The following is a 127,192-nucleotide window of genomic DNA, read 5'->3' as shown; positions in this document are numbered from 1 at the left end:
CTATAGCCTGGGAATCAGAGGTCGACTCCAGCGCTTCTGTGAATCCAGACGAGGAAATAATCTGCACTGATGTCCAGAATCTTTATGAGTCGGATCCAGGACCAGACGCAGAAGGTTCTGACCATAATGTAGACCCTCATTCCCAAACTGTAACTCCTGTTGGTGGAGACAATGAGGAAGACGATGATAAGACTCAAATACCTGATTGGAGCGACAACTTTAGTTTTTTGTCAGGGCAGGAACAGGTTGGCTCTGAGGACGACGGATGTGATAACGCACAGGGTGATGATGATGAGGTCGGAGATCCCACTTACTGTCAACCCACAGTCAGCCAAGAGATGAGGTCAGCAGAGGAGGTGGAGGAAGATGCTAGTGACGACGAGGTCAGGTTGCGCCTTCCTGGACAGAGACGTAGTACTGGAAGCACGTGAACAACTGCATCCTCAAACACAACTCTGCCTCTCACCACAAGTCGTGGTGGCTCTTCAGGTCGCATGGGTGCTAAGCCTTGCATAGCCTGGGCATTTTTTCAGATCGATAAAGATGACCCAACTCGTGTTATCTGTAACATTTGTCAGCAAAAGCTAAGTAGAGGCCAAAAAATACATAGTTTGAGTACTTCATGCATGAACCGGCACATGGACATGAAGCATAAGTTGCAGTGTGAAGCTCAGTGTGCTACAATGCGGCCTAGCCGGCCGGGCCAACCACCGTCTGCCATATCTTGTGCATCCGCGGCCTCTTCATCCTCTGTGACTGGGGGGACAGCAGTCACACCTGTTTTGGGGCGCAGACCTGCCACCTCTTTACCCGCAACAGCCAGCGTGATTGGCAGGTCATCATTTTCTTTGGAGGTGGTAACACCAGCTGGTGTTGAGCGCTGTCCGACATCGATAGCACCACCTTTGGATCAAGGCAACCTAACATGTCCGCCTGCATCTTCCTCACAGACCGGCAGTTTGCCGGGGACACCCTTATCAACCCCGTCTAAGCACAATAGCCAGCCCTCGGTCCCTCAGATGTGGACAAGTAAAAGACCATTTCCTCCTAGCCATGAGAAAGCTAAGAGGTTGAATTTCACCATCTGCAAGCTCTTGGCTACAGAAATGCTGCCTTTCCGCCTGGTGGACACAGAGGATTTTCGAGACCTTATGTCCGTCGCAGTGCCCCAGTACCAGATGCCCAGTCGGCACTACTTCTCAAAGAAAGGTGTGCCTGCGCTCCACCAGCATGTCGCACATAACATCACCGCTTCTTTGAGAAACTCTGTGTGTGACAGGGTGCATTTCACCACAGACACTTGGACGAGTAGGCATGGACAGGGGCGTTACATGTCGCTGACTGGGCACTGGGTAACTATGGTGACAGCAGGACAAGGGGCTGCTGTCCAAGTCTTGCCGTCCCCACGAGTTGTGCGTCAATCCTCTTTATGTCAAAGTTCCTCCACTGCTTCTGCCTCCTCAACCTCCTCTCGGTCTTCCACCTGCACCCAAAGCCTGTCTGGTCATGCCACAAGCTTTCTAACTGCGCAGAAGGGATCCTGCACACCTCCTTACTATGCTGGCAGTAGGGCTCAACGTCATCAGGCGGTTTTTACATTGAAATGTCTGGGAAATGTGAGTCACACAGCTGAGGAGTTGTGGTCAGCTCTGGAGAACCAATTTCATGAATGGTTGTCTCCACTGGACCTGAAACCAGGGAAGGCCGTGTGCGACAATGCTGCAAACCTGGGTGCGGCCCTTCGCCGGGGCAATGTCACACACGTGCCTTGTATGGCTTACGTGTTGAACCTGGTTGTCCAGCAATTTTTAGCCCACTATCGCAGACTAGATGGCCTTCTGCAGAGGGCACGGTCGCTGTGTGCTCACTTCCGCCGTTCGCATCCCGCAGCTCAGCGACTTACATCTCTACAGAAGTCGTTGGGCCTGCCACTTCACCGGCTAAAATGCGATGTGCCTACCCGGTGGAATTCAACTCTGCACATGTTGCAGCGACTGTGGCAGCACCGACAAGCCCTGGTGCAATACGTTCTGACGTATAGCCTGGGCCAACGAGATTCAGAGGTGGGGCAAATCACGCTGGAGGAGTGGTCTCAGATCAGGGACCTATGCACCCTTCTGCACAGTTTTGAAATGGCGACGAAGATGTTTAGTGCTGACGATGCCATTATCAGCATGACTATTCCGGTGATTTACATGCTGGAGCACATGTTAAACAGAATTCGGAGTCAGGTGGTGGCACAAGAGGAGGTGGAGGAAGTAGAGGAGGAGGAGTTGTATGCGGAAGGGCTAACATCTGCAAGGTCCAGACGGTCGGCAGCACCAAGGCGGCAGGCATGTGAGGCATGGTAGCAGCCAAACTAGTGAGGAAGGTGCAGGAGCCCAGGAAGAAGTGGAGGACGAACTGATGGAAGACTCATCAGATGAGGGAGACCTTGATCACATTTCTGTTGTGCGAGGTTGGGGGGAGAGGACAGAGGAAGGAAGCATGATTGTTACCTCGTCACCAACACAACAGGGACTTGGTGCTCCTGGATGCGCAACACACATGAGTGCCTTCTTGCTGCACTACCTGCAACATGACCCTCGAATTGTGAGAATTAGAAATAATCCTGACTACTGGGTTGCCACACTGTTAGATCCCCGGTACAAAAGTAAATTTGCAGAAATTATTCCTGCCATAGAAAGGGATGCACGCATGCAGGAGTATCAGCAGAGGCTGTTGCAGAATCTTACATGTGCTTTTCCACAAAATACCAGTGGTGCACATAGTGAATCTCACAGTTCCAACTTGCCAACCGTGGGACCGTCAAGTGTTCAGCACTCAAACCGTAACAGAACCACAGTATCTGCTGGTAACATCAATTTTGCGGAATCATTTCACCACTTTTTTAGCCCATCCTTTGCAAGGCCACAGGAGACAAGAAGTCTGACACATAGTCAACGCCTAGAGACGATGGTACAGGAGTATCTCCAAGTAAACATTGAAGCCACGACTGTGTCACTGGACCCTTGCTCTTTTTGGGCTTCCAATCTGGATAAATGGCCGGAGCTAGCCACTTACGCCTTGGAGATCTTGTCATGCCCCGCAGCCAGCGTTCTGTCTGAACGTGTGTTCAGCGCTGCTGGTGGTGTGCTGACAGATAAGCGCACGCGGCTCTCCACTGATAATGTAGACAGACTCACGTTCATAAAGATGAACAAATCATGGATCCGAAACGACTTTTCTACCCCTGTGTCATCCTGGGGAGAGTAAAAGCTTGATGATTGGTTAAAATCACCCTACCAACCGTTTTAAGCTTTCAAATTACTAATCATGTTTATCTGTATCTTGACTGGAAAATAATTTGGGCTTTGTAGCAGTGTGCAGCACTGATCCTATTAGGCCATCTATACTAAAGCTTCACCAGATTTAAAATTAAAAATAATTTTTAGCTGCATCTAGCCCGGAAAATAATTTTGGGGCTCCGAGATGCGCAAGGCACATAAGTGCCTTCTTGCTGCACTACCTGCAGCATGACCCTCATATTGTCAGAATTCGAAGTAATCATGACTACTGGGTTGCCACACTCTTAGATCCCCCAAACTTTTCGATCAACCTTTTCATTTTAATAAAGACCAAAAAAATGGTCATTTTTGAAATTATAAGCATTAGCAGGTTGTTAGAAACTGAAATCAAACAGTTTTCAGCTCAAAACTTTATTCTAGGTGATGTTACATTTTCACATAGGACCCCTTGTTCGAAAGGAGCTTCTGAACTCTCTCGTCCATTGAATTTGTCAGGTTTTGGATGGTTTCTGCTTCAATTGTTTTGCATGAGGACAGAATACCCTCCCAGAGCTGTTGCTTAGATGTGAACTGCCTCCCGCCATCATAGACACTCCTTTTAATGATGCTCCAAAGGTTCTGAATGGGGTAGAGGTCAGGGGAGCATGGGGGTCACACCATAAGTTTGTCCCCTTTTATGCCCATATCAGCCAGAGATGCAGATGTTTTATGTGCAGCATGAGATGGTGCATTATCATGCAGAAAAATGATCTTGCTGTGAAATACACGGTTCTTCTTCTTGAACCATGGCAGGAAGTGCTGTTTGAGAAAATCCACATACATTATGGAGTTCATCTTTAGCGCCTTCAGGGATCCTAAAGGGGCCAACAATCTCTCTCCCCATGATTCCATCCCAAAACATTACTCCACCTCCTCCTTGTTGGCGCTGTAGCCGTGTTTGCGTGGGGTGTCCATCAACCAGCCATCCTCCACTCCATCCATCTGGACCATCGAGCGCTGCACGGCACTCATCCGTGAACAAAACAGTTTTGAAATCAGTCTTCATGTAATGTTTGGCCCACTGGAGCCGTTTCTGCTTGTGTGAAGTGGATAGAGGAGGTCGACAGGATGGCGCATGCACAGCTGCAAACCTCTGAAGGACCCTGCATCTTGCTGTTCGGGGGACGTTGGAGGCACAAGCAGCTTCAAAAACTTGTCTGCTGCTATGACAAGGCTTTTTTGCCGCTGCTCTTTCAACCTGACGTAATTGCCTGTAGGAAAGAGTCCTCAATTTGCCCTTATCAGCACGCACACGTGTGTACTGTGAATCAGCTACATACTTCTTGATTGCCAAGACACTTCATCATGATCATCGCACAATGTTGATTGTAGTCATGCCTTGACCTAAACACTCCACAATTTGTTGCTTCTCAGCAGCCGACACATCCTTTTTCTTTCCCATTTTGGCAGAAAATGTAGGCTGCTTAATAATGTGAGAGAGCCTTCTTAAGTAGTCTTGCCTTTCATTGGACACACCTGCCAAACTAATTAGCACAGGTGTCTGCAATTGCTTACAGTGATATAAAGAGCCCTGACACACATCACCATCAATGAGTTTAACTGACAAACAAACAAATTCTTCCCTTATCACTCCTAAACACTTTTTGCATAATAATTTGGAACGCAGTGTACATGTGCTTTTCCACAAAACACCAGTGGTTCACGTAGTGAATCTTACAGTTCTAACTTGCCAACCGTGGTCTGTATGGAGTTGTTCAATAAAGGGCCCAAAATTAAGATAACATAGATGGGAGAGGTCTCTATGAATAGGAATTCCTAAGTATTTGATACCCTGTGAGGGCCAGGCAAAGGGAAAGTTGGACTGGATGGAATCCTATATGGATTTGGGGAGGGAGACATCGAGGGCCTCAGACTTCGCTGCATTGATTTTAAAATTTTACCATGTAACAAAGTGATCTATTTCAGCCATAACAGCATGGATGGATATATGTGATTGAGTGATGTATACTAGGACATCATCAGCAAATAGAGAGCACTTGTACTCGGTGCCTCCCACCTCAATCCACCTAATATTGGGGTTATGGCGAATTGATGAGAGCAGGTGCTCCGTCACTAGGATGTATAAGAGAGGGGACAGAGGACATCACTGCGTTGTCCCATTGGTGATTGTGAAAGGTGATGAAAATGTTCTGACGCACCCCCTGGGCCTTGGGACACCCGGAGCCGGACCCTTTTTGGTGGATGCTGGTGGTTATAGTCTTCGTGGCGGCGACCCGGTTCCGTGGCTCAGGGCGGTCAAACCAGTGGCGGAACTATTTATGTGGTTTTGATGTTTAAATGTCCGACTACGCCACCCGTGGATTACGGTCAGAGTGAACCGCCGCTACAGGGCAGACCGCTGAGGCTGGTGTTGTGGGTGCAGCAGAGCGTAGCATAACTCCCCACGGGAGGAGTATAGCCTCAGGGCAGTGTATGCGGAGGATGGGGGTGATGGTGCAGGGCAGCAGCAGTAACGACACGGAGTCAGTGATGCAGTTCAGGGCCTTTACTCACAGTTCTTATTATCCAGACCACGTCTGCAGGTAACGGCTGCCCACGTCGTACTGTGCTCACCAGGTGAGGGGCTCAGACAACTCCCAGATAACTTTGGAGCACTTCACAGGACCCCCTTTGTGTGTCCTTTGTCTGGCCTTTCTTACCAACACTTCTGTCCGGCTGCCTCGGGCCTCCTCTTGGTAAACTTGGCGCCAGTTTCCCTGACCCTATGTGGTGCCTTCCTAGCGGGTGTAGCGAGGGGCTGCGCCACATAAAATGTCAGAGCCTCCGGTTTCTAGCTGAGGGTCGTTTCCTGCCTCCACTAGTTCGGGGACCGGTCTCCCCCTTTGGCCTGACCCCTCCACGCAGGTGGATTCGGGCGTGCGGTGGCGACTCGCCCGTCCGCACCCCTGGGATCCCTTCATTCCTCGTTCCTGGAGCCTTCTCCGCTCCTCTTCCTTCCTTCTCCCTCTTCCAGGCCTGGGCCTCTGTTACTAGGCCCGCCTCCGGAGCAGAGCTCATGCAGAGCCCCTGCTCCCTGCCACTTCTGCTCAGACTTCTCTGCACTGAACTAAGATGGTACCCACCTTTTATACTCCCTTCTCAATGCACCCAGGAACTGCTTCCTCCCTGCTCCTGCACTACAAGGTTCCCCTTCCTCAGTGTTCCCTCCCCCCACTCCAGCCAGGGACAGGGACTGTCGTGCCCATCTCAGGGGCATATTGGTCGCCCTGCCCCACGGCAATGTGGTGTAATGCATGCAGGTGTCGGGTCCTGATCCACACTCCATCCTTACCTGAGAGTGAGATATCACACCTCTGGGTGAGGTGCAATACGTCTGTAGCAACCGAGCCCTCAGGGTGCTACAGTTCCATTTATCTTCAGCCTAGGTGACGTATTGCGATACAGGGCCGTGATTTTGGCTATAAAAGGGTCCCCTAGACCCCTACCCCAAGCTTTTTAAGAGAATCATATATGGCGTGCCAGGAGACTCTATGGAATGCTTTCTCAGCATCCAACGAGAGTATCTAATTACAAATTTTTAACTGCATCTAGCCCAGGAAATACTTTGTGCCTAGTAGCAGTGTCTGCTAGTCAGCGGATTATCCTGGCTGTTAAGCAAGCTGCACCACCTGTAGTTTAGACACTTAATTTTTTCAAAGGAAATGCTTCGGGACCATGGGATACTTAGTGAAGAGCATCAGGAGGCACCCCAAGGCATAGGGGCTGGGACTGGCAGTAGGATGCCTTGCGGTGGACAGCCGAGCTCGATCCTTATAAAAGCTTTTTAACTGCAGCAGCTTTAGTGGACGCTACTGGAGCTGGAATTACCGCGGCTGCTGGCATGAGACTTGCCCTCCAATAGATCCTTGTAAATGGATTTAAAGTGTATTCATTCAAATTAGAGAGACAATTTAAATTAAAAAGCTTAGAGCTGCCTCCACCACAGGGGGGCTCGCTCGACCCACCAGCGGACAGGCACCAGTATTGGGAGAGGGGGGCTGGCCGTCAGGGTTCACCGCGGCTCTGGCACAAACCCGGCGACACGGAGGTGGCACGGGCAGGAGCGGACTGGCCGTGTCGGCTTCTCACTTTTTGGATTTTAGAAGGGCATGACATGCCTATATCTGTGTCTCCCCCTCCTTTTACTCCTCCACCTCTTTTATTTTCGCATGACTATATGTACTTGTCACTTTTCCATGTGTTAGTTATGTCTTCTGAGCAGTTTGTCAGCTTTTGGACACCTTTGAAGGTGTTTTCTATGTGTTTCTATGTGTTTTTGTTTGCCTGCCATTGGTTTTAACGGTGTTCGAAGGTGTTCGACGAACAGTTCGACGAACAGTTCGGCGAACACACGGGTGTTCGACGAACCGAACCGAACTCGAACACTACGGGGGTGGCTCAACACTAATCACCACATCAGTTACAAGCTGGAAGCATTGCAGTACTGCCTCCGCCAAGCGGCAACAGGCTGTGCTGAAACTCATAAGCTTAGGTGATAAACCTCACACTGCTTGTGAGTTGTGGACAGCTGTGAAAGAGCAGGCAGATCTGTGGCTGAGACCGCCGAACCTACATCCCGGCATGGTCATGTGTGACAATGGCCGTAACCTGGTGGCGGCTCTGAGGCGAGGTGAGATCACATACGTACCATGCCTGGCTCATGTGCTTAACCTCGTGGTTCAGCGGTTTCTTAAATCATACCCCGAGTTGCCAGATCTGCTCGTGAAAGTACGCCACCTGTCAGCTCATTTTCGCAAGTCGGCTACAGCTTCCGCCGCCCTTGCTGTGTTGCAGCAGCGTTTGCAGCTTCCGGCACACCGACTGGTGTGTGATGTCCCCACACGTTGGAACTCTACCCTCCACATGTTGCAAAGGATTCGTGAGCAGAAGAGAGCAGTTGTGGAGTACCAGCTGCAACAAGGCGGTCGATATTCAGGTCAGACTCCACACATAAGACCTCAGGAGTGGACCTGGGTGTCTGACATATGTACCATCCTGACAAACTTTGAGGAGGCCACCAAGATGGTGAGTGGCGATGACGCCATCATTAGTGTCAGCATCCCACTTGTCTGTCTTTTGCAACGCTCTCTGCAGAGAATTAAAGAGGAGGCATTGCAGCCAGAGTATGATGAGATGGATCAAGAAGCCGTAGCGGGCGATTACACACAGCCCAGCCTCATCTCATCCCAACGTGCATTGGGGGACAATGAGGGAGAGGAGGAGGAGGAGGAGGAGGAAGAACAGGAGCTGCTATCATGCATTGTAGACGGTAGTACCTGTACAAGTGTCATACCGTCGGTTCAGCGTGGGTGGCCTGAGGACAGGGGGGAGGAGGAAGAGGAGGAGAAGGAGGAGAGCATGGTCAGTCGTCATCTTGGTGAGGACACGGAAATCTTGCCCGTTACCAGTCTGGCACGCATGGCTGACTTTATGTTACGCTGCCTTAACCGTGACCCTCGCGTTGTCAAAATGTTGGGTGACAGTCATTACTGGTTGGTGACACTTGCAGACCCCCGCTACAAGGAGAACTTTCACTCTCTTATTCCTGAGGTGGAGAGGTCTACAAAAATGGGGCAATACCAGAAGGCCCTTGCTGCAGAACTCTTAAAAAAATTCCCATCTGAACACGCTAGCGGCAGAGGTCACAGTTCGTTGCCCAACCAAGGCGTACAGGCGAGAGAGATGCAACTCCAATCCAGCAGAGGCAGGGGAACACTGTCAACGTTCTGGGACAGTTTTCTGACACCCGCCCAGCTTACAGGCCCTGAGGCGCGGGGCACTCTCACAAGGAGTGGAAAGTTTCAAAAGATGGTGAGGGAGTACCTTGCCGATTGTACCAGCGTCCTCCGTGATTCCTCTGTGACTTTTAATTATTGGGTATCCAAGCTGGACACTTGGAATGAACTCGCTCTGTACGCCTTGGAGGTCCTGGCCTGCCCTGCCGCTAGCGTGTTATCGGAGCGTGTTTTTAGTGCCGCTGGGGGAATTATAACTGATAAGCGCACTCGCCTGTCAACTGACAATGCTGACAAGCTGACCCTTATTAAAATGAACAAGGGCTGGATTGGGCCAGACTTCTCATCACCACCAAATGACAGCAGAGTAACATAAAGTCAAATCCACTGTGTTATTTCGGGAGGTGTATTCACATGCACCGCTTCACACCCACACATGGGTATACGCTTCCTCATTTCGGCTGTTTAATCCTCTTCTCCTTATCCTCAGCCTCCACCACCACTATACCACCAGGGTGCCAGCATTGCAAGTTCCTCCATCCTAATTTTTGGCAGCTTTTGCTGGGAAAGCATAAGCAAATACCATGGGACACCCACTTCCCAATAATGGGACTTATGTTTGTAATATGCTGTACTGCATGGCTCTTGTAAGGGGCATTGCAAGTTGCTCCGTCCTAATTTTTGGCAGCTTTTGCTGGGAAAGCATAAGCAAATACTATGGGAGACCCACTCCCCAATAATGGGACTTATGTTTGTAATATGCTGTACTGTATGGCTCTTGTAAGGGGCATTGCAAGTTGCTCCGTCCTAATTTTTGGCAGCTTTTGCTGGGAAAGCATAAGCAAATACTATGGGAGACCCACTCCCCAATAATGGGACTTATGTTTGTAATATGCTGTACTGCATGGCTCTTGTAAGGGGCATTGCAAGTTGCTCCATCCTAATTTTTGGCAGCTTTTGCTGGGAAAGCATAAGCAAATACTATGGGAGACCCACTCCCCAATAATGGGACTTATGTTTGTAATATGCTGTACTGCATGGCTCTTGTAAGGGGCATTGCAAGTTGCTCCGTCCTAATTTTTGGCAGCTTTTGCTTGCAAGGCATAAGCAAATACTATGGGACACCCACTCCCCAATAATGGGACTTATGTTTGTAATATGCTGTACTGCATGTGACGCGCCCCCTGGGCCGTGTGTACACGTGTGTGGGATACCCGGTGCCGGGTCTCTGGGGTCTGTAGTCTCCGTGGCGGTGACCCGGTCCCGTGGCTCAGGCTGGTCAAACCAGTGGCAATCTTTCTTAGGTTTTGAGGTTAATTGTCCGACTGCGCCACCCGTGGATTGCGGTCAGGGAGTACCACCGCTGCGAGGCAGACCGCTGAGGCTGGTGTTGTGTGCGCAGCATAAAATGGGATAACTCCCCTCGGGAGGAGTATAGCCTCAGGGCAGTGAGTGTGGATGATGGGGGTGATGGTGCACGAGCGCAGCAGGAATGACTCAGAGTCTTTGCAGTGCAGTTCAGGGTCTTTACTGATGATTATAAAGTAGACCCTCCCGGGAGTACTGGCTAGCATAAGAGGCCTGGTCAGTCTGTGAGCAAGCAGGAGTTCCCCTGGCCAGGTGGAGTTGTAGGCCTCCCCGTCTGTCTGCACTCTTCCTGGCTACCTTGCTGTAAGCAGGTAGAAGTAGCCCACGTCCCTGAGTGTACCGTGTAGTGCTCACCCGTATGGCTGGTGACTTGGGGCCTTCTGTTAGCCTCCGCTCCACAACGGCGGTGCTGGTCCCTTGCTTGTGACTGAGCCTTCGGGCTTCTATGGCCAGAGGACCTGAAATCCCCTGCGGCTGGTTTCTGCTGCTGGATATATAAGTCCTCACAGCTTCGGACTCCTGTGTCCGGTTCCTATTGTCTTCTGCCAGGGCGAGCTCTGCTCAGCTTCCAGCCCCTGGTCTTTAGCTCCTAGCTCCTACAGAGCTCCTTGCTGTTACTTTCCCTTGCTCTCACTCTGACTCTGACTGTTCTCTGACTCACTCAACCCCGCCCCAGATCCAGTTTATAAGGGCTGAATTCTCCCCTCCCAGGACTGGGGCAGGAGGATGTTGCATGTTTAAGGGATCCTGACCAGGAAACCTCCCACTTGCTCTCCGACGTAATATCTCTATTACTGTGGTGACCAGACCCCTGGGGTGCCATACATGGCTCTTGTAAGGGGCTTTGCAGTTCCTCATAATTTTTGGAAAGCCTTCCATTCACTGCTTAGGCCAACAGTGCACGGGAGACCCAGTTGCTATAAATCGAAAAAAAGGTTTAGTTAACGCCCTCTGACCTCCATGTCATTTCCAAGGGGCATTGGAGTGGCTCGAAATTTTTGGTAGGCATTGCACTCACTGTATGCCCTATAACTGTGTAGCCGAACCGCTCCTTTTGTTACAGAAACATATCCTACAAGACATATCTGGTTGACTGGCCTGATATTGATGTGAATGGTCCCTGTTCCTCCTGCTCTTTCTCCTTTGCCACCACCTCATCCATCATTTATCACCTGAAGCTTTGTTTTAACGGGAGTCATAGAACTGGGATAGTAGCAGGAAAACATCCAGCAATCCTCGGAGGAGGTAGGATATGCGCCAAAACGCGGACCACCTCAGGCCTAGCCGCTACTACATACATGCGCTTGCATTCCAAGAAAACAAAGCAGATGCTAACTTCTATCATCATCATCATGCTCCTCACCTAGGCACTCTCAACTCCCCTGATGGAGAAGCCAGGGCCCACCGGAAGAGTCTGGTTCTCTGGTGGGCTCGTCCAATGCTGGCCTAAAGCAGGCCAGGCTAAGAAAAGTGTGGGGGAAGGTGACAGGAGAAATCAGGGCGGCTGGGGACCGAGTATGGACACCTGGCCGCCACCTGGCGGCTGGGGACCGAGCGTGGACACCCGGCCGCCGGGCGGCTGGGGACAGAGTATGGATACCTCGCTGCCGAAGCGGCCATGAGGTAGTGGCCAGCTTCGGCCTCCTCCAAACTAAAAGGCCCCATTTCAAGTGAAAGCTAGCGGTATGGTATTGCAGCCTGCGGGTGGGTGGGTGGTTGGCTGCATATTTTCGCTTGCATTGCAAGGAATGGGTGAGGTACAATTGAACACTGCCCTGGGACAAGGACTTGCACGGGGATAGTTGCAAGTCTGCATCTTCTGATGCGGCAAGGATCACTTCGGATGGGCACACTTTTAGGCAGTGACCTGGGTGTCAGAGATGCTTCCAGGGGTCTTCCCCATGCTGTTCCCATGTCTTTTTAGCACTGTATGCATGTGTCACACAGCACATGGCCAGATAAGGTTGTAAAATGTTAAAATGACATTTCCCGGTGAATGCATTTGTCACGGTTGAAAGCAATACAAATGTGCAAAAACGCATAAAAAATGCTACTTGTGAACATAGCCCAAGGTGTGGAGGAGTATTTTTGTTTTTGGTTATTTATTTTACCTTATACATAAGTCTTTACCCTGGAAAGGATGTTCCTTAACCCCTTTCCGACCTGGTCAGTAATAGTACGCACCAGGTACGGAAGGCCGGTTCAGCGGGGGCTCCGGCGGTGAGCCCGCACTGAAGCGAGCACATGTCAGCTGATTATTGGAATCGCAATCCACCCGCGGCTGTTAACATGTTAAATCTCTGACAGTGGCATTTAACTCGCGCTTCCGGGAGTCCTAAGCCCCGCCCATCAGTGACCCCTTCACGTGATCGCGGGTCACCAATGGGTGGGCATGACAACTCAGGGTCTGCAGCAGACGCCTGTGGTTGTCATGTCTCAATTGCTATGAGCGCCACCTAGTGGTCAGCGCTCATAGCAAGTGAGCATTTCTCCTGCATACAAGCGATCTGCTCATCGCTTGTATGCAGTAGAAGCAATCAGACAACTGCTGCTTCTAGTCTCCTCTGGAGACTATAGAAGCCAGCAGAAAGTGTAAAAAAAAAGTTTTTAAAAAAATAAAAAATATATAAAAGTTTAAGTCACCCCCCTTTTGCCCCATTCCAAATAAAATATATATATATAAAAAAAAAACACATACACATATTTGGTATCGCCGCGCTAAGAATCGCCCGATCTATCAATATAAAAGAAGAATTAATACAATCAGTAAACGGCGTAACGAGAAAAAAATTTTAAACGCCAGAATTAAGTTTTTTTGGTCGCTACAACTTTGCAATAAAATGCAATAACGGGCGATCAAAACATCGGATCTACCCCAAAATGGTATCAATAAAAACGTTAGCCCGGCACGCAAAAAATAAGCCCTCACCTGGCCCCAGATCCCGAAAAATGGAGAAGCTAAGGGTCTCGGAAAATGGCGTCATTTTTTTTGGTTTTTTTAGCAAGCTTTGGATTTTTTTTTCACCACTTAAATAAAAAAGAACCTATACATGTTTGGTGTCTATGAACTCGTAACGACCTGGAAAATAATGATGGCAGGTCAGTTTTAGCAATCTGTGAACGTGGTAAAAAAAGGACCCAAAAAACAACTGTGGAATTGCATTTTTTTTGCAGTTTCACTGCACTTGGAATTTTTTTCCCATTTTCCAGCACACGATATGGTAAAACCAGTGATGGTGTTTAAAAGTACAACTCGTCCCGCAAAAAATAAGCCCTCACATGGCCATATTGAACGAAAATTAAAAAAGTTCTGGCTCTGGGAAGAAGGGGAGCAAAAAAGGAAAACACAAAAACAGAAAGACCCATGGTCGTTAAGGGGTTAACATATTTCACAGGAAATCACTTTCGTTTTTGAACGTTTTATTGTGAGCCTGTAAAAGTGGCTTAATACCTCTGACCACGTTGTTGACAGCAGTGACCTGGGGGTCAGAAATGCTTTCAGGGGCGATCCCCATGCTGTCCCCATGTCATTTGAGCACTGTCACTATCGTTTTGGGCACTTTTTAGGCTTTCTACAGACTGCCGGGGGAGCCGCCGCAAAAATGTTCGGGTCTCCCATAGACTAACATTGGGCTCGTTGCTCGGGTCGAGCACCTGAGTATCACAGTGAGCTCGGCCCGAGCTTCGAGCACCCGAGCATTTTAGTGCTCGCTCAACACTAATAATGATCCTAAACACGCGTCAAAATCCACAATAGACTACCTCAAAGGCGTAAGCTGAAGGTTTTACAATGGCCCTCACAGTCCCCTGATCTGAACATCATGGAAAATCTGTGGCTAGACCTCAGAATAGCAGTGCATGCAAGATAACCTAGGAATCTCACAGAGCTGGAAGAATTTTCCAAAGAAGAATGGATGAAAATCCCTCAAACAAAAATTGAAAGAGACATAGGAGGTAGGGGAATAGTTGGGAGCTGGTCACGTTAAATGTGTATCGGTACATTGCAGTGAACAATTTGGAGCAGGTGCCATACCTGCTGTAGATTGCAGCTTGGAAGACTTGAAAGGAAGGTAGTTCCCAACACAACTGTCCTAATATAATTCTATTTTTAGCCAAAGATTGTTGGATAGAGTTTACAGAAGAGAAAATATTAAACATGCTCATAAACAGGTTGCCAAAGTTTCATATTCTAGCTTACTACAGGATAAAATAACATCTAGCAATTTTTCAAAATCAGTAATGCCAATTAACATTTTCAACATTGTATAGCTCCCAATTTAAGGACATTAAAAAGATCGTTCTCAAATACTTTCCAATCATAAATCAAGATAATACCCTGAAAACCATTTTAGATGTAGGCTGCAGATGTGTAGCCAAGAGGGGCTGCACTCTGGGCAACATGTTGTCCCCCAGTATGATACCACAGCCCCGATCTTCATCTTCATGGATGTCAGTCAAAGTTTTTTTTTTTAAATGTTCAGGGGCTAGATGAACAACATGTAATTATGCTGTAAACAGAAAATTAATTTTTTTTTCTATACAGGATGTTAAATACCATATAAAATCATTTATTAATTGAGAAATAGATCATGTAATTTACTGCATTGAATGTCTATCTTGTAAAATCAGTTATATAGACTATACCGGCAGAAAACTCAACAGGAGAATATTGGAACATATATTACTAATATTATTAAAAACAATCAGGGTACTCAGGAGCAGCAAAACATTTTTCTGTTAGGCTATGTGCCCACGATGCAGAAATGCTGCATATTTTTTCCGCTTCTCCCTGCCAGGAAAAACTCATGCGGATTTTACATGCGTTTTTCCCGCCAGGTAGAAGCATTTGTCAAGCGTCTTTGCATGCATTTCCGCATGCGGGTTATCAAGCGCTTTTCCAAGCGATTTTAGCATCACTTGGAAAAGTGCTTGACAACTTGTTCACACTATATAAATCCATGCAACCGGCATGGATTTATAGTAGTGTGACCAAGTTAGTTTAAAAAAAAGAATAAGAATGGTAAAAAATAAAAAAATAAAGATTATACTTACCTTCCGATGTCCTCCCGGTGTTATCTCCGCCGCGTCCGGTCTCTTGCACTGCTCCCGGTGGTGTAAAGGACCTGCGGTGATGTCATTGAGTCATGTGTCAGGTCACATGACTCAATTACGTCATGGCAGGTCCTTCACAACACCGCGACCCATAGAGCAGACCAGACGGAGCGGAGAAAACACCGGGAGGACATCGGAAGGTAAGTATAATCTTTATTTTTTATTTTAAATTCTTTTTTTAACAGGTTCTATGGTACCTGAGTCTGGATGAGAGTCTCCTCTTCTCCAAACCCAGGTACCATCTGCACATAGAAACGCATAATATCCGTGTGTGCAAATGTACTGACACGGATGTTATGCAATTCAATGCAAGTCAATGGCGGCAATTACGCTGCGTGTCCACAAAATTAATGGACATACTGCGTATTTTTCCGCAATGATAATCCGCAGCGGAAATTTCTGCAGCATGTGCACAGCACATGCGGATTATCATTGGGGAACATGGGGCACGTATTACCAAGCGTTTTTTAAGCGTTTTCGCTGCGGAAATTCCGCGGCAACGACACTGGAAAAACGCATAGTGGGCACGCAGCCTTACTCATAAATGAGATTTATCCACATTCTCTTTTTATGGTATTGAGAAAGTAGTATGCCCTGCCAGGGGTGGCAACGGGCAGAAACAATTAGCGCTACGAGCGGCATACTGGATCCTGACACTTAACACTAAATATCCCAATGGGATGAATTATAAAAATTATATTAAAAGATTTATTCTATGTATATTAAGACTATCTTCCCTTATCCCAGGCTCCTGTTTTCTGACATCGCCATATTTTCCAGACTAAGCTACTACAAAATTGTCAATTAAATACGCGAGCTCGTAATGTGGAGCTACATTTATTATGAATGATTAGTTATACTGTGAACCATCTTACAAGCATGTTCACACTACACATTGAGACCTTAAAAGCCAATAGATATAACTTTTTAATTAAAAGGAGTGTATCTTTATTGAAAATATTAATCAACACAGAAGAAAGCAAATTAAAAACAATAAGCAAGATTGCACTGCAGTAAACACAGGTAAATATGCATACATATATTATGTCAGTCTGAAAGATTTTTCTGAATGTCGCCCATTTCCTACTAATGACCCATATGGAGAACATACATTACATTTTATACATCAGATAGAAATGGGTATTAGGTCTCCATCTAGTGGCCAAAAAGAGTACATACTACAACAAGTAGGTAGATTCATATAATCCCCATATCATAACGTGCATGTGCTAAATAAAAAAAAAAGGCCAATACAGGGAGTGTTAAATAAAAGTTAATCCTAATGATCAGGTGCTCCAGTACCTCAAATAAGCATGGATATTAACAATAAGGTGCAAGTGCATGAAGACAGGTAGATAGAGGAACAGGGAGAATCAGACGAGAAGGTAAAGGTTATTCAGCCGAAGATACACATTGCAGAGGACAAGAAAAAACACTTTTTACCACCTATAAGCCCTTTAACGCACGTTTTGCAGAATGCTTCATCAGAAATGGTGTGTCAAGCAAAGCAGTGCACAATATTTAAATGATCAGACAGCCAATCCCGTTGGGCATCACTTAAGTCCGATTATAATATCTGTATAAGGTTGTCAGATGCGACCTAGCTAAGAAGCTCATAAGGGTATGCAGCTGATGCTCAGGCATGCTGCCATTCAGGAATATAAAGGAAGTTGTGGGAAATCCTAAATCCTCAGACGTACATTCAGTTGAAACTAGTGAGTTCCCTCTACTTCCTGCTCGGGGGCCCGCCGGAGAATTGTCCGGTGTCCCGGTGCTCCAGTCCAAACTTGAATCTGCGTGTGAAGAAAATCGCAGCATGCACTAATTTCTTCCATAAATCGCATGAGACTCCCTCATTCAAGTTGATGAAGGTGTAAAAAAAAAAAAAATCAGATGCCACACGAAGCCACAGTTTAATATCTGTTTTTTATGGATACATTACAATTCTGTAACTTTAGAAACGGTAAATGGTCTTGTAAATGATTAGTAGCTGCTGCTGTAAAAGAAAATGGATTGTATATCGACTGTACAAGGATGACAAGTGAGAAATTAACCGTCCCATTTTTCTGGATGACATTCTGAACGTTTGTATATTTGTGTGAACCTGCCCTAATGCTGAGTAAATCCTTACTTTTCTTGTATAAATGTGTTCTAGAGAAATCCATAGATTAAATTGTATGATAGTGAGTTACAAGTGCAGTGGGCGGACACCATGCTCTTCTAGCTCTCCTGCCTCTAGATCAGGGATGTCAAACTCCAACACACAGAGGGACAAAATGAAAAACTTGGACAAAATCGCAGGCCAACCAGTATACAGTATAATGGGCCCCGCATAGTCCTCCATAAAGTATAATGGGCCCGACATAGTCCTCCATACAGTATAATGGGCCACACATAGTCCTCCATACAGTATAATGGGCCACACATAGTCCTCCATACAGTATAATGGGCCCCACATAGTCCTCCATACAGTATAATGGGCGCCACATAGTCCTCCATACAGTATAATGGGCCCCACATAGTCCTCCATACAGAATAATGTGCCTCACATAGTCCTCCACACAGTATAATGGCCACACATAGTCCTCCATACAGTATAATGGCCCCACATAGTCCTCCATACAGAATAATGGGCCCCACATAGTCCTCCATACTGTATAATGAGCCCCACATAGTCCTCCATACTGTATAATGAGCCCACATAGTCCTCCACACAGAATAATGGCCCCACACAGTCCTCCATAGAGAATAATGGCCCCACACGGTCCTCCATACAGAATAATGGGTCCCACATAGTCCTCCATACAGTGTAATGGGTCCCACATAGTCCTCCATACAGAATAATGGGCCCCCATAGTCCTCCATACAGTATAATGGCCCCACATAGTCCTCCATACAGAATAATGGGCCCCACATAGTCCTCCATACTGTATAATGAGCCCACATAGTCCTCCATACAGAATAATGGCCCCACACAGACCTCCATACAGAATAATGGCCCCACATAGTCCTCCATACAGAATAATGTGCCTCACATAGTCCTCCACACAGTATAATGGCCACACATAGTCCTCCACACAGTATAATGGCCCCACATAGTCCTCCATACAGAATAATGGGCCCCCCATAGTCCTCCATACAGTATAATGGGCCCACATAGTCCTCCATACAGTATAATGAGCCCACATAGACCTCCATACAAAATAATGAGCCCACATAGTCCTCTATACAGAATAATGAGCCCACATAGTCCTCCATACAAAATAATGGTTCCCGCATAGTCCTCCATACAGAATAATGGACCCACATAGTCCTCTATACAGTGTAATGGGTCCCACATAGTCCTCCATACAGAATAATGGGCCTGACATAGTCCTCCATACAGAATAATGAGCCCACATAGTCCTCCATACAAAATAATGGGTCCCGAATAGTCCTCCATACATAATAATGGCCCCACATAGCCCTCCATACAGTGTAATGGGCCCCACATAGTCCTCCATACAGTATAATGGGCCCCACATAGTCCTCCATACAGTATAATGGGCCCCACATAGTCCTCCATACAGTATAATGGGCCCCACATAGTCCTCCATACAGTATAATGGGCCCCACATAGTCCTCCATACAGTATAATGGGCCCCACATAGTCCTCCATACAGTATAATGGGTCCCACATAGTCCTCCATACAAAATAATGGTCCCACATAGTCCTCCATACAGTATAATGGCCTTACATAGTCCTCCATACAAAATGATGGGTCCCGCATAGTCCTCCATACAGTATAACGGCCCCACATAGTCCTCCATACAAAATAATGGTCCCACATAGTCCTCCATACAGTATAATGGCCTTACATAGTCCTCCATACAAAAGAATGGGTCCCGCATAGTCCTCCATACAGAATAATGGCCCCACATAGTCCTCCATACAGTGTAATGGGCCCCACATAGTCCTCCATACAGTATAATGGCCCCACATAGTCCTCCATACAGTATAATGGCCCCACATAGTCCTCCATACAGTATAATGGGCCTGACATAGTCCTCCATACAGTATAATGGCCTTACATAGTCCTCCATACAAAATAATGGGTCCCGCATAGTCCTCCATACAGAATAATGGCCCCACATAGTCCTCCATACAGAATAATGGGCCCCACATAGTCCTCCATACAGTATAATGGCCCCACATAGTCCTCCATACAGTATAATGGGCCTGACATAGTCCTCCATACAGTATAATGGCCCCACATAGTCCTCCATACAGTATAATGGCCCCACATAGTCCTCCATACAGTATAATGGGCCCCACATAGTCCTCCATACAGTATAATGGCCCCACATAGTCCTCCATACAGTATAATGGGCCTGACATAGTCCTCCATACAGTATAATGGCCTTACATAGTCCTCCATACAAAATAATGGGTCCCGCATAGTCCTCCATACAGAATAATGGCCCCACATAGTCCTCCATACAGTATAATGGTCCCACATAGTTCTCCATACAGTATAATGGGCCCACATAGTTCTCCATACAGTATAATGGGCCTGACATAGAGGTGGTGGTTCTGGTGTCGCGGATTTGACATGTAGAGCTAGATAGTCCCCACCTGCTGACAGGTCACAGGCAGTGTGAGGGGACTATGCAGAGGCAGGAGAGCTGGATGTACAGCGCCCACCACTGCACTTGTAACTCACCATTAGATTTGTACAATGGTAGGAATTACTCAGCATTAGGGCAGGTTCCCATACATGTCCTATCATATAAGATGAGTGACGTCAGGAGCCTCCATTGCAAATCCTGGATAAAGTATTTTAAAATAAAGTCAGTAGCCATGGCCATTACTGCGGAGGACCCGCCGCCCCGGCAGTGTTGTTCTCCTGATGGGCATAAAGCATAAATAGACACCATCTGGGGACATTCGCACATTATTCTTTTAGAACCTTCCATCCGACAAATGAGGACACCGTTTACATTTTGCACAGCTCTGTGAAGATGAGAGCCGGAATCTGATTGGTCGCAATGAACAACGCCTTTTTCTAATCTCCGCCAGTAGAATGCTTAGTCATGCTGCCTTCTCTGTATGACGCAGCCGCGCAGTGCGGTCTCTAGGACCCGGCGGCTGCAGCTGGCTCGGTACATGTGACTTGGGTGTTGTTGATGCCCGTGTTGGGTGCACGCGGATGCCCGTAGCCTGGTGCATGGGTGTGTGCTGGGCAAGGGCGGGTGTGTCAGTTCCCCGGATCACGGGTGCAGTAAGCACGATGAAGCGGGCAGTGCTCACCTCCGCCGCCGCCTCTCCGGCCTCCAGCCTGCGGGCTCTGCGCTTTGACAACCGAGCGCTGCGCTGTCTGCCCGTGGAGCCCGGGGACGGGCAGGACGAGGACGCGGTGCGGTCGCGGCAAGTCCCCGGAGTCTGCTTCTCCCCCGTGCGCCCCAGCCCGGTGCAGGAGCCCAGAGTGGTGGCTCTGTCCCCGCCGGCGCTGGCTCTGCTCGGTCTGCAGCTCGGGGAGGAGGACGAGGAAGAAGCGGCCGTGTACTTCAGCGGGAACCGCCTGCTGCCCGGCTCCCAGCCCGCCGCACACTGCTACTGCGGCCACCAGTTCGGGAACTTCGCCGGCCAGCTGGGAGACGGGGCGGCCATGTACCTGGGGGAGGTGGTCAGCCCGGCCGGGCTGCGCTGGGAGCTGCAGCTGAAGGGAGCCGGCCTCACCCCGTACTCCAGGTAATGGCAGCGCCGCACTCGGGGGCAGGGGAGGAAGTATGGGGGGGGGGGGGGGGGGGGCAGCATCATGTGCAGGGGAGGGAGTGCAAGGGGAGGGAGTACCAGGGGGGCAGCGCCGTGTGTGAGGGAGGCAACACTGGGGGAAGGGGGAGCAGCGCCTTGGGGAGGTGAGTACGGGGGGCAGCGCTCTGTGCAGGGGAGGGAGCACTGTTGAGCGGGGGGCAGCGCCGTGCGCAAGGGAGGGAACACTGGGGAGCGGGGGGCAGCGCCACGCGGAGGGGTGGGCAGGGGAGGGAGTACAGAGGGGGCAGCGCCACACGGAGGGGTGTACAGGAGGCAGGGGAGGGACTACAGAGGGGGCAGCGCCACGCGGAGAGGTGTACAGAATGCGCAGGAAAGGGGGGGCAGCGATGTGTGCAGGGGAGGGAGTACAGGGGGACAGCAGGGTACGGAGGGGAGGGGGGCAGACGGGAGTACAGGGGGCAGCTGTGGTGCTGCCGGTCGTGGGGGGGGGGTGTTATGTGGAATGTCTCTGCTCCTGTCTGACGACCTGCGCTTTCTGAATAATCCCATTCTGTGGCCGGGTGACAGATGTATGTAGTATCAGTACTGGCACAGTTTTATGCCGGCAGAATAATCATGGTTCTCGGCAGCACATGGTCTGGTGTAAGCAGGGTATATGCTGCCTGTACAATGATGCCGTGTGGGAACAGAAGGATCGGATTAGACATTGTTTTGTGCTCATGGCCGATCAGCCCATCTCAGTGTGCCATATAGAGCATAGACAGTGATCCTATGGCCCATTTAGAGAACGCTCACTAATATGTTCGCTCTGTCCACATACAGTATTGGGTTCTCGGCAGCACACCACCTGTTTACATGGGGTCATGTGCTGCCGAAAATCATTATTTTTATGCCTGCATTTAAGTCGTTGCTCCTGACAAACGAGCGTTTTGCTTGTATGTCTTACATCTTGCCATCCTGGTTAGTCTGGCCCATATGGCAGGCATTGCTTTGTACACTTATTTGCTGATGGGGAGACCCCGGATTCCTCTCTGGGTCACTGCCATGGACCAGTGCGTCCCATATGATCGACATTACAGGACTTGCAATATCCTCCATGTTTACAGCCCTGCTGTGCTAGAGGTGCTGTGGGCACAGGATTGAGGGGATGAAATGCTCTTCTCGATATCCCCCATATTGTGTACTGCTGACCCCCAGAGAGATGGAGGGAGTGAGTGAGGGTGATTGTTGTCACACCCTGGCTGGCTGCTATATAACTGCAGCATGTGAATACCCCCTGAGGCTGTGCATGGCCTGAACCTCTCTATACACGGTGTCTGTCTGTGTGTTACGGGTTTTCCCAATTCTTCTGTTGTAGACAGGCGGACGGCAGAAAAGTGCTACGTTCCAGCATCCGAGAGTTTCTGTGCAGTGAAGCCATGTTCCACCTGGGGATCCCGAGTACCAGAGCTGCGTCCTGCGTCACCTCCGACTCCACCGTGGTCAGAGACATCTTCTATGACGGCCACCCCAAGAATGAAAAGTGCACCATAGTTTTACGTGTCGCTGCCACATTTCTGAGGTGATAACTTTGTTGCCGTTTTATCCTCCACATAAATGTATACGATAAGTAGAGGTAAAAGCACCTTCATTCCCTCAGGTTTGGATCATTTGAGATTTTCAAGCCCACTGATGAGCTTACTGGACGCCAGGGTCCCAGTGTTAACAGGAATGATATCCGGATCCAGATGCTGGATTATGTGATCGGCACGTTTTATCCAGACATACAGGAGCAGCATGCCGAAAAAAACGTGCGAAACGCAGAGTTCTTCCGAGAGGTACCAGCTCCACTATATCAGTGTTTCCTGCTGTATGTGGCCCGTTGGTACACAGTGAGCACTACTGAACTACCACTGTCTGATGACTTGTGCCCCCATGGCTTCACACCAATCTCATACTTCTTACACTATTTTTATATTAAAGATTTTTAGATTAAAGTTTGAAACACTTTCCCTAAATCAATAGTGCACGTGGAATAAAGTTAGTTTCTTCCCAGCAGCTGCACCACAGCTTTAGAGCGCTATTACCTTGCAGGCTAGCGACAGGTGTTTTTACATGGCAGGTTCCTCTTAAGCTTTATTTCTATACAACATAATAGTAGATGTTTACTTGAATCATGCGCTGGATTTTGTGTTTGGGGGAAAATACGGGCTGCATTAATCCACCTCAATTCTTTATACAGCAGTTGTTTTCCTTCTGATTCACAAGGTGCTGCGTTATGTGAAAGGGTTGGTCCGAATGCAAAGTTAATTTAATTCTAAATCCCTATATATTTAGTGCCGTAATCTAAACTATTTTCTAATATACTTTTATTAAAATTCCCTACCAGTCCCTAACTACACTATCTGATTTTTTTTCATTACCTCTTTTCTGATAACTCTTCATTTAAGAATCACACTGCATGCTGGGATACTAAAGCGAAGCGTCATCAGGCTGCGGTCACTGTCGCAGCCCCTGCTCCCTACCTGAAATTAAGCGTCATCCGTGACACTCGTTTCATAGGCTGGGCTAGTCCCTGCTCTGTCTCTCTGCTGTGCACAATCTGTTGTCCGCTCAGATCAGTAGTAAAGAGCCGGCAACAGAGCGAAGTCAGAATACCTGAAATAGAGACAAGTGACATCACTTGCGGGGGTGTCATGTAGCAATGATGGACTATGCACATTTGGACTAGCTTGTTATTAATTGCCAGTGAAACATATTGCTGGGAGGTCAAGGCCTCACCTCAAACCTTCTCTGATAGGGAGAGTATTATTGTCCTCAACTAACAATGGTGAAGAGGAGCATCTCCTGCTTAGTAACTGGGCGCATAAAAAGTCCCTGGCTCCTTAGAATCCCAATCTCCAGTGTCTGGGAACTGGGTATTTAGGGCATGCCTTAGTTGCAGATACCTAAAGAAAGCGTGGCTGGAGACTTGATAGAGCTTTTGACATTACTCAAAGGAAACAAGAACATCCTGGATATCTACGTGTGTCTGGACCCCTAAGTTCAACCAAAACTGAGCATCTTGGGAATGTAGCAATTCAGGACGAGCATTGTTATGCTATAAGGGGACTCTGCTACTGTGTCCTTGAATTGAAAAATCTTTTTGCTTATTCTCCACACTTGAACCGCAAGTCTGTGAATTGGCAAGAAGGAGCATGAGTATTGCTCTGGTGCCTCAAAGACCCCCCCCCCATAGACTTTGAAAAGTGGTTAGTTTCAGTTTGAGCCCCATATGAAAGATGGTAAAAGTGAGATGATCATGGCAAAAACCTTGTGTGGTACTATGGAGACTGAATGTTCCAGAACATATAGGAATTTAGGGAGGACTATCCTTGTTACTGACAGAGGGAGGGCACCCCATACACTAGTTTTCTCCCACAGGTATGACAAGAGGGGAAATATTTAAGTCATTGAGTTGCGTGTGATTTCTTGCTATGCGTGTACTAGATATTTAAAGTGTGATACTATTTGTGGCCTGCAGAATTCATCCCCTACTTTCCATCCCACAGTGCTTAGAGGTAACAACATGAATTTCTGCCAGTTTATTTTTAGACCGGAAAACCGGCCAAATTCATCAATCGGATCCATTCCCAAAGGCCGTGTGACTCTTGGACTGGCCATAAACAGGTTTAAATCATATAACTCCAAGCGGTCCTCACGGGAACCCACTTTATCCATTGATAACCTTCAGGCTGACAGATCCTGGCAGCTAGTGGTTCTATGGTGATGGCAAACAAAAGGGAGAGGGCACCCCTCTCTGGTTCCTCTGTCCAAGGGAAACAACGAGGACCTAAAACCATTAATCAGGACCTTGGCTTTTGGAGATCGATACTAGACTGCAGTCCATCTTCTGAAGCTTAAATATCTGATTTTTACAGATACATTGCCATTATTAAAGTAGGAAACTGTATATGATCATGTTAATTTTAAAATGCCATGTATAAATACATATAATAAGGATGGAAGTCCGAGTTTTCTGGATGAAAATCAGGATTTTCCATACCCTCGTCTTGCAGTGCTAATTCCATTATTTTTCTTCCAGATTACAAAGCGGACAGCCAGGCTGGTTGCTGAATGGCAGTGTGTTGGATTTTGCCATGGTGTATTAAATACTGATAACATGAGTATTGTAGGAGTCACTATTGACTATGGACCTTATGGCTTCTTGGACAGGTTAGTAATAAAGCAGTGGTAAGATAAAGGGCTTTCCACGTAATAGAACAGTCCTTGTAATAGAACAGTCCTTGTGTCTGCTAATGACAATGGTCCTAACTCCGGCACTGTCTATCCTCCAGGTATGACCCTGAGCACATCTGTAACGGCTCAGATAATATGGGACACTATGCTTACAACAAGCAGCCAGAGATCTGTAAGTGGAATTTAGGGAAACTTGCTGAAGCCTTAGTTCCGGAGTTGCCTTTAGACATTAGTCAGAAAATACTTGAAGAGGAATATGATGTGGAATTCCAAAGACATTACCTGCAAAAAATGAGGAAGAAGCTGGGTCTTATTCATGCAGAGCTTGAAGAGGACAGCAAACTAATCTCTGATTTCTTGGACACCATGAACCTTACAGGTGAAATTTATCACTTACTACACCCATTAAGCTTCAGACTATAAACTACAAACCTGTGTAATAGAACAATTAGTATTGATTTCTTGTGACGCTGGGCGGTGTTCTGGACTTTTTTCTCTTAGATATATTGTCTATTATGTAAAGCATGCATTTTAAAATATTTAATTCAAAGACTTTAGGTTTGCCTCTAAAGGGTATGTGCACAGGGTATCTTTTAGATACTGGCACACCTCCCCAAGTTTTCCCAAGGCGAAAACCCTTTAGGTCACCGTCTGTGTAAGGGTATGTGTGCAGATGTTCATTCTTTCTAACTTGTTTTTTTTTTTTCATTCTTTTGGGGTTTTTTAAGCATTATTTTAGACAGGTTCAAGGCAGAATTTACCTGCTAGACATTTTGGGCTCTTGCCCTGAGGGCGGCTGCAGATGAACGTATGAAAAATTGTCAGACTATTTTTTTTTTTTCTGACTTTCATCCTGTGCCATCCATGTGTCCGTTTTTTATGTCCATGTGACATCCGTGTGTGATCCATCTTCCTACAACTACATAAAAAAATGTAATTAATCAAATAGTTTTTTTATTTTTATGCTCCCATAGACTTGAATGTGTGAGTCTCATCTGAGACGTGGAAGAAAGTAGTGGATGCAGCGATTCCCCCCCCCCTTCATCTCATGGACAGTGAGACCAAAACAAAAAATTCATTCGTCTGGACAGTCCTATTGACTAACATAGGTCAGTGTGCTTTCAGATTAAAACTCTGACAGTACACGTCCAATTTATATGTTCGTCTGCATGAGCCCAAGTGAGAGGTTTCTCTATGGCTTCTTTTCTTGGCCCCATCCTCAGCTACTGTTCATCCACTATCAGAAAAAAAGACACTGTAAAGTAGGAGGATGTTATGGCGTTCCATAGTCTTTAGGCTGTCTTTTAACTTCTCTGTTAATAAATAACAGCATTCCAATCTAAGGACGGACCTGATGAACGGATGGATTTGACAAAATGTATTTCCTTTGGACCATCTTTGGAGTTAGCAACAGTCAGTTGGTATAACTGTGTATATAAAGTAAAATTTCTTTACTTACACATCAACTAAATGCACGTTGAATAAATACATTTTTAATACCTGTGCATAGATGACTGTGTAAAACTTGATTGTCATGGAGGAAAGCGACTGAAATAGGTCTGCAAGATTGGATATTAGTGAAATATTGCTACAATATGCCACTAACATGGAATAAAAGATCTTAAAGCTGTGATCACTAGAATAAAGCGATCAGCAGCTCTCGGAAAGGACAACTCCATGAGTGAGCAAAGCTGACAAGTCGAAGTGCTAGGGGGATTTTCCTAGTGCCACTTTGTTCTGGTGATCAGTGAGGGTTAAATTGGTGGCATTACCCATATTACTGAATTTTCTTAAATAAAAAAATATATATTTTTTTTATGCACCAGCTATTATCATTCTTCTTTTACAGACATTTTATTACACGTATTTTTTTTTTTTTTTTTTTTTTTTTTAAAGGCTCTGATTTCACAAATACTTTCCGTGTCCTCTGCAAGTTTTCTGGAAGTGCTGGTGATGTAGATGGATTCGTGAATATCATAACTGAACAGTGTGCTAGTATGGAAGAACTGAAAGTTGCTTTTAAACCAAAAATGGATCCAAGGTATAGTATATATCATAATTACAAGATGAGTTTATTATATAGGGACAACATGTTATGCAATACTTTTGTTAGCTTGACCTCTTTCCAACGTGTAATTATACATCAGATAGTGATGTAAAGAGCAGGCTCAAGAGCTGAGCCCGCACTTCCTATAACAGCAGTGATCACAACTTGTTCTGATCCTTGTGTGTTTGACAGCTGCATTTAAATAAGGCGATCACCGGTGTGCATGCGTCGGCTCCAGCTGGTCCCCCACAACACTATCACGGGGTGCTGATGAGGTACATTAGCAGCAGGTGCCCTGCTGAAGACTACCATGTCTGCAATCTTAGTTCTCCTATGAAACCCAGCTTGTAGTGGAGCATCATAGGAAAATGTCATTTTGACTGTATATTAAAATAAAGTAGTGTTCAAGTGTACAGAAAAAGCGATCAAATGATCGCAGGTTGAAAGCCCCCAAGGAGATTAAAAATAGAATAATTTATTTTTTTTAACAAAAAATAGAAAAAAATAAACTATAGAGAATTTAAATAATCCCTCTCCTTTTTATAATAAAATAAAAAAAATAGCATATTTGTTACGCAAAATTAAAAGGTCGATCTATCAAAATATAAAGTTAACACATATGGTAAATGCAATAAAGAAAAAAACTAATTGCCAGAATTGTGGTTTTTCAGTCACTGCGCACCTCCCTAAAACATCATTTGTACCCAAAATTGGTATTACTAAAAACGTCAAGTTTGCCACAAAAATAGTTGCGAAGAACAATCCTTAACCAGTTCCATTCATGAAAAATATGAAGCTCCATGCTTCAGAAAACGGTGACAATTTTTTTCACCCCTTTAAAAAAGCAAAAAATAACACCTAGTGTGGGGGTGTGTATATATCAGATTTTATGTATATACGCACATATGTACATATATTTTACCATAATTGTTCCTACCTGGAGAATTATATTGACAGGTCATTTTTACTACACGATGAACATTGTAAAAACAACTGAAAAAACAATGGCAAATTGCACTTTTTTGTGCCATTTCATGACACTTGGAATTGGTTGCTGCTTTCCAGTCTAGAATGACTGAAACAAGCCCTGATAAATGGCTATTTTTGGCGTAAAAATAAAAGAAATTTATGACTTTTGAAAGAAATGGAGGAAAAATAAGAAGTAAAATGAAAAATCGCCCTGTCACGATATTAAAATACTAAATGAACAATAATTATCTAGCAAATGAAATGTTCAGGTGTAAGGCAAGCTTATTTATATGTGGACATTGTTAGAATGGCATTATTGTTATATAGACTAGTTATAAATTAGCGCACATCTTGATGGCCACCTCTTTAGATGGAGACCTACACTAACACTCTCCTCTCCTGGGCACAGCCCTACAAATTTAAAGGGTAGCTAAGATTCAGCTCTAATAAAAATCAGCCTTGGAGAAATGGGAGGAGTGCTCAGCCATGTGGCAGTCCCTTCCCCGATGCAGCAGTCATCAGATCCTGGCACACTTAGAGAAGAGTTGGAAAACCTCATCTGATGTGCTCTGAACCTCAACCTACTTTTCCACAAAATGTCTTCTGCCATAAATATTGCCAAAAATACCTTATTTTCTCGGTGCATGGCACACGCAGATATGTTTTATGTCCAAAGTGTTCAGTCTGGATTATCCTTTGTGATAACAAACACTGCACTTCCGGGTATACTTCGGTGCACAAGTAGAACCCCAATCTTTTAAACCTGTATTATCCTTTGAACTTGGTTGGTATCGCCATACTCCAACCTGTACACAAGCTTGAAGGTCAGGTAAAAGGCTTATGTTATGAGCCATGGACAGCTCACTGGCAAATGTTAGTCAAAATGCAGGTGCATGAGAGCTTTTCTACATGGATCTATGTTCAAATTGGAAAAACTCCGCTTGCGCTATTCTCGTCCATTTTACAGTGCATGTACGTAAGGACAAGCTGGCAAAATAACTGTGCATTGCCGGAGCCATCTTCTGAACCTGGCATAATAGAGTAAGATGGATAGTCTTGAGTAGTTGGCATCTGTTTTAAATGATGGTGCGTTCTTGCAGGCAAGGATACACATTCCCAGATGTATATATACATGGTGTGCTGACCAGAGGTCGGTGGTGAAACACAAAATTATCTTCAATCTGGTCTACATAAACCAACTTTGTGTGCTCTTTGCATATATGCATTTTTCCAGGCAACTTACAATGATGCTGATGTTGGCGCAGAGCAATCCTCAATTGTTTGCGTTGATTGGATCTAAAGCCAACATAAGTCAGGAACTGGAACGCATAGAAAAATATCAAAAGCTTGAGCAGACTAGTACCGAGGACCTAATGAATGAGAACAAGCAGCACTGGGAAGAATGGCTTCAAAAATACTGGTACGTAACCCTACCTGTATTCTTTACCCCTTTTTTTTTTATATACTAATACTGAATACTAATTGAATGCTTATGTATTACCCATCTCATTATATGTGATAGATATAGAGACATGTGAAATGGTAAGGAAATGTATCTTGATGTATGTAAACTGACTTTACTTCAGAAAGAATCTCTTTACAGAATAGGTGGATGTCACTTCACATGGTCTTGGTATGAATAAAAAAAATACTAGTATGATTGACCCTGTGCAGTATATGGAATCACTACACGTAGAAAAGAAAGGGGTTCTGATTCCATGCAGATAATTACACAACATTTATGTCCATTTCTAGTCAAGAAGAAATTAGAAAATGTGTTCCCATGTCATGAGTCTACATTGACTTCAGTCTATAGGTCATCATGAATTATTTATTTTACTTATACAGCGCCATTAATTCGGTAGCGCTTTACAGACATTATCGGCACTGTCCCCATTGGGGCTCACAATCTATATCCCCTATCAGTATGTCTTTGGAGTGTGGGAGGAAACTGGAGAACCCGGAGGAAACCGACGCAAATACGGGGAGAACATGCAAACTCCTTGCAGATGTTGTCCTTGGTGGGATTTGAACCCAGGATCCCAGTTATCTTCGCTTAATAATTGTTGAATCTATGGGCAATTTTAGAAAACTGTAGCTTCACATGTTTAGAAATCTACTCCAGCTCATAGCTGGCATAGGTTTCAGATAGTGGTGCCCAGGCAGCCTGAAGATGTGCCAAATACATTAATAGGTGGGTGCTGCTATATAAATTCAGTGCATCTTACTCAAGCTGATGACTTTTTTTTTTCCCCCACCGTGGCTGGCATAAGAAACATGAGTGCTCATAATCTGCTAGTGTGTAATTATAGAGGTTGCAGTCTCACTTGGGAACTGGACTCTTTTGGGGGCTCAAAGGACCCTTTGGCCTATATAAGAGCACCAATATTATTTAAAGGGAACCTGTCATGTCCTATCTATTATGTAAACTGCCCCCATAGCGTTGTTAGTGATGCAATTTTTTTTCATTAAAATTGGTGGTAATATGAGTCTATAACATTTTATATACTTATATCCTACCTGCTCGTCTAGTCATAGGGGTGTGATCCTCGTATTCAGTCACTGCTGGCGCCGTCCACGCATTTGAACTTTGCTCCTGGTTAGCGCTGATATAAGTGGGGCGCTTGGCCATTTTACCACCAATTTTAATGAAAAAGCATGTTAGTGATGCACGTTGCATCACTTACAACGCTATGGGGGCAGTGTAGATAGTAGATAAGACATGACAGGTTCCCTATAAAGACCTGTGATAATTGGGTGCCCTGTTGTATATTTTGCACTGGGGCCCATGAGCCACAAGTTACACCACTGATGATCCAGCTCTTTACTTTGTAAGGTGAAACATGTCTGCATATATTCAATTAATATTCAGGCTTTGGTAGTTCTTTAAATCAGATGGCATGTGCTGTCTGGAGTTATGCTGGTAAACCATGGAGACGTGACCCCTATTGGCAGGGGTGCGGAGTCGGACCTCACCAATCTAATATTTTTGACCTATTCTAAGGACAGGCTATTGATATTAAGTAAATTAAACACTTTGACATTCTGAGTGTCACTGTGGTTAAGAATATATAAGAAAAGCCTTTTTTCTTTCTTTCTTAGTGTTCGCTTGGAGAAGGATCAAGAAAATGCTGGTGTTGGTGACACTTATTTTGCAGAGAGGGAGAAAATCATGAATACAAATAACCCAGCGCACATTCTGAGAAATTACATTGCGCAAAATGCCATAGATGCAGCTGAGAAGGGAGATTTCACAGAGGTAACATCTGCTCTCACGTGTAAATCATTGTTCTTGTGCATCTGGGATAATTTTTTACACTTATCATATATTAGGTCAGACTTTTATTTTCTATTATAGTTCGCATAGGATAGGACTTTTCTATACTCTTATCCTATCTTAATACGTCACATGTTGGGTGCTGCTGTATGGAGATGCCGGCTGTGATACACAGCTGGCATCATGTAGTAACGTCCGCAACCGGAGTTCTCTGATCGCTGCTGTTTAACCATTTAAATGCTGCTGTCAATCACTTAGCATTTAAACAGCAGCATCACCTGTCCACAAGTCTCTGCTTACCATTTGCTCCCCATAACATATTCATGGAGCCCCATGAGTTGTTATAAGCCTCTTGAAGGCCCCCCACCGCTGTCCTCTGACTTCCTTTGAAGCCCATGTGATTTTACCTATATAGTTCAGGTCCCCTAAGGTGACAGTCATTTACATATTTTAACAAATATATTAAATATAAAAAATGGAATCACACCTTTTTAATATAAAAAGAAGCAATCCAAACTCTCAAATTATAAAAATGAATTAACCCGACGAGAAAACACTAAAGAGGAAAAAAAAATTAACACTCAAATTGTCGGTTTGTGGTCACTGCAGTTCCATGAAAAATTGCAATAAAAAGTGTCAAAATGTTGTATCTACCCAAAAGGGTATTAATGAAAACAATAGCTTGCTACATGAAAAAAAAAAACTTGCACCACTCTGTAAAAGTAACATATGAGTCTCAGAATATCATGACACATTTTTTTTCTTTTACACCACTTACGAAACTGATTTTTTTTTTAAAGACTGTAATTGTACTGGCAGAGAATTATGTCATGTTTTCTGCACTACAGACACCGTAAAAACAAAGACCAAAAAAGAGTGGCAGAATCGCAGGTTGTTGTTTTTTTGCAATTTCACAGCATTTAAGTTTTTTTTTTAAACTTTTTCCACTACTTTATTTGGTAAAATGAATGGTGTCAATCAAAACTACAACTCACCCTGCAAAAAAGACAAGCCCTCGTATGGTTGTTGGAAGAAAAATTACCTTTTTTTATGGCTGTTGGAAGTAGGGGAGGGAAAAAACAGAAGCGCAATAAACCTGAATATAGCCTGGGATATTAGACATGTTCTAACGATATAGAACAGTGGGTACAATGCAATGTATTTATCTTTATGTCCTTTTAGGGTATATGGATAAGGCCACGGTCCCACTGTCAGTATTTGGTCAGTATTTTTTCTCAGGAGTGGGAGCCAAAACCAGGAGTGGGTGATAGATGCAGAATTGGTGACTTGTTTCTATTATACCTTTTCTCTGGTTGTTCCTCGCCTGGTTTTGGCTCCTACTCCTGAGAAAAAATACTGACCGAATACTGACTAAATACTGATAGTGAGGCCATGGCCTAAGAGTGACTCTCATTCCTACAGACTTTTCCCATAAATATATTAATTGGGCATTTGCACAGCTGTTAACGTGACATCTAAATTTCCTTTTCTTAAACTGTGCTCTAGGTTAGGAGAGTGTTGAAGATGTTGGAAACCCCATATGAAGAGGACAAGTCATTTTATAATGTTTCAGAAGCTTCACTACAAGAAGAACCATTGGAAGCTGCTGCCTCTGCTGTCTGTAGGCCCACCACCGTTTCCAAGGTCCCCTATAATAGCAAGCCTCCACTATGGGCTACAGAACTCTGTGTCACCTGATCTTCATAAAGTCCTTGTTGTTCCTGAATCCAAAGCTAAAGAACAGAATTGCTCTTTGGCACGGAGTTAGACCAGCAAGGACAAACCAGCTACTCTAGGGTTTATAAAATTGCATTTGGATTTTGAACAGAACTTTATGCAGGAAAATATATAGACTTTAGGTATAATCTATATTTGATATCCAAATGTAATTTTCTCATGACGGCAAAAATATAAATTCAGATTTCTGACCTATTTTTGCCTGAAATAAACTTAATGGTACAACATTAATGTGATTGAACGCTGCTTGCTTTCTATGACTGTTATAAGGTTTTACTGAAGCCAAAATAAAATGTTAAAGTTTGGATGGAGAAACATTTTAGACATCACTTTAGTGATCTGTGACTGTTTGGAGGAACCCAGGTTAATATATTGCAGTGGCTGTAATCCTTAGTTTATAGAAAGTTGAAAGATATAATTATTGTTTAGCTGGCCTGCTCTATCACAGGATTACTCTCGATAACAATAAATTAGCCGAGGCTCCTCCAGTCCAAAGGTGCCATGCATTGATTCATTTTCTATGATCAAGGTGAAAGGTGACAATAGAAGAGATGACGCAGTCTTTGTACAGGTAGATGGCAGTAGTTATGAGGTTTTTTTGTCTATTCAACAATTTGTAAGGATTATTTATATTGTTTTATTTGATGATCATTTTAGGCAGATCTCTAATGCATACACGCACAAATATTTGTTCATTATGAGACTTATTACAGTAACTAAATAGGAGGCTATTCTTGGTATGAACTCTTGATAACTTGTACAAATCTTACTTTGTTACATATTAAGGTAATACGCACAGTAGAAATGATCAGTGTGATACATTGTGAAATCATAATAGGTGGAAGAGAGTCTAGTAATGTAGCATTCAGGCAGGTGGACACGACTCAGCACTTGCTTTATTATGCAATATGTTTATTTTTTTATTATGTGGGGAATGGTTGAGGGGTGTGATTTAATCAAACAGGTGGGACTTAATTTATCCTACTACAGATAGTGGAGGGAGAGGCTCCTGCTGCACAAAGTGGGGGAAGGGGCACAAATGATCTCTTGGTAAGAATAAAATAAGATTTGTTTGTGTAGTTCCCAGTTTTAATTGTAATATGTGAAAAAATGGATCAGAGGAGAAAAGGTCATTACGAGAGGAATTTCGAAGATTTTTTTTTTTTTTTTAGTGAATGTTCTGTTTAGTATTCCTTTTGAAGTAGGTTACAAAAATGTGACTACTACTGGATAGAATTGAGTAAAGCTGTACACTCTATAGCAGGGGTCTCAAACTCGGCTGGGTATATGGGCCGCACATGGAAAAAATTTGAATTTGGGGGGCCGCATTCTTTGTTCAATGTGACATTTTTAGTGATACCATTTTTTTTGTATACACCTTTTGAACATTTTTTCCGTGTTTATTTTTTTATGGCTTGGGTCGTTATGGATGTGGCGATAATAAACGTGCACTTTTTTGTGTTTACTTTAGTTTACATATAAAACAGCATTTTTAGCGCCCAATATTTTTTCATGCTTTATTTTTATTTTTTTGATTTTTACAATTTTGTTTCCCCCAATTGGCCACATTCAGTAATATTGTCTTACAATTAGCATCATATAGTAATAATGGCAAACATCTTGTAGTAATGTTCCCCATCCAAGTCCCCATCTTGTACTAATGTGCCCCATCCAGGTCCCCATCCTGTGGCTATGTGCCTCATCCAGGTCCCCATCTTGTGGCTATGTGCCCCATCCAGGTCCCCATCCTGTGACTATGTGCCCCATCCAGGTCCCCATCCTGTGGCTATGTGCCCCATCCAGGTCCCCATCTTGTGGCTATGTGCCCCATCCAGGTCCCCATCCTGTGGCTATGTGTCCCATCCAGGTCCCCATCTTGTGGCTATGTGCCCCATCCAGGTCCCCATCTTGTGGCTATGTGCCCCATCCAGGTCCCCATCTTGTGGCTATGTGCCCCATCCAGGTCCCCTCTTGTGGCTATGTGCCCCATCCAGGTCCCCATCCTGTGGCTATGTACCCCATCCAGGTCCCCTCTTGTGGCTATGTACCCCATCCAGGTCCCCTCTTGTGGCTATGTGCCCCATCCAGGTCCCCATCCTGTGGCTATGTACCCCATCCAGGTCCCCTCTTGTGGCTATGTACCCCATCCAGGTCCCCTCTTGTGGCTCTGTGCCCCATCCAGGTCCCCTCTTGTGGCTCTGTGCCCCATCCAGGTCCCCATCCTGTGGCTATGTACCCCATCCAGGTCCCCTCTTGTGGCTATGTACCCCATCCAGGTCCCCTCTTGTGGCTATGTACCCCATCCAGGTCCCCTCTTGTGGCTATGTACCCCATCCAGGTCCCCTCTTGTGGCTCTGTGCCCCATCCAGGTCCCCTCTTGTGGCTCTGTGCCCCATCCAGGTCCCCATCCTGTGGCTATGTACCCCATCCAGGTCCCCTCTTGTGGCTATGTACCCCATCCAGGTCCCCTCTTGTGGCTATGTACCCCATCCAGGTCCCCATCTTGTGGCTATGTGCCCCATCCAGGTCCCCATCTTGTGGCTATGTGCCCCATCCAGGTCCCCATCTTGTGGCTATGTGCCCCATCCAGGTCCCCTCTTGTGGCTATGTGCTCCATCCAGGTCCCCTCTTGTGGCTATGTGCTCCATCCAGGTCCCCATCCTGTGGCTATGTACCCCATCCAGGTCCCCTCTTGTGGCTATGTGCTCCATCCAGGTCCCCTCTTGTGGCTATGTGCTCCATCCAGGTCCCCTCTTGTGGCTATGTGCCCCATCCAGGTCCCCATCCTGTGGCTATGTGCTCCATCCAGGTCCCCATCTTGTGGCTATGTGCCCCATCCAGGTCCCCTCTTGTGGCTATGTGCCCCATCCAGGTCCCCTCTTGTGGCTATGTGCCCCATCCAGGTCCCCTCTTGTGGCTATGTGCCCCATCCAGGTCCCCTCTTGTGGCTATGTGCCCCATCCAGGTCCCCTCTTGTGGCTATGTGCCCCATCCAGGTCCCCTCTTGTGGCTATGTGCCCCATCCAGGTCCCCTCTTGTGGCTATGTGCCCCATCCAGGTCCCCATCCTGTGGCTATGTTTTCCCTGTGCTGTTCTTCACACACATAAAAAAAAAAAAAGATGATTCTCACCTGTCCTCCGTTCCCTCGGCGTCCTTCCTGCAGATGTGGCCCGCAGGCACCACAGAGTCAGACCCCTTGACGATCCCGACCTGGTCCAGGAGGAGCCGCCGACAGCAGCGCTGCATTGCCGCACAGAGACTGTCTCCCAGCATAGCATTTTCAATGTCAGCCGCCGGCCAATCAGAGGCCAGCAGCTGACATCTGCATATGGCAATGACGTCATACTCGCTGCGCCGACACGCAGATATTAGCTGCTGGCCTCTGATTGGCCGGCGGCTGGCATTGGAAATGCAGTGCTGGGAAACAGTCTCTGTGCGGCAATGCAGCGCTGCTGTCGGCGGCTCCTCCTGGACCTGGTCGGGATCATCAAGGGGTCTGTGCCTGCGGGCCGCATAAAGCAGCCTCAGGGGCCGCATGCGGCCCGCGGGCCGCGTGTTTGAGACCCCTGCTCTATAGCGATGTTCCCCAACTAGTGGCTCTCCAGCTGTTGTAAAACTACACCTCCTATAATGGAGAGCCACAGGTTGGGGAACGCCACTTTACAGGATGAAATATTGCCTAATTTGTATGTCTATCTTCATTCTAACTAACCAGCCTGAGAGTGGCAATACTTACATGCCCCACATTTTGCAAGTGCTATACATTTTATTCCACATCTTACTAAATTGATCTGATTTTGCATAGCTGCAAAGGAGACTAATTTATTTTTCGGTCAATGTGGCAGATGTCCAAGGTGTTAATAAATGAGTTACAAATTATTATTTGTAAATTTCCAGAAACTTAAGTAATCCCCTTTCCTGGGTATCTGGCTCTATAGAATGTCATCTTCAAGTGGAACGGAGGGCGAGCATATGCGCCTCTTCTGCAAGATGATGCTCTACAGAGCCTGTTGTCTTGGCTCACTGGGGGTCCCAGAAGATGGACCCCAGCGATCAGTAAGTTATCCTCCATTAGGGGGAAAAAGGAAACCTGTAAATTTGTTCTGCAGAGCATCTATTTTCTGTGATATAAATGTTTTATATCAGTTGTCAACACCTGCTAAATTTAATCTTATTTACATGAATATAAGTATGTAATAAATTATATTTTACTAAAAAAAAAGCTTTCATTTTTATTCTTGGCAATAGCAATTGCGAAAATTACCATACTACCTTGTGTGACTATGCGATGAGTGTAAGAGATGGGAATAGAGATGTAATAGTAAGGGCACACTTGGCGAGCCTTATGTACTTTTTTTTTTCCAGCAGAAAATTGTATTTTACCCAGAACATTGATCAACTTGTAAGTTAATTCAGAGTTGCCCATTAAAAGTTTGCTATGGGGCCAGCTAGGGCCGGGCTGGGACTGAAATTCAGCCCTGGCATTCTCAAGTACACAGGCCCACTTCTTGTAACGTCGGTAATCTTGCCCTCTAGATAGTCTAACTATAGGTCAGCAGCATACAACGATGTGTGGTTTGTGCCACGGACCTGCATAGCTGACAGCCACTGAACTATGGCCTATTTAGATGAGCCAATAATCGTGAAATGTGTGTTGGTAGGCAGGGCTGTGGAGTCGGTAAGCCAAACCTCCGACGCCTCAATTTCCATGACCCCCGACTCCCTCATACATGGCTCATGTTTAAGTGATAAATTTACTACAGATTCATCTCAGCTAAATGTCTAGACCCTTAGATCAGGAATAGGACATTTCATAACTTTCCCAAATTCTTAAGAAAAAATATTCCCCATAAACTGCATTGAACTACTGTACCCAATTTATTATATATTTTAGGAGTCAGTCCATTTTATACCGACTCCACAGCCCTGTTAGTAGGAGCACGCCTTCCTGATTATTGGCTCATTTAAATAGGTCAGTGATTATTTCTCACGTGCAATTTTTAGCCGGCTTAAAAAGTCAAGGTTATTGGTAGCACATTACTCCCGAGAACATGACGTTCTACGTGTACAGAACATACTGTATTAGCAATCGCTGTGTGAAGAGGCGTATAGAACGCTGACTGACTTGCATAAAACTGATCGGTGGTCATGTACATGTTATAACAATGCAGGAAGCCTACAGCTGCAGCGCGAGCCGTCCTTCTCTCCTCATGGCACGTGTAATGACAGTTAGGTCTCATTCAGACATCCGTTCCTCACATACATGTTCCATCTGTGGCTTTCATGATTTCCTTTCCATTAAACTGCAGTCTATGGTGTTCATATGCCTGTGGCATATGCCGACTGTCCAAAAAAAATAAGACATTTTTGATTATCAGCACCACAGACAAAAGTGCCTGTCGAAGTCTACAGACCTGCTGTGATAATCACGGACAGTACACTGACAGCACCAGTGTACAATCCGTGTGCTGTCTGTGATGAACATTGTAATAAAATTGCAAAGTTTCTCCTTTATATTTTTTTCATACGCATAAATCACCAATGAAATATTGATGGTAAAAATGCAATTTAATTATTTCCTAATCATACAATGTGATTTTCTAGCTTTTATTTTTAGATTCTGTCTCTCACAGGTGAAGTGTACGTACGATAAAAATTACAGACCTCTCCATTCTTTGTTGATGGGAAAACTTGCAAAAATTGGCAGTGTATCAAATACTTATTTTCCCCACTGTGTATATTTTATTTAGATCTTCAGCCTATATCATGATGTGGCCAGTGTATGATGTAAAAATGGTGAAACATCCTCTTTCTGACGTGGTCCGTAATAGTATGTCGTACTGACCTGGGCCAATTGGACCAGGGACGTACTATTACTGACTGGCAATCGCTGCCGGGTGTCAGCCGATTCTCACAGCTGACACCTGGTACCATGTTCCAGGAGCGGTGCTGCTGGCACATTAACCCCCGAAATGCTGCGATCGAAGTCGATCGTAGCATTCCGGGAGCAATAGGAGGTAAGTACGGCTTACTTACCTAGTGTCCGGCGTCCCGCGCTGTCTGTGCTGGATCTCGGTAATTGCCATGGTGACCCGATGTAGTCATGACGACATCCAGGTAACCAGGCATCAGCAAGTTACTTTGATCCTGCGCAATGCAGGATCAAAGTGACTTGTGCCTGTGCAGCGGTGACGGGCTGTATGCATAGGATAGAGATGCTGCTCTCTGCTATACAAGCGATCAGCCTGCAAAAATGAAAGTCCCATAGTGGGACAAAGTGTAAAAGTTAGTGTCAGACTGAAAACTTTTTTTTTAAAAATATACAAATAAAATGCAAAAAAATATATATACTGTACCCATAAATATGAAAAAAAAAAGTACACATTAGTTATCGCCGTGTCCGGAATGACCTGTCCTATAATACTGTCCCACTAGTTAGCCACTTTAGTGAACACTGTAAAAAAAAAAAAATAAATAAAACAAAGCTTTATCATCATACCGCAAAACAAAAAATGGAATAAAACACGATCAAAAAGACTAATGTAAATAAAAAAGGTACTGCTAAAAATGTCATCTCGTCTGCAAAAAACAAGCCGCCATACAACTCCATCAGCCGAAAAATAAAAAAGTTACAGCTCTCAGAATAAAGCGATAAAAAAAAAAATAATTTCTATAGAAGTTTGTGTAAAAGCGCCAAAACAAACTATATAAATGTGGTACCACTGTAAACATACTGACCTGAAGAATAAAGCTGCCTTATCAATTTTACCACACGTGGAGCGGCATAAAAAAAAAACAATTCCTGAATTGTTGGTTTTTGTTTATTCTCTCCTCCCAAACACTGGAATAGAAAGCGATCAAAAAATGTCACGTGCCCGAAAATGGTACCAATAAAAACGTCAACTTGTCCCGCAAAAATCAAGCCCTGACCCTTACATGACTGTCGGCAGAAATATGGAAAAATTATTGCAAAAACTAGTCTTTGGGGAAAAAAAAAGTCTTTTAGTGTGACAGCTGCCAAACATAAAAACCCGATATGAATCTGGCATCGCTGATATCGCACCGACCTGAAGAGTAAAGTCGTCTCATCACTTATACCGCACGAGGAACGGCGTAAAAAATAAACTAGATAAACTCTAGGCTTAGGTTTGTGGTTAGGGTTGTGTTGGGGTTGGGATTTTTTTCAAAATAGGAAAAAAAATTACGATATGGCGACTAGTGTTGAGCGCAAGTACTCGCTACTTGAGTTTGCATCCGGTGCTCGGGTATGCACAGAGTATCGCGGGTGTTCGAGTGACATGCTAGAGTCTCCGCCCCATATGCTTAGCGGCCAAAAAAACCTTGCAAGGATTGCCATGAACACGCGATCCCCGCATGTGTTTTTTTGGGTGTCTTAACAACCGTGAAACATGCGGGGCGGGGCCTCTAGCACCCGCGATACATGGTGCATACCAGAGTACCCTATGCAAACTCAAGTAGCGAGCACTTGCGCTCAAGACTAATGACAACTTATTCAATATGATGACCTAATGTTATCAAATTCTGTGTCATACCCTTTGATAAAATCCTTGAGGGGTCTAGTTTCAAAATAGGGACCACTTGTGGGGGAGTTTCCACTATTTAGGCGCATCAGGGGCTCACCAAACGTGACATGGCATCTGCTCTTGATTCCAGCCAATTTTGCATTCAAGAAGTCACACAGTGCTCCTTCCCTTCTGAGCCCTGCTGTGCGCCCAAACAATGTATTTTCCCCACATATGGGGTATTGGCGTACTCAGGAGAATTTGCACAACAGTTTTTGGGGTCCATTTTCTATTCTTACCCTTGTGAAAATAAAAAATTTGGGGCTAAAAGATCATTTTTGTGGAAAGTTAATTTTTTTTTATATTCACGGCTCAATGTTATAAACTTCTGTGAAGCACCTCGGGGTTCAGGGTGCTCCCCACACACCTAGATAAGTTCCCTGAGGGGTCTTGTTTCCAAAATGGTGTCACTTGTGGGGGGTTTCTACTGTTTAGGCACATGAGGGGCTCTCCAAACACAACATGGGCATTATTCAAGCAAATTTTACATTCAAAGTCAAATGGCGCTCCTTCCCTTCCAAACCCTGCTGTGTGCCTAAACAGTAATTTTCCCCCACATATGGGGTATCAGCCTGCTCAGAAGGAATTGCACAACAGATTTTGGGGTCAATTTTTTCCAGTTACCCTTGCGAAAATAAAAAAAAATTGGGTCTAAAGTAACTTATGAAAAAAGTGAAATGTTAATTTTTTTTCCACATTCCAAAAATTCCTGTGAAGGGTTAAAAAACTTCTTGAATGTGGTTTTGAGCACCTTGAGGGGTGCAGTTTTTAGAATGGTGTCACTTTTGGGTATTTTCTGTCATAAAAGACCCTCAAAATCACTTCAAATGTGATGTGGTCCCAAAAAGATGGTTTTGTAAATTTTGTTGAAAAAATGAGAAATCGCTGGTCAACTATTAACCCTTAACTTCCTAACAAAACAAAATTTTGGTTCCAAAATTGTGCTGATGTAAAGTAGACATGTGGGAAAGGTTATTTATTAACTATTTTATGTGACTTATCTCTCTGATTTAAGTGCATGGAAATTCCAAGTTTTAAAATTGCTAAATTTTATACATTTTTGCCAAATTTCCGATTTTCTTCACAAATAAATGCAAGTCATACCGAAGAGATTTTACCACTATCATGAAGTACAATATGTCACGAAAAAATCTCAGAATCAGGGGGATCCGTTGAAGCGTTTCAGAGTAATTACCTCATAAAGTGACAGTGGTCAGAATTGTAAAAATTGGCCAGGTCATTAACGTGCAAACCACCCTGGGGGGTAAAGGGGTTGTCCAGGTTTTTCCCAAAAGCCTGCAGTCACATTGCGTACAGCACACTGAGGATTCTCTAGTGCCAGTGGCGAGACCAAGTGGTCATGTGACTGCAACTATGTGATCTACATACTCCTGGCCACATTCTGACTAGACGTGTGCAGTCTCGCTCAATACAAGTGTATTGAGCAAAGCCACACATTTCTAGTCAGAATGTGGCAGGGAGTATGTAGATCGCATAGTTGCCGGCACTAGAGAATCCACAGTGTGCTGAAAGAGATGTGAGGCTTCACAAGTCTGCAGTCACAGTGACAGAGCGACTGCAGGCTTTCGTGAAAAACCTGGACAACCCCTTTAATGGCCTGGATCAATCCATCTAGAGAGGCCAAGGCACTAAGCTCCTGATAAGAGGTGCTAGACTGGGACCTAACATACCCCCCACTCCCACCTGCTGTTAAGGGCTGCCACCCTTCCTAATCAAAAATCAGCCCAAGTTTATGTGCATAAAAAAGGGTGAGGATTTTTTGTGGTTACATAAGACACCTGATTCGCCACCAATGATATGGTATGGCTGTGTTCACACTGCTGTTATTAACTCAATTGTTCCGCTCCATCACTGGAAGATAAGATAACTAACCTAACAGCACTGCTGGACCCCTGACATATTAGATACTAGTGGTACCTGTTGTACTTTACAGACCCTAGCAGTATCTGTAGGGTTTTCGTCATCAGACTTTGTATTTTACTGGACAAAATAGTGAAGAATACTGTGTTATTCTGTCCTACATTTTGTCAGGTCTGTGACAGCCTTAGTTTGATTTTGTGACTATTTCATTGTCCTGCACATTTCCACCCTAGCTTAAAGGGAACCTGACAGCTGATACATTTATGTTTGGGGGATCGAACAGCGTATATCAGGCACGGCTGTAAGATTTCAGTCTTGTACTTTTTACTCTGAAGCGCTCTGATGTTTCAGAGAAAAACATACTGTAAAAGCCGCTGGGGATAGCACAGGAGACTAGTTGGACAGGTGGGTCCCCTGCTGGCTTCTCTCCGTCCACTTCCCTTGAGTGACAGTTCTCTCGCTGTAAATGCATGCACAGACCTATCAGTCACTGGCCGCACACGGGGTGAAACAGCCAGCGACCTGCCTGTGCGACAAGTCTGCCGTGCGCTTTTTAATATATATAATTCTCTCAAACGCAGCAGCATTTCAGAGTCAAACAAGTCAAACATACCTGGCTGAGATAATACAGCCAATGCCTGATGCATGGTGCCAATCTGTGGAGAGCATGTATCTGCTGTACAGTCCCAGCTCTACTGTCCCTGTACAGTCCCACTGTCCGTTTGTTATACAGGCAGACATGCCTTACTGTTGACTTCACATTAATTGCAAACAGCTCTGCAATGCACAGATTACACTCGCACTTCTGCGTCCTATACACAGTTTTTTAGTGTACAGATTGCTAACACAGGTCTACTTAAATTCCTGTACATGGATTCCACGTTTTGCCAACAAAGGCTTAAATGAATGTAATTAACACAGCAGAGCTGAGATCGCTGCATATGGACAGCAGAATATTGCGCACAGCCCTGTGCACTTCCCTGGACACGGCTTGTGTTTGTGATGTGATAAATGCTGCAGCTCTGACTTCTCTCCCCTCCAGTCATGAGCATTGGTAACAGGAGACTGATGGAGCTGCAGGGACAGCAGCTGGTGTAGAGGATTTTACTCTGAACGTCCTCGCTCACCGGCCATTGAAACAAGGACAGCTACAATGTTCATTCAGGCCGCCCCTTCCTCCTGACTGCTGGAACCAAGGAGGTCTCGCTGCTGCTTTTGCTGCTCAGATGAGGGGAATTCAGTCCGCGTCTCCTCCTCTCCCCACATCAAAAGGGGCTTCAGCAGAATGAGAGACCCACAGCAGGGAGCAGCCCTTTGGCAAATGCCAGATGGCCAGTCCGGCTCTGGATTAGGACATGCCTTAGGTCTGTGTTTCCCAACTCCAGTCCTCAAGGCCCACGAAGAGGACATGTTTTCAGGATTTCCTTAGTATTGCACAGGTAATAATTCCATCACATGCGCAATAGTAAGGAAAGCCTGAAAACATGACATGTTGGTGGGCCTTGAGGACTGGAGTTGGGGAACCCTGCCTTAGCGGACATTACATAAATGTTTGACCTGGATCTTAGGGGTAACATCTCTCCTTGTGGAGAGTAATATGCCTGTGTAAAAAAACTTACAGGCACGGCACTGCTCCTCTGCTCAATTAAATATGCAAATTGCCTCATCAGAAGAGGACGAGGACTTGAAATCTGGCGCCACCTATTGGAAGTAGCAATCCCAAAAGTCAATATGGACCCTTTAATGAGCCTTGCCACAAGACTTAGGAGAAAAACAAAAACCAGACTATTTGCAGCCAGTGCAAAGCAAGAGATCGGATTTGGCTTTATGATAAACACGTGTCTGCAAATAAGATGAAAGCCAAAGCAGAATCTAAGGCTCTGTTCACATGTCCAGTAGTGATTAGTTAGAATGGATCCATTACCAATCCGTTGGCAAAAAAAAGTTGTGCAGACCCAACTTTTTAGTCCGTTTTTAAATAACTGATCTCTGCTGGATTTGTTATTTTACCATTGAAGCCTACGAAAAATGGATCCGTTAGCTCCATTTTTCTTTAATTTGTAACTGATCTGTTTTTCGCCTACTGGATCGTGACACCGCTCAGTTGTGGGCTAGTTATTACTGATGGGTTTCACTTTTTGTATTGAAGAACTGAAATAAATTAACTTTTTGATGATATTCTAATTTTGTGAGAAGCACCTGTAGATATAATATCCACAGGGGTTTCCCCACATCTCAGACAATAGCCATCAGACCTTATTCCTATTTTGTGAAGAAATTGAGGCGTTCTATACACCCGATGCAGTATAACTGACAGTCTCTGCGACTCGCAAATCTGCCTTGTTTTTGATACTCTCTGGTAAAACTTCATTGATACAGTTGTGTGGATTTCATGCATTTTCTGTGCGTTTCCACATGAGTTTTACCTGTGGATTTTCTGCATCCAATACAATTCTATGAAGACAATCTGGCTATAAGACTCGGCATACCTGCAAGAAAAATAGATGGGTTGGGGATTTAAAACACGCACCACAGGTAGGTTTACACTGTATTAAAATTAAAGCATGGTAGGTGTGAGATTTCTATAAATCCAATCCACATTGTTGGAACTGTAAGTCACAGCGTTTTTTTGCGCACAGTAATACACATCATGGGAACTTAACCTAACGGCGTTTCAGAAACACAGCGAGGATACTCTTGCGGTTACCCTTACTAATAATTACTCTTTTGTAGCTGAAATAAAAATTAAAAAAGTATTTCAACTTTAGAAAATTGTATCATAAAGTGTAACAACTGTTCTGACCTGATATGAAGAAATTCAGCAAAAACAGTTTTTATGACAATCTTAAATCTTTTTATTTTACATTTATATATTGCACATATTACAAGGAAGAGTCTGTGTATTACTCAGTTCTCCTTATAATAACTATTAAAATTAATCCGCAGTAAGAAGTCTTCCAGATGGGGTTGGTAGCCTCGATTTACAAGCTTGGTCACCACTGGAACACAAAAAGCAAATGTTATAATTGTACTATAGACAAAAAAAAAAAAATCGATATAGACAGAATATATCACAGGAACACACAAAAATGACAGGGCTCAATGCATTTGCAACAGTTTTCTGCGTGAATAACTCTCAATTAGTGACTTTGATTTTGCACCTTTAACTTCACACTCCATGATTTTTGCACAAATGTACTCCATTCCTTCCCCTGTAGTATTTTTTTTTGCACACCAGAATTTTTTGCGTCCATTTTTGCAGAACATGCAACTTTTCGCTCTAAAAAAGTACAATGAGCGCTAAAGACGAAAATAAAAATCATTTCTGTCTTTGCGCAAAATACATAAACTGAGTGCGCCATCTTGAATGATTTGGCACAAACACAGCAACAAATACCACAAGACAAAAAAAGTGAGAAAAAAATGCAAATAATGAATCGGGGCCACAATATCTTCTTTATATGGAAATGTGTTGTTGTTTTTTTTTGTGAAAACCAAAACAAGAGATGGATTAAAAAAAAAAGAGAAATAAAAGTCTTAGCTATAAGATTCTTCAAGGTAAATGCTATATGAACCAAGGAAGCTAAACTGCCTGGCAAAGCTAAAAGACAATAGGAAAGAACTACTAAGACTTACCTTCAAAGAGGAAATCAGAGTAATACTTGAAGGTGTCATAGGATTGCTGCATGAGTCCATAGTTGGGATGACTGGCCATCTGCTTGTCCTTGTCACACGTCCACGACTGAGAAATTAACTGTGTGCGGAACTTCAGAATAAGACTGAAGATGCTGTGGATGACGTTCATCAATGGGGCAGCTTTCTCTGTCAGCAATCCCCTGCAAGACGAGCAGATTACCAGAATAAGCCATCATTTCTAATTTGTTGCAGATTTTCAGTACGGCTTTAGCACAGAAAAAGCCGCCATAAAGTATAAAGATTCCAGAGAAGGCTGCATATGGTTATATTTCACCAGAAAGCACAATCAGTTTACACATGCTATTTTAGAACTGAAAGTGTAATTTTTTTCAAATTAATTTCTATGGGCATCACTCTCCATTAAATATTATGTCTTATGAAACAGCTTCATCAACTAAGCAGGTATATCTAGCACATCTGATAAAATCCCCCCCATTTATAGTTCAGCTATACTGTATGCTTATACGCATCTTACTGTTTGTTCATATGCACATCCCCCAAAATGGAGAATTATAAATGTAAAATTACAAGAGCATATTTATTTTCTATAAGTACAGTAATTTTCCAGTGGAAAAGCTTTCCAATATAAAGAACTTAAGATCAAGATGCCTTTTGATAATTCAAGAATATTATCAGTACTGTCCTAGAAGCGCCACTTCTGGCTTCTGCTTGACAGTGTGTAAATAAGACAGTCTGTCCTAAAGCCCCCGTCTCACATTGCGAGATCGCTGCTGTGTCACGGTTTTGGTGACTCACCAGCGACCTCACCAGCGATGTCGCTGTGTGTGACACTTTGCAGTGATCAGGCCCCTGCTGTGAGGTCGCTGATCGTTGCAAAGTGTCCTGGACCATTTTTTGGTCGTTGGCCTCCCGCTGGCCAGCACACATCGCTGTGTGTGACCAGCGGGACCAACGATCTGGCTGGTAACTATGGTAAACATCGGGTTACTAGGGGCACGCGCGCACTTAGTAACCCGCTGTTTACCATGGATACCACTCTGCTACGGTGCACGGAGGCTCCCGCGCACCGTAGCAGAGTGGTATCCATGGTAAACAGCGGGTTACTAGGGGCACACGCGCACTTAGTAACCCGATGTTTACCATAGTTACCAGCCTGCTCCTGCTTGCAGCAGGCTGGTAACGGGAGCAGGACATCGTGGAACGATTCTTTCCACGATATCGCTGCTCCCCTGATCGCTGGTGAGCCTGCCTGTTTGACAGCTCACCAGCGATGTATTAGCGATGCAGCAACGATCCCTGACAGGTCGTATCGTTGTCGGGATCGCTGCTGCATCGCTTAGTGTGACGGGGCCCTTAGTCAAGCAGAAGCCAGAAGTGGAGCTTCTAGGACAGTACAGATAAGATGAAGAGCAAATAAGTGAAGGTGGCTGGCTGTCTTAAGGCCCCGTCACACTTAGCGACGCTGCAGCGATCCGACAACGATTCGACCTGTCAGGGATCATTGCTGTGTCGCTATGTGGTCGCTGGTGAGCTGTCAAACAGGCAGGCTCACCAACGATCAGGGGAGCAGCGACATCGTGGAAAGAATCTTTCCACAATGTCCTGCTCCAGGTTACCAGCCTGCTGAAGCAAGAGCAGGCTGGTAACCATGGTAAACATCGGGTTACTAGGGGCACACGCGCACCTAGTAACCCGTTGTTTATCATGGTTACCACTCTGCTACAGTGAGCGGGAGGTTACCGTTCACTTTAGCAGGCTCGTAACCATGATAAACAATGGGTTACTAGGAGCGCGTGTGCCCCTAGTAGCCCGATGTTTATCATGGTTACCAGTCTGATCGCTGCTCCCGCTGGTCACACATAGCGATGTGTGCTGACCAGCGGGAAGGCAAAAACCAAAAAATGGTCCAGGACACTTTGCAGCGATCAGCGACCTCACAGCAGGGGCCTGATCACTGCAAAGTGTCACACATAGCGACATCGCTGGTGAGGTCGCTGTTGCGTCACCAAAACCGTGACACAGCAGCGATCTCGCTAGCGATCTCGCTATGTGAGACGGGGGCTTTATTTACAATAGCTGAACCAGTCCATTTCTCAGTCTATATAATGGCCGTGACAGAAAAAGAATGGCTTCACCAATGTAAATTGGCCAGTCCCCTTTACACACAACTGACACAAGAAACACTCTTCTTTAACCATTACAATCTAGAAGTGGATTAATTGATGGCTGGAGATTGGAGCACATTTACGAATACAAGTCATTAGTAGTTCTGTAGATTTACATTAAGAATACTGCTGAACAGTTTTTCCACCTTTAATAAATTTGAAAGGATATGGGGTCCATGGCTTGATAATTATGGTATGCCAAATTGAATTCTTGTATTTGAAAGATTGTTTGATGTGATGGAAAATGTTCATCCCAAATTTAACATATTATAGATCCTATACATTAATGATCCTAGAGTTTACCAGTCACATTTTATATGTATTAGTCTGTTGGATACAGAAAGCGTCTGAGGGGTTGAGATATAGGGGCAGAGGATGACTGAATACAATCACCAGAGACTATGGAGAAATTATTTAAACTCCGTTTATACAATGCTGGGTGGGTGTTGGGCTGGATTTTCATTAAATATCCTTTTATTAGTTACATGTAAATGTTGTACGTTCTCAGTAAAAATGATCGATTTAAAAAAAAAAAAAAATTCCAACTGGACAATCTCTGAATTTTTCTACGGATGTGATGCACATACGGTAAATCTCAAATCGGACTGATTATGAGAAGGCAGATATCACTGTAACCAAATTGTCATACAAGACACAGACAGCCGGTTTGGGATAATTTACAGTAATCTATATAGACTAAACATAACCCCTGCAGTTGATCACATTGGGTACTACCTAAAGAGTGCCTTATTGAGGTATTCTGTATGCGTCTTGCGAATATCCTCCAGGTTACTGACGGTGCGGAGTTTGTTTTTGAATTCACTCCAAGTGACGTGCAGGATCTGGTTAGCGATGTAACCCTGGATAATTTTCACAAAGTGCTGCATTTCATGGCGGTAAAGCTGAAGCTGCCGATACTGGGAAGAATTAGAAGCTTGATTCACTAGAGCTGTAGACGAAACAAAAATAACAGATTAGGAGTCTTCTTACCCATCCCTCACATTTCAAGTGTAATGATTGTTTTATTTTTATTTCCATAAATCAAATAGTACACATGAAAATATTGCAATCCGAGTCCTTAACATACAAATCTGTGGTTAAATTGCCTCTCTGATCTTTCAGTACATGCGTGTCAAGAAAATGAATGCGGTTTACTCCAACCCTTTGGCAGAATGTAAAAGACTGATGTTACTGAATTATTTTTAAAGAGGTAGTCAAGTCTTTTGGTCAATGGTCCCTGCTGTGTCGTTCCAAGGGGATATAAATTTTCTAGAATAGACCATAGCTTAGTCTATAGACGATATCACTCAATTGTCTGTAAACTCCTTCAAGATGATCAGTTTTATCCATGACAACTAAAGGCCCTGTTCTATATTTGTCGATTAGGAGTTTCATTATTTAAGATCAAAGTCGATAAACGATTTGAGTGAAGGGGCTCCTTGTGGGGCCCAAAAAGAGCTCTTGGTTCGGAGACCTAGGCGAGTAGAGGTAATCAGTGCGGATTGTGTGGTAGTGATTGAAGTGGCGGGCGGCTTTAGAGAAATGAGCCTTTAAGCGTAAGTTTCTATAAAAACACTGTACATCCATCTCAAGATTGAAAGTGCTAAATTTATACACTGGGCAGGAGGACAAACCTTTCTGCAGCAGAGAATGCAATACTGAGAGATTTAGAGGATTGACAACTAGAGATGATTTACCTGGGAACAAGTAATTTTCATAGTCTAAGTCCCCTCTTTTGTTGGCCTCCTGTTACTACATAAATCACACTACTTCATCATGTTTCGTGCAAAGTTTATTTCCTATTGAATTATGGGCCAGGATCTCTTAGGACCTGATGCTGCGCCAGCATCCTTCCCCACACATGACAGCTGATTTAATCAAATATCATGCGCCTTTAACAGCCGCAGGAGGAGTGGAGCTCCACCTGCAGCTAATAACCTGTTAAATTCCGCTGTCAATTTCTGATAGCAGCATTTAACGCGCGTCGGTGGGATGCACATTATTCCACGTTCCCATCTGCATGCCCATGACACGATTGTGGGGCACCAATGGGTTGTCATGACAGCTAGGGGTCTGCTGAAGACCCCAATGCCTGTCATAACGATACTCCTGTGAATGAGGGCTTGTGGAGTTTAAAGGAGATCGCGATTTCTGCTATATATAGAAATGCTGAAGCCCTGCTATGTGTAGCACACACAATCAATCAGACGCTGATGCACTGCTATGTATAGCACAAGCGATCAGCTTCAAGTCTCCTAAGGGGACTATCAAATAAAGTAAAAAAAAGTTTTCAAAAATATGAAAAAAAAAGTTAATCACCCCCTTTTGCCCCATTTAAAATAAAATAATAAAAAAAAATACATTTGGTATCGCTACGTTCAGACATGTACAATCAAAATATAAAATAAATTAATCCTATCAGCAAACGGCATAACGTGAAGAAAAGATTGAAACGCCAGAATTACATTTTTTGGTCCCCGCATCAAAGCAATAACAGGCGATCAAAACATCCCATCTATCCCAAAATGGTATCATTAAAAACGTCAGCTCGGCATGCAAAAAATAAGCCCTCACACAGCCCCAGATCCCGAAAAATGAAAATGGCGACAAAAACAAAACTTTTTTTACTTACAAATTTGAAAATTTATTTTTTATTTAAGTGGTGAAAAAAAAACTATACATATTTGGTATCTGTGTACTTGTACTGACCTGGGGAATCATATTCCCAGGTCAGTTTTACCATACAGGGAACATGGTAAATAAAAAAAATTAAAATAAAAAACTATTGTGGAATTGCACTTTTTTTTTTGCAATTTCACCACACTAGGAATTTTTTTCTCGTACACTATATGGTAATATCAGTGATGCCATTCAAAAGTCCAACTCGTACTGCAAAAAAACAAGCACTCGCACAGCTATACTGATGGAAAAATAAAAAGTTATGGCTCTGGGAAGAAGGGGAGCAAAAAATGAAAACTAAAAATGGCCTGGGGTTGAACAGGTTAATATACTTATTTTAAAAATCTGAACCTAAATGCACCTTCTGTTTTTAACTGCAGTGAAATTGATGGAGATGGAGAAATAATACACTGAGCTGCAATCTGCTCTGTGATTTCTCGTTCGAGTGCTATCTGTGGTTCTCACGGATAGCATTAGTACCCATAATATTCTATGGGGCTGTGCACATATTTGATTGTTTTTCTCAGACTGAGTGGTCCGTGGAAAAAATCAGAGATGTCCGACTTTGATTTGACCCACCACTGCAAGTCTATGGGTCTGTGGAAAAAAAATCAGAGCACACTTGGATGACATCACAGATTTTCATGGATTGACAGAATGGAGAAGGTAGAATGTTCTAGAACTAACACACAATAGCCCCACACGGATGGCCCACCCACCAGGGCTGACGTGCGTATGATTATATATGGTATTTCACTGAAAAAAATGTTATAGTGGTGTCCTCTCTTCCTAAAGAAAATCTTTCTATTGTAATCTCCATGGATATGCTAAAATATGAATAGAAGCTGAAATCAAGAGTCTTTGAGTTATGCCACATTCACACGTTCAGTATTTTACTTTTTATGAGCATTACAGGACAATAAATAATATACTTAGAATTATACAAGCAATAAAGCGGCCTTAAACTCACATTAAATTTCATAATCTCAGTCAACACAAAAGCTGAATAACCACCACTGATCTTCAGTTAATTTCCTTTATGTTTTAGACATTTATAATAACTATTTTTTTGTAAATTATGCCGTTGATTTCTAAAGTCTAGTATGCCTGCTCTTTGTCACGAGACAGTCAGCAGCTATGTATGGCCATATTACCGATGTACTGTAGATCATCTGAGCTCCTATTATGGCCTGCCACCTGGTAACAAAAAACCAGCAGGAAAGTCATTTTCGGTCAATTGCAAGATCAGCAATTGTGTGTACGTTAGTAACAGCACTATTTCTGCCCATTATATCAATTATATTCTGAATTTTTCAGTTTTCCCCTCTGCAGGCTCGATCTAACTTTTGAGTTATCTTTGAGTTAGAGGGTGATAACTTACTTCATAAACTAGCGACAGAGACCCCGATTTCAGTGGCATGTCACTTACTGGGCTTCCAGCTGTAGTTTTGATAAAACCAGTTTTATCTGCTGCAGATCTGCTAGTCTTCTCAAAGATGAGCTTGGTCTAACCCCGTCCGCATCATTGATTGACAGCTTTCTACCTCCATGCACGGAACACACAGACATGCGGGATTCATACTCTCGTCTCAGTGTAGCCCAATCTGTTTTTGTTTTCTTCTGCCTGTTATCACTCAGGCAGACAACTTTATCTTCCAAAAGGTAGAAGAGAGAACAAGGGGATCTGCTACCTTGGATCTAATCCTCAAACAGGGAGGAAATGGTTTGAGGAGGTAAGGGTGGCTGGGACCCTTGGAGTCAGCGATCATGCCATCATAGAATTTTGGATAACTAGAGGAGGAAGACCTGTGAAGAGTCAGACTTCAAGGTTGGACTTCAGAAAGGCAGATTTTAAGGGACTCCGAAAGAGGATAGGAGGGATCCAATGGATAGATGTCCTTAAGGATAGAAATGTTCAGGAAGGATGGGAAATTTTGAAAAATAAGATTCTCAAAGCACAAAGCACAATCGTTAACAATCCCTAAAAGAGGGAAGAACAGGATGGATGAACACAGAACTTAAACACGTGCTAAAAAAGAAGAAAGAAATGTTTATCGAATGGAAAGAGGGAGGCATATCTAAAGATGAATATAATGATGTCTGCAGAACCTGCAGGGCATGCATCAGATTAGCTAAAGCTGATAATGAATTAAGGCTTGCAAGAAAGGTCAAAAGCAATAAGAAAGAATTTTGGGGGTATGTCAAAAGTAAAAGAAAAGTCAAAGATGCTATAGGATTTTTACAGGATGAAAGTGGTAAAGTGGTAAAAAATAATGCTGAGAAGACCGAACTTTTAAATTCCTATTTTGCTTCTGTGTTCTCTAAGAAAATAAATGTAACATCAACTGATCTTCACTGTACTATTGAAAAAATAGAAGAATCCATACTATCTATAAACGGAGAGATAGTGAGGGAATACTTAGCTAACATAAATGAATTACATCCTAGGATACTGAAGGAGATAAAGGAAATTATTGAACCCACTCTCCATAATCTTTGAAAATTCTTGGAGAACAGGAGAAGTCCCAGAAGAGAAGAGCGAATGTTGTCCCCATCTTCAAAAAGGGGAAGAAGGTGGACTCAAAGAACTATAGGCCTGTGACCCTTACTTCTATACCAGGAAAGATCTTTGAACAAATTATTAAACAACATGTATGCAAGTACCTTTATAAGAATAAAGTGATTAACAAGAGCCAGCATGGGTTTGTAACTAATAAGTCATGTCAGACTAACCTAATTTCCTTCTATGACAGAATCACTGACTGGGTGGATCAGGGAAACGCAGTAGATATAGTATATCTTGACTTCAGCAAAGCATTTGACAAAGTATCTCATACCATTCGGCAAAGAATCTCATACCATTCTTATTGAAATTTTTATAAATGATTTAGATATAGGAATTGAGGGTAAACTGATTCAATTTGTTGATGACACAAAGCTAGGAGGGATATCTAATACTAGAAAAGAGAGAGAGAGGATTTAAAAAGATCTAAACAAATTGGAACTGTGGGCAGCAACTAACAGAATGTTTTTTTAACAAGGAGAAATGCAATGTCCTACATCTGGGCAAGAAAAATGAAAAAAGCATATACAGAATGGAAGGAACAGGGTTAAGCAACAGCACATGTGAAAAAGACTTGGGTATACTAATAGATAACAGGCTAAACATGAGTCAACAGTGTGATGCAGCAGCAAAAAAGGCAAACACAATTCTGGGTTGCATTAACAGAAGCATACATTCTAGATCATGTGAAGTAATTATCCCACTTTACTCCTCTTTGGTCAGACCTCATCTGGAATACTGTGTCCAGTTCAGGGCACCACATCTAAAAAAGACATGAAGAAACTGGAGCAAGTTCAGGGAAGAGCGACCAGAATGGTGACCGGTCTGCAAACCATGTCTTATGAGGAACGGTTAGAGGATTTGGGAATGTTTAGCTTGCAAAAGAGAAGACTGAAAGGAGACTTAATAGCTGTCTACAAATATCTCAAGGGCTGTTACACTGTAGAGGGATCAGCTTTATTCGCATTTGCACAAAGAAAGACTAGAAGCAATGGGATGAAACTGAATGGGAGAAGATACAGATTAGATATTAGAAAAAAACTTTTTGACAGTGAGGGTGATTAACGAGTGGAACAGGCTGCCACGAGAGGTGGTGAGTTCTCCTTCAATGGAAGTGTTCACACAGAGGCTGGACAGACAACTGTCTGAGATGGTTTAGTGAATCCTGCATTGAGCAGGGGGTTGGACACGATGACCCTGGAGGTCCCCTCCAACTCTAACATTCTATGATTCAGAGAATAAACCTGCTCTTCCTCCTTCTCTCCATAGACTTCAATAGGCAGCTGTAGTCTGATACTTCAGTCAGCCAGTAGCCTGTCTTGTTTTGATCAAGACAGATTTTATCTATCTGTTGCTCAGAGTAATGCTTTCAGCAAGCAGATGGAAGAAAGTCTTAGTTACTTACCGGTAAAGGGTTTTTTCGGAACCTATGACAGCACCACGAGAGAGAGGGGATACGCCCATCAAGGACAGGAAACCTACAGACTTAAAAGGGGCAGCACCTCTCTCCCACCTCAGTTTTGTTTACAGATCATGAGAAGACCGCCAAGGTTAGTACATCAATCCAATTCACAACAATGTGCTTATCCAAAAAATTTTCCTATATTTTATATTCTTTTTTTTTTACCTTACAAGCGTGAGATATGATAAACTTAAAGGAGTGCTCCCACCATGTGAAGGGAGGGAATATAAGGGTGCTGTCATGGGTTCCTAAAAATCCCATTACTGGTAAGTAACTAAGACTTTATTCGTTCACCCATGACAGCACCACGAGAGAATTACAGAAAGGAAAATTCTTGAGAGGGACCACAGCCTGGATCACCCTTCTCCCAAAAGTGATATCGGTAGAGACACCCATATCTAGCCTATAGTGCTTGTAAAACGTAGAGGGAGAGGACCAGGTAGCAGCCTTACATATCTCCTCTATGGAGACGCCAGTCTTCTCTGCCCAGGAGGTCACCATGGCCCGAGTAGAATGGGCTCTCAGACCTTCTGGTACTTCCTCACCAGTTGACAAATAGGCAAGAGCGATGGCATCCCTTATCCACCTGACAATATTGATTTTTGAGGCCCTATACCCCTTCCAAACCCCCTGGAAACATATGAAAAGGGACCTATCTTTTCTGCAACCTTCAGTGATTGCACGATATTTGATAACGCATCTCCTAAAATCCAATGTGTGTAATTTTTCTTCCTTCTAATTTTTAGGGTTGGTACAGAAGGAGGGTAAAACTATCTCTTGGGTTCTGTGAAAACGAGTTGCCATTTTAGGGAAATAGGCTGGGTCCAGTTTGAAATTTATTCTATCCTCTAATATTTGAGTGAAAGGGAGGCCGAGGATAGCGCTTGGATATCGCCTACTCTTCTGGCTGAGGTTAACGCGACAAGAAGGGATGTTTTAATGGAGATAATTTTCAGGGATGCTGACTAAGGGTTCAAAAGGCACGATGGTCAGTGCATTCAAGACCAAGTTTAAGTCCCAAGGCATCAGCTTAGATTGTACAACAGGCCTGGATCTAAACGATGCTTTAATAAATCGTGAGATCCAGTAGTTTACTGCCAGATCACAGGAAAACACGGCACCCAATGCTGAGACCTGAACCTTCAGTATACTAGTAGACAATCCCAATTCCAGGCCTTTTTGAAGAAATTCTAAAATCTTTCCTATAGGTGCCCCTTCTTCTACCTTAACACCTGAGAAGGACAGAATTTTTTTCCATGTTCTAGCATATATACGTGTGGTAACCGCCTTTCTACTACACAAAAGGGTTTCTTTTAGGTTGTATGAAAACCCTTTTCCCTTTAATAATGCTCTTTCAAATTCCACGCCGTCAAATGTAGTCCCAGAGCTGGAGGGTGGATGATTGGCCCCTGTGAGAGGAGGTCCGGGGTCTCCGGCAGGATCCACGGGTCTGTCAGCGACATTTCCCTCAGACAGGAAAACCAAGGCCTCTTGGGCCAGAAAGGTGCTATGAGCAATATTCGCGCTCTGTCTGCCCTGTCTTTCCTTATGACCGCTCGAAGCAGGGATATCAGGGGAAAGGCATACGCCAGGCTGAACTTCCATGGAATCAGGAGAGAGTCCACCATCAGGGGATCTTCTCTGGGATTCAAGGAGCAGAATTCTCTTACTTTTCGATTTTGTATGGTGGCAAATCAGTCCACCACTGGAAGACCCCACATCTGGGTTATCCGAAAAAAAAGAGATGTTGATTCAACACCCATTCTCCTTCCTTTAAAGTACTGCGGCTCAGGGAGTCTGCTTTGGTGTTTTAGCTTCCTTTTATATGTAGAGCAGTAAGGGAGAGTAGAGTAGATGAATTTCTGCCTTCCTCAACAGCTTGTCTGCCACTTTCATTAGTGTTTTTGACCGAGTACCCCCTTGGTGGTTTATATAAGCTACGGCTACACGGTTGTCCGAGAACACCTGACGCCCTGGCCCTGCAAGGATACAAGGAATTTGCTTACCGCTTTATCTATCGCCAATAGCTCTTTGGCATTAGAGGAGAATCTTTTCTCGTCTTCTGAACAAACACCCTGGACTAGCTCTTCTCCTAGATGGGCTCCCCAACCTGAGGGGCTTGCATAAGTGACTAACACCTGGGAGGGGCTAACCCCCCTGGACAAGTCTCTGTCATCCAACCACCACCTCAGGGATTGTGTCGAAAGGGGGATAATGTTAATTTACCTTCCAGCTGCCCCCCTAGGACTGACTCATTATATAACACATCACACTGTAGCGCTCTAGAGTGGAATTGAGCCCATAAGACTGCGGGGAAACAGGATGTTAAGGTACCCAATAGGGACATGGCACTCCTAAGTGACATAGAGGGGACATCTATGGCTTTTTTCACTTGATGCTGAATTATTCAAATTTTTTGTGCCGATAGGTAAGATTCTTGCTTTTCTGAATCTAGCACGCCTCCCAGAAATTGCTGGACCCTTGAGGGTACTAGCTTAGATTTTTGTAAATTTAACAACCAACCCAAGCTCTCCAAGGTAGGCATTACTTCCTTCAAGTGATGTTCACAATTATGAAAGGAATTTCCTACTACAAGGAAATCGTCCAGATAGGGGATGGTGAGAATATCTTTCTTTAACATGAGCCATAGCCACCACTTTAGTGAAAACCCTGGGTGCCACAGCTAGCCCAAAGGGGAGGGATGTGTACTGGAAGTGTTTAATTACACACCCCATATTCACTTCTACCCTTAAGTATTTTTGGTGATCCGTATGAATGGGTACGTGGTAGTACACATCTTTGAGATCCAAGACCGCCATGTAACAACCAGGAAAGAGAAATTTTATTGCGATTTTCAGTGTTTCCATTTTGAAAGTATAAACTTTTAGGTATTGATTTAGGGACTTCAGACTGACTATGGTCCTGAAGGAGCCATCTGGTTTGGGGACTAAGAAGAGAGGGGAATAAAACCCCTGACCTCTCTGTTTCTGGAACCTCCACAAGGACTGACTTTGCAATTAAGTCATGAATCTCCTGTTGCAGGGATAGCTGCTACTCTAGGGAGGAGCGAGAGGGGCTATTCATAAATCTTCCCCGGGGTAGAGAAGAAAACGCCAACCTCAGTCCCGACTTCACCAGACCGAGGATCCATTTTCTCACAGTGATGCATTCCCAAGCTGGGAAAAAGGAGGAAAGCCTTCCCCCCACCTGGGCTAAACATCTATACCCTGACTTTCGGGTTCCCTGAGATGAGGATCCAAATAACAGTCCTCTACTTCTTGGTCTGCACTCCTCGTATTTGTCCTGGTCCTTCGCTGTCCTCCTGTGGATAAACTTATTTTTCCGAAATGACCGCTTGTAGTTAGGTATGGACACTGATGGAAACCCTTTTTTAGAATCCCCTGCCTTCTCTAGTTTCTCATCCATAGTAGGACCGAACAGATATTCTCCTTCGCAAGGGATGGAACACAATTTGGACCTGGCCTGAATGTCCCCCGGCCAACACAACGACAAGGCCCGACGTGCAGCATTTGAGAGGGTGGCCGTTCTTGCTGCCAGTCTTACAGAGTCTGCTGATGCGTAGGCAATAAAAGCTGCAGCACCCTGAACGAGGGGAATCGAAGACAAGATTTGACTTCTTGATACTCCTTCCTTTAATGATTTGGTTGGAGCAGTTAAAATTGCAATTAAAGACCTGGAAGTGAAGGTAGCTGCCACCACAGGTTTTAAAGGTCCCTCTGAAGCCTCCCATGTGCCTTTTAGAAAGATATCCGCCCTTCTATCAAGCGGATCCTTTAATGCCCCCATGTCGTCGAAAGGTAGAGAGGATTTCCTGGAGGCTTTGGTTATGGCCACATCTAGCTTAGGGGCTTTGGACCAAGAGGAGCATGATGCCTCATCAAAAGGATACTTCCTCTTGAATGAAGGTGGAAGAGAGCCCTTTCTTTCTGGCTTCTTTCACTCTCTCTGAATTAACCCTTGTATTTTACTATTCAAGGGAAAACACCTTTTCTTTTTCTGGTATAGACCCCCAAACATCCTATCCTCAACAGATTTTTCTGTCTCTGAGTCCGCGATACCCATTGTGGTACGGACGGCTTTAACCAGAGCGTCAATTTTGTTCAGGGGAAAACCGTGTCGACCCGAGTTGCTATCTGAAGAGGATGCAGATAGGGAAGAATCATCCGAATTCTCGTTACCAATAGGAACTGAGGAGCTTTCAGACACTGGAGAAGGTTCCCTTCCCCGCTGTCCTATCGTTTTTTTTTTGGAGAGGGCCTTGCCTATTTCTTCCTTGATCAAGGATCTCAACCCTGAGGAGAAATAGGCTGTCTCTTCAGCCACTGTCTGATCATTACAGGATCAACAGAGTTTTTTAAAGGCAAGAGTCTTGCAGAGGGATTTTACATAAAGCACACTCCTTGTGCTTGGATTTGGTACCACACTTCTTTCCCTGGAAAATTTAACAAGGAGAAGGGACATTCACCAAGTGAACTTTCACGAAGATCACTTACCTTTTGCTCAGACATACGTTACCGGGTTTGCTGAAGGATCTTACTCAGCCAAAGGACTCTCCCTCGGGGCTGCAGAAATCTTCCTCCTGCTTGAGTCTTTCTGGCTGGACCTCATAGATCCACGCTTCTCTGCGAAACGGCAGCTCCCTCCACTGGTACGAGTGCAGCGCTGGACCACTTGCTCTGGGGGCTATTGCTGCTACTCCTGCTGCTCGCAATGCTCCATCATGAAGATACATGTGGTGAGCTGGGAAGCACCCCAGCAGTGGAGCCAGTCATTCTTACAGTTAGGTCCATATATATTTGGACAGAGACAACATTTTTCTAATTTTGGTTCTAGACATTACCACAATGAATTTTAAACAAAACAATTCAGATGCAGTTGAAGTTCAGACTTTCAGCTTTCATTTGAGGGTATCCACATTAAAATTGGATGTACCACCCTGTTTTTAAAAGAACCAAAAGTAATTGGACAATTGACTCCAAGGCTATTTCATGGACAGGTGTGGGCAATCCCTTCATTATGTCATTCTCAATTAAGCAGATAAAAGGCCTGGAGTTGATTTGAGGTATGGTGCATGCATTTGGAAGGTTTTGCTGTGAAGTAAACATGCGGTCAAAGGAGCTCTCCATGCAGGTGAAACAAGCCATCCTTAAGCTGCAAAAACAGAAAAAAACCATCCGAGAAATTGCTACAATATTAGGAGTGGCAAAATCTACAGTTTGGTACATCCTGAGAAAGAAAGAAAGCACTGGTGAACTCATCAATGCAAAAAGACCTGGGCGCCCACGGAAGACAACAATGGTGGATGATCGCAGAATAATCTCCATGGTGAAGAGAAACCCCTTCACAACAGCCAACCAAGTGAACAACACTCTCCAGGAGGTAGGCATATCAATATCCAAATCTACCATAAAGAGAAGACTGCATGAAAGTAAATACAGAGGGTTCACTGCACGGTGCAAGCCACTCATAAGCATCAAGAATAAAAAGGCTAGACTGGACTTTGCTAAAAAAAAAACATCTAAAAAAGCCAGCACAGTTCTGGAAGAACATTCTTTGGACAGATGAAACCAAGATCAGCCTCTACCAGAATGATCGAAAGAGAAAAGTATGGCGAAGGCGTGGTACAGCTCATAATCCAAAGCATACCACATCATCTGTAAAACACGGCGGAGGCAGTGTGATGGCTTGGGCATGCATGGCTGCCTGTGGCACTGGGTCACTAGTGTTTATTGATGATGTGACACAGGACAGAAGCAGCCGAATGAATTCTGATGTATTCAGAGCCATACTGTGTGCTTAGATCCAGCCAAACTGATTGGTCGTCGTTTCATACTACAGATGGACAATGACCCAAAACAAAGCCAAAGCAACCCAGGAGTTTATTAAAGCAAAGAAGTGGAATATTCTTGAATGGCCAAGTCAGTCACCTGATCTCAACCCAATTGAGCATGCATTTCACTTGTTAAAGACTAAACTTCAGACAGAAAGGTCCACAAACAAACAGCAACTGAAAACCACCGCAGTGAAGGCATGGCAGAGCATCAAAAAGGAGGAAACACAGCGTCTGGTGATGTCCATGAGTTCAAGACTTCAGGCAGTCATTGCCAACAAAGGGTTTTCAACCAAGTACTAGAAATGAACATTTTATTTACAATTATTTAATCTGTCCAATTACTTTTGGTCCCTTTAAAAACAGGGTGGCTCATGTTAAGGAGCTGAAACTCCTAAACCCTTCATCCAATTTTAATGTGGATACCCTCAAATGAAAGCTGAAAGTCTGAACTTAAACTGCATCTGAATTGTTTTGTTTAAAATTCATTGTGTTAATGTCTAGAACCAAAATTAGAAAAATGTTGTCTCTGTCCAAATATATATGGACCTAACTGTATACTGACCATTGCGCGGTACCTTCGGGTCACCTGACCCCCTCTACGTGGCTTCCGGATAGGTTCCCCAGGAGCGAGCACGCCCCCTCCGGGCATCACATGGGCTGGCCCATTCAGTCATCCGGCAGGGCCAGTTGCGTCATCCGGACACCACCATCGCAACATCCGACCATGCCTGCCGCGTCACCCGCCGGTGACGCCTGCACTTCCGGTTCTGGCGCCGGGGAGACTGCGGACCTGCAGGCATCCTCACCCGCCGTCCGGGCCACGCGGGAGTGGTCTATCCCCAGGCAGGGGAGGCAAGCTCACACTATCACCTCTCACGGAGCAGGCCCCATCGAGCCCACCGTGGCGCTCCCAGGGATCCTGCACCAGCCAAAACAGAGAATACATCTCAGCCTGAACAGGCCGGCCAAGCAGGTCTTCAATCTTCACGTAAGTCCTGACAGGTTTCCCCATCAAGGACAGGAAACCAAACTGAGGCGGGAGAGAGGCACCACCCCTTTTAAGTCTGTAGGTTTCCTGTCCTTGATGGGCGGATCCCCTCTCTCTCGTGGTGCTGTCATGAGTGAACAAATAAATATGTATCATAAGTGGAGAAAGAATATTTCTCGGATAAGAAAAGTCACAAAGTTCCAATATTTGCTCGTAAAATTATGGTGACTATAAATTATTTCAAAGAGGAATTTCCTTTGAGGGAACTATGTTTTAATGTAATAAGGTAGAATTTTACCAGTGCGTTTTAAGTGGAACCAAACATCCCTCAAAGTCCAAACCATGTGTTTCAGTTGCAGGAGAAAAGAGAAAATCTTATTGTACTTGTTTATACAGTTATCCGTGATGACGATGTTTAGCGGCCAATCAACCTACAGAAGATGGAAAACATCATTTAATCACTTTATACAAGTTGTAATAGATCATTTCTTTCCAAAGTGTAATTATTATCACACCAGATGCAGTACATCAATTATTTTACCTTATATCTTAATTCCAAGCAACTTAATGCATCAGGAGCAGTAGGCGCTAACACTTCCGGGGTGTACTTTAGTGCAAAAGAAAGATTGGATGCCAGATGAGAGTCACCATGTAGACTGTACTGCAGAGCTTTGTTCAATATGGAATTCAGAACCAAGGGAGTGAACAGCTCACGGAGGGTCTGACCTGACACAAGCTAGGAAACAAATGGGGCAAGGTCAACGGACACTACACACAAGAAGAAGAAGTCAGGTAACAATTCACACATGTTACATAGTAGTAAATGAGAAAATGGATGAAAAACTGTGTTTGTATTTCCGCGCTCAAATAGGGTCCAGTATCCGGTACTTTAAATCAAAAGTGATTTTAGCTTTTAAATAAAATGAATCTAATTTAAAGAACCGGATACTGGACCCTATTTGAGCGCGGAGGAGCACGGAAATACACACACGGTTTTTCATCCATTTTCTGGTAGACGTCGGACCCCTGAAGGGTTGGTGTCTTCTGCTGCTCTCCATTTACCATCATATGAGTTGTGCATTCTCACAATTCAGCAAGGTGAGCGTCTCTGTAATGTTTCTATATTGTTACACTGGGTAACGGCACTATTTGTGCCCCTTTCCTATTTTATTGTAGTGAATGGAAATTTGTACAATACTGTGAAATACACAGCATAGTCACACTGCAGGATCTTTAGGGTGTGTTAAAATTATGGCTTTCTAAACAATACGTTTAAAAAAAAAAAAAAACAGGATTTTTCTATGCAGAACCTTAAAGGGAATCTGTCAGCAGGTTTTTGCTACCTCATCTGACAGCAGCATAATGTAGGAGGAGAGACCCCGAATCCAACGATGTGTCAAAGCTACTGCAGCCAGTAAACTATCAGAGTTCTTAGATCTAGCATGAAGCAGAGCTGAGAAAGCTGCCCCTGCCCACACCAGGCTCTGTATGTACAATGTCCATAGACACTGAGCTGCTTATCACAAAAGAGGGCGGAGTCAGACTTACAAGCAGTAGTCCATGCAATGATAATCACCGGGTGCGGATGGCCCTGGGTTCCTCCTAATGCAGGACAATGCCAGACCTCATGTGGCTGGAGTGTGTCAGCAGTTGCTGCAAGATGAAGGCATTGAAGCTATGGACTGGCCCGCCCTTTCCCCAGACCTGAATCCGATTAGCACATCTGGGACATCATGTCTCGCTCCATCCACCAACGTCACGTCACGTTGCACCACAGACTGTCCAGGAGTTGGTGGATGCTTTAGTCCAGGTCTGGGAGGAGATCCCACAGGAGACCATCTGCAACATCATCAGGAGCATGCCCAAGGCATTGTAGGGAGGTCATACAGGCACGTGGAGGCCACACACAATACTGAGCCTCATTTTGACTTGTTTTAAGGACATTACATCAAAGTTGGATCAGCCTGTAGTGTGTTTTTCCACTTTAATTTTGTGGGTGACTCCAAATCCAGGCCTCCATTGGTTAATAAATTTGATTTCCATTGATGATTTTTGTGTGATTTTGTTGTCCGCACATTCAACTTTGTACAGAGCAAAGTATTCAATGAGAATATTTCATTCATTCAGATCTAGGATGTGCTAGTTGAGTGTTCCCTTTATTTTTTTGAGCAGTGTATATGCCTATGAGGAATGTTGATATTGCATCAAAAGAACTCGAGGCCGGTTCGGGAAATCATGGTCAATATCCAGATCGCGATACTTGGACGTCTGAATTCAGCCTTAAAAACTAAAACTACGACTTTCAGAATTTTATGAAAAAAATTACAACCTGCACCTTAGGTGCTAAATGGCATAAAATCTATGAAAATTTGTTCACCTTTTCAAAGAGCAGATCACTAAGTGACTGGGCAAATTCTCCATCTTCCATTAGCAAAAAATGTCTGATTGCTTCAAAATGTTTTTCCATATTCAGCTCCACAAAATAGTAATTCACTACAGCTTTGTTCACTAGAGAAACACTAGAAAATAAATGCAGATTCAGATGCAGTGATCTTCCAAAACCATCAATGCAACAATAGTTGTTTATTACAGAACTAGTAAAGCGGTTGGCCACCCATTACACACTATTTCTTTCTTGGAGCATTTTCCCAAATGTTTTGCAGGAGAACATTTTAGCATATTTTTACCCAAAAAATAAATCACAACAGGAAGAAGTTTTGAGAATGAAGCACAAAAGATAACATTGGACTCAAGCCTGAACAGAACTGACCTGGATACAATGGGAGCAGTTACAGAATATTTCATCAGTACTGGTAGAGAGAGAAGTTCAATGAGTTGGACAGCAGTTTCGTCAGTAGCTGACTCTATGTGAGGGTCCACAGGGAAGGAGAACTCTCGTGGCATCACATGACTAAGCATGTGGGGAACCGGAGGCTTCGCTGTAGGCCCAAAACAAAAGATAAAGTGCATTATGTAAGTAGAAACATTTTAATGAACTTATAACAAAAGAGTTATACAAAGGAAAGTCGAGAAAGGAGAAGCATGGGGTGGGGGAGGGAAAAGAAGAGTGGAGAAAAGAGGAAAGGAATAGGAACAAGCAGAGAATCGGTAGGTAAATTCTTTACAAATAGGTGGGAAGCATTAATAATAGAGTTGAGAAAAGAAAAAAAAACTTGCAGGACCCTTGTAGAGCACGGCTGCTGAACAAGAGCCCTACCAACCTCCCTTGGCACTTCTTCTGATTAGCAGTCACAGTGTGGGGCACGCAGGCAATGACGACTTCTCGCTGAGTCTCCTAATCAGAATAGGCAACGAGGATGCAAACAGGTAGGAGGAAACTCAGCTCACCCGCATGGCCGATAGACCAGGTCATTCGAATCTTTGGTGCTCAACCCTAATTAATATAGCTAACTTTGTAATATATATTAATCGTTCTGCATTGTCTCTTTGTGTCTGTGAAGTCTTCCCCTACCGACAGCACTAGGCTTCAGTTTATAAAATGGCCACAAATGGAAGATTGGGCGATGCAACCAAAACATCAGCAACATCTGCACAAGATGAAAGTTTGCTGCTAATAGAGTTAAATACTGTCATCTGCGCTTGCACAGTTCCAGGTCATCTATGCATCTTGTACATGCGCAGTGTGCTTCAATGGAGGTTGTTAATTAGCTTGTTGCATCACATCACACCAATTTCCAGTGAGCGGCATGAGGTCAGGGTTCTTCATACTGAATATAAGGGCGCAGTAAGATGGTTGTATAAATTGGAGCCAGATCAGAACGCAGTGCATGGACTGGCCAGCGGCTCTCCCGACCTGAGCGTGACAACTATATAGAAATGCATGAAGCTGCCACGTTTGGGTCAGGAGAGTTGTTGGCCAATCCGTGCACTGCGTTCTGATCTCGTTCCGATTTATATGGCCGTCTGACTGCACCCTAAAACAGTATGTATTAGTCAGCTGACTGTATTAATGGTTTCCACACTTGTAAAGAGTCTACCTAAACCTGTCCACCCAATTAAATAGGACCTGTCAGCTGCACATACCTGTATTCTCCATGAAATAACAATGCTGGATCATGTCTTTTTACAATTCTACATTGTGCATTTCCTCTGAGATTCCCCCAAAAAGTTTTGAATAAATTGGCAACTGGGTGTTACCAGCTTAGAGGTGTTGTCCCTACAGTGTCCAGTCAGTGCTAGTTGCATTACATTGTGGGGGGACAAGCCATTTGACAAGGCAACAGTTGTTGATTTTATCAGACATTTTTAGGAGAAATAACTGAGAAACACAATTCAGAGTTATATTAAAAAAAAAAATCTATGATCCAGCATTGGTAGTTCATGGGGAATATTGGCATGTAGTGAGAGGAAACGCCAAGAGCTGGCAGGAAATCCGGTAAGTTTGTCGCAGTTTTACACCTTTTCTGGGCTAGCTTACACATAATCTCATAGGTATCTTGATATTTTTCAAGGCAATAGCTGTCTGCCAGTGTCTGTAGATAAGTCTGCTGTTTCTTCCAGGCGTCATCATTGATTACGTCCTCTCCTTCAGGGTGATGATCACTTGCGCCCCCTGTGTTTTCAGTCTTGTCACCGGATACAGCTTCCATATGCTGTAGAGTGTCGCTCTGAAGAAAACAAAAATCATTTTCATTGTTTATTTGCAAACTTTGCTGCATGTTTGGGATCTCATTTTTTAGACTTCACACATTTCATTTTTTAAAAAAAAAGGACATGCAAAAATTACACAAACAGCAACTTGTAAACTGAACTTACACTGGTAAATAAGATTTCTGAAAGACTAACCCCCCGTGGGGTTAAGAACTGCACTGACTTTATATTGTGCTGTATTTTTTTTTAAACTACAACATTCTTGAAGATAGGCGATTTATTGGCTTATTTCCTTTTCGACTTCGACTGGGCAAATTCTAAGCACCATATTTCTACAAAAACAACTGATTAGGAACCTCCTCCCCATGCAAAGCTCATGTTAAAGGGATTGTCCACTGCTCGGACAATCCCCTTCCGAATCACTAGGTTTTCCCCTAGTAAATTAATAACACTTACACTGACCTCCGATGCTGGCGCCATTCTGGCAGTGTTGGCTCTCACTCTCCCTGGACTCGCATGACATTTTTAGGTCACATGATCTTTGCGGCCAATTAGAGCTGCTGGGTTCACTAACCTCTTCTTTGGACAAATCAGACAAGTTAAGTAAGTGAGAGCTGCAGCTGCTCTCTCACTTCCTCCGAAGTTCAGCTCTATTTGGCTGCAGGGATCGTGTGACATAAAAATGTCACCTGAGTCCGGGGAGAGCGAGAGTTGACACCACTGGAACAATGCTGGCACCGGAGGTAAGCATAAATGGTATTAATCTACTGGAAGAAACAGGGATTGGGAAGGGGGTTTTCCGATCAGTGGATAACCCCTTTAATCTACAGAAATAGCTACAATATGCATTTCACTTTTTTGAGGACATAGGCGATCTTTATTATCTTTTTGTTCTTTTCTTACTGAAATTCAGTATGTTCCTACCTTAAACCCTTAAGTTACAGGCCTAATTTTGCCATAAAGGGTTGTTCCCATCTTCATAGATGGATATGGTCAGATAGCACATTTGCAATTTGCTGCTTATTAAAATTTATAAACGTTCCTGAGATATTAGCCCCTTCCTGCAAAATTATGTAACTGTACGTCAAGATTACAGGTCATTTACCGAAAACTGACGTACAGTTAAATCTGATGAGTCGCACGATCACATCTCCTAAACTCTGAGGTGTAAAGTATGACAGAAATGTCAGCCAGCCCCTGACTTGCCTACATTTCAGGCAATAACGTACGGCAGTTGATCAATGCGCCAAATTCATTAATGAGGTACAGGCCTTTTAATGAATTTAGTGCATATTACTCAAATGCTCCCATCGTTAAAACTGGAGTCAAAATGCAAATAATGAATCGGTCCCTTGTTTTTTTTTAAATTAGATTAGATTTAAACAACAACTTTATATTCCCAAGATCTATTATTCTTTGATCTATTGCAACCATCAACTCCCTGCGAGATCACACTGCAGGAAGCCGATCAAGTGATAGAGGGAGCGATCTCCCTCTGTCAATCGCCTTACATGCCATGGTTGCTATTAACTACAGCATGTAAAAGGTTAATCGAGCTGCTACAGAGTTCTGACATGGCTCATTCCCCATTGCTGTGTCTGTGCGGTTAGACCTGAAGATTCCCAGTCTTTCCATGTCCTAATGGAAATCCACTCATTGTATTCAGGAGTGATGGAAAGGCAGCACTGTGATGGGAGGTGGTTAATCTGGCTAATAGCCACCTTACACAGACTGTGTAGAAGAAAGACATAGCTGAACTAGAGGGGGTGCAGAGAAGAGCGACCAAGGTTATTAGAGGACTGGGGGGTCTGCAATACCAAGACAGGTTATTACACTTGGGGTTATTTACTGTGGAAAAAAGAAGGCTTAGGGGTGATCTTCTTACTATGTACAAGTATATGAGGGGACAGTACAAAGACTTTTCTACTGATCTTTTTACTCTGAGGCCTGAGACGGGGACAAGGAGGCATCTTCTACATCTGGAGGAAAGAAGGTTTAATCATAATCACAGACGGGGATTCTTTACTGTAAGAGCAGTGAGACTATGGAACTCTCTGCCGCATGATGTTGTAATGAGTGATTCACTGTTAAAATTTAAGAAGGGCCTGGATGCCTTTCTTGAAAAGTATAATATTACAGGTTATATATACTAGATTCCTTAATAGGGCGTTGATCCAGGGAACTAGTCTGATTGTCGTATGGAGTCGGGAAGGATTTTTTTTCCCCAATGTGGAGCTTAGTGTTTGCCACATGGGTTTTTTTTGCCTTCCTCTGGATCAACATGTTAGGCTATGGGTTAGGCTATGGGTTGAACTAGATGGACTTTTTTCAACCTTAAAAACTATGTTACTATGTTAATGAGTAAATAACCACATTATCTTGTTCTTAGAGGAGGATCTGTTACCTGTACATCTGCTTGGGTTTCTGGAGAAGCCGGCTTGATGTCTTCAGGTATGTTTTCTGCTATGAAAAACAAATGTCAAATTATTTCTATAGAGTAGTGATAATGTTCCTGCATTACTATGTAGAGGCAAAAAGGAACACTAAACTAGAGAAACACAAAAAATAAAAAATATCCTGCCACTTCCTCCTACTTTTCTCTATTTCATCTCATATTATATTTAGAACCGAAGAAAATATATAAAAAAAAAAATCTGTCTAGCTGTAAAGGCACTAGCTGCAGCAGAAGCCTCCCTGCTGTGCCCTGCGGTGTGACAAAGGATCACTAAGCCCCACCCACTGAGCAAAGAGGGAGTGGCTTCAGCTAGTCACCAGCTGAAGTTGGAATTGATTAACCTCTTTGTTTTCTGCAGGTTTTCCATAAAACATATTGTTTCAGGATCATGAAGAAAATACTGACCAAAATTGAGGGCAGCTATATTTATTTTATTTAAAGATTAATTTTTAGGCCTCTTAATAGGATTAATGAATAGCCTGCTACCCTGAATAATTAAATATGTAACTGGTGGCTATCGAACATCTACCACAAGGAAATTATATTTATTGCAAATTACATTTCTACCTATTAAAAACTAATCAGTAAGGGTCTGACCACTTGGACACTGTCTGATCTTAAGTGAGCTCCTTGCTCGTTTCCTTATCTTTCATTCATTTCTGCCATGGGTGAACCTAATGTGGGCGGCCAGCTCTGGGATCAGAAATGAGCCTCTTCGCAGTCAGTGTGGACTTCAGAGATCAATTACACACCGATCATTGTTTTATCACATTTCTTAACTCGTGTACAATAAAACCAAATTTGCAGAAAGCTCATTTTATGTCAATCTTTTAGATTGGGACGCAGAACATACCTTATATGGTTTTGGTATATAATTAATTCCATATGTAATAACCAAGTAAGGTATTTAATAATTACCTTCTTTCATGTTTTCTTCACTTGCTTTCTCACTTGGTGGTGTCAACACAGCATCAGCGTCAGAGGAACCCATGCTTTTGGAAGGAAGATCTTCTGTTTCTGTGGTTTCAGAAGTCAATCTTTCACCATAGAACACATTCTGAACTGTAGAATCAGATGAATGGCCGAGTTCTGATTTCAGATGTGGAGACACATTGGTGTGCACGGTGGGAAGCCATTCTCCAATTTTAATGCTTGACTGTGAGGCATGGCCGAAAGGACTCCAGCGTGGTTTTGTCTGCTCAGTGTCGGACACAAGCTCTCCAAGCTGTATATGGGATTGCGAAACATGTCCATGGATATTCCACCTAGGTCGTGAGGATAAAACATCAGACACATTCTCTCCAATCCTAATATTCGCATCAGATGCATGGCCATGGGGATTCCACCGGGGTCTACAAACAGTAACGTCAGATACATTTTCACCAATCTTGATATTGGCCTTCGATGCATGGCCATGGACACTGTGCCTTGGTTTTGAATCCTCTATATCAGAAGCATACTGTCCTATCTTTATATGGCTTTCTGAGACATGGCCATGAATATTCCACCGAGGTCGAGCAGCCTTGATTTCGGACATGTATTCACCAATGTATATGTGGGAATCAGAAGCATGGCCATGTTGGCTAGCTTGTGGTTTGGGCAGAACAGTATCAGGAACATATTCTCCGACTTTGATACTAGCATCTGATGCATGCCCATGGATATTCCAACGTGGTCTTGTAGGTTGTTCATCAGATACATACTCTCCAATCTGAAGGTGTCCCTGAGAGACCTGTGTAAATGCCACTGGCTTCAAAACTGTGTTAAAGTCATACTCACTCACAGGAATAATACTTGATGTATTTGTAGAGTCCTTGTTTTCTGCAGGTTTTGGCAGATCAGAACCTATATCTTGTAAAGCATCATCAATGTGACCCTGATCTACAGCTAGCTGTGTGTTCTGGCCCACTGTGGATGGTACAGGAAGGAAATCGTTAAATTCCACAGCAGGTGTGCCCACATTTGTGCCATCTACTGCCAGGTCTGGAGAATTTATGGAGTCTGTTTCCTTTTCAGTGGTTGTAATTACAGTCTTTTGCATAGACATAAAACTCTCATGTCTCAGTTTTTCAGTTTCCATATTGCCCAAAGACATATTTTCTGATGCAAGTGTCTATAGAACAGAATATATGGATAATTAAAGAAAATACTCTCATTACCATGTACATAGTAATAGACAAACTGCTAAAATGATTCAAGTTTGTTCCTAAATTTCCCGATTAGCTATTATATGGCTACTGAAACAAAGGAAAAATGAACACAATCTATTAAAACGTGAACCACTGGAAGTGTCAGTGCTGATATTACATTCAATCCTCAGAGATCTTCAATATTTCTCAGGGATCTGAGGACCTCGGCTCTTATTATACAACACATCACATATTAAATGTGGTAAAAGGGTTGTCTCATCAAGTCAATTCTTCTCCCCTTTGGGGTATATGGATGTCACGGAGACACACTGCAAATGCGCAGTTACCATAAAACTGTTCTATATTAAAACAAACCCTGACAAATACAAAATTGCAAGTCATACCATATCTACTTGATCTTCCAATGGGTTGTATGATTCAGGTGCAGGATCAGAGGTTTGTGAAAGTATCGGTTGTGTAGATGATGAACCCACTGGATTCTGTTCAAGCAATTCCTAAGTGAAGGAGCACAATCAGCATCAAGATAATTCAGAGAAAGACTCCTCAATAGTATACCAATTCACAATGATAGCAGGAACCAAATACCTGTAAGTGGTTTTCATCATCCATGAAAAATTTCAGGCGAGCAGTCTCTAATTTATGACGCTGAAGCTTCCATACAGCTCTCTGTTCTTTCCGAGTGGCCTCTTCGGATAGTCGACTGTAATGCTGAACCAGATCTTGTCTATTATCAAAGAAGTACGAGAAAGTTTTTATTTTTTTCCACATATATATTTTTTAAATTACCGTAAGCCATTATTAAATCCCAATACAACAGATTCTTTATGCATTATAGTGGATCCGGCATACCCATCTTTTTCTTCTTACTTTCTGCCACTGTCTAGGAAAATTATATATGAGAAACAAAAAATGATGCAGCTATAGCAATAGAAATAAACCCTAAAGAGATGAACTGGAATATAACTGGTATGTAGGGGCAATTTCACACTGGCCACTAAACAGACAAAACCCAAGGTAAAAACAAAATAAGCAAATACTCTGCAGTAAATAAATAAATAAATAGCAAAGCAATAGTGCATGAAAATAACATAGGGTACTTCGTTGATATAATTTTGATAAAAAAAAAAAACATAAAAGACATCCCACCACGTCAAGGTGACCCTATTCAGAACGTGTACCATGACACCTGTGATAAAGCCTGGGAGACACAAGACGGATTTACTAGATAATGCTTTTTGTCAGTAATTAAAGCAATCCTGCTACAAATACAAGACATGAAGAACAAGCAAGATTGATCGGAACTGCCCTAAACCAAGAGAGCAGGGAGCGGTTTACTCAGTGACTGACAGCTATCTTTGCATGTATGATCATAGAGGTAAGACGTTCAATCATTTAGTGAAATCGCCAAAAACTCATAACCCATTATTTATAGGGCAATTCCCCAAAAATTAAGTCATCGACTATATATAAGATGGGGAATAACTTGATGCTCACTGGGAGTCTAACTGCTGGGACCCTCAGCGATCAGCAAGTCATCACCTAGCTATCTTTTGCAGAGGGCATAACCCTTTAAAACCCCCCGACAAATTTTCAGAATTTAAAAATAATGGACCTAAATAGGTATTTCTAACATTCTAGATACTATTTTTTCTTTTTCAAATATTTCTTCAAATGGAAGTTGCTAAGGGTATTTTGTACATTAGAGGCAACAGAGAGAACTCAAAGGATGTACAGGAAAAGTTGCCAAAATAATACTTATTAATGATAGCAATTGGCTGAAACTGAGCCATGTAAACTTCCAGATTCCGTCTCAATTGTAGCTGCTTCCTCCAGTATTTAAAGGGGTTGTCCAATCCAAATCGATAAGTCTGCAGTCACACAGAGTGATTCGCCAGTTTCTGAGTCGGGACCGGAGTTATACATACTCAAGGCCAGAGTAGGTCCAGTGAGAGCGGCCTTGCTCCATACCCTTGTATGGAGTGAGGCCGTGACCTCTAGTCGGCCACACCAAAGTCACTAGACGGGGCGTATACATAGCCTTCAGTCCACTCTCGGAAACATGCGAATACCCGCAGCTCACAGTGCGTGCACTGGGAGTCTGAAGTCACACAGAGTGACTGCATGCAGGGGGTGGAGCGGCTCTGTGAATTATAGGGTTATTCCCAAAATCACAACTTGAACACAATAATGTACAACTATATTCAGTTGTGGCAATATAACCCATATTAAAATCTGTCCCATTCTGTATAGTTCCAGTGCTCCTAATCAATCATGCGTAGTGCAATCTTTCTGCAGGCTTTCTGTCAACATCGCTCAGCTCTGCCTCCATCTCTGACAGAGTGCACCAGCAGAACACACCCTATTCTTCAGTACAATACACTGGCTGGCCAACTTTATCTTCTACCATTAACATCAATATAGCTATCCATGTGTTTTTACATCGTTAGCTGGTTTCTAGCAGAGCTCAACTATCCTGAACTCCTCCCACAATGGAGCTTGTAATAACCAGGCAGTGAAAGCTGTGTTTGTTGCCTGCTGCAAACAGATCAGTGCTCTGAAACTGCAAATGCTGCTCTGTTGACGCATATGAGAGTATTATCTTCTGCCATATGCAACACTAAAGGAAACGCCCTAAGAGTAGTGCTTAGTTACCTCCTGACAAAACCGCAGGCGGTGGTGAAACACACGCCGAGGTGCTTTTCTGCCCAGTATAGATCATCATAATGGTTAAGGGTATTTATAAGCACTAGCACTTTTTATTTCATGCTTGGTATTTTGTATTTTTGAGGGAAAAAGTAACTTTATTTTTTTCTTCCATACTGCTTTAATTTCTAAGAATCACCTGACGGGTTAATAAAATTATTGAATGTGGCTTTGAGCACCTTGAAGGGTGCAGTTTTTAGAATTGTGTCACTTTAGGGTATTTTCTTTCACACAAGCCCCTTAAAGTCACTTCAAATGGGATGTGGTCCCAAAAAAATGGTTTTGTAAATATTATTGGAAAATTGAGAAATTGCTGATCAACTTTTAACCTTTATAACCACCTAACAAAAAAATATGTTTACAAAATGATGCTGGTGTAAAGTAGACATGTGGGAAATGTTATTTATTAACTATTTTGTGTGATACAAGAATCTGGTTTAAAGGGCATAAAAATTAAAATTGTGAAATTTTCAAAGTTTTTGCTAAAGTTCTGATATTTTCACTAATAAATGCAAAAATATCTGCCTAAATTACCACTAACATGAAGTAAAATGTGTGGCAAATAAACAATCTCAGAATCACTGGGATTTGTTGAATACGTCCAGAGTTATTACTACACTAGATGGTGGCCCGATTCTAATGCATTGGGTATTCTAGAATATGTATGCGGGCAACCGGGCGCAATCAGCAAAGCGGTGTTAAAATTTGGCGCCTATATCGCAGATTGGTCACGGCCAGCGGTCGCAAGTAATCAGCAGAGCGTGGTTTAAAATTGGCGCCAATAATGCTGATTGGTTGCGGCCAGCGAACGCGACCAATCAGCAGAGCGTTGTTTAAATTTGGCACCAAAATTGCTGGTTGGTCGGGGCTGGCAGCCGCGACCATTCAGTAGAGCGCTGTTTAAATTTGGCGCCAATCTCGCTGATTGGTTGCGGCTGGGAAACGCGACCAATCAGCAGAGCGCTGTTTAAATTTGGCGCCAATCTCGCTGATTAGTCGCGGACGCCAGACGCGACCAATCAGCACAGCGTTGTTTAAATTTGGCGCCAATGTCGCTGGTCGCGGCTGGCGTCCGCGACCAATCAGCATAGCGCTGTTTAAATTTGGCGCAAATCTCGCTGATTGGTCGCGGACACCAGACGCGACCAATCAGCACAGCAGTGTTTAAATGTGGCGCACAAATCGGTGATTGGTCGCGGCCGCTATTTAAATGTGGCGGCCAAATCGGTGATTGGTCGCGGGCAGCGGCCGCAACCAATCAGCACAGCGTTGTTTAAATTTTGCGCCAAGATCCCTGATTGGTCGGGTGCGGAGACCGCGACCAATCAGCGAATCGTATTGGTGAGGACCGGGGAGCGGAATTGTATTGGTGAGGACCGGGGAGCGCCGTTGCCTGTGCGGCTACTTCCGCTGCGATAAGCCGGGAGATGAGCGACTGCTCGCAGCAGAAGTATCCCGACCCGCAGCGCTGCTCCCCGGTCCTCCCTTCCGCATAGATGTCAGCGCCGCTGCCTGTACGGCTACTTCCGCTGCGAGCAGCTGGGAGATGAGCAGCCGATCGCAGCAGAAGTATCCCGACTCGCAGCGCCGCTCCCCGGTCCTCCCTTGACACCCTAGCCGCTGATCTACCGACAGTAGCCGCATGGTGTTACTAAGCTCCGTACATTTGTGTTCAAAATCGCTGATTGGTCACGGACGCTATTTAAATGTGGCGCCCAAATTGGTGATTGGTCGCGGGCAGCGTCCGCAACCAATCAGCACAGTAGTGTTTAACTTTTGCGGCAAGATCAGTGATTGGTCGCGGGCCAAGACCGCGACCAATCACCGATTTGTGCGCCACATTTAAATAGCGGCCGCGACCAATTGGATGTCAGCGCCGCTCCCCGGTCCTCCCTTCACACCCTAGCCGCATGGATGTCAGCGCCAGCGACCAATCAGCGATTTTTAACACAAATGTCCGGACCTTTGTAACACCATGCGGGTACTGTGGGGACATCAGCGGCTAACGTGTCAAGGGAGGACCGGGGAGCGGCGCTGCGGGTCGGGATACTTCTGCTGCGAGCGCCCGCTCATGTCCCGGGTTCTCGCAGCGGAAGTATCCGCACAGGCAGCGCCGCTGACCTCCATGCGTCTAGGGTGTGAAGGGAGGACCGGGGAGCGGCACTGACATCCAATTGGTCGCGGCCGCTATTTAAATGTGCCGCACAAATCAGTGATTGGTCACGGTCTTGGCCCGCGACCAATCACTGATCTTGCCGCAAAAGTTAAACACTACTGTGCTGATTGGTCGCGGACGCTGCCCGCGACCAATCACCGATTTGGGCGCCAAATTTAAATATCGGCCGCGACCAATCACCGATCTTGGCTCCACATTTAAACACCGCTGTGCTGATTGGTCGCGGACGCTATTTAAATGTGGCGCCAAAATCGGTGATTGGTCGCAGCCAGCGTCGGCGACCAATCAGCACAGCGGTGTTTAAATGTGGAGCCAAGATCGGTGATTGGTCGCGACCGATATTTAAATGAGGCGCCCAAATCGGTGATTGGTCGCGGGCAGCGTCCGCGACCAATCAGTACAGCGGTGTTTAACTTTTGCGGTAAGATCAGTGATTGGTCGGGTCCGAAGACCGCGACCAATCATCGAATCGTCTTGGTGAGGACAGGGAGCGGCGCTGCCTGTGCGGCTACTTCCGCAGCGAGAACCCTGGACATGAGCGGGCGCTCGCAGCAGAAGTATCCCGACCCGCAGCGCCGCTCTCCGGTCCTCCCTTCCGCATGGAGGTCAGCGGCGCCGGTGGTCGGGGTCCTTCCGCTGCTACCGGCCGGGAGATGAGCGCCTCGCGCCGCTCATCTCCCGGCTGCATCTCCATCCCGCAGATGGGTCCGGCGCTCGAGGTCCTTCTGCTGGTACCGGCTGGGAGATGAGCACCTCACGCCGGTCATCTCCCGGCTGCATCGCCGCTGAGCTCCGTCCCGCAGATGAGCCGCTAACGGCCACGATCTTTTTTCAGAAATCCCGCGGCGCTGATTGGCCGCTGCCTGACCAATGAGCGACGCAGGATTTCCAGGACGGACAGACAGACAGACGGGATAAGACGATTATATATATAGATAAAGTGACACCGGACAGAATTGTAAAACTTGGCCTGGTCAGGAAGGTGAGAACCAGCTCGGGGGTAAGGGGTTAAAGGTCTGCGCTCTTCCCAATTGGACGAATTATATAAGAAAGCTCAACGCCATTTAAGTTAATGTGGCTTAATAATTGTTTAATGAATTTTCTAACGGAAAGAAGTTTTCTTGATCACACATCTCTGATGTTCTAGAGATGGGTGGAGGACAAGAAGATGGAAAAAACATTGATCTGATATTTGAAGTCCTATCAATCTATTTTAGTTGCAACATAAACTAAGAAAAATAAAAAAAACAGGCAAAAAACAGCATTTCTGGTAGGTAGGTAAGAATGACTTTCTAGATGACAGAACTCATACAGAAGATAAATATGCACATCAATGGTACAATGAAATAGTCTACCTCGCTTTCATTTCTAGTTCCTCTTCCAATGCCTTTAACCTTTTCTCACGATCACGTAGCTCCCGAGCGTAGCTGAAGTCATCATCAGTCTCCTCCTGTTTGGCTGCAAGTCGTCTCTGTTCAAAATTGAAAAGTTACAATAAAATTTTACAAAGAATAATGGTATTATTACCAATCTCTCAGTCTGTACAATCTTACCTTTTGATCTTTCTCAAATTGTTCCTTCAGTTTCAGAAACAATTCCCTCTTTCTAGAATCTGAAGACATTCTCACTGCCATCTGCTGATCTAAAATAAAAGAAAAAAAGCAAAGTAAAGTTAAAGAAAAAATAAATGAAAAATAAAAACACAAAAAAAATAAAAACTCTTGATGGGCTCAAGTATCAAACCTTTATATTCTTCTAGAAGTTTTTCTGATGTTTCACGAGCCTCAATAATTAAGTCCTGCTTTGCAATTTCCACTTGTAATTCCTAAAATATAGCAACACAATAACTACAATTATGTATTTCAAATGAAAACCAAGATCTAATTTTTTTTATTTTTAAAAGGTGTTGTCCACTACTTTTACATTGATGCCCTATCCATAGGATGTCAGCTTTGTAGCCAATTTATTTCCTTCTGTGAGTTGTTTTTGAATTTAGTGTAGAGACTCACAACTATTAGGACCCTTGACGCAGGTTGCGAGCTTGCATTTTTTGGCCAAAATAAGAAACAATACCTCATATTTTTTTTATACATAATTTTTCATTTTTATTGTACATTTTTCTATTTTTATGCAGGATGCAGTCAGGCTCTTTATTGTTGGTTGGGTGAATTGGCGCATTTTTCCTTGTGGGGTGTACTTCTATAGTGCTGGAGGACCCGCCTGATCTAAGGTTATGTTCACACGTTGCGTTTTTGCTACAGTTTTTTTTATGCAAATTTTAAGCTGCGTTTTACAGTGCCAAGTCTATGAGATTTCAGAAATCTTATGCACACACATTGGTTTTTTTCCTGACCGATTTGGGAAAACTGCTGCGTTTTAGCAAACTGCCACATGCCACTTCTTTCAACCATAGAAAGCAATGGGTAAGTGCATAAACTGCAGGTATGTGGTTTTGCTACATTTTAATGAAAAAAAAAGCATGTACAGCAGTATGTGAAACCCATTTATTTTTGTGATTTTCCCAAGTTTAAACCATAATGTTTTACTGTTCATCTCAGTTGAGAATCACAGTTTAGGATTAGTACAATTTAATTAAGATTAATTAAATTAGTGATGTGTAAAAAGTAAACCTGTGAGGTGTGAAATTGAACAATGTGGTCCACCAAAGTGTGAAAGTAAACAGTGTCCTGCAAACTCAATGCACTGCCAATGTCTTAGGTAAACTATTCCTGACCAATCCAGTTCCCCCCGCTGTGGGCCCACCAAAGTGTGAAAGTAAACAGTGTCCTGCAAACTCAATGCACTGCCAATGTCTTAGGTAAACTATTCCTGACCAATCCAGTTCCCCCCCGCTGTTACATTTGTAATTCTCTATTTTTTCATGAACTCATATGAACTTTTTTGTTCAGAATAGTCACTATTTTTTCAGACATAAAAATCTTTTTCCATTAAATAATTTGATCAAATTGCCCTTTTTCCAAAAATGGTTTTAAAGTTTAACATATGTTTTGCATTGGTGACCTGTGTTCATGCTTCTGCGGTGGAAGCAAAGCTGAACTTTGGGATCCTGAAAAACGCAGCAAAACCTGCTTTTTGTAAGCAGCTTCTTTACTCCCAAGAGAGCAGGTTTTGTCTGCAGAAAAAAACGCAGCAAAAACGCAACGTGTGAACATAGTCTAATAGTAAGGGCGCCATCAATAGGCTGTGAGCCAGACACTGTGCATCACATGTACCTGTGTGACTGGTGCCCTATATAAGCACCATCTGTGTGAGTGGTTGCTTCATCAGTATTTTGCACCTGTGCTACCCCCCGCCTTTATCATGGCGGTCTACTGCACCCTGCTAGTGCATTTGTAATCTGACCTGGTGTTGGTAAGGCTGTTTCTTTTTCGGTGATGTTTTTTCCAAAGCTGGACTAGTCAAGCACAGCGCGTTTTTTTTCTTTCGAATAATAACAGGTCTGAGACTAAAAAGCTGTTTGATTATTATTTTCATATAATTTCCATGTATTTTGGTGTTTTGATAATGAAAAAAATATTGAAAAAAAATACTAAACGTCAGGACTTGCCACAAACATATAGGTTCTTCTGCAAACTCTGGTGTCAATCATTGGCAGACAGCTTATTTTCTTTCTCCATTAACATCAACAGGAACTGCGTGATTGTCTGGTGGCAGTCAGGTGGTTAGTGACATAATGAAAGGTCCTTATGTTTTCAAGAAACTTGCACTGGAATTTCATTCATCAATCGTGTTTCCCCAAATTAGCGTTATGGCTTTGTGGAAGTGTATTAATTCGTTTGACCATTTCTGTTTCATTTGTGGTGAATCAACAGCTGAATATTACAGACTTTGTGAAAAAAGTATACTTCGAACTCTTAACAGTTGTTGAAGAGATGTTTAGCAGCAGACACATCTCTACAACAACTGTTAAGAGGAGACTTTGTGCAGCAGGCCTTCATGGTAAAATAGCTGCTAGGAAACCACTGCTAAGGACAGGCAACAAGCAGAAGGGACTTGTTTGGGCTAAAGAACACAAGGAATGGACATTAGACCAGTGGAAATCTGTGCTTTGGTCTGATGAGTCCAAACCGGAGATCTTTGGTTCCAACCACCGTGTCTTTGTGCAACGCAGAAAAGGTGAACGGATGGACTCTACATGCCTGGTTCCCACCGTGAAGCATGGAGGAGGAGGTGTGATGGTGTGGGGGTGCTTAGCTGGTGACACTGTTGGGGATTTATTCAAAATTGAAGGCATACTGAACCAGCATGGCTACCACAGCATATTGCAGCGGCAAGCTATTCCATCCGGTTTGCGTTTAGTTGGACCATCATTTATTTTTCAACAGGACAATGACCCCAAACACACCTCCAGGCTGTGTAAGGGCTATTTGACCAAGAAGGAGAGTGATGGGGTGCTACGCCAGATGACCTGGCCTCCTAAGTCACCAGACCTGAACCCAATCAAGATGGTTTGGAGTGAGCTGGACCGCAGAGTGAAGGTAAAAGGGCTAACAAGTGCTAAGCATCCCTGGGAACTCCTTCAAGATTGTTGGAAGACCATTTCCGGTGACTACCTCTTGAAGCTCATTAAGAGAATGCCAAGAATGTGCAAAGCAGTCATCAAAGCAAAAGGTGGCTACTTTGAAGAACCTAGAATATAAGACATATTTTCAGTTGTTTCACACTTTTTTGTTAAGTATATAATTCCACATGTGTTCATTCATAGTTTCGATGCCTTCAGTGTGAATGTACAATTTTCATAGTCATGAAAATACAGAAAAATCTTTAAATGAGAAGTTGTGTCCAAACTTTTGGTCTGTACTGATATATATATATATATACACATATACACACACACACACACACACACACACACACACACACACACACACACACACGTAACTTCAGCCTAAGAATGACCAGTAGCGAGACTTCAGCCTAAGAATGGCCGGACCTATCCTTCAGGGCGATTATAAACCTAAAAAATGTAAATCAATTTTTAATAACAAAAAAACATTTCAAATTGGAAACCTGAAAGAACTAGCGGCCATAAAACTAGCTCTACTAGAAGCCCTGCCAGGATTAAGGGGCCATCACGTAAAAGGACAGGACAGCAGTAGCATATGTCAACAATAATATATTATATTATATTAAATAAAATCTGTTCTATGTTGATCCAGAAAAGTAGGACGAGTGTCATGCGAGTACAATGCGATTTTTCTCATCTAGCATCCATAGGACATGAGTACGCAATGCGGTTTTAACGTCAGCTTTAACATACTGTAATTCTCTATGTCATTTAAAGCTAGTTTACAAACTAATAAAGCAATCTTATATACAGATATAAATAGATAGAATAAATAGCATAGATGTCCTGTAGATATTTAATGTTACAAGCGCCCTACATATAATAAACTAGCACCCTTTAGTGCCTTTCATGTGGCCCCTAAGGGGTGTTTAGCCTTATTTAACCTATTAAATAAATAATTCATTTAACAAAATGGTGTGGAATCCCCCCTTTTTTTAATAACCAGCTGAGGGAAAGCAGACAGCTGTGAGTTGGTGTTGCTATTCTGGGAAGGGGCTAATATCCATGGAACTTCCCAGCCTATTAATAACAGCTCAGAGATGTCTGTGTAGCCTTTACTGGTCATTAAAATGGGGGGACCCCAAAAAAAAAAGTGGGGTCCCCCCATTTTTCCGGACTAATATTAATAGGCTGGGAAGGGGTTATTGATATTAGATTGATTTCAGCTGAGTAATGTCCGCTGACATCAAGCCCAGGGGTTAGTGTCTGTCGGACACCCCCCATTACTAACAAAATAGTCAAAATAAAACACACACACAGAAAAATCTTTTAATTGAAAAAGCAATCCCCGACAATTACCCTCTTTTACCCATTACCATAGAAAAATAAAATAATCCCCAGGGTCTGCAGTAAATCGACGACAATCCCCGACTCTGCTACATCCGAAGGCTGTGATGAGCGGTGACATCAGTAACATTGCTGATGAACTGCGGTAATCTTACTGACGTCACCGCTTGCAACGTGAGAACGGGCAGTAAGTTCTCAAGCTGCGAGCGGTGACATCAGTAAGGTTATTGCAGTTCATCAGCCGTAAACCGCGGTAACCTTACTGATGTCACCGCTCATCACAGCAGCCGGGTTCACACGCTACTCAGTGTTCGGCGGCTGTGGTGAGCGGTAATGTTACTGATGTCACCGCTTATCACAGCCTCCGGATGTAGCAGTCGGGGATCGTCGTGGGGCATTCATATCAAGGATTTACTGCGGACCCTGTGGATTATTTTATTTTTATTATGGTCGAAAATGGGTAAAAGAGGGTAATTGCCAGAGAGTGCTTTTTACAAATAAAGGAGTTTTCTGTATATGTGTTTATTTTGACTACGGGGTTAGAAATAGGGGTTTTGACAGACACCGCTCCATTACTAACCTCTAGGCTTGATGTCATATACAGCTGACATCAACCCTAAAATCATTACCCCGATTGCCACCGCACCAGGGCAATCGGGAAGAGCCATGGTTAAGCTCCAGAATTGGCGCATCTAATGAATGCACCATTTTTGGAGCTGCTAAGGGCTGATGGGGGAGACCACTCCCCCATCTTTTTTTTTCTTTTTTTTTGGGGGGGGAGGGGGGTCGCCCCTTTTTAATAACCAGTAAAGGCTACGCAGATAGCTATGAGTTATTATTAATAGGCTGGGAAGCTCCATGGATATTGGCTCCTTCCTAGAATAACATCACCAGCTCACAGCTGTCTGCTTTCCCTCAGCTGGTTATTAAAAATATGGGGTACCCCACGCCATTTTTTTTTTCTTTTATTAGCTAAATCCATGTACATATATATATATATATATATATATATATATATATATATATATATATATATATATATATATATATATATATATATATATATATATATATATATATATATATATATATCTCACTGGCATGTTTCAATTCATTCTATTTTATTCTGATGTTTTCCTTGAGATGGGTGCGTAAAAATCGGACAGCACACGCATGGTCTGTACTGTGCAATTTTTTTTCTCGCACCCATTGACTTGCATTGGCGAGTGCAATCCAATTCTCGCAGACAATCGCAGCATGCTGCGATTTTTTTCTCAGTCTGATCCGAGATGAGATCTGACTCATTGTATAACATTGGTCAGAGTGCAATGCGATGTTTTCACGAATTGCACTCATCCGATTAATACAGCAGTGTGAGCGAGTCCTTAAAAAGAGAGGACTGTAAAAACCTTTTGTCTCCTTCTGGGAGCCCGGGTTGATTACTCCCTTCCCTATTATCGACAAGAATTCCCATTCTAGGGCCTGTTGACCTATCTTTGAGTACCTTTCTGGGGGAAGGGTACCAAACTCTAGTTTACCTACCAACTTTTCCCAGGCAGCAAGAAATACTTTTCGTCTTCCACCTACCTGGGTTCTGGTGTCATTGTCTCCCGGATTTCTTGGGGAGCCCTAATAAAAAACTGTTCCCTAGGGAGTTCTTTCCTCTGTTCCTGGACTCCTATTTGGGGTCCCTTTGTCTCGAGGACATGACTTGTCTGTTCTTTCTCGATAGTCGAAAGGATTTTTTGAACTTTGGAATGCTGGTTATTGGGAACCCCCTTTTTTTTTTTTTTTTTTTTTTTTTTTTTTTTGAGTCTGATGCCTCGTCTAAGATTTCGTCCAGGGTTGAACCAAAGAGGAACTCGCTCTCACATGGGATACCACACAGCCTGGGTTTAGAATGAAAATCCCCCATTCAGTACTTAAGCCAAAGAGCCCTTCTGGCTGAGTTAGAAAATGAGCATGTGCGAGCCATAAGCCTAACTCCGTCCGCAGACATGTTTGCCAGGAAATCTGCTGCCTTCACGACAGTTGGGAAGCTTGCAAGTAATAGGTTCCTCGGACACTTGTTCCTTATCTGAGATTCTAGTTGATTAAGCCACACACTAAGATCTTGCTGTGCAAGTGGTTGCCATGTTGGGCTTAGAGGCTGCCGCCCCCGATTCCCACACCTTCTTTACAAAACTTTCCGCTTTCCTATCTAATGGGTCCTTCAACAGCCCTGCATCATCAAAGGGGAGTGCAGTATTACGGGATACTGTAGAGACTGCAACATCTATTTTAGGGACCTTATCCCAGATCTCTCGACACCTCCGGCTCTTCTTGGGATAAAAGCTTTTTAATAAGTTCTTTCAATTCTTTCTTAAATCAGAGAGCCTATGTTTTTGTGGACGGGAAAACATGTATGCTTACGAAGATGTGCTGGACCCCTTGAACACCTTTAATGATTTTTTAATTTCAACCTTGATCAGGGATTTAATACTTTCCACAAGGGAAGGGGATTCCTCAGCAAGAGTTCTTTCAATACAAGTCTGGCATAATCTTTTTCTATATGCATATGACAATTTACTTTTACATAGTGCTCATTCCTTATTTTAAGTTTTGTTTTGGCATGTGCCTTATTAGGTCTGTCCTATAATACATACAAGTACAAATACCGGCATTAGGATAATTTGTACAAGGGAACCCCTGGACTCACACCATCTGAAGCAGGAACTACCAAAGCCGTGGTGCTGCTTCTTCCGTAGGCTCTCAGGGCTGGTTGCGGTCATTCATTTTGGAATATTCCTCAAGCTACAATGATTTTGCCATGAGGACTTAAATTTTCTACTCCTCCCACCGAAATAACATCACCTGGACCCGGAAGTGATCTCTCCACTTCCTGCCCGGCCTTTCTCTTCCTGTCCCAGCCTTTCACAGAGGGTTGCGGGGAGCACCGTGCCATGCCAGGCCGTGCTTCCCCCTCCAGAAAGCCACCAGAGATATTCCTCCCCAGGAGAGACACTGCGCCATTCCAGGCCGTGCTCCCTCCCTCCAGAGATGCTGGACCGGTTTTCTGCCTCCCGGGGATACACTGCAAAATACCAGGCAGTGTTCCCCTTTCCGGAAGTGACGTCTGCCATTGCTGCACAAAGCCCCATCATGCTCCCGCTTCTCACGGATCTTCTGATGGGACCAACCACCCAAGGTAACACTTCTCTTTTCCCCCAAGCAGACGCCGGGGAACTGTAGGTTTCCATCAAAGACAGGAAACAAGTATATAGAGAGGTTCTGCCTTTTAAAGCTGTAGGTTTGGGGGCAGGTCCTCTCTCTCCATGGTGCTGTCGTGGGGAAGGGAAAGTATTTAAAGGAAGGTAACAACCCTTTTAAAGGGAATTTTACAAGTTCCCTAATGTCTTTATCCCACTGCTTCCAACAAGATTTTTTTTTGTGTTTTATGTTTAATTAATGTCCATAAAATCATTTATTTAATTTGATCAGAAATATGCAAAACAGTTAGAGACTAGTTGAGGCGATGTTTTCTTCTACTGGACTAATTGTTCCACAAATTAAGTTATCATGTCCTTGTGGGCGTGAGTAACAATTTGCAAGAGGGGGCTCACCGCCATCTGTTTGCAAATCTTACGCATGCGTACGACTCTCATTCTCCCGGGTATATATGTACATATACAAATCTAGAGTGGTGCTGTAAAACAGCCGTCCGTGCGTTGCTCTCCTGCCTGTTGTGGACTTTGGCTCCTCCATAGACAGCAGATTCTGTCCTCACTGTGCCCTGCCTGGGCATGCGCAGGGCGCAGATGAAGTCTGGGGAAAGTACTCCAATGTACATTGCTAGAGGATGGCAATCGCTAGCATGCACTAGATTTGCAAAGAGCCGGCAGTGACCCACAGGGGCATGATAACATCATTAGTGGGATGATTGGTCTGCGAGGAGAACCTACCCCACCTTGGCCATTAGTTTACCGATTTGCAGATCCTTGGCCAAATTAAATAAACGATTTTAAAGGAGTGCATTAAAACAGAAAGCAAAAGAAAGGGGCTTATTGGAAAAAGTGCAATAAAGACATGGGGCTGGTTTGTGAATTATGGGGAAGTAGTCAGGTTCCCTTTAGGGATATAACAATAGAGCATAATTTCACAAAAAAAAAAAAATAACACCAGATATTCCAGCTCACCGTTACCTATGCTGTTCGGTGCTCGGATGACTGCTCTGCAATGGCCAGTGGTATGAAAGTAAAAGGATGGAAAATCCAGCTCTAAGGAACAAGCAATCTTCCTTATTCACATGAATTTGACACAGAGGACATACAGGAAAAACAACTTCATGTCAAGATGGAGCTGGCATAGGCATCTACGCGTTTCAAGTGTCGCAGCCGACGTCAGCGCTATCTTAACATGAAGTTTTACTGTATGTCCTCGGTGTCAAATTTGAGTGAAGATTGCTTGTTCGTTAGAGCCAAATTTTCCCTCCTTTTACTTATGGTTTCACGTGCTACTGTTAACCATATGCCATTCTTGAGTATACATTGCTCATAATTACTTTACTAACAGCCACTCATAAGAAACTATTAAATCTGATCAAAAGACCTATAAAAGTACATGTGAAGCTATATATAAAATATTTTTAAATAAGTTAAGAAATGAGAAACTGACTGCAAAGAAAAAACAAAAACAATTCCCATTAAATGGTTACCTTCTCCTCTTTACTGATGCTGCTCTGCCGTGCAATTCTCTCCATTCTGGCTATATAGACTGCACAGTCTTTTCTGATTTCCTTTAATTCTTCTAAGGAGAATGTAACCGATATGCGAGGTACAGGAATATCAGACCAACAAATGTAATGCTGAAAGAAAAAGAAAAAGCCTATGAGCAAATGTTTCCCTTTCCATTTACCTACACCATCAATAAAAAGCCAGCTAATAATGCGGGCATTGGTACCCACCTTGGGGCAGCACACTTTCAATAAATTTATAGTTTTCCCACACATGTAGATTTCATTAGCTAGATGCTTCAAAAAGACCGGCACACAATCTTCCACGTCTTTGGAGATCAAAACATATCCATGGGTCCAATAACATTTGTCTAAAAGAAATAGAAAAAATAAACAAGGGGAAAATGCTGATCAGAAAGGGGAATGATGAAAGCAAATTCCAGTGGATATAGAATACGATACCTCTAAACCCGAGGAAGTCTTCATTCACCTGGATCATAAATTCTTTACAAGCATCCCTTAGGACACCAGTGTAGACCCAATCATAGATGAATCTGAAAATGGACACAAGTTTCTATTTCATCACACCTTATAAATACAAGATAGTATCAACAGATCCCTGCAATCCGTGCTAGTTTAATGACCAGGATAAATGCAGAACACTGACGCAAGTACAGTGAGGAGCCATATAAACAATGCTCTTAAAGGAGCACTTGTCATTTTTTATTTTACAATCCATTAGCAAAAAGTAATGTGTACACAAAGAGTTTATTGAAATACTTAACGGGGGCTGTCTTCGGCTGTTACTAGTTCCACTCTGGCGGAACGTGACCACATTTGTGACATGCTGAATCACAGTGGTCACTTTTTAAATGTTTCAATGCAAGTCTATGACACTCAGAACAATACCCTCTAGGCGTGCTAATATGGCTTGAAGCATCTCCATACTTGTCGCATATCTGGGATGTCATTGGTCGACAAATACAAAGGAAGCTGCCACCAGCGGATCGTGATGATTTACGTATCCAAGTGCATTCAGCGTAGCAGAACATTCCTCAACCATTAATAATCTCATTTATACATGGCAAAGTTTGTAATTGTGTATATTTCTGCATATGGCGCTCATACTAAATACGGAGTAGATCGAGAGAATTTGAAAATTTGGTTTCCAATTTTTCACCATTTACATATTATTAACATGTCTATCCATCCTGTGGTTTCCAAAAATTTCACGACTTTTCATTCTCGATGCGGCAGTTTTAATGTTGAGGAGTGCATGGATGCAATATTCTGCTTTATATGAACCGTGTAAATGTCACTGGCTAGGGAAATTAATTACATAGGTGAATGACATCCTAAAAGAAAATTATAAAAAAAAAAAAAAAAAATACAAATGACATAGGGTGGAATTTACTAACATCTTTACTCTAGATTTCTGGCTTCTATAAATGAGAGTTGCACAAAAATGTTGTGACTTTTGCCATTTTTACATTGGTCCTGCTCCTTTTCTTGAAAGTCAGCAGGGCTTAAAGGGGCTGTCTGGCTTTGGGGTACAAGTCTGCACGCATTCTATGTGACTACAGACTTGTGAATCTTCATATTGTGCGCACACTGCGTGCATTAAGGATTCTCCAGTGCTGGCAGCATGATCACAAGTGTGTGATTTGCATACATGCGGTCACTTCCCAATAGATGAGCACGGCCTCGCTCTATATAGAAACAGGAGGTAAATTTTCCCTGCAAGAGTCATAAATCGATGGCAGGGGAAGGAGCGGAGCAGTTGGGTCAGGAGCCGCAAAGGTGGATGGATAAGTATAGGAACAAGAGACTTCCTGTTTCCACAAAGAGCAGAGAAAAGAAGAAAAAAACAGGAAAGAAACTTTGATGGGAGTGCTTCTTTAATGAACTGGAGCATCTTCAAGTCAGCAAATGTAGACTGAGCACTGTAACTTAACTAACCCCAATGTAACATGCAACATCTCTCTGATCCAGCAGAAACATTGAACGCTTGACTCTGTAATATTAGGAAGCTCTTTACCTTGTGTATGGCTCAGAACTGGATTTTAAGAGCGATAATAAGACAGGGTAATTTTCATTGCTGCTGTTTTCAAGAGCTTCTTTGTAAAGGTAGGATAGCAATTTAACACCCTAAAAAAAAAAAAAATGCAATATTTATATAAAAATAAACCAAATGACATGAAAAAGTCTCAAAAAAAATCACAGAATCTGTATTAATAAAAAAGACATATAAAAGAGGATTTTGTGCACTCACCGTATAATCTCTTTCTCAGAGCCTTCATTGGAGGACACAGGAGACCATGGGGGGCTGCTGCCACTATGAGGCTGACATTAGGCAAAAAAATAGAATTAGTCTTACCGGTAATTCGGTTTCTAAGACCCTCCACGACAGCATCACCTGGAGGTAGCCTCCCCATCCTAATTAGGGACAGGAAACACAAGAGGTTAAATAGCCCCTCCCCGCTACCATCCCCGGTGTTTTCAAAGGACCACACAAGATGAATGCTTCAATAATATTTTATTAACACTAAGGAGTTTTTCTCATAAATCAAGAAAGGGCGGGAATTACCTGTGCTGTCGTGGAGGGTCTTAGAAACCAAATTAGGGGTAAGACTAATTCTATTTTCTCCAATCCCCTCCACGACAGCACACCTGGAGTAATACCAAAGAATGAATTTTAGGGAGGGACAACCGCCTGAAGGACTTTCCTTCCAAATGCTAGGTCTCTATTTGACATTACATCCAATCTATAATGTTTAGCAAAGGTATGGACGGATGACCATGTAGCCGTCCTGCAAATCTGCTCGACGGATGAGCCAGCCTTTTCAGCCCAGGAGACCGACATAGCTCTAGTAGAATGAGCTTTCAAGGATTCTGAAGGAAGTAAATCTTGATTTTTGTATGCCTCACAAATCGCTTTTTAATCCAATTTGCCAGCATGTTTTTGGAGATTTTCTTCCCTTTATTGGGGCCTCCATATTGCTGAAATAGGCTCTGATTCTGTCTCCAGGACTCAGTCTGACTTAAGTAGAAGATGATAGTCCTTCTAACATCCAGCAAGTGGAACTCCTCTTCCCTGCTTTTGATGGATTCTGACAAAAGGATGGAAGGATTATAGGCTGAGACATATGGAATTCAGATGAGACTTTGGGAAGAAAATGAAGGCTCCAACTGGAGGATGATTCTGTCTTCCAAAACACGAAAGTAAGGCTGCGTGCCCACTATGCGTTTTCCAAGCGTTTTTGCCGTGGAATTTCCGCAGCGAAAACGCTTAAAAAACGCTTGGTATTACGTGCCCCTTGGTCCCCAATGATAATCCGCATGTGCTGTGCATATGCTGCGGAAATTTCCGCTGCGGATTATCAATGTGGAAAAATACACACTATGTCCATTAATTTTGCGGACACGCAGCGTAATTGCCGCCATTGACTTGCATTGAACCGCATATTATCCGTGTGAGCACGTGTGCCCATGAGGATATCATACGGTTCAATGTGCGGATGGTACCCGGGTTTGGAGAAGAGGAGACTCTTCTCCAGACCCAGGTACCATAGAACCTGTTAAAAAAAAAAAGAATTTAAAATAAAAAATAAAGATTATACTTACCTTCTGATGGCCCCCGGTCTCCTCAGCGATGCGTCCGGTCTGTTGTATGGGTGGCGGTGGTGTGAAAGGACCAGCCATGTCGTCATTTAGTCATGTGACTGGTCACGAGACCGCTGACGTCAGCGGTCGCGTGACCAGTCACATGACTAAATGACGTCATGGCAGGTCCTTTCACACCACTACGACCGATACAACAGACCGGACGCAGCGGAGAAAACACCGGGGGCCATCGGAAGGTAAGTATAATCTTTATTTTTTACCATTCTTATTCTTTTCTTTTTTTTTTTTAAACTATTACTTGGTCACACTATATAAATCCATGCTGGTTGCATGGATTTATATAGTGTGACAAAGTTGTCAAGCACTTTTCCAAGTGATGCTAAAAATCGCTTGGAAAAGCGCTTGATAACCCGCATGCAGAAATGCATGTAAAAACGCTTGACAAACGCTTCTACCTGGCAGGAAAAACGCATGTAAAATCCGCATGCGTTTTTCCTGCCAGGGCGAAGTGGAAAAAATATGCAGCATTTCTGCATCGTGGGCACATAGCCTAAGGCTGTGTGCCCACGTAGCATTTTTCAAGCGTTTTTGATGCGGAATTTCCGCAGCGTAAACGCTTGAAAAACGCTTGGTAACACGCACCCCATGGTCCCCAATGGGATTCCGCAAGTTCTATGCACATGCTGCGGATTTTTCCGCAGCGTTTATGCTGCGTTCAAAAATCCGCAGCATGTCATTTAATTTTGCGTTTCCGCAAGCAGAATTGCCTTTGTTCAATGCATAAAAAACGCAAGGCAATTCCGCATGTGGAAAACGCGTGATAAACGCGCGAAAAAAGCGCGATAAACGCGTGCGGAATTCCGCATGCGTTTTTCCGGGAGAGGACTTGCATTTATGCAGCAGAAATTTTCTGCTTCATAAATGCAACGTGGGCACATAGCCTAAGGCTCTCTGATGGAAAGTGCTTGAATTTCCCCCACTCTCCTAGCTGTAGTCAGGGCTATCAACAATGCTGCTTTCCATGAGATTTGAGATTCAGATACTGGCTTGAAAGGTTGCATGGCAAGGCCTTTAAGAACCGTATTGAGATCCCAAGGCGGAACCTTTCTTGCTCTCGTCGGGTTCATTCGTGATGCAGCCGTCATGAATCTCCTCCATCTGTTTTGGGCCAAGTCAGTATCAAAATAGGAGGTTGGGGCCGAGATCTGGACCTTAAGAGTGCTTGGTCTTAATCCTTTAGACAGACCGTTTTGCAAAAAATCCAGAATCTTAGATATATTCGGCTGAAAGGGATCTAGTGTATGAGGGTCATACCACAGCTTGAAAGTCTTCCAGATCTTTCCATAAATGGAGTTCGTGACCTGCTTCCTGCTTTTCTGCGGTATATGGATCACCTCCTCTGAAAAGCCTCTGGCTTTCAGGATGGTGCCTTCAGAAGCCAGGCTGCTAAGAAGAGATTCTGAGGGGTCGGATGGTAGATCAGACCCTGATGCAAAAGATCATGTATCTGAGGAAGAATCAACGGCTCTGCCACCTTCAAACTGTTCAATATTCCAAACCATGCCCTTTTGGGCCACATCGGAGCTATGAGGATTGTTTTTACCCTTTCGGCCCTGATTTTTTGTAAAGTCCTTGGTAACAACGGAATTGGGGGAAACACATATACGAGACTGACATTCCAAGGATGAGCAAAACGCGTCTATCCCCGCCCGCTGCCGGATCCTTGGGGTCCAGGGAGAAAAAGGTTTTTACTTTCGCATTCTCATGGTTTGCGAACAGATCCACTTCTGGATTTCCCCATTTCTGTACAACCATGTGGAATATCTTCCAGTTCAGACTCCATTCCCCCGGATGAATGTCCCTTCTGCTTAATAAATCTGCCTGATAATTGTCGGAGCCCTTCAGGTGCAGAGACAACAGGGATAGGAGATGAAGCTCTGCCCAGCGAAAGATCCTTGCTGAGATTAACTGCAGATTTCTGTTCCTTGTGCTTCCCTGATGTCTCAGGTGGGCTACCGTTCAATTCTCTTAAGTTCGAGGACTGATCCGCAATTTCTTGCGACCAAATTCCCTGAAAGGCCACCTGGGAGACTAAGGCTCCCGATCCCCTCCTGCTGGCGTCTGTCTTGACTGACACAAACGGATGCTGAAACCATACTGTTCCCTTTTCCAGATTTCTCGGACAAAGCTACCATCTTAAAGATACTTTCACCTGCTCTGGTAGATGAATCCTGCTGGTGAGGGAACTTAGAGATCTCTCCCAGTGGGAAAGGATGAAGCTCTGGAGAACCCTTGTATGTGCTTGAGCCCAAGGTACCACTTGAATAGAGGAAGTCATGGTCCCCAGGACGGACATGGCGAATCTTATTGAGACCTTGTTCTGGTTCATTAGTGCACGGACTTTTGACCTCAGCTGAATTTGCTTTTGCCTTGGCAAAAATGAGGCCTGCTGCTGGGAATCTAGAAGAATCCCCAAAAAGGTCTTCTTGGTGGTGGGAAGTAGATCTGACTTGTCGCGATTTATCAGCCATCCCAATGATTCCAGAGTATGAAGAGTCATCTGGAGGTGCTCCTTCGATATTGGGACTGAGGGAGCCATTAATAAAAAAAATCGTCCAAATACGGAACGATACTGATATCCCGTCTTCTTACAAAGGCCACCACTTCTACCATGAGCTTCGTGAACAAGCGGAGAGCCGACGAAATCCCGAAGGGAAGAATGTTGAACTGAAAATGATGTATTCTTTGATTTTGACTTGCAGCAAATCTGAGGAACTTCCTGTAAGAAGGATGAATTGGCACATGATAGACCTGCAAGAGGCGTACTATTGTTGCCATCACAAAATCTTTCCCAATCAGTGGAATTGTGGACTTTAAAGATTCCATCTTGAACCTTCTGTATTTTACATATTGGTTGAGACTTTTCAGATTGAGAATTATCCTGTAGGCACCTGATGCCTTTTTTTAACAAGAATATTCGAGAATAGTGACCTTTTCCTTGTTCTCTGCCAGGAACTGTTGATATTACTCCTGCATTTTGTAAATCCTGAAGACCTGATATTAGGACTTTCTGCAATCTTGAGGAAGACAAGGTTGTTATCTCTACTCTTCTTGGCGGGTTAGCAGCGAAGTCGATTTTGACTCCTGTTTCCACTATCTCCAGTATCTTTCTGTCTGTTGATATTAGCCACCACTGTGGAAGGAAACTTGCAATCCTGCCTCCTACCTTCCTGACGTCATTGTCTGTCTGGTCTTAAGTTTTGAAAAATATTCTTCCCTCTTCCACCTTTGGGGTAAGACCAGCGACCAGATTTTCCTTTGCTTCTATAGTGAAATGGTTGCTGTTGCTGAGATGGAAGAAATGGCCTCTTCCTAAAGTTTTTTGGAACTTTTGGCTCTGGTAAAGATTTTTTTCTTGCCCGAAGGTTTTTCTAATAGCTCATCCAAGGCCGAACCAAACATATATTCTCCTTTAAACGGGATGGAACAAAGCTTTGATTTTTGACACATTATCTCCGCTCCACATCTTCAGCCATAAAGCCCTTCTCATGGAATTGGATAGTACTGCCGATCTTGCTGCAAATCAAACAGACTCTGCAGAGGCATCCGCTAAGAATTCTGTGGCTTTCTGCAGTAGGGGAAGAGATGCAAGAAGGTCCTCTTTAGGAGTACCTTTCCAGAGATGATCCTCTAATTGCTGTAACCAAAGGAACATGGATCGTGCTACACAAGTCGAGGCGATATTTGTCCTCAGGGAAGCCGCAGATGTTTCCCATGTCTTCCTCAACAGGATGTCCATCTTCCTCTCCATTGTTATCCATTAGTTGGGAGGAATCTTCAAATGGAAGGGTCGTCTTTTTCGCCACCCTCACAACTTGAACATCTACTTTTGGAATCTCTGACCATGCTTTAGTCATACTCTCATCTAGCGGGAATCTCTCTTTCATTTCTCAAGCAATATTTAACCTTTTTCCCAGAAACTCCCATTCATCCATGAGGAGACTACAGATATTGTTGTACACCGGGAACACTAGCTTTTTCTTCGACTTGAAGCCCCCAAACATCTCATCCTGGATTGTACAGGTTTTCTTCTCTTCCTCCTCCTGCATAGTATCCCTCATTTGCAATAACAACTCTTCCATATTTTCTGATGAAAAATTTTGTCCTCCTCACTTCCCTGATCTGCACTCAGGTCACCCTCTTCAAGCTCTTCCATAGAAATATTTTCCTCAGAGTCTGAAGTATCCCTGACTGGATACTTCCTCTTTTTAGCCAGGAGAGGACCCTCAGCCCTTGCTTGCTAGAAGGACTGTGAGAAGGAAGCTAGTGAGGACTGTATTTCCTGCCGGTCCATTCCCCTAACTTCTTCCATAAGGGACGGCTGTTCCCCTTTCACAATATTCTCCGTACATCTCTGGCACAGGGGTTTCCTATGGCCTGAGGTAAGCTTTTTTCTACAAATGGCACATTTGTGTATTGTAGTACTTTCAACCACTTTCGGTGCAGGATCCGTGTCTCCTTAAAATTAGAAGGGAAGATGTTTTTAAACTTTTCAGATCCTGCTCAAGAGAGTGGGGAATAGCCTATCCCAGGAGTACTTACTGGGGCTGGGTTTGCGCCGGGCTCTGCAGTTACAGGCTTTGAGACAACACCTCCCATAGATACAGACATTTTCTGTCCTACCTTATCAGTGTCTTCTCATCTGGGCCTCTTATAAAAGGAACCGAGATCCAGCGCTGACTCCCACCAATCAGGTGGAAGTTTTCCTCCATTTTAGGGAAAACCCGCGGTTTCAAATTTCCCGCTGCGGACCCACACGTTACACTGTGGAACGCAAACCGGAAGTTACGTTGCCGGCCGAATCTGCCATGGAGGTCGGAGGACAATCCACAGGCTGGGGAGCTACAGGAGACCCCCAGCCCACCACCCACTCAGCTTTACCCAAAGGCGCAGGAGAGTGGGGAGGTCCCGCTCCAGAGGGAACGGGAGCTAACAGGGGAGGAAGGCCAGAGGCGCTCGATCCCAGCAGCCCGGCTCAGGTATGTTATTAGGTCACTGCTCTCCGGCCACAGCTACCCTAGGAACCTCTTCATCCCATAGGGACAGGAAAATACTGGGGATAGTATAGGGGAGGGGATATTTAACCTCTTGTGTTTCCTGTCCCTAATTAGGATGGGGAGGCAACCTTCAGGTGGTGCGGTCGAGGAGGGGATTGGAGAAAAGTTAGTTCCTCCTCAGCAGCATACACCCACCAACTGGCATGAAGCTAATCAGTTTAGTGAGAAAGTAGTAGGAGAAGCAACAAAAAACAATTACTAGAACAAGCCCAACATAGGCACAACAAGGGTGGGTGCTGTGTCCCCCAATGAAGGCTCTGAGAAAGAGATTTTACGGTGAGTACCCCAAATCCTATGTTCTCTATCACTTCATTGGGGGGACACAGGAGACCATGGGACTTCCTAAAGCAGTTCCAAGGGTGAGAAAGAAGAACGGTAGAAACGCTCAGAACAGGTCTAAGCCCAGGCGACTGCAGCGAGCAAAACCTTCCTACCTAAGCTCGCATCAGCTGAGGCATAGGTATGCAACTATGCAGAACTTTGAGAAGGTATGCACGGAAGACGATGTAACTGCTTTGCAGAGCTGTGACGCAGAGGCCTGATGACGAATGGCACAGGAAGCCACCACTGAACGTGTGGATTAAGCCTTGACCCCAGTCGGGCCCATCTATCTTGTGCCAGATAAGTTTCTAGGATGGCAGAGTGGAACCAAAGGGGAATTGTGGCCTTGAAGGCCAGAAGACCTCTGCAGTGCCCCTCAGAAATCAAAAACAAAGTCTGAGAGTCTGAACGATGCTGGTCTAGAAAGTAGAGACGTAGAGCTTTGACAAGATCCAAGTTGTGGAGAGACTGCTCCTGAAGGCAAGTTGAAGAAGGAGAGAAAGATGGAAGAACGATGTCCTCGTTAAAGTGGAAGGTAGAAACCACCTTCGGGAAAAAGAGGGAACTGGACACAGCAACCCTTGATCGCCACAAGGACGGCAACCTTCCAGGAAAGCCAGGAGAGAGAAACGTCCTGAATGGGCTCAAAGGGGAAACCCTGAAGATCGTTCAGGATCAGGTTGAGGTCCCAGGGGTCCACAGGAAGGAATGGAGTGAGTAACTCTCTGAAATAAAGTCCTGACTTGGGAGTGGGAAACTAGATTTCTCTGAAACAGGATTGAAAGGGCAGAGACCTGAGCTTTTAGGGTGCTGAATCACAGACCAGACTCGAGACCTGACTGTCTTTGGGAAGGGAAAAGAGGGAAGGAAGAGAGAAGGACATGGGGGCTACCTGGTTGGCTTTGCAACAGCGAAGAAGGCCTTCCAGAAGCAATGGTACAAGCGAGAGGGAGAGGGCGAGGGCTTCCTCGCTTTGATCATGGTTTGCATAACCTGATCAGAGAAGCCTGTGTCTTTCAGGACTGAGGCTTCAACAGCCATGCGTTAAATTGAGAGACTGTAAATTCTGGTGAAAGAGGGATCCCTGGGAAAGGAGGTCTGGATGATCCAGAAGCTTCCACAGGACGTTTGCAATGAGGTTGACCACTTCTGCGTACCAAGCTCTTCTGGGTCAGTCAGGAGCCATGAGGATGATTGGTATTCCCTCTGCCTTGATCTTCTTGATGAGCCTGGGAATCAGCGGCATAGGTGGAAAGAGATACAGAAGGTGGAACTGCAACCAAGGGAGAACAAGTGCACGAGGGGGTTGTGAGACCTGGACACAAAGAGAATAACTTTGTTGTTCATCCTGGATGCCATTAGGTCGTCGTCGGATGTACCACACCTTTGACAGATCTGACTGAAAACAGATGGGTTCATGGACCACTCGCTTGTGGAGAGGCCCTATCAACTTGGGAATTCGGAAGCCCAGTTGTCCACTTTAGGAATGTGAGCTGCCGATATCGTGAGGACCCTCCTTTCGGCCATGCCAGGATTCGAGAGACTTCTGACCTGATGGATCTGCTTCAAGTTCCACCCTGGTGATTGATGTATGCAACAGCTGTGCCATTGTCGAACTGAATTCGCACTGGGTGGCCCACTAGGAGGTCCTGTCAGTGCCGGACAGAGCGAGAGATAGATGGCCCTGAGCTTCAAGATATTGATGGGGAGTGAGGACTCTCGAGCACTCCAGTGGCCCTGGCCCATGAACTAGTGAAATACTGCACCCCAGCCGAGAAGGCTGACGTCCATAATCACGATATGCCAGTGAAGCAGGAGGAAGAACCACCGTGGTGAAAAAGGGGAGACGGATTTAGAGACCCAGGTGGAGGCGAAGGTGGGACAGAGCAATACTCCCACAGCCTCGAAGGCAGACTTGGCCAGCAATTCAATATGTCTGTTGGTAGGGTCTTTGAGGGAGGCGTCATCCGAAAAGATCATATTTGAGGACAGCCGTGAGACGGGAGACTCAGCCCAAGTTTTGAGCAGGTTAGGAGGAAAGGGATACAAGATATCTATACATCATCATCTTTGAAAATGTTTTTACGGGTGCTCTTAACTCCTGCGAGAAAATGTCATCAAACTCCTTATGGTTTGAAAATACCCAGGGAGTGAGTTTTACCTTCTTGAATGATAGTTAGCTCCGTGGTAGGAGAGTCCTGTTCCTTGACGTTGAGGGTCTGATTGATAGCGAGATCCATCATGTCCCGCAACTTGGACGCTTGATCAGAATCAATGTCCAAATCCGACTCGGAGTGGAGGTCGGACCCTGAGATGTATGGGGCCCGAGGGAGGAGAGGGAGGCGGAAGCCATCCTTGAGGGTAGAGGGGGTGAGGGAAACCCAGAGGAGGAGGAATAAGATTGCTTCTTGGATCTTAGGCACGATGTGCCATGATGGAGGAAATAAAAGGGTGATTGATGTCCGCCCCGGGGAACAATCGGGGCCCCAGCGTTAGCTGCTGTGTTAGGCAGACGCTCAATGACCGAGACCAGGGTCTGGGAAACCTTGGTTAGGTTGGCAACAGATTCTGATCACGCTGCCTCACTCAGTGTCTGCTGCCTATTGAAAGTAAGCTAAAACTGATTAGTTTCATGCCAGTTGGTGGGTGTACCCTTGTTGAGGAGAAGTTTTTTTTGTTTTTTTTTTGCCTAGTGGCAGCAGCATAGACCCCATGGTCTCCTGTGTCCCCCAATGAAGCGATAGAGAAAAAACAGTAACTAAAAGAAGAACTTGGTGACTCACTGCAGGAAAGGAAGCGCTGCTCCCCCTAGTGGATCCTGGGCCCACTGATCCTATGCAGCAAAGTTCTGCTAAATACCTGTGAAGATATAAAACACACAATTGGTTGACCATATAACAAATAAAAAGTGTATATAAAATGTCAGAGACCAGAAATGACTGCCTTCATCTCCATTCCAATTCTATGGAAATACATACCCACAGTTGGAGGATTCTGTGTGCATTTTCGGTATTTACACCCATTATTAATACCGGAATTCATATCATTTGACTTTGAATACTATGCGTATACAGTATGCACACTGATTCCCTAGATACACACTGGAGACATGTGTTTAGCTATCATGTCAGACCTTTCTGTGTATATTGATTTTTCTCAAACCGTCATGTTTGTGCCATCTGTATCTTAATCACTGAGTATACAACATCATCATCTCACTTTGATTATACTAATATTTCACATATTTATGTGCAACTTCCACACAGGTTTTGGTCCTTGAGTCGATCAGTCTCATATTTGAGCGAGACTACATATACCATTCGGAAAAAACAAGGAGTATAAACTATTTGTCATGCAATCTCAATACTTATTTGTGCTAAGCATCAGTGTATAACTATGGCAGTTGTTCATCTACTCCTTCAATATGTGCTCAGTGTGCTGTTCACCTCTGTATTAGCATCTCCTTTTACACTTTTTATGTTTTGTATTAGATGTAACCTAATAAAAGCATTATTTTATTGATTATGGCTGTTATACTCCTTGTTCAGTATAAGATTTATATTTTTTGTTAGGAGTGCTGATCACTACATAGTCCGTTTATAGGCTTCTACAGTTTATCGTATTGTTGTAACCTGTCTGGTGCGCATTTTGATCTCTATCGTAAATAAAAAAAAAAATAGAAAATATAAAAGGGGTTCTTTAGGATTAGTCCACTTTGTCTGTCTGATCTAATCCTGGGGATATCAGGGTGCTGAGGTGTACTCCGTCATGTCTTTCTAATCTAATACTGGAGATACCAAAGTTGCTGAGACAAGAAGAAGCCACTCGCACTGCTGTCCAAAGTCTTTCTAATCTAACACTGTAGATACTAGAGTAACACCGCTGTCTTTCTGATTTTCTGATCGAATACTACAGATACCAGAGGTGCTGAAGTAAGAAGAAGCTGCTCACACTGTCCATCCTGTTTTTACTGTCTAATACTGGAGATACCAAGGGTGCTGAGGTGAGAATAGGCCACTCACACTGCTGTCCACCCTGTCTTTCTGGTCTGAGAATAGGCCACTCACACTGCTGTCCACCCTGTCTTTCTGGTCTGAGAATAGGCCACTCACACTGCTGTCCACCCTGTCTTTCTGGTCTAATACTGGAGATACCAAGGGTGCTGAGGTGAGAATAGGCCACTCACACTGCTGTCCACCCTGTCTTTCTGGTCTAATACTGGAGATACCAAGGGTGCTGAGGTGAGAATAGGCCACTCACACTGCTGTCCACCCTGTCTTTCTGGTCTGAGAATAGGCCACTCACACTGCTGTCCACCCTGTCTTTCTGGTCTGAGAATAGGCCACTCACACTGCTGTCCACCCTGTCTTTCTGGTCTAATACTGGAGATACCAAGGGTGCTGAGGTGAGAATAGGCCACTCACACTGCTGTCCACCCTGTCTTTCTGGTCTAATACTGGAGATACCAAGGGTGCTGAGGTGAGAATAGGCCACTCACACTGCTGTCCACCCTGTCTTTCTGGTCTAATACTGGAGATACCAGGGGTGCTGAGGTGAGAATAGGCCACTCACACTGCTGTCCACCGTCTTTCTGGTCTAATACTGGAGATACCAAGGGTGCTGAGGTGAGAATAGGCCACTCACACTGCTGTCCACCCTGTCTTTCTGGTCTAATACTGGAGATACCAAGGGTGCTGAGGTGAGAATAGGCCACCCACACTGCTGTCCACCCTGTCTTTCTGGTCTAATACTGGAGATACCAAGGGTGCTGAGGTGAGAATAGGCCACTCACACTGCTGTCCACCCTGTCTTTCTGGTCTAATACTGGAGATACCAAGGGTGCTGAGGTGAGAATAGGCCACTCACACTGCTGTCCAGCCTGTCTTTCTGATCTAATACCACAGATAAAGTAGGCAAAGTAAGAAGAGCTTGCTTACACTGCTCTACATCCTGTTTTTCTGATCTAATATTGAAGATACCAGGGGTGCTGTGGTAAGAAAAAGCTGCTCAAATTGCTGTCCTCTCTGTGTTACTAATCTAAAACTGGAGATGCCAGGGATGCTAAGTTAAGAAGAAGCTGTTCACTGCTGTCCTCCATGTCTTTCTAAGCGAATACTGGAGATACCAGGGGTGCTGAGGTACAAGGAGGCTGCTCACACTGCTGTCCAAGATATATATATATATATATATATATATATATATATATATATATATATATATATATATATATATTTTTTTTTTTTTTTTTAATACTTCTGATGCCAGGGGTCTGAGGTAAAAAAAAGCGGTCCGCCTTGACTTTCTGAATGCTGAGTGGCTCCTGCGACCTGCAGATAACCTATACCACATGCTCTCAAGCTATCTGCAGGTAACAGCAGCAGAGCTTCCTACTGCATAGGCTCACAAGTACTTACAATGTTAAAATTCTAGGACAGGAGCCTGACAAAATTATAACGTCGGCCATTTCAATCTACAATGATTATTTCCCTATTGTGCTATATTTTTCTTTATTCCTCATAATCCTCTTTAAAAACCATGAAAATGGTTCTCCTAAACCTCTGTGCTACAATAACTCATGTGAATGGAATACTTTGATCAGTCCTTCTGTAGATTTATTAAACAAATCAATAATCACCTTAGCTGGCGTCCAAGTTTTCTGAAAAGGAAGCTGATGGTAAGGAGAGACAGCGTACTTGGGGTTGACAAAACACATGCCCGGTAATACTGCAAATATTTTCTAAGGCCACTTTTAAAAGCCTGTAAAATGAAAGAGACAATATAATCTTAATAGATTCATAAATTAACTTAAAAGATGGTAAAACAAAAAGTATCTCTGAGTGGCTAAGCTTTGCATCACTTGATGATTAAGCTAAAAAAAAGAGCTCCAGCTATAGCTTTTTTTGCTTATATAATGAAGAATATTCTGCTATTAAAGAATAATGTAGAGTCTCTTGTGTATATCTATTTTAGTCTATGTGGCATGTCTGTTATCTGCCATCTTGGTTCCTTCTTCCCCTCTGATATAGTTCCACCTAATTGTGACTACATTTTCCATGATGCCAGAGTTTCATCATATTGTTATTGCCCCCATCTAATAGCAGTCAGTGATAGATCAGGGACATGAAACTACTGTCCCGTGATGTATATAGCAGACTGATTAAATCCTATGTGATGTAAACAGCAATGCCTTAGTGAATCCCATTTAATGTATGCAATGTATACAGCAGTCTCAGTGAAGCCTATGTGATGTACACAGCAGTCTCAGTGAATCCTTTGTGATCAATACACCAGTCTCCGTGAATCCTACATGATGCACACAGGAGAGTCATATTCTACGTGATGTACGAGGCAGTCTCTGTGCTCTCCTATGTGATGAATATTCAGCAGTTACAGTGTATCCTATATGATGTATACAGCAGTTTCAATGAATGCTATAGGATGTATATACCACAGTCTCAGTGAGTGTATCCTATATGATGATAGAGATAGAGAGAGAGATATATATATACATATATATAGCAGTCTCATGTCTCCTATGTGATGTATATACAGTATACTCTGTGTATCCTATGTGATGTATACTGCAGAGGGGGAGGAGGAGAGCTGCCTGGAGGAATATCAGATGCTAATGTCATCCTGTAGTTTACAAGAAGTCAGAGACTGACATCCTGTCTACACATTAGCACATGTACTGGACTAGTGTTAGACTGGAGATACAATGACCCAACTTACTGTAAAAGAGAGGGGAATATGTCCAGATGTAACTGAGGTGGGATGAAATAAAAATTGCTGAAATGCTTCTTTAGTTTTAATAAAACTTTTTCAATAGGACATATGCAGCTCTTAAAAGTCTGGTAGCCAGAAATACCTGAAAGTGACTATTACCTGAAACACAAGGCCTTTATTTTGGAAGGAATCAAGACCCCTTTGCAGAGAGAAATTGCTCAGTCTGGTATAGTAAGTGCCATAGTCTCCCACTTGTGCCAACAGGTTGCCCATGTTTTCAGGGGACGTCCCAGAGATATAGATGCCCTGCTTAACCATGAAGGTCTGAGTAGACTGCAAACAAAAAGAACATATGCTGGAAAACTGCACCAATTTTGGTAAGGGATTGCATGTACCTTAAATCTTGCAGTCTAATACAGCTGAGCTCAGAAAAAGCCTTTTATCATAATCATGGATTTTTCCATTCTATAAGACTAATTGTAGCACGTTTCCTTGCAGACTGAGGACTGGACCTGCCAGAAAGCAGCAGTAGTAACATGCCTACATGCTAATAGAAGCACTGATCTACCTGGTTGAAGGAGAATGTCGCAGACACAACTCCAATGAGAACATTCAGCACATCCTTGACCAGCTCCGATTCCTTAAGCATCACATATACTGGAGATTGCAAAATTGTATTGCTGAGCATTTGTAGATTCCCCTCATAAATTTTATACATCTTGTCAAAAGCTTCTCGGCCTGCTTCCGTGAGGTAGGGGTCTTCTCTCTTACCTGGAGGACTGAAGCATAAATTGCATGTCTGTGCATTATTCTATTGTAATGCCGCATAGAGTTTATTACAACATTTGAAGGGCAAGATAAAGGGAAGATTGGAAGTAAGTATCACTAAAGAAGAACTGTCACCTCTCCTAACGTGATTATTTTAGTGACTCATTGTGTTTGTCATTAGGGAGGATGGCCACTACTATTTTTTAAATAGATGTATTATCCTTATGATAGGCCATCAGAGTCTGATCGATGGTGGTGTGACCATAGAAATGGTGGAGCTGCTGAGTTCAGACAGCATCTGAGAACTTCCGGCCGGCGCTGATAACGGTTAAAGTCTCTCCACCATCGATTAGATTCTGATGGCTAATCATAAGGATAGGCCATCGATAAAAATGTAGTGGCCAATCCCATTAAAATAACAATTCTTGGGCATTTCCATTTATAACGCCCCTTATTCCAACTAGAAAATTGTAAAAACATTAATAACTGGATGTTACAATTCTCCTTGTCAAAAGGGTGGGTCCCATAGTCTGGCACGGCCAGCACTGATTGGACAGTGGCACGATGTGTAGGGACACACCCCTAGGTAGCAAACCGTGAAATCTGATGTAGAAGAGAAAGCTATTGAATTCTGGGTGGCGTTTTAGAAACCTAGATGAGAAACAAAAAGCTCTGAAAACATGAACAGCTTACAATCCTATTCTTTCCCAACAGCGGCGTTTACTTGGACCGTATGTGAGGATGGCCTCCCACAGGTCAATTTCAGGTGTCATACTTGGCTCTGACTGAGAATCAGGAGTCATATTTGATGCAGACTGGAAGCCTTCATCTTCAGACTGATCAATACTCTGCGGGACCTAGAGGCAAGAACATTGGGACATCACAGATAAGGAAAATGCAGCAAAAAAAACACAGATTTCATGTTGTAGAGCAGGGTAGAAAGATGAATGTCTTTGGAAATTAAATCATGCCTACATGGCTCTTTAAGGGGCCTCAATCATAGGAACAATTGTTGCAGTTATTTTTTTTAATCCGAACCCCAGCCGTATCTACGAGGGCCAAAGCTCCTAAACTAATCCCAACTGTAAGTTCAGAGCCCTACTGTGCCCAGACTTCGTGATAGAAACAATTCCCTTAAACTCATCCAAATGGAAGTTCATGCAGAAAATAAATTGTTAATACGGGTCTCTTCATTAGGCCTAAGATGGTAGAAGCGCTTATGGCAGCCAGGCTTGTGCCTTACATGGTAATGCAGAGAAAATCCCCACATATTAAAGGGAATCCGTCAGCAGGCTTTTACTATGTAATCCGAGGACAGCATGATGTAGGGGCAGAGACACTGATTTCAGGGATGTGTCACTTATTAGGCTGTGTGCTGTTTCCATACAATGAAGGTTTTATCACCAGGAGATAATCAATGCTCGGACCATAGACCAGGCTAGCCCTGGTCCGACACGCCCCCTTCTCTGATAAGAAGCTCACTGTCTATAGACAATGTACATACAGAGCCTGGTGTGGGGGTGGGGGCAGCTTTCTCACCTCTGCTAAAAACTCTGATTGTGTCACAATGGCTGTACCCAGTAAACTAAGTGACACAATTGTAATCACCTTCTCTTTCCCTACATCAGGAAGCTTTCACATGAGGTAGCAAAAACCTGCTGACAGATTCCCTTTAGACTGGGTATTCCACAAAAAAAATACTTAGAAGATCTGTTCATAATAAAGTTCTAGAACATAATAAGACACTAGGATGTGTGTGAAAAAATTAGCTTAGCCAGCCCCTTTCTCTATAATTGTTCTAGAGACAGAAGGGGGCTGTTTAGCTGTTAAAATGAACAGTCAACCATTCCCTTCACACACAGGTTTGCTGATGTGCCGACACATGACATTTGCCTCTTGAGCACAGGCTGGAAGCGATAGCTGCTAAACCCAAATCCATAGCTGAAAGCACAAGGTCGTGGCACCTCAGAAAATATATTTTCATACATTGTATATTAGTAGATTTCTTATAATCCTGTTATGAACACATCAAAAAGTAATAAAAGGACAACCTCTTCAGTATCACTATTTTTAGTAATGGAGTTTGGTGTGCTGGCAACATCTCCCTTATTAATTTATCAATCCTGACTTTTTATTTCTAATTATTGACCATGGGAACAGCAGGATGCACACACAAATACATACTTTTATGGCCAATCCTGACAGGTCGGCGCTGTCTGGTACTGGAGGCAGATCCAATTTAATGTCCATATCATTTGTTCGAGTGTGAGCAAGGGCTCCGAACAACGAAACACGAGTTTCTTTCTCAAACTTGTCAGCAGTTGAAAAGTTCTGGGAAAATAGGCCTATGGCGGGAAGACCAGTGCCTGGCGCAGCCTCCATGATCTGAAGGGTATTCTTGATGGAGCTGCTTATGTCACACTCTTGGTAAGCCAAGAATGTCCCAATGTCAGCCTCAAACACACTCACGTCATAATAGTCATAGCCCTGATACTGAGGCTTTGTGTCCACATATTTGTTGTTCCGAAAGAGGTCTCGTTTTGGTGGAAGAACCCGTGGCGGACCAGTTCCTGCGAGGTCCACTAAGAGCTCTAGTACTGCACACAGGTTGGAGAAATGTTCAGGACTAGACTTTTCCACTTGTTCCAGCAGTTCCTCTAGACGTTCTGCCTCTGAAGTCATGCCACCAATGCGCAAATTAAAGGACAGCATTAACATTTTATTCTTCACAGGCAATTTGGAGCTTTTCGACTGCAGCTTAAGAGTCTCTTCTTGGTACAGGTGGATAAAGAGAGCGTCGTAGGCCAACCGCCTAAACCGTTGCTTGGTTTTCTTCTTGCTCTGGCTCCTAATACCGAGACCAGTTTTCCATGGGAATCCTGTCAAGTGCGACTCGCACAGGTCACCAAAGAGCTGAGTGATGCTACTCATTGTGCCGGTGATTGCTCAGGAAATTACTCTAAGCTTCATGGCAATGGACAGTAAGGATAGAGACATCTGAAAGACAAAGCACAACGATGGATATATAAACTATATTATCCCCCCTACTGTAAACCAGAGCAATACTTGAGGTCACCAAGGACTTTGCGACCATATAAAACCACAAAGCCACTACATGCAGTAAGTTAAAGGGTCAGTCCTCTCTGTCCTTAGAAAGGAAAAAACTGCTTAATCACCGCAGGGCCCCATTTAGGATAAAAGCAATGAATACTCGCCTCCCACAGCATAGCCATTCCAGCGATGCTATTCCCAGCAGGTCATGTGACATTGCTGCAGCCAATCAGCGCCTACCAGTTGGCTCCAGCCTTTACTATTTCACCAGAGCAGAAGCCATCTCTGATGGAATACTGATGCGTTAATCAATCAATCAGGTCACTCACTGGGAATAGTGATGAAGTGAGCTGCTGCAAGAAGTATTTATTGGCTTTATTTTAAATCAGGTCCTGAGGTAATTGAGCAGGGGTTATACAGTGGTGGACAATCCCCTTAAAATAGGTCATCAATATCCAATTGGAGGGGGTCTTACCACCTGCACCCCCACCACATGTAGACAGAGTACGGAGGAGAACAATGCCGCTGTCACACTGATGTGGGCTGATCTGCAGTGTCCGACAGAGTCCACTATACCGTGTACAGATCGGTGGTATTCTGCTCCCTACACACCTCTGATCTGATATTAATATCAGATTAATCAGATAGCTGACCTATCCTGAGGTTTAGCTCACCAATAGCAGAGTAGTTAAAAACATTTAAGTTTTAGTTATTTATAGTAAACAGAATTTTATTACATATAATAATGACTTGACTTCCTTATGGTAGAAAAAAAAAAAAAAAAAAAGGCCAATGACCTTACTGCAAAAGGCCTCTCCAATAATCAGAACCAGCTAAGTGTTGGTAAAGTGTAACTGTCATTTCAGAAAACTGCTGACATGTCATAGTAACATGTCAGAACGTTAGATCCGGTGTTACTGGGACAAGGTGAACCGTGAAATAAGGTGCAGACATCGGACGGCCTTTGGGAATGTCATTATCCTAGTATGTGTATATAACGTTAGCATCATTAACCAGTTGTTTTTAGTTGTCAGATAATAATGACCGCTACCCTGAGATCGCTCAGACACCAGGCAGAGTAAGGCCTCATTCACATTTTCCACGTATGAGAAAAACTGACCGATTATTCTGATCAGAGTCATCAGCTTTCCTTGTATGTGAAGAAATGAAAAACTAGTTTCTTCTCCTCCATTCTGACAGTCCGTGAAAATCAAACCTAACTCGGATGTCATCCGAGTGCAGTCAGATTTTTTCAGAAACCCATTGACTTGAATTGTCGTTTTTGATCAGACCCTCGAATCAAAATTGGACACGTTTCTTATTTTTTCCATGGACCGCTTGGTCTGAGGAAAAAGAACAAGTGCTATCCGTGAAAATGCAAGGATCACACCCAGTGACCACAGTGATCGCACAGCACACAACAGGCAGAGTAATAGCGATCACACGCAGCACCCACACAAGAGGCAGAGTAATGGGGATCATACCCAGCGCCCACACAGGGGGCAGAGTAATGGGGATCACACCCAGCGCCCACACAGGGAACAGAGAAATGGCAATCACACCCAGCGCCCACACAGGGGGCAGAGTAATGGCGATCACACCCAGCGGCCCACACAGGGGACAGAGAAATGGCGATCACAGCCAGCGGCCCACACAGGGGACAGAGAAATGGCGATCACAGCCAGCGCCCACACAGGGGACAGAGAAATGGCGATCACAGCCAGCGCCCACACAGGGAACAGAGAAATGGCGATCACAGCCAGCGCCCACACAGGGAACAGAGAAATGGCGATCACAGCCAGCGCAAACACAGGGGGCAGAGTAATGGCGATCACACCCAGTGCCCACACAGGGGGCAGAGTAATGGCGATCACACCCAGCGGCCCACACAGGGGACAGAGAAATGGCAATCACACCCAGCGGCCCACACAGGGGACAGAGAAATGGCGATCACACCCAGCGGCCCACACAGGGGACAGAGAAATGGCGATCACACCCAGCGGCCCACACAGGGGACAGAGAAATGGCGATCACAGCCAGCGCCCCACACAGGGGACAGAGAAATGGCGATCACAGCCAGCGCCCACACAGGGGACAGAGAAATGGCAATCACAGCCAGCGCCCACACAGGGAACAGAGAAATGGCGATCACAGCCAGCGCCCACACAGGGGATCACAGCCAGCGCAAACACAGGGGACAGAGAAATGGCGATCACAGCCAGCGCCCACATAGGGGGCAGAGTAATGGCGATCACACCCAGTGCCCACATAGGGGGCAGAGTAATGGTGATCACACCCAGTGCCCACACAGGGGGCAGAGTAATGGTGATCACACCCAGTGCCCACACAGGGGATCACACCCAGCGCCCACACAGGGGGCAGAGTAATGGCGGTCACACCCAGTGCCCACACAGGGGGCAGGAGCTGCAGCCCTACATTACCGGGTCCTGCACTTCTGCATACTGACAGTGATATCCTGTGACCAGTGACTGACACCATACACCGCAGTTCATGTATGCAGCAGACGATGCCATCATGTAGACTGAGCGGAGTCCTGCTGCAGTATTAGCACCTGTACTTGCCGCAGCACAGTCTCGCTCACTCCCCCTCTCACCTGCACACTGTTCCGGCACCACCGCTTCCACAGCTTGAGCACCCGAGCTCCATGTCGTTCTACTTCCGGTACCTGTCAGGCGAAAACTGCAGGGTACATCCGGGAACAGCAGCTGGTTGCTCAGTAACAGAACAACGCTGCGTCTCCGCCAATAGCGTTGTGTTTATCTGGAATGTTTCGAATCTCACCGGGCGGGAACAGAGATCGCACACAACGTTCCGGCTCACAGCTATACCTGCAGGCATTCACCCGCTACAAGCAGTGACGGTTGTCTCCTGCTCCTCCGCCGATGATGGTGACCGCTGATCATTCAGCTTGATGACTGTAGGATCAGACCACACGATGACCTTTCGGCCAAGTGTTCAATTTCATAGATGAGTGGAGTTATAACCAATGGGCGTACATAGAAATCATGGGGCCCCATAGCAGAAGCTCTAATTTGGCCCCTCCCTACCCCCACAAAAAATAAATAAATATTTGTCTGTGTCACAACTTTCCAGCCTTTACATAGTAATTATCCTCCTGCTGAAGTCCTAGATTCCTCTTTCATTGCCCCATAAAGTATTATGCCAATAAAAGTGGCCCCAAACATAGTATGATACCCCCATGGTGCATTCCTCCACATTAGTCTCCACATGCACAGTATAATGACCCTACTGTACCCCACTTCAACTCCCAAGGCAAAGTATGGTGACCCCAACACGGTATGATCCCCCAACTGTGACTCACACACAGCCCTCCATACAGTATAATGACCCCACACAAACCTTCACACTGTATAATTGCTTTTATACAGTAATAATGGCCCCCCACATAGCCTTCCATATAGCATAAGGCTATGTGCCCACGATGCAGAAATGAAGCAGAAAATTTCTGCAGCATTTCTGCATGTTCTTGGCAGTCAAAAACGCTTGCAGATTTTACATGCGTTTTTGACACGTTTTTACATGCGAATTTGACTTGCATTTTTGGCTGCGTGCACACTATGCGTTTTTCAAGTGTTTTTGCCGCGGAATTTCCGCAGCGAAAACGCTTAAACAACGCTTGGTAGAAGGCCTGCCATGGTCCCCAATGATAATCTGCATGTGCTATGCACATGCTGCGGAAATTTCCCCTGCGGATTATCATTGCGGAAAAATCAGCAGCACGTCCATTAATTTTGCGGACACGCAGCGTAATCGCCGCCATTGATTTGCATTGGACCGCGTGACATCCGCATCACTGCATCTGTACATGCAGATATCACACGGTTCAATGTGCGGATGGTACCCAGGTCTGGAGGAGAGGAGATTCTCCTCCAGACTCGGGTACCATAAAACCAGTAAAAAAAGGAGTTTAAAATAAAGATTATGCTCACCTTCCGATGTCCTCCCGGTGTTTTCTCCCCTCCGTCTGGTCTGCTGTGTGGGTCGCGGTGTTGTGAAGGACCTGCCATGACATCATTGAGTCATGTGACCTGTCACATGACTCAATGACGTCATCGCAGGTCCTTCACACCACCGCGAGCCGCCCAAGACACCGGACGCAGCAGAGAAAACACCGGGAGGACATCGGAAGGTGAGTGTAATCTTTATTTTTTACCATTCTTGTTCTTTTTTTTTTTTAACTAACTTGGTCACACTGCTATAAATCCATGCCGGTTGCATGGATTTATAACGTGTGAACAAGTTGTCAAGCACTTTTCCAAGTGATGCTAAAATCGCTTGGAAAGCGCTTGATAACCCACATGCAGAAATGCATGCAAAAACGCTTGACAAATGCTTCTACCTGGCGGGAAAAACGCATGTAAAAACCACATGCGTTTTTCCTGCCAGGGAGAAGCGGAAAAAATATGCAGCATTTCTGCATCGTGGGCACATAGCCTTTCAAGTGCATTAGGACCTCAAATCCGCATGCAGAAACGCACAAATAATGGACATGCTGCGGATTTTTCCGCAAGGAAAATCCGCTGCAGAAAATTCCGCAGCATGGGCACAGAACATGCAGATTTTCATTGGGGATCATGGGGCACATATTACCAAGCTTTTTTAAAGCGTTTCTGTGCACAAATTCCGCATCAAAAACGCTTGAAAAACGCATAGTGGGCACACAGCCTAATACGCCACCCATAATCCTCCATATAGTATAATGCGCCCCCCCATAATCGTCCATATAGTATAATGCGCCCCCCCATAAACCTCCATATAGTATAATGTGCCCCCCATAAACCTCCATATAGTATAATGTGCCCCCCATAATCCTCCATATAGTATAATACGCCACTCATAATCCTCCATATAGTATAATGCGCCCCCCATAATTCTCCGTATAGTATAATGAACTTCCCATGGTCGTCCATAGAATATAATGCACTCCCCGTAGTCCGCCATACAGTATAATGCACTCCCCATAGTCCTCCATACCGTATAATGCACTCCCCATAATCCTCCGTACAGTATAATGCACTCCCCATCGTCCTCTGTACAGTATAATGCACTCCCCATAGTCCTCCGTACAGTATAATGCACTCCTCATCGTCCTCTGTACAGTATAATGCACTCCCCATAGTCCTCCGTACAGTATATTACTCTCCCCATAGTCCTCCATAGAATATAATGCACTCTCCATAGTCCTCCATACAGTATAATGCACTCCCCATAATCCTCCGTACAGTATAATGCACTCTCCATAATCCGCCATACAGTATAATGCACTCCCCATAGTCCTCCATATAGTATAATGCACCCCATAGTCCTCCGTACAGTATAATGCGCTCCCCATTGTCCTCCATAGAATATAATGCACTCTCCATAGTCCTCCATACAGTATAATGCACTCCCCATAATCCTCCATACAGTATAATGCACTCCCCATAGTCCTCCATAGAATATAATGCACTCCCCATAGTCCTCAATAGAATATAATGCACTCCCCATATTCCTCGATAGAATATAATTCACTCCCCATAATCCTCGATAGAATATAATGCACTCCCCATAGTCCTGCATAGAATATAATGCACTCCCCATAGTCCTCCATAGAATATAATGCACTCCCCATAGTCCTCAATAGAATATAATGCACTCCCCATAGTCCTCAATAGAATATAATGCACTCCCTCCCCATAGTCCTCCATACAGTATATTACACACCCCATAGGGTAAAATGCTGCCCCCATATAGTATAATGCACCACACAGTCCTGCAGTATTATGGGCACCACGTACTCACTGATTTTAAAATACCGTATATTTTAAATAAGCCGACCCGAGTATAAGCCGAGGTACCTAATTTTACCACAAAAAAACTGGGAAAACTTATTGACTCGAGTATAAGCCTAGGGTGGGAAGTGCAGCAGCTACTGATAAATTTCCCCATCCTGGTATGGCACCCTCATCATCAATCTTGGTATGTATGGGACTCCTCATCCCCCAATCCTGGTACGTATGGCACCCTTCATCACCAATCCTGGTATGCATTGCCCCCTCATCTCCAATCTTGGTATGCATGGCCCCCTCATCCCCGAAACTGGTATGCATGCCCCCCCTCATCCCCCAATCCTGGTATGCATGCCCCCCCTCATCCCCCAATCCTGGTATGTATGGCCCCCTCATCCCCCAATCCTGGTATTCATGGCCCCATCATCCCCAATCCTGGTATGCATGACACCCGTCATTCCCCAATCCTGGTATGCATGACACCCATCATTCCCCAATCCTGGTATGCATGACACCCGTCATTCCCCAATCCTGGTATGCATGACACCCGTCATTTCCCAATCCTGGTATGCATGACACCTGTCATTCCCCAATCCTGGTATGCATGGCCCCATCACTGCACACATAAAAAAATAAACATGAATACTCACCTTCCTTCCTCACCTCTGCTCCAGCGCTGCGTCCTTTTCAGCTGCAGCAGCTCATGTCAGCATCTGAGCAGCGCATAGCATCACAGCCATGCGCTCTCAGACGCTGATGTGAGCTGCCGGCATATTCACTCCTCTCCACATCTGGACTATGGGCGTGGAGAAGAGTGAATATGCATTCTCTTTAGTAGCGGGTACTGTCAGCAGGAGCTGTGGCTCAGCGCTCCTCTGTGCCCACTACTAAAGAGAATGGGAGTGGAGAAGGGTGAATATTCATTGCTCTTTATCAGCGGGCACACGTGGTAGCTGCTGCAGCCGGCTACTGCGTGCGCCCCGCTCCTCCGCCGCAAAACACCTCCCCACCCCCACTATCCACTAACGGAATTTTTATATACTCGAGTACTGTATATACCCGAGTATAAGCCGATGGGGGCTTTTTCAGCACAAAAAATGTGCTGAAAAACTTGGCTTATACTCGAGTATATACGGTAAATACAATACTCACCTATCCTCCTCGTTTCCCCGCTGCTTCGGGCGCCCCCCCCCCGACTCATGGGCCCCATAGCAGTTGCGTGGCCTGCCACCATTGGCGGTACGCCACTGCCCATAGCAGAAGTCCTAAGCCCCCCTTCCACCACATACAAAAAATAATAATATTCAGCCGGGTCACAGGACAGCATAACTCACAACTTTGCAGCCCTTACAGAGCAATTTTCCTCCATAAATGCTGTGAGTGGTACCTGGGGAGGACTATTACTCCCCTCATCCGACTGCTACTCCTGCTGATAACAGCGAGAGCGGCGCGGCTGAGGGGAGTAGTAGTCTGTGGTAAAAAAAACAAAACACTATGCTCACCTGTCCGGTGCCCCCTGGTGTCCTCCTGGTCCTCGCGATGTCATCAGCCCGGCGGCCAGCGGTGCACTGCCGGGAGCGTCCTCGATCTTCGCAGTGTACATCGCTGCGCTGCCAGGACCTGCGGTCACGTGAGCTCTCAGCTGAAGATCAGCTGAGAGCTCACGTGACTTCATTTTACGCCAACTGCGCTGCGTGGGAACATTCTCAAGAATGTCCCAACCAGTACTGATGCTGAGGTCACCGGGGCTGATCAGCTGATAAATGTGACCTCACTCCTGCAGCAGCATGTACACTGACTGGAGTGATTTTATACCCCTGTCAGTGTACATTGCTGTCTTCTACAGCAGTGACATCAGTGATTGCTGATGTCACTGCTGTAGAAGTGACCCGAGGTACAATCCAATGGACTATGTCGTGACGGTGGACAGGTGAGGGATATGGTTGTTTTTTATTGTAATTTTTTTTCAGGAGACGAAGGCTTTGGGGGACTGAGCATATAATAAAAAAAATTGTTAAAACCGTGTGTATTTTAATTCATTAAAATACTTTATTCTGGCCGTGTCTTTTATTGAAAAAGCGTCGTAAACTTTACGCGGTTAGTAATGGAGGCGTCTTATACACGCCCCCCATTACTAACCTGCGCTTCACGTCAGCCGCCAATACAAGGCTGACGTGAACCCCAACCCCATTACCCCACTCTCCCCCGCTACAGGGCCGTGGGAAGAGTGGAGGCTAAGCGCCAGATTTGGCGCATCTTATGAATGCGCCATTTCGGGGACTGCTGAGGGGTGATATTTTTAGCCGCGGACGGGGCTAGTATCCATGGCCCCTTCCCTGGCTATTAAAATCAGCCCGCAGCTGTCTGTTTAGCCTTTTCTGGTTAGATTTTATAGGGGGACCCTACGTCAATTTTATTTCTGGGGTCCCCCTGTAATCTAGCCAGTAAAGGCTAAACAAACAGCTGTGGGCTGATATTAATAGCCAGAGAACATTGTTGGCTAATGGCCCCTTCCCTGGCTACTAATATCAGACCCCAGTGGTAGGCTTTCCCTCTGCTGGTTATATAAATGAAGCGGGAGCCCACGCCGTAGCAGCACTTTGGACGCATACTTTTGCTGCGTCCAAAACGTTGCCTTCTATTGAACGCAGGTAAAATTGCATGTGTTCACTGAACCATGCAAATTTATCGCATTCAATACTTTCTAGTGGTCAAATTTCTGTTGCGGAGACTAGTGACTCCGCAAAAGAATTTGACATGCTGCGGTCCTGAAAGACGCGCCGCATGTCAGTGTCCACGTGTGATTCGCAGCCTCTGATGCACCCATAGTGGACATGGGATTTCTAGAAATCCATCCATATGTAACATCTGAACTCTGCGGGTTTGACACTGTATAAACACGCAGCGTCAAACCTGCAGAGGCTCCTGATTGTGGCCACGTACCCAAACTCACACGCAGCATGTCAATTTCTGTAGCGGACATGCTAGTCTTTGCTTCAGATTTTGACCGACTGAAGTGTCACATGTACCGACCACAAAAGTGCGGCATTAGAACACAGTGTTTTGGACGCAGCAAAGATACGCTGCGTCCAAAGCACTGCTTGTTGCTGATCGGGGGGATGTAGCGGCTAACGAAACAGCTGTGAGCTGTTAATAATAGCCAGGGACCATGTTTGCCTAATGGCACCTACCTAAGCTAAAAATAGCAGCTCACAGCTGCCCCAGAAATTACATTAATGGAAATGCTAATGAAGATTGGGTGAATGGGATTAGCTGACACTTAGCTCTTTTGTTTGGTGATGACAAGGTGTCAATCAGACCCTTTCATTATCAAACCTAATTAAAGTAAAGAGTTAAATAAACACAGAGTAAACACTTTATTTGAAATACAACAGACACATTCTTAAATTAACTAATATACTCACTCCAGTTCTGATGGTAATCCAAGAGTTAAAGCAATGTTCCACATTCCTTTTCAAATAACTTTATTTAGCTCCAAAAAGCATTCATTGATGTACAAAAAAGCGTTAAAAAATGCGTCAAAAAGCACATTTTTTCTGCAGCGTTTTTCCTGCCAAACAAATGCAGAAACGCTGCAGAAATTTCTGCTTCAAATCCTGAACGTGAGCACATACCTTTAATGGTATGTGCACACGTTGTCTATTTCAGGTGGATTGCACCCGGATTCCTCCTGAATTTGTGCCCATAAAATGCACATAGTGCACAGCATTGTCAAAACAACATTGCTGTGCAAAGGTTTCAGCTCATATCATTTTAACTGTTTCGGGGTTCAGAAACTCTGAAGCGGTCAAAAGAAGTGACATGCTCATTTTTCAGGTGGCTTCCATCAGAAAGCCATCCACCCTCTATACCTATAGAGTGAAAGCTGCAGGGAACATCAGCGAAGCTGCTTCAGGAAAATGATCAGCAGCACTTTCCTGAAGCGGCTTTGCCTGGGAGAGCGATGGATAGCTATACCATGGCAGATTGTCTCTTTCCAGAAAAATTGACATTTTTCTTAATACATAAATGAGCTGTTAAAGAAGTTGTCCACTACTTTTTTTCAGCAGAAGAAAAAGCTGGGGGTCACGTGATGCCTGTGAGCGGCCAGTGATAGCGCCGCTCACAGCCAATACATACAACTAAAAGTATTTACAAAAATACTTATGGCCACATGCTAAATACATTGGGGCAATTAAAAAAAAGTAGTGGACAACTCCTTTAAGATCTATGGGCAGGACACAGATCTTTTTAAGAATCTGCCTCCAGAGCTTATTTTAAATTAAAGGAGGCATTATTAGTGTGAGACATATAATGACTGAGAGTCTGCTCTCACGATCTCCATGCTTCGTACTGATAACATCCCCTTTAATTGAACATAAGCTCTAGAGGCAGATTCTCAGGGAGATCTATGTCCGGCTCATAGATCTTAACAGCTAATTTTCATACTAAGAAAAATGTAGATTTCTCTATAATAAGACATCAGATCACAGATATCAGGGCATCATTTTATTCAACTTTCTATGACCTGCATGTCCATATAGACGGCTTAGGAGGGTTGAACCTACTGACAGATTCCCTTTAACTTTGCCCTTTACATACCAAGGATCTAATAGCTGTACCAAAAGTATGACACCTCTATGAGGCACCACATATCACATATTCTAATCATGAGAGAATACCCACCAAAGCTTCCATACTTTATAACATTGTTGAGGACAATGTGTATTCGTATACAGTGCTGCTCACTATTATTGGCACCCCTTATTTTTTTCATAGACTGTACAATATCTTCAGAAATAAATGGAAATGTACCAAAGTTATATCCTCAGGATTTTTTAATTAGTGGTCCAAAGTAATACAACAATAAAACATTGCTTTTCAACTTCCATGTTGCAATTTCAAAGAAGAAACAGAATAAACAGCATGTGCAGCAATAAAAGCACCGCTGATTAATACTTGGTTGTACACCCTTTGGCATTGATGACAGTCTCCAAATGTTTCTTGTAGCCATCTATAAACTTCTTGCACTTCTCAGCTGGAATTTTCTCCCACTCTTCCTTTGCAGGTTGATCAAGCTCTAGAATATTTGCAGGGTTCTTTTTCCCAATGGCAGATTTCAGCTCATCCCATTGATTTTCAGTGGAATTGACGTCAGGACTCATTGCTGGCCATTTTTAAACAGTCCATTTTTTTTTCAACCATTCCTGTGTACTTTTGGATGTGTTTTGGGTCATTGTCTTGCTGGAGGACCCATGATCTTCGACTCAAACCAAGTTTTCTTACACTGGGTAGGACATTTCGCTCTAAAATCTCTTGATAATTCTCCGATTTCATGATTCCTATGATATGGTCAAGGCCTCCAGTACCAGACGCAGCAAAGCAACCCCACAGAATTATGGATCCTACACCATGTTTAATGTTCAATAGGAGGGTCAGCACTACGTATAGATCTGTGGTGCACGTGGAAGGCTGCAGTCCATAGAAATAATGAAGTCCCAGCACTCACATTAGTTTCAATGCTTCTTTAATGAATATCCACATGCAGAAATAATGAAGTCCCAGCACTCACATCAGTTTCAATGCTTCTTTAATGAATATCCACATGCATGCATGTGGATATTCATTAAAGAAGCATTGAAACTGATGTGAGTGCTGGGACTTCATTATTTCTATGGCCTACACCATATTTAACTGTTGGTAAAGTGTTCCTTTCCTTATAAGCTTCATTGCGCAGTCTGTAAACAAACTGTTGCTTTGCATTGCCAGAAAGCTCTATTTTTGTTTCATCCATCCACAGAACATTTTCCCAAAAGGATTGTGGTTTGTCAAGGTACTCTTTGGTAAAGATCAGTCATTTCTTTTTATGTCTTTTGTTCAGCAATGGTTTCTTCCTTGGCCTTCTCCCATAAAGCTCTGCTTGGTTTAGTGTGTGGCGTATGGTATTTGTTGAAACCATGACCACACTGTTCTAGGTTGGCTTTCAGGTCTTTGGATGTTTGACGAGGTGTTTTTTCCACCATTTGCACCAACCTTCAAAAACATCTCGTCAATTTTCCTCTTTCCTCACGTCCACGGAGGTTCTTGACGGTTCCATGCTCGGCAAACTTCTTAATAACATTGCGCACAGTTGAAAATGGGATACCAAGGTCTTTGGAGATGGCCTTATACCGAAGTTTTGTGTTTGCTAATAATAGCAGTTCTGATGTCTTCAGACAGCTCCTTTGTCATCACCATTGTGACAAAGGAACAGGGCCTACCATGGGGCTTTTTAAAACAGTGAAGTTATCATTCATTTATGCATAATACCTACGCAACGGGTAATAAACTCACATAATGTCCCATTCATGGGAGAAGCGGGGATTTTACCATATTATAATATATATGAACCTATAAGAGAGATGGTACACCCCAGAAAATACAATTAGTGCGAACAGATGAATTTAAAAGGTATATATTTTATTTAGGTATGTTAAGAACAAGAAACACTACAAAAGTATAAGATGAAGGTCAATAGGTATGAAAGTGAGAAATACATAAAAAAGACGATCACAGAAGGACATAAGGGCTCAATAGGCAGTGCATGAGGAATCCTCTATATAAATTAGCACAAAAAAGTACAGTGTACATCGTTAAAGGCACAAACATGCATGAACCCATATGACGGTACCACTGTCATACGCATAATTACCAGTGTCAATTTAACCATTAGTGTATGGGTATATCTATGCGCTCGCTATTAAATATAAGTCAGTGTAAATCAAGCTTACCCATATATGTCCGCTGTGATCGCGCCCCGACGAGCGTTTCGCGTGGTGGGCTTCCTCGGGGGGCAGTGTGGTGTGTATGTAGTCCCATGTCTCTTTATATATCCCTCCTTACCACAGCCATTGGTAGCGGCGCACGCGGGCGAGATCCCGGTGTCCATACATCATTTCCGGCTGTCCTGATGACGGCGCGGGTCAGGAAAGCATTTCCTGTGACGTCACTTCCCGTGGTGTCGCATCATACGGATGCCTTAGATGATAATGGTACTATGGGGACTCACTACGCGTGCGCACATCCAGTTGGCCATCTTTCTTGTGGGCAAAAGGTGAAGGGCAGGACTTATCACTCACTCATTCAAAACCATTGTTAAGTTCTTATCATATGGGAGATATTTAAGAACAGGGAGCCAGGAGAGGAGCGTAAAAGAGCAGCAGACAAAACAGTCACAGTTCATATGAGAGAAAAAAAGCATATTAATCTCATTATATGGGACAACACTCAAATGTATATCAGCATATGTGGTCCCAAAGGAGACAGTCCTATATTTCCTCTGCATTTCCAGACATGTGACTGTATTTTTCTCCATACGCGCTCCATTCCTCACAAGATCCCATAAGGATATATAGAGTTGAGATCACGTCCATCAATAGGTAGGGCATATAGATAGAGACATCAAATATAATCGTATCCAGCTATAAAGTGTGAAAAAAACATATAAATAAAAAGATAATTAATTAAAAGAATAACATACACTTTAAAAACAAATAGAAGAGAGAGGTATCGAATGACGCGGATTGGTTTTTATAGAAAAGGTGAAAATGATAGTTTTTCATTAAGTCCAGAGGGGGACATGGTATTCAGAGTAAAAATCCAACGACATTCTCGTTGGGCTAAGATTTTCCTTCTGTCACCACCCCTGATACCGCACAATACTCTGTCTATTCCAATGAATTTGATTTCGTCAGTATTGCACTTGTGATGTAGCCTGAAGTGTTTTGGGATGGTTTTTAATGTAGAAATATCCTCAGCTGTACTCGCAGCTTTAATATCTCTAATATGTTCCCTCACTCGTATGCGGAACTGACGAGACGTGAGTCCCACATAGTGGAGGTTGCAGGTGCAAGTGGCCCGGTAGATAATATAACTCGTGCTACATGAAATGTAGTGAGTGATCCGGTAGTCCCTACCCCCATCAAAAGATGCAAAATTAGTGGCTCTAGTGATGTTTCTGCATGCCATGCAAGATCCACATGGAAAACAGCCCCATCTCTGTAGACCAGCACCGAACCGATTCGGAGGATTTGCCACATAGTGGCTCCTTACTAGGATGTCCTTCAAATTTGGACTCTTCCTTGCAGTGAGCAATGGGTGATCAGAAAGAATTCTCCTTAAAGTAGGTTCTGAGGTGAGTATTGACCAATATTTTTGTAATGTTTGTCTCATCCTTACCCATTGATTGTTAAAGGTTGAGATAAATCTCAAAGGAGGATCTTTCTTATCGTTTTTACTTTTATTCGCCAATAATAAATCTCTCGGTGTTTTTTTGGCACGATGGTATCCCCGTTTAACGGCTCTCCTACTATATCCACGTTCAAGGAATCGATCTGATAGGTCCCGAGCCTGAGCCTCAAAAATCTCCTCTGAAGAACAAATGCGCTTCATTCTAAGGAATTGACCTGTTGGTACAGCACGGATTGTATGCACAGTATGTGCCGATGTTGCATGGAGGAGAGAGTTGACTGATGTCTCCTTCCGATACACATCCGTCTGGAGTGCACCATTATTTTGCACTCTAATTTTCACATCCAAAAAATCAATTTCTTTCCTTGAGTATATATAAGTGAGTTTAATATTTCTTTTGTTCTTATTAAGTTCACAGATAAAGTCATGAAGCCCAGGCTCAGGCCCCTGCCAGATGATAAAAAGATCGTCTATATATCTGTACCAGCACTGCGCATAGGAGGAGGCACCCGCACCATCCATGACAACCTCCCTCTCCCAGTATCCCAGAAAGAGGTTGGCATAGGACGGCGTGCATGCCGCCCCCATCGCAGTGCCTCGTCTCTGTAGAAAGAAACGGTCCTTGAACGTGAAAAAGTTATGCGTTAAAATAAACTGTAGGAGTTCCAAGACAAGGTGCCATAGTGCCGAATCTAGATTACTCATATTAAAGAAGAATTCCACTGCCTCTAATCCATCCGAATGATCGATGCTGGTATACAGAGACTCGACATCCGCAGTAACCAAAATCATGTCTGAATCTAAGTACAGACCATCAATTTTCCTAAGGACGTCCGTAGTGTCCCTGACAAAGGAGGGCAAAGTTTCAACCAAGGGGTGCAGATAGTGTTCAATAAACCTGCACACAGGGTCACAGAGCCCTCCAATACCAGAGACAATCGGACGTCCCGGGGGCTCAAGGGCATTTTTGTGTATTTTGGGTAGTAAATAAAATGTAGGGACTACCGGATACTGTACCACCAACCCATCAAATATTTTTTTGGGGATAATCCCCTGTACAAATGCTCGTTCCAAAATATCGATTAAACTGTGCGAGAACTCACTCAAGGGATTGTGAGTAAGAGGGGTGTATGCCTCACGGTCCCTCAACTGTCTGAAGGCCTCCCTCTCATACCTCGGAGCCGGCCAGACCACCACATTCCCCCCCTTGTCTGCTGGTTTTATAACTACGTCCTTCATACCCCTCAATTCTTTGAGGGCTTTCCGTTGGATCCCAGTCAGATTATCATTTTTCCTCCAATTAGGAATCCTTTTGAATTCCTCTGTGACAAGTTTGTTAAATATTTCTATCTGGGGGCACAGAGAGAAGGGGGGGAAGGTGGTCGATCTAGGTAGCACCGAGGACGGGAAGGTACCTATGGCAGCCGAGATATTCTCTTGTGCCAGTTCCTCTAATGCCGCTAATGCTTCCTCCTCTTGTGGAGTATTCAGGTCCTGTCCACTCACCGGACGAGTATGAAGTTTTCGTAAAATTATTTTTCTTAGAAAAAGTTGTAAATCTTTTATTGATGAAAAAAGAGTTAAAATTATTATCAGGAACAAAAGTGAGACCTAAACTAAGTACTTCCCGTTGTGCATCGGTAAGTATATGTTCTGAAAGGTTGATTACCTCTAAACTGTTGCTTTGTTTGGGCTTCTTTTCTTTGGACTGGGGTGGTGTTAATTTACGTTTATTCTGGCTCTTGCCCTTGTTCGATCCTTGTCTTCCCTGACCGAACCGCTCTTTATATGTATTGACAGACTGACCAATTGTGGAGGGATCCTCATCCACAGAAGATAAGGATGAGAAAGAATGTGTCCGGGGTCTAGGGGTCGCATAGTTTGACCTTTGTTTGTTCCTCCATCTATACACATGGTTCTCAGCATAATCCAAGAGATCCCTCTGATATTTTTTGGACTTAGAATTCACAATCTCTTTTTCCTCATCTCACAAAGTCCCCCTCCAGATCTCTATTAAGTTTTACCAATGCTTCAGTGTCAAGTTTTTCTGTCAGGGTCGCCTGGATTAAACTGATTTCACTTTCAATCATTTCCAGAGCGGTTGTGTTGGATTTAATTAATAATTCCATATATCCTCTGGAGCAATTAGATGACAAGTTTTCCCATGCCTTCTTAAATCCCTCATCTTCCATTGCAAATGAGGGAAAGACCTGCACCCGAAGACCTCGAGGAATCAGACCCTTAGTAATGTATCTCTCTAAGAAAGCTTTATTCCACCATATCCGCGTTTTCTTACTATAAAGTTGTTTAACTTAGTGATCAAATCCTCAGTCTCTCCAGTTTTTAAAAACACACATGATTCCTCACCAAATACCTCGTCTAGTTTAGTAAGCCACGTTTTCTCACGTGTCTTATGATCCATGCGTTCAGGTTGGATAGCTGTGAAAATACACCGCATAATAAATATATGCATAATACCTACGCAACGGGTAATAAACTCACATAATGTCCCATTCATGGGAGAAGCGGGGATTTTACCATATTATAATATATATGAACCTATAAGAGAGATGGTACACCCCAGAAAATACAATCATTCATTGGCTAATTCATGTCACATGGGCATCGACAATTAATCACAGGAGAATCTCTTTTGTGATCTACCACAGGTGAGATAAAATGTGTTTCCATACTAAATTAATGTAATAAAAAAAAGGCATAGAAACCAACATGTTTCGACCCAACCAGGTCTTAATCATGGCAACTCCATGATTAAGACCTGGTTGGGTCGAAACATGTTGGTTTCTATGCCTTTTTTTCAATCATCAGTGTATCTAAACTGCCTGACCTTCTTGTTACCTGTTTTTAATATGAAGAAATAAACCGATGTTTTAAGAAACCTTGGATTTCCTGGGATCATTCGTCAAAAAAGGCGCTGGATGCTTATTATTTTGTGCATATTGACTTTCACCCAGTGGATCCGTGCAGCCCGGAGGACGCGGTAACTAAAGGAGGAGGTGAGCTGACAATCTCATCTTACATAAATATCACAAAAGGTTAAAAACAAGAGAAGTACACCGGATTGTTGTTCATGGAAAAATATAAGACATCCCCTAAAAGCAAGTCCTAACCCATCTTTTGGAGCAAAAAATAATCTAATAAAACCATGTCTTATTTTCGGGGAAACACGGCTTTACAGTGCAGTGCAGTGCCATGCCGTGCATGCGCAAGTAGGGCAGGGACATGCCGTGAGCGCACGTAGGGCAGTGACATACTGCGCACATTTATAGTTAGCTATATAATGCACAATCATCAATATATTCAGGAAGCTGGCAACATGGACACATGATCAGTGACATCTCTGCTCTTGGACTTGTTGGGTCAAGAATTCTGTAAGCAGGGAATTACAGACTATAACTGCAGGTCTGGGTCCCAAAAGCTCAGCTACATCAGTAGAGATTCCAGAATGATAACACTGCTCTGCTAGGCTGGATAATAAAAGTCAGGCTGCTCTCTGCAGATCAAATACTTCTATGCTAGAAGAAGCAGCTCTGTAAACAGGAACATGCTGAGCACAAAGCCAGCAGCCACAAGCTTGCAGCGCCTTCTCACATACCGCTGGCTGCTTGTAGTGCTGCCTTCATAACTACTCTTCCTGGGCTGGTGATGGCTACATTGCTGGCGCCTCCTGAGCTCAGGGACGAATAGGAAGAGAAGGAGCCAGCTATGGCTACGGACTCCTCCCTGCTTGTGTAGTGTGGGCAGAGAAAAAAGAAAAGGTCATTGACGAGAGCTCAGCCTGGCTATAGACTGTGAGGAGGTCTAAAAAGCGTCTGGCTCCCGGGCTGGGAGCGTCTGGATGTGACTGCTGAGACCCTCTCTGCACATGCGAGCCCTCTGCTCAGACCCTCCCTGCACATGCGAGCCCTCTGCTCAGACCCTCCCTGCACATGCGCGCCCTCTGCTCAGACCCTCTCTGCACATGCGTGCACTCTGCTCAGACCCTCCCTGCACATGCCCGCACTCTGCTCAGACCCTCCCTGCACATGCGCGCACTCTGCTCAGACCCTCCCTGCACATGCGCGCCCTCTGCTCAGACCCTTTCTGCACATGCGCGCCCTCTGCTCAGACCCTCTCTGCACATGCGTGCACTCTGCTCAGACCCTCCCTGCACATGCGCGCCCTCTGCTCAGACCCTCCCTGCACATGCGCGCACTCTGCTCAGACCCTCCCTGCACATGCGCGCACTCTGCTCAGACCCTCCCTGCACATGCGCGCACTCTGCTCAGACCTTCCCTGCACATGCGCGCACTCTGCTCAGACCCTCTCTGCACATGCACGCTCTCTGCTCAGACCCTCCCTGCACATGCGCGCACTCTGCTCAGTAAAATACGGCCACAGGCGGAGAGATCTTTTCACAATACTTGTGTAGGACGGTCCACTGATACTAGGAGACGCTTCACGGCCATGTGACAGCTGGTGGATCGACAGAGCAGCAGCAGCATCACTAGGGGGCGCCATTCTTTCTAGCACAGGAAACCATCTTTGAAACGCGGCATCATTTTTAACAGCAATAAATTGCTAAATTACTTAAACAAATGTTTCCTGTTATAGTAAATGTAATTGTAACATAACCCCTTTAAGCAAGTGCATGAAATCTTTTACCTGGCTCGAATGACTCTCTTTTGTAATTTAGAAGGGTTTCAGAGATCATAAAATTGTGGGCAATGGCAGACAAAACATGTGAGAACTCTCGATATATAGCCGGTCACTCTAGTAATGACGTATAGACCGCGCATCCTCACCATAGCCAAGTAAACAAAGATTGATGGGAAGCAAGGGAGCTGTGGTAGATCCAACAGGTGAGTTTTAGGTTGATTTATGTTATCACATTGCCTTCCTGTTGGACAATTTTTTTATGATCTTGGAAAACACTTTTAAAAGGTTCCAGACTATTGGCAGGTTGGGTTACAGAATATGGGACTGAATGTAAGCAGCTGTATGCAGAAGTTAAAAATCACTAAACAGGTTTACAGTCCTTTAACTCCTTTACCCCCGAGGGTGGTTTGACACGTTAATGACCGGGCCAATTTTTACAAATCTGACCACTGTCACTTTATAAGGTAATACCTCTGGAACGCTTCAACGGATCCCACTGATTCTCAGATTGTTTTTTCATGACATATTGTACTTCATGATAGTGGTAAAATTTCTTCGATAACTCTTGCGTTTGTGAAAAAAACTGAAATTTGACAAAAAAATTTAAAATTTTGCAATTTTCAAAATTTGAATTTTTATGCCCTTAAATCAGAGAGATATGTCACACAAAATAGTTATTAAATAACATTTCCCACATGTCTACTTTACATTAGCACAATTTTGGAACCAAAATTTTTTTTTGATAGTGAGCTATAAGGGTTAAAAGTTGACCAGCGATTTCTAAATTTTACAACAAAATTTACAAAAACATTTTTTTAGGGACCACATCACATTTGAAGTCACTTTGAGGGGCCTTTATGACAGAAAATACTCAAAAGTGACACCATTCTAAAAACTGCACCCCTCAAGGTGCTCAAAACCACATTCAAGAAGTTTACTAACCCTTCAGGTGCTTCACAGGATTTTTTTGAATGTGGAAGAAAAAAATGAACATTTAACTTTTTTCACAAAAATGTTAATTTAGACCCAATTTTTTTATTTTTGCAAGGGTAACAGGAAAAAATGGACGCCAAAATTTGTTGTGTAATTTCTCCTGAGCACGCCAATATCCCATATGTGGGGGCAAACCACTGTTTGGGCGCACGGCAGGGCTCGGAAGGGAAGGAACACCATTTGACTTTTTGAATGTAAAATTTGCTTGAATAATTAGCGGACGCCATTCTGCGTTTGGAGAGCCCCTGATGTGCCTAAACAGTGGAAACCCCCCACAAGTGACCACATTTTGGAAACTAGCCCTCTCAAGGATTTTATCAAGGGGTATAGTGAACATTTTGAACCCAGAGGTACGACACAGAATTTGATAACATTAGGTCATCATATTGCATAAGTTGTCATTAGTCTTGAGCGCAAGTGCTCGCTACTTGAGTTTGCATCGAGTACTCAGGTATGCACCATGTATCGCTGGTGCTCAAGTGACATGCTCGAGTCCCCGCCCGCATGTTTCACGGTTATTAGACACCCCCAAAAAAAACAATATGCAGGGATCGCTCGTGCATGGAAGGCAATACCCGCAAGGTTTTTTTGGCTGTATAACAGCTGCAAAACATATGGGGAGGAGACTCGAGCATGTCACTTGAGCACCCGCTATACTCGGTGCATACCCGAGCACCCGATGCAAACTCAAGTAGCGAGCACTTGCACTCAACATTAGTCGCCATATCGTCATTTTTTTTCTTTACTTTTGAAAAAATCCCAATCTAACCCTAACACAACCCTAACCCTAGAGTTTATTTTTTACGCCGTTCCTCGTGCGGTATAAGTGATTAGAC

General features: G+C 44.0%; 2 protein-coding genes across 3 annotated transcripts; one reads left to right on the top strand and one right to left on the bottom strand.

The window, feature by feature from the left end:
• The first annotated feature begins 20,649 nt into the window (after window positions 1-20,649).
• On the top strand, window positions 20,650-34,379 carry SELENOO (selenoprotein O). The gene is made up of 9 exons (XM_073652109.1): window positions 20,650-21,272; window positions 22,654-22,857; window positions 22,936-23,113; window positions 25,360-25,490; window positions 25,613-25,893; window positions 27,411-27,555; window positions 29,765-29,950; window positions 31,633-31,789; window positions 33,314-34,379. Exons 1-9 carry the CDS (start codon window positions 20,731-20,733, stop codon window positions 33,512-33,514), a joined length of 2,025 nt encoding a protein of 674 aa, XP_073508210.1. The 5' UTR covers window positions 20,650-20,730; the 3' UTR covers window positions 33,515-34,379.
• Window positions 34,380-45,840: 11,461 nt separating this feature from the next.
• TUBGCP6 (tubulin gamma complex component 6) lies at window positions 45,841-109,407 on the bottom strand. Of its 2 annotated transcripts, none has more exons than XM_073652105.1 (26): window positions 109,280-109,407; window positions 105,799-106,611; window positions 104,308-104,471; window positions 103,415-103,625; window positions 103,006-103,179; window positions 101,756-101,877; window positions 98,904-98,979; window positions 89,097-89,206; window positions 87,521-87,612; window positions 87,290-87,429; window positions 87,041-87,190; window positions 78,216-78,297; window positions 78,026-78,114; window positions 77,828-77,943; window positions 72,179-72,317; window positions 71,977-72,087; window positions 70,362-71,556; window positions 69,393-69,451; window positions 66,816-67,005; window positions 65,148-65,316; window positions 64,755-64,896; window positions 62,919-63,113; window positions 62,676-62,808; window positions 49,567-49,780; window positions 46,646-46,845; window positions 45,841-46,008 (listed from the first exon to the last, which is right to left on the bottom strand). In XM_073652105.1, exons 2-26 carry the CDS (start codon window positions 106,543-106,545, stop codon window positions 45,917-45,919), a joined length of 5,112 nt encoding a protein of 1,703 aa, XP_073508206.1. In that variant the 5' UTR covers window positions 106,546-106,611; window positions 109,280-109,407; the 3' UTR covers window positions 45,841-45,916. The 2 variants fall into 2 exon arrangements, with proteins under 2 accessions (XP_073508206.1, XP_073508207.1); XM_073652106.1 differs by having other exon boundaries at window positions 69,393-69,448.
• Between the last annotated feature and the right edge of the window lie 17,785 nt (window positions 109,408-127,192).

This window comes from Phyllobates terribilis, unplaced genomic scaffold (genome assembly GCF_046119375.1).
Source record: "Phyllobates terribilis strain yellow unplaced genomic scaffold, ASM4611937v1 Scaffold_11__3_contigs__length_659146591, whole genome shotgun sequence".
NCBI lineage: Eukaryota > Metazoa > Chordata > Amphibia > Anura > Dendrobatidae > Phyllobates > Phyllobates terribilis.
This window is presented reverse-complemented; position numbering and strand designations above follow the sequence as displayed.

What these genes read in the sequence shown, in the direction of transcription:
- TUBGCP6 (XM_073652105.1), bottom strand. Translation starts at nt 106,545, where the DNA reads ATGAGTAGCATCACTCAGCTCTTTGGTGACCTGTGCGAGTCGCACTTG. An exon ending in GCAGCGCTTCCTTTCCTGCA is followed by an intron (nt 89,207 to 98,903) that starts GTGAGTCACCAA and finishes TTTTTTTTTTAG; the next exon opens with GGTGTTAAATTGCTATCCTA. An exon ending in GTTCCACTTAAAACGCACTG is followed by an intron (nt 49,781 to 62,675) that starts GTAAAATTCTAC and finishes TTTCGTCTACAG; the next exon opens with CTCTAGTGAATCAAGCTTCT.